General features: G+C 52.6%; 2 protein-coding genes across 37 annotated transcripts; one reads left to right on the forward strand and one right to left on the reverse strand.

The window, feature by feature from the left end:
• The first annotated feature begins 10,647 nt into the window (after positions 1-10,647).
• EPB41 (erythrocyte membrane protein band 4.1) lies at positions 10,648-84,049 on the forward strand. 35 transcript variants are annotated; one of them, XM_061449963.1, is made up of 26 exons: positions 10,648-10,754; positions 38,833-39,301; positions 41,758-41,988; positions 44,077-44,181; positions 47,124-47,166; positions 49,101-49,176; positions 49,749-49,967; positions 51,995-52,082; positions 52,584-52,740; positions 53,604-53,697; positions 54,323-54,495; positions 55,514-55,630; positions 57,176-57,304; positions 58,349-58,450; positions 59,647-59,858; positions 61,550-61,606; positions 61,726-61,770; positions 62,661-62,723; positions 65,436-65,615; positions 67,527-67,577; positions 78,343-78,792; positions 79,824-79,952; positions 81,078-81,179; positions 81,418-81,498; positions 82,315-82,422; positions 83,214-84,049. In XM_061449963.1, the coding sequence occupies exons 2-25, from the start codon at positions 38,840-38,842 to the stop codon at positions 82,411-82,413; spliced, it is 3,465 nt and encodes a 1,154-aa protein (XP_061305947.1). In that variant the 5' UTR covers positions 10,648-10,754; positions 38,833-38,839; the 3' UTR covers positions 82,414-82,422; positions 83,214-84,049. The 35 variants fall into 35 exon arrangements, with proteins under 35 accessions (XP_061305947.1, XP_061305945.1, XP_061305961.1 ...); XM_061449961.1 differs by lacking the exon at positions 10,648-10,754 and adding an exon at positions 16,005-16,152; XM_061449977.1 differs by lacking the exon at positions 10,648-10,754 and adding an exon at positions 16,005-16,152 and having other exon boundaries at positions 67,527-67,562.
• Positions 84,050-92,928: 8,879 nt separating this feature from the next.
• Positions 92,929-101,136, reverse strand: TMEM200B (transmembrane protein 200B). 2 transcript variants are annotated; one of them, XM_061449733.1, is made up of 2 exons: positions 98,989-99,146; positions 92,929-94,332 (listed from the first exon to the last, which is right to left on the reverse strand). In XM_061449733.1, the coding sequence occupies exons 1-2, from the start codon at positions 99,068-99,070 to the stop codon at positions 93,050-93,052; spliced, it is 1,365 nt and encodes a 454-aa protein (XP_061305717.1). In that variant the 5' UTR covers positions 99,071-99,146; the 3' UTR covers positions 92,929-93,049. The 2 variants fall into 2 exon arrangements, with proteins under 2 accessions (XP_061305717.1, XP_061305718.1); XM_061449734.1 differs by lacking the exon at positions 98,989-99,146 and adding an exon at positions 101,003-101,136 and having other exon boundaries at positions 92,930-94,332.
• Positions 101,137-122,313: the final 21,177 nt, after the last annotated feature.

The following is a 122,313-nucleotide window of genomic DNA, read 5'->3' on the forward strand; positions in this document are numbered from 1 at the left end:
CTCTCAGCCTGTGGAAGCCCATGAGCCTTCTGCCTCCTGTAAGCAGCTGGAGCTGTAAATAATTCATCTGCTCTTCTTTCACTGTGTTCTGAACACTTGTACAGGTTTTGTATCCTCTTAGCACATCCTTGCTCCGGGCCTGCCCTCCCCTTGCCCTCCAGCTCTGCCTTGGACTTGTCTCCCACCATTTACACGGCTCCTGAGTGGAAAACGACGCCGAGGTTGCACTTTACTCACTGCTAATAAATCTCTCTTTATTTTTGATATCCCTGGCATTGAGGTTCCTGCTTGCATTCCCCTCCAGGGCCTCCATGTGGGATCCTCTGCTCCTATTCCCCCTTGTAAACAGCTGTGGGGCTGGTGTTTACACAGCCCATGCTGGGGGGGGGAGTGGTCCCCCCTTTCCCTGCTGAAGGACCCAGAAATCCTTAATTCCCAGTTATAAATAACCCGGGAGCAGATGCGGGCAGGAGTCGGTGATGAGGGAGCCGGAGCGCCAGGGCTTTGTGGTGGCTTAACAGCTTATGGATTCATCCCTCACACCACATTAGGCAGGGGCTCCCCTGCTGCCACCCCGTGCTCTTCCTCCCCACCAACCCTTCCTCCTCCTCGTCGGGGGAGGCTCAGAGCTCCAGGGGGAGAGGTGGGTGATGGGGGGACAAGCTGTGGGGAGGAGGCACAGGGTCAGACCTCACCGGTGTCCCCAGGCACGTCCCCATGGGACACCCTGTCCCCAGGGTCACGCCAGGGCACCCCCCCCAACCAGCCCAACGGGCACCCAGTGTGAGTGCAGGGCCGCCAGCAGAGGGGGTGCTGAGGCCCATGGAGCGCGGTCCGGCCGCTCCGCTGCCCCTTATCTCCGGCAGCCACCTGCTCGCCCCCGATAGCCCAGGCGTGGCCCTAGCGCTGCTCAGGGACCCCGGTGAGCAGCAGGGACAGCGCCAGCCCCACCTCGGCTCCCACCGCCCTTACGGTGGAGCCCCCCAGGGCCCCCCCCAGCCCCGGGGGACCCCAAAACAGGGGGGAAACGGGGAAAACGCCTCCGAAAGCCGCGGTTCGGGGACCCCGCGCTGCCCCTGGGACAGCGGCACCCGGGGGGCGCGCTTTGTCCTTATATGGGGTGGTGACGTCACGGAGCGCATCGCGGCTGGGAACCCTTGGCCCCGCCCCTTGGCCCGCCGTGACGTCACGCCGCCACCTGCCCGCCCCTCCCACCGCCGCGCCGCTCCGCCGGCCCCGCCCCTCCGAAGGGCGGTGGCGGCAGCCAATGGGCGCGGCCGGCGGAGCAGGGGGGGCGGGACGCGCGCTGACGTCAGCGGGGGCGGGGCCTGCGGGGCAGGTGGAGCAGCGCGGTGCGGAGCGGAGCCGGGACCCCGGGCCGGGTGAGCGCCATGGGGGGCATCTGGGGGGCACAGGGGAGGGTCTGTGGGGGGTCACGGCGGTTATGGGGCAGGAGGGGCCATAGGGGAGCAGGGGCACCTTGGGGGGGCAGTTGGGGGTCAGAGGGGTTATGGAGTTGGGGAGCTTTGGGGCTCCCTAGAGGGGCCTGTAATGGGTCAGTCTGGGCCCCAAGGAGGACTTAGGGTGCTCTGGGGCACATGGGGGATAGGCTGGTTATGGGGTGGGGAGCATGGGGGAGCCGGGGTACTTTGGGGTGTCTCTGAGAAGGTTGGGGCAGTTCTGGAGTTGGGGGATTTTGGGGCTCCCTAGAGGGACCTGTAATGGGTCAGACCCCAAGGAGGACTTGGGGTGCTCTGGGGCACATGAGGGTCTGGGGGTCAGGCTGGTTATGGAGGGGTTACGAGGGGACATGTAGTGCTGTGGGGTGAGGGATCTGTGCTGGGGTCAGGTGAGATGTGGGGTGAGAGGATGGGGGGTGCAGGGGGACCTGCAGAGGTCTAGCTACGTGGGAGGTGTTTTAGGGTGCTCTGGGGTTTGGGGGGGTCAGGCTGGGTGTGGGGGACCCACAGTGGGTCAGTTGTGGAGCAAGGGGGGTTATAGGGGCAATGGGGGGGCTGTGAGGCTGGGAGAGGCCCTGTGGTGTCAGGAAGAAGATGTGGGGTGCTCTGGGGTGGGGGGGCCCTGTGGGGTCAGGCTGGGTGTGGGGGGACTGAGGTGCCCTGGGGCTGTAGCAGGGCCCAGGAGTGGGGCTGAGCAGGAGGATATGGGGTGGGCAGGGCTGGGGGTGCTCAGAGGGGGCCCACAGTGGGCTCAGGCTTGGGAGGACAGATGGGATGCAGGTGGATGGGGTTCTGCACCCCCCATAGTGTTGTTCCCACTGGTGCACCCTTGGGCAACCGGGTTCCCCCCCCCCAGGCAGTTGGCATCTGGGTCTCGCTCTGATTTAGTGCTCACTGGGTTCACTCCTGCTCCACCTCGGGGCTCCCGCGTTCCTTCCCCTCTCTTCAAGACCCCTCTGCACCCACCGGGACAGCTCCCAAAGCTGCGGAGCGCCGGGGCCCTCCTCCTCCTCTTCCTCCTCCCGTCAATGCTCATCCCAACGCGGATCGATGTCGCGCTCAATGGGGCAGCATTAAAACCTCTCCATCGACTTCTCCTCTGCACCGTCAGGAGCGGGGGATTTCTCTCCCCACATCCCCTTCTAGACCCGCCTGCGTTGTGCTGATGTTGCAACCGGAGAAGCGTGGGGCAGGACTCGGTGGTTCCTTGGTTCCTCCAATCTCTTCCCTTCCTGAATTCCACCCTCTTGCAGCCATAGCACCACGAGGGTGAACGTGCTCCGTGCCGGGGGTTCTGCCCTTCCCTGTGTCCCGGTGGGCTCGGCAGCGCCGTGGGTCCGAGCGCTTCCCATGGCTGGGGCTATCTTTAGGGCTGTGTTGCAATGGAGGGTGGTGCCTTGGCCCGGTGCTGCCGGCAGCCGCCTCCTCGCCCAGGGATTGACTTACACCAGGGTTCCCGCGTGGGAAAAGTCAACACGTGCTCTGCTTGTGGGGCTGAGCCATAGGGTCAGGGAGTGCTGGCTGCTGCAGGGGTTGGCACTGGGCGATGCGAGGTCAGGCTGTGCAAAGGGGCGGAGGTTTGATGTGGGGGGGGCCAGCAGCCCCCCAGCAAAGTCACACATGCTTGGGCACCGTCCAGCAGCAGGACTGGCTGAGCCGGAGCAAATGGACACGGATGGGGAAGCCGGTGGGGCGAGGGAAGCTCTGCTGTCCCATGGGATTGAGCAGCCTTGGGGTAGAGGAGCAGGGCGCAGCCCTCTCTATCCCTCTGCTGCTCCCTTCCAAGGCTTTAGCACAGGCAGGGATGCGGCTCAGGGGTCAGGGCTGCCGGTGGCAGCGCGTGCGCTCCCCTCCTCATCCTCTTTCCGCTGGAGTAATCCCTTAGCGTGGCAACACCTGGAGCTCCGGGTGACACGGGGCTGAGGTTCCCCGTTTGCTTTTATCCTTCCCCCCGTGCCCCTGCTGGTGCTGATGGTGATGCAGCAGCTCCGTGCCAGGGTCTGCAAGGAGGCGGCTGGGACTCACGGAGCAGTTTGTGTGTCCCCACACCGGGTGTGCGGCTCCCCCGCTCCGAGACCCGGTGCGGATGTGGACGTGGGTCTCCCGCAGCTCATGGTGGTGCTGGCGGCTCCTCCTGTTCCTCACCCCAAGCAGGGCACATGCCTGGTGCGTGTCGCGATGGGAGCGGCGACTCGGCGGCAGCTCCAAGTCCCCCCATGGTGGTGCTGGAGCCGCTCTGCGGGCAGCGGGTTCCTCCTGCATCCCCTCGCTTCGTGCCTCGGAGGAGCTCGAGGCCTTCCCGAGAGGGTTTGAATCCCTGCCGAGGACTGAAAGTGCCTTCTCATGCGCCGCGGTGCTGCTCCGAGGCTCCGTCTCCTCCCGCAGCCTGGAGTCGCCGGCAGCCGCATTGCTCCGCACCGCGCGCCGGGGAGGGTCGCTCCCGGGGTAAGGAAAAGCATCGGCTCTTCCCCAGGGATGTGCCACTGATTTAATACAGAGAGAAGATTTTCCCGAGCCGCTCCCCATAGGGACCAGGCTGCAGGTGATCCTGCCCGGAGCGCAGATTCCATCTGCTCTGAGCAGTGTTTTACCTTCTGTGCGTGACCCCAGCCAGGGAAGAGGCTTAGGGCTATGGGGGCTGGAGGTTTGGGGTCACAAGTGGCTCTTGCTTGGCCATTCTGGGTGCTGCCTGTTGGAGGTGTTGGGGGTGGGGAGGGAGAGACTCGCCCAGCATCAGCCTGGAGCTCTCCCACCCTGGGCTGCTCAGGAAGGGTGGAATGTGGCTGTGGTACCTTTTAGGTGTTTTTTCTTCACTAACTGATGATTACTGTGATGCTCTGGGTTAGGTTTCCTGCAGAGGGGCTGCAGCCACTCTCTATGCATAGACCAGGGGTGGGACCACAGCCAGTGCATGGGCACGGCCCCTCTGAGCGGTCTCACACATGGGATGCTCCGCTGGGGCCAGGTGGGTCAGATCATGGCTTGGGGGGTTCATGGCTCTCGGGGTTTATGGTTCTCTTGGTTCATGGCTCTTGGAGTTCATGGTGCTCTGGGGGTCCCCTACACTGTGACCATCAGGGCCATGCCAGGCCATCCGCAGCTGAGCTGGGGGGGACAGCAGTGGTGGGCTCATGGGGCTGTGTGTTAAGGGCTGGTGGGGTCCATCCGAAGCAGCCACGCGGTCTGTGTGCTTCTCCCCACTAGAGGCTGCTGATGAACAGAGCATTTCCCTTCCCTGGCTCTGACGGAGCAGCGGGGTCTTGCATTTGCAGGGCTGAGATCCCGGCCTGAGCCTTTCCTGCTGATTCACCCTGGAGACAGCAGTGCCCGGTTCAGGGGCACATCTGCTCCCCGGCCAGGTCCACAATGGATCTCTCTACTTCATTGTCTTAATTAGGCAAATGCACTGGGACCATGTGTGAGGCCATCGCCAGGGGACACGGATCATGTGTGGAGCTGGGTACCAGGGAAGTGGCTCCCATCCTGCCTGCCTCTGGGGTGCCAGCGGGGTTTATCCAGCTGGGTACTGAGTGTGGAATGAGTCCAGCCTCTTGTGTTGTTTCTCTGAAAGATGTGTGTGCAGTGATAACCAGTTGAGCCCTCCAGCATATCCCAGCTGGTGGAAAAGCCAAGGATTAAAGTGACGGAAGGGATACATCACTGCTGGGCAGAGGCACGGCAGCAATGTAAAGCCACCCTGCAGACACAAAGGAGACTTCTTCCAGGGCAGCCAGTTCAGTATCCAGCACCTGAGCAGGACTGAAAACAACTCCAGACCCTGGGAAGATGATTAATCCCATAAGAATGAGGTGTAAAATGAAAGGCAGTTGGGAATAGCTGCGGTGGAAAGTGCTTGGGAAGGGATTTGTGGTGCTGGGTACGGGCACGCGGTGCCAGCGGGTTCCCCAACAACAGCAGAGCGGCGCTTTACATAATCTGGGACTTGCCAAACAGGCTGGAAGGTCTGGAAAATCCTCCTGCCATTGTTTGTGCTCACTTTGCTGAATTTCCTGGTTTGATCCGCGGGGCTGGAGCCTGTTTTGGGACCGCGCTGGGGGAAAAGGCGCTTTGAGCAGAGGGAAGAAAAGGGCGTTTGTGGCGTTTAATCCATGCCTGCTCCTCGGATGAAGCTGTTTGTTGTGGCTCACAAGAGGTTTGGAGCAGCTGCTCGTATCTTGGTCTATCCAATTAGCATGGTTTGTCTCCAGTCCCCCTCCTGATGCCCCCTGAGAAACCATCTGGGCTCCCGGCCTGAGTGCTCAGGGACAGACAGCACAGGTCAAACTGCTTTGTGCTGCCTGAGCCTCGTGCAGGTCAGACCCTGCTGCTTGGGGACAGCCCTAAAACGGCTCCTCGCTTGCAGGTCTGAGGAGGAGAGGCTGAGAGGCAGCTTGGGCTCTTCTGTGGCTGTGCTTCTGAGGCTGGAGGTGACTTCTGCTGCTTCCTGCAGCCGGGTGGCTTGGAGGCAGCAGGGAAAAGGCTGCCAGGAGGATGCTGAGGCTGTTGGGAACCAGCCTGAGGGAGGTCTGGCCCCTGGGAAGTGTTTTGGGGTGTAGGACTTGCCTTTGCTTTTCCATTTGCTCATCCCGAAGCCTTTCGCCAACACAAGGCCACTGACATCCTGTGTGCTGTTCACTTGAATGCTGTTAAAATGCTCCCTGCTCCTGTTTGTAAATAGGTGACTAAGAAACCTGCGGGAAGCCAGGGTTGGAAGCAAGAAATGAGGCTGAGTTTTTGCTGGTCCATTTAATGTGAGGCAAGTTTTGGCACCCTGGTGAGCAGCAAAAGAGGAGGAACCCTGGTCTGGTGGCACAAATACATCCCCTTAATAGAGGCAGCTTTTAACTCCTTTCATGTAGGTAATTGCATCAGGAATGCTTGACCTGAGTTGGGTTTGGGCAAGGGGGTGTGAGGCTTGCTGTGTGCTGGAAGCCTTCAGTGGCCCAGCTCTGAGTGCAGTGGTGTTAAAGCAGCCCTGGGGGGGACTGATGCCTTGCAGCATCGCTGTAGCCAGGGCATTAATACAGCTGATGCATTACAGCATCTATCAAGCTGTACGTGACCTCTGGAGCTGATCCCTGCTTGGGGACTGTCCCCTGATTGTAGCAGTGCTTTAGGGCTACTTTAGGGCCTTGTATTTTTACATCTGCTCCTCAGAACCCCTTGGAGGTGGGTTTGTGGGCACTGCCAAACTCGAGGGCAGCTCTTTCTCTGCATCGAGGGTCTGTATCAGACAGATCAGCTCTGAGTCTCCTCCCTGCATCTGCATGAACTTGGATGCTGAGCACAGAGTTGCAGGGGGCAGATGCTGCCCTGGCTGTGAGCCACTTTGGGCTCTAAGGTGGTTTCCTCTGTGTTGATGCTGTGCTGGAGGTGCCTGTGTCTGACGTGGAGGTGAAACCTCTCCTGCGTGGATCAGCCACGGCCGATCTGTGTCTGTGAGGAGCCTCAGCAGGGGCTGCCAGATGGGATTGGCGCTGCTCAGGGATTTCCTCAGGAGGCTTTTAATAGCAAACGTGGTCATCGGTGTCATCACATCACTTGAAACCCATCCCTTGCAAACACCGGCTGGCAGCTGGGATGGTGCTGAGCAGGGATTCCATTCCTGTCAGGTTTTTCTCCCTAGTTTTGAGTATAAATAAGGTTTAAACCTATTGTTGGTGATGCTGACGTGCCCCTGGGCTCGGGGTGCAGCTCCTCCTGGGAGGCAGTCACAGAAATCCTTTCCTTTCTCAGGAAAGACTCTTGCACCCACACAATGGTCAGATCCTTCCTGGTGTCCTGTGCTGACAGATCCTGTGCCTCCATGGGTGCCAAGAGCCAGCCTTCTAGGAAAGGCAGCAGGGGCTGCTGTGGGTTTCCCTCGCTGCTGCTGCCAGCCTGTGGGTGCTTGGTGCTTTGTGAGAGGTGCTGGGGCAGCGTTTGGAGCTGAAGATGGTTCTTGCTGGGGTTGCAGCACTGCTTGATCCATCCAAGCTGCATTTCAGTGGGAATACACAAGCTCTCAGAGCGCAGGATTGATCTCTGCTGATGGCCAGGCTTTTTCCTGGTGCTGCTGGTTTTATTTCATAGAATCCAGCCTGGTTTGGGTTGGAAGGGACCTTAAAGCTCCTCCAGCTCCAACCCCTGCCACGGGCAGGGACACCTTCCACTAGAGCAGCTTGCTCCAAGCCCCTGTGTCCAACCTGGCCTTGAGCACTGCCAGGGATGGGGCAGCCACAGCTTCTCTGGGCACCCTGTGCCAGCGCCTCAGCACCCTCACAGGGAAGAGCTTCTGCCTTATCTCCAACCTGAACTTCCCCTGTTTGTTTGAACCCATCACCCCTTGTCCTGTCCCTACAGTCCCTGATGAAGAGCCCCTCTCCAGCATCCTTGTAGCCCCCTTCAGACACTGGAAGCTGCTCTGAGGTCTCCACACAGCTTCTCTCCTCCAGGCTGAACAGCCCCAATGTTCTCAGCCTGGCTCCATATGGGAGCTGCTCCAGCCCCTGCTCATCCTCGTGGCCTCCTCTGGCCTTGCTCCAGCAGCTCCAAGTCCTTCTGATGCTGAGGACACCAGAACTGCACACAGTGCTGCGAGTGGGGTCTCAGGAGAGCGGAGCAGAGGGGCAGGATCCCCTCCTTCAACCTGCATCACGCTCCTGTTGACGCAGCCCAGGACACTGTGGGGTTGCCCCGACGCAGGGGCAGGTTCCCTGTAGCAGTGGAATGTGTTGGCAGCAGCAGCCTGGCGCTGGCCCTTTGCACCTTGCCTCCCTTGCAAACAGCCTGCAGAGCTCTCAGCTCTCTGGCCTCCTGCTCTGGCCGATAGGAGCCTGTTATCAGAGCTCAGCACTCCGTGGTGATCCCATCTCAGCGCTGAGCCCCGAACCACCGGGCAGCGCGGGGCTGGGTGAAGCAGCTCATTTGCACGGGGTGCTTAATTCTGTGTGCTTTAATCTCTGTGACCATCTGTGTCCCTGCCCGCGCTGGGGAGAGGGAGCTCTTGGGATTTATTCCAGGAGGTGAACATGGAGAGCCCTGCTGATTCGGTGTGAGCTGGAAACTGCCCCGGGTCAAAGCAGGACGGCCTCATTAGCTGGGGGAGCAGTTGTTCCTGTGTCTTCAGGCAAGGGATGGATGTGTCAACTCTATCCTGCAGGCACATCCCGAAAAGCCACGGGGAGGGTGCAGGAATAAAAGGCACTTATGGAAAAGAGAGGCCTCTGTGCTTGCTTTCCCAAACCCAGAGGAGCTGTGATGGGCTTGGCTGGCAGCTTGCAGGGCTGGGGTCCCTCTGAGGAAGGCTGCTTTGGTTTTGGGGAGGAAGTTAATGTGTGAAGCATCTCCTGGCTGCCCTGCAAGCCTTGCCCCTGGTTGTGGCAGCCTTTGGGGTATGAGCCTGTGCCATCAGCAGCTCCTGCATCGTCTGCCCTGGTGAATGCCACGGCTGGAGCTCAGCTTTAGAAGCTGCTGCTGGGGCTGGGGTGCTCGCACACAGCACCAAATCAGGGCACCAGTACCTATAGGTGGGCTGCAGCTGTTTCACTGGAGAGGGCTGCTGCTGATGGAGAAGCTTTGTTGCAAGCAGTGCCTGAAGTCTTCCTTGTTTCAGGAAGAGCCTGAGGCTCTGCAGCTCATCCCAGAGCCCCAGCCAGGACGCTCCTGACTTGCAGACACGTGGCGCAGCAAAGGCAGCGCTTGCTGTGGGCTCTGTTGAGGAACGCCTGTCCCGTGGGGCAGCTCTGCCCCACTGAGGCCACTGCTGGCACCCAAACCCGGAGGGAACGGTCCCTGCCCTGTAATTAAGCTCTCTCTTGCTCCTGTTTGCCCCACTAAGGAGCAGTCTCCTGGATGTGCTCCTTGCAGCTCCTCTATGGGATGGAGGTGTTTCCCCAGCCTTAAGCTGAAGGATTGAGGCTGCCTCTTGAAAGAGGAGCTGCTTTTCAGCTGCTGCCGGGCTCTTGGCATCAGTGGATGATAACACTTAAACAAGCAGCGCTGCAGCTGAATCACAGAATCAGCCAGGTTGGAAGAGCCCTTTAAGCTCACCCAGTCCAACCATTCCCAGCAGTGCCAAGGCCACCACTACCCCATGGCACTGAGGCCTCGTCTCCACGGTGTGTGAACACTTGCAGGGATGGTGACTGCAGCCCTGCTCTGGGCAGTCTCTTCCAATGCCTGAGCACCCTTTGGGGCAGGAATTCTTCCTCAGCTCCATCTAAACCTGCCCTGGTGCAGCTTGAGGCCGTTTCCTCTTGTCCCATCCCTTGTTCCTTGGGAGCAGAGCCCAGCCCCTCCTGGCTCCATCCTCCTGTCAGGCAGTTGTAGGGAGCCATCAGGTCCCCCCTGAGCCTCTCTTCTCCAGACTGAACCCCCCAGGTCCCTGACCCGTTCACATCAAATCCTCAGCAGTTTGGGGTTTCAGTCTCAGTGGAGATGGCAGTCCTGGGTGCCAGCATCGCTGTGAGGCCACAGGCTTGTGCCCATCTTTCTGGTGTGGCTGTAGGGGAGCTGGCACCATGCTGGGCACCCCCTGTGCACCACAAGCACTTGCCTGTGCACTCCTACCCAGTCATATCCCCCCCCCACCCCGGACCGTCGGTGGGGCTGTGGCATGGGCTGAGGTTGTGGCTGGGTTTCGGCCCCGACGCGTTGCTGCGGCTCAGAGCCCCGCTGCTCTCTTGAATCACTCCATTTAGTTAATGATCCTTTTGTGGAGAGGATTAGGGTTTAGAGGCCCCTGGCAGAGCGTTAATTCAATTAAGCCCCTGGGTGTTCTGTGGAGGTTTCCACTAGAGGGCTCGGCCGGAGCCCGGTGCCGCTGGGGCCGTGTCCCTGCAGCGCTGGAGTTCGCACCACAACTTATGTAAGGCTGGAGGAGCTGCCTCGCACCCTGCTCCCTGCCCCGGCGCTCCGCGGTGCCCATGCCCCGGCTGGGGCCACAGCTCGGGCCGCCTGCGTTATCAGCAGTCGGTAACGTCAGGCGCGGGTGTTTTCCTTTCCTTCCTTGGTTTCCCTTCCTCCTGCCCCCGTCCGTGCTTGCGTTTCTCAGAAGAGGCTCGACGGGAGCGCCTGGGTCCGCCTCCTGCGCTGGGGAGAGTCCGGCGCTGAAGTTTGCTTACAGCACCCCGGTACAGTGCAACTGTGAGCGATGGGCTTTGTGGCTTAAAGGGGTTTCCTGGAGGGGGTGTGGGGTTTTACTTGTTTAACTGGCACTGGTCGTTAACCCGTGTCTCTTTTTCTTTCTCTTCTATCCCCGGGATGGATTCCGGTGCCTCGCCTGCGTGGTTTGCCCGGCTGCCTCATCTCTGGGTAAGTACCTGCTCCGTTAGCTCAATGGGAGGAAATAGCTGAACCGAATCACTTGCACTTAACTAATGAACTGATCTATTTATTCTGTCTCAAACTCTGGAGCACTGATTGGTGTCAGGCAGCAGGATTTATCCTCTGTGTGTGTGTGAAGAGTTTGGATACTGAGAAGCCATTAATACAGCAGTTCCCAGTGTGCTGGTAGTGGCTCTTGCCATGGATCAGTCCTTTCTGTGGGCTGTTTCTGGAGCTCAGGCTCATGGCTTTTCCCGAGCCTCTGCTACTTTTCTTCATAGCATCGCCTGTAATCTGTTCTCGAGGCCTTTTAAAGCACTTTTGAGGTCCTTGAAGTGCAGCCACTCATGTGTTTAATATCTCCTACCCATACGTAAGGGGAAAAATATTTCTTTCACTGTAGAAACATTCAGTGGGAAAACTCGATCCTGCAATCTGAAGCTGACCTCCTCTAATCTTTAAATGGTGCATCTTGGCAGCAGTGTGCTTCACGCGCTGTCTCTAAGCCCTGGAACAAAGCTGACTTTCCAGGGAGCTGTTCTTCCCTGCACTGGCACGCAGCCTGGAGGGAGCTGATGCTCTTCCTCTTCTAGTTGATTCCTCCTCTTGGAGCTTGTATCTGCTGCAAGACACAGACTGAAGTGAACATCAGCCTCCCAGAAACTGATGAAACCCACAGTGGGAGCTTTTTCCATCAATGAACCAGATTCTGGGTGGGATGGGAATTCCCTGGTGTACAGGCTTAGCTGTCTGGCTGTCCCCTCTGCCTTCCCCATCTCCCCAAATGGCTTCTGCATAAGCCAGCCCAGGACAAAAAGATGTAGTGGCTCCAAAACTAGATTCTGTTGCCTGTGGGAAAGAATATGAGGTTTTAGTGTGGGAACACTGGCCTTCAAAAGGCCATGTTAAAACAACCAGCAAAGGAAAACACTCCAGTAGGAAACCACACTGGAAAGGAGAGGAGAAGCTGCTTGGATTTAGGAAAACTTGAAACTAACTACTCTGTTCTGGGGAGCACACCCCCCTCCTGCAGTCCTGATCCAGCTCTGGGGCAGCAGCACAAGAGGGACATGGAGCTGTTGGAGCGAGGCCAGAGGAGGCCATGGAGCTGCTGCGAGGGCTGGAGCAGCTCTGCTCTGGAGCCAGGCTGAGAGAGCTGGGCTGGGGCAGCCTGGAGAAGAGAAGGCTCCTGAAGGGGAGACCTGAGAGCAGCTCCGGTGCATAAAGGGGCTGCAGGAAAGCTGGAGAGGGGCTTTGGACAAGGGCCTGGAGGGCCAGGCCAAGGGGAATGGCTTTAACCTGCCAGAGGGGAGACTGAGATGAGCTCTTAGGCAGAAGCTCTTCCCTGTGAGGGTCCTGAGGCGCTGGCACAGGGTGCCCAGAGAAGCTGTGGCTGCCCCATCCCTGGCAGTGCTCAAGGCCAGGTTGGACACAGGGGCTTGGAGCAAGCTACTCTAGTGGAAGGTGTCCCTGCCCGTGGCAAGGGGTTGGAACTGTATGAGCTTTAAGGTCCCTTCCAACCCAAACCATTCCATGATTCTGTGATGCCAAGTGGGATTACAGTAACAAAATCACTTAGTCTCTTTAATTATGGAGAGTGTTGCTTGGCCCTTTAATGAGTCACTCAACAATGAATTGATTGTTGGTTTTGGAGAGGGCTGTGATGGGCTGGACTAGATTTAATCTTTGTTAAATACTTGATATGGAGCCAGGTGTGTGTAGATGTCCCAGGTTGCCTTCACCGTGTGCCCACATGTTGTAGCAAAGCAGTGCAGCATGTTCTAGCTCTTCATGAAAACGTCTGGAGTTTGCAGTTCCTCCTGTCAGAGGTTTTCCTGGCCGTGGATCCCGCTGTGCCTGCTGCTTTGTGTGCTCAGTGGAGGGGTGAGCATGGGAGAAACCCAGTGTGAGCTGAAGCACCCCTTCCTCCCAGGTGAATCATTTACCTGCAGTATCTTTGTTCCCCATCACTGGGTTACAGTAAAAGGAAACTCGTGAAGGTGAAGGGAGATTTCCTTTAGACCTCCTCCCAGCCTTTTGCTGTCAGCCAGAGCACTGCTGATGGTGAGAGGAGATCTTGGAAGAAGACCCAAGGGCAGAGGGCCAGTAGCTGGTGAAACAGAGCCACCTGCTCTCCTCCCACCTTGTTTGCTCTTCTGAAATGGCTGCTGCTGCTCTGCAGACCTTTGCTTGCTGAAAACTCTGTGAACGTGGCACTTAAACTGAATGTGGTCTGTGCACACGTGTGTGATGGAGACACAGCCGGCTTAGTGAGAGCAGTGGTGGGTAAAGGATTCCCTTGGGCAGCTGCATTTCTTTGTTTTCCTACATCTTGGCGTAACCCTGAGTATTTCTCCTCACCTTAAATCCTGCTTGCTTTGCGGGAGGGAGAGACGGTGCCAGTGCAACACATAATTCCTTTGTTTGGATTGGGAATTCCTCACGGAGAGGAGACTCTGTGGCATTTATTGTAGCACCAGGAAGGCTCCAGGCACAGCGTTCTCCAGCACCGGTGTAAACTGGGAGTCCTGTTTTACCACAGGTCCTACCAGTAGCGCATCCCTCAGGGGCCTGCGGAGCGCTGGATCACCTTACAGAGGATTTCTTTAATGAAGAACGTACTTGAGCTGGATTTAATCTACTGTCTCGATGCTCTTAAGATGCTACAGCGTGTACTTGTGAGCTGCTTGCATGTTAAACAGGCACAGGGTAGGGCTTGGCATCGTGTTCTGTTGTGACCCAGCTGATATGCACTGACTGAGCCCATCGGGATCCAAGTAGGCTGTCAGCTTGCAGGGAACAGCTTCTGCCTTGGAGACCACAAACACATGCCTAAAATGAATATAATTCCTCTCCTTATTCCTATATCCAGCAGCCGAATACCAAGAAATCCTGACTTATTGAAATAATTCTCTCTAATTGACTCCTATAAAGTGACTTAAATCCAGCTAGGGCTGGGAGAGTTCTTTACATATTTGCAATCCAGGCTTGGCATGGGGTAACTGTTCTTATAGTGAGGAATTTAAGACATTTCCATTACTTCCTATGGGATTTCAGAGGTCAGTTTGGGGCTGGGGAGGAAGGAAAAGGTTAGAAGTGAAGCTGCTGGCTTGCAGCAGCAGCATGGTGATAGTGGTGGTGTTTCCATATGCACAAGAGTGATTTTTTGGGGTGTTTTTTCTTCCTGTTCTCTGCTCCTTTCAAAGGCATTGCTTTGGGCTTGGTTCAAATCCCCTGCCCCAGGAGAACATTTTAAAGGCATTCTTTTTGCGGCATGTGCTGCTTTTTGTATCCGATGACTCCACTGCTCTGAAGTTCTTGTGCCATTCGAGCTCTTGGCCATTTGCTTGGGACCTGAAGAGGTAACGGCGTATTCTGCCTTCGTGCACAGCGTGTGTGGCAGCTTGCACCAGTGCTCCCCTGTGGAGAAATGCCTCACCTGGGACATGACAGCTCCAAAGACGGGAGCTGCTGCTCTGTGCACTCAGATGGTGGCAGATGGAGTTGGGGATCATCTGGGGAGCTGAGCATGGGGGATGACGTGCTGCGTGGTGTTAAGTCACCACTTGGATGTGAAGTTTGTGTTGCCCTGGTCTCTCATCCATGTAATCTGCCCTCTGCCTGTTGTGGTGAAGCAGCGTGGCTTTGTTTTCTTGCTTAACTGCAAGAAGCTGTTGCCAACCCCTCACACCCCAAAATCGTGGTTTTCTCCTTAAAGCCCTCTGGACTCACGGTTTCTCTTCTGGCACAGTGCGTTTGCAGGGTGAGCAGTAGCAAAGGCAGTAGTTGGGGTGGTGGGTCAGCACCAAGCATCTCAGCCTCCTCCATTCACAGCCAGGGCTATTATAAGGTGTTCATTTAATGCTGTGGGGAGTGAAGTCAGAGCCTCAGGGGAACTGTCTGTCCCTGGTGTTAGCAACGACTTGGGGCCACCAGACCTTTCCCAGCCTGTGTCTTTGAATCAGACGAGACCAGGGAAACCACCAGATAGTCCAGATTTAAGGCAAGAATCTCACTATTCCATACCATTAAGCAGCTTTTTGGAAGAGATCTCAGCAGCGAGACAAGGGGGGAGCTGCTCCATCCTGCGTGTTTTGGCAGAGCTGTGCCATAGACAGAGAGAGGAGAAGAAACAGCAGTGAGAAGCACATTAATTTGTCTAGAAAATGGGGTTTGGCTCCCGTTCAGCACGTGTGTCCTCGGTGTGTGAGCGGTTCCCCCTTGGTATGTACTTAGGGAAGGCTTCAGCATGAGGTGAAGGTGCCGCAGCCAGGGTGTGCATCAGCCCTGATGAAGAGGTGGGATGCTGGAGGCAGTTGCTCCTGATGCAGGCAGAATAATGCGCCCAAGAGCTTCATTCTCTTTGGGACACAAACAGAGGTGCCGCAGTTCCTTGTCTCTGCTGGGATTCGGTGCTCAGAGCGGGTCGGGCTGGCAGCAGCCTCACTGGAGCCACAGGGAAGCTCCAGTGGGAATGTGGGGAGCGTTTTGCTCTGCTGCACATGGCAGCAGGAGCTGGACAGCTCTGGTGGGTGAAAAGAACTCGTAATTTGGCTGTAGGTGAGGAAAACGCGCTCGGTGCTGGCTCTTGTACGGCTCTCCTGTGCGGTGCTCCTGTTGCTGTCCATTCACCTGCGAGGCTGAGGGGTTTCATTGCTGACCGGGTGCTCTCCATGGGCTGAGGAAGCTCTCGGTTCCTATGGCGTTGTGTTTAAATAAATAAGCACCATCACCGCCCCCGTTCCTCCCTCAGGAGCTGGGCACAACTTTCTCCGGGAGACAGCGAGCTGTATTTAATATCTAGGTCATGGCGGGAGGCGAGAGCCGCCGCTGCTCCGCGGTACCGGCAGCCTGGGCCCCTCCTGCGCCTCTCGTACCGGTTCCGCCCGGCCACGGATGATCGCGGCCCTTTTCCTTCCCCCTTCTCCCCGCATCGGTTTATGGCCGGGCCGTGCTACCGGGCACCCCGCCGCTTCCTCCTTCCCCTGCCCGCGGTGTCGCAGTGCCCGGGCTCGGCGGCCGCGGGCGGCCCCTGAGGGAAGGGAACGGGCGGGGGGGGTGGCGGGAAGCGCTGAGGGGGCGCGCGCTCCCGCTCCCCCCTCCTCCTTTCCCTCCCCACCGACCGCGGTTTCCCTTCCACCAATAGCGAGGCGGCGCTGGCGCCCCGCCCCTTGTTTTCGGCCAATGGGAACTTACTACAGTGTTGTGGGAGGCGGGGCTGGCCGGGAGAGGGGCAGAGCGGCGGCGGGCGGCGGCAGCGGCGGCGGCTCCACACGGGCGGAGCGGAGCGGGCTGGGCCTGGGCCGGAGCCGGAGCGGCGCGGAGCGGGCCGGAGCGGGGCGGCAGGACCCCGGGGTGCCGCACCGGGGGGGCTCTGCGCGGCCCGGTAAGTGCGTGCGCGTGTGTGTGCGCACACGGCGTTATCTACGCGCGGATGGCTTTAGCGCGGGGTGTCCGTGCGTGCGGGGTGTGTGTGTGTGTGTCTGTGTGTGTGTGCGCGCAAACGGCGTTATCGGTGCGCGCCCGCGGTCTGTGCTGCCGTGTAAGTGCTTGTGTGAGCGGTGTGTGTACGCGGCGTGTCTGCGCGGGCACGGGGAGCGTGTTCATGTGTGCACGGTGTATGTGTGCACACTGTTCATGTGTGCACGGTGTATGTGTGTGCACACGGTGTTCGTGTGTGCACGGTGTATGTGTGCGCACTGTTCATGTGTGCAGGGTGTATGTGTGCGCACACAATGAGTGTTCATGTGTGCACGGTGTGTGTGTGCGCACTGTTCATGTGTGCACGGTGTATGTGTGTGCACACAGTGAGTGTTCATGTGTGCACGGTGTATGTGTGCACACTGTTCATGTGTGCACTGTGTATGTGTGTGCACACAGTGGGTGTCCATGTGCGCACGGTCTATGTGTGCGCACTGTTCATGTGTGCACGGTGTATGTGTGTGCACACGGTGTTCGTGTGTGCACGGTGTATGTGTGTGCACTGTTAATGCGTGCACGGTGTGTGTGTGCGCACACAGTGGGTGTTCATGTGTGCACAGTGTATGTATGCTCACTGTTCATGTGTGCAGGGTGTATGTGTGCAGGGTGTATGTGTGCACACAGTGTGTGTGCACGGTGTATGTGCACACAGTGTTCGTGTGTGCACAGTGTGTGTGCACGCAGTGTTCGTGTGTGCACGGTGTATGTGCACACAGTGTTCATGTGCGCACACAGTGGGTGTTCATGTGTGCACAGTGTATGTGTGCGCACACAGTGTTCGTGTGTGCACGGTGTATGTGTGCGCACACAGTGAGTGTGCTCGTGTGCATGGCGTGTCTGTGTGACACAATGTGTCTGCACACACATGGTGAGCGTGTTCATTTGTGCACAGTGTATCTGTGTGCACACAGCATGTTCATGTGTGCATGGTATCTCTGTGTGACACAGTAAGCATGTTCGTATGTGTATGGTGTATCTGTGCACACTATGAGCATGTTCGTGTGTGCACGGTGTATCTGTGTGCACTCAGTGAGCCTGTTGATGTGTTCACGGTGTATCTGTGCACACAGTGAGTGTGTTCATGTGTGCACAGTGTATCTGTGCGCACAGTGAGCGTCTTGATGTGTGCACAGTGTATTTGTGCTTGCATGGTGTATCTGTATGCATGCATGGTCTCTGTGCACTGTGCGTGTAAAGGATACATGTGTGTGGATTTGAATGAGTGGTCTGCACGCGTGCAGTGTATGCGTGTGGTGTATGTGGGGTGCATGGTGCATGCCACTGTGGTCTCTCCATGCATGCTCAGTGTGTGTGTGCACTGTGTCTCTGCGCACAGAGCTCCCTGTGGGGTGCGTGTGTCATGGAGAACGAAGCTGAGAGGCTGAGGCTCAGCTGGGGACGGGTTCTGTGGGAGTGAGGAACAGGGACACAGCGGGATAGTGGGACCCAGCACAGGGGAGCTGACACCCAGGGTCCCCCCTTGCCAGGGCTGCTGGTGGCCAAGCTAGCGTCTGCAGCTCTGCCCAGAGTCCATTGTGCAAGAGAAGGAGGAAGGAGACACGGTGGGGAAGAGCTCCGGATTCTGCAAACTGGTGGAGCTCCACTCGCCCACCCATGGGGTGACCATGGGTGCCGTGGTCTGGCTCTTTCCCAGCCGTGTATCCCACTTCCTTTTGAATTTCACCTCAAGAAATCACCTCAGCCCGCTGGGGAGCAGTGCTCTTCATCTGCAAGGGTTTTCCACCAAGGAGTACTTTTATTCTTTATCTCCAGCAAGGCAGCGTTCACAGTGACAGTGACCCCAAAGGGGCTGGAATGAGTTAAAATAGCTCCTTGCCCACATCTGTGAGTGCCACCTCTCCGGAGTGTCATGGCTTAAAGTGTTTCTTGGGGAAGAGGCACTTGTTCCCCCTTTGTGTGGTCTGGGCAGGGGCTGTGGGTGTATAAATGTTTAGTTAAGATTTGTAGGTCCAGAGAAAATTTCTTAGAGACTGTCCCAGTTTTGGGGCAGGTGTTGTGCTGGAAACGATAATTTGATTATAATCCAATTTTGTGTGGTGTTATTTAATGAAGATACTGGTATAAATACAGAGAAGCAAAGTACAATCTTATTTCCGAGCAACCAGTTTTCCCCTTGCCTTGCTCTTTGTGTTTAGGGTTTGCAGGCTTTCCAAACATGCCAGGTTTGGTTTGCCTGAGTGAGGTAGGTCTGGAGGGATGGTCCTTCTGATTACTTCATTCTTATTTCCTGATTAAGTTACTGAATGTAAAAACAAGCCCTCTAAGCTTTGAGTGCAGGAGGATACGGCTGTGTGGTGGTGGGAGACACAGTGGAGCTCCGACCTGGCTGTTCATTGTGGCAGTGTGCTGGAGTGCCATTCCTTTCACAGCTAGCCGATGCATGTGTCCCTACTCTCTTCGCTTGGAATGTTGCTTTATGGAGGTGCTGGGGTTATTTTTTAATGGCTGGCACAAATGTATTTTTAATTCCTTGAAGGCTTTTCCTGTAGGGGTTTGGTGACTGGTAACAGGGCTGTCCTGCTTGTGGTATATGTCAGGTGCCAGTGCTACCTTATGTCTAGTTTTTGACATCATGGTGCCAAATTCTGGCGTCTTCAGTTCTGTTTCTGTGGCAATGTGGAGCACTGGGTGTGATTTCAAAGCCAGTGGGGTCCTCTGCGTCTCTCTGCTGACATGGCCTTAATAAAGAAGGGGAGGATTTTCTAGGATTCCCATGGACAGACATAATCTGCTGCAGAAGGTAAATACCAGGATAAACATAGTGCTCCTTCCCTCTAAAACTCACTTGGAGCCTTAGGAAACGGAGCTAATGATGATGATTTTTTCAACACAAACACATTAATTGCTTCCTATATCAGTTTAGTTGAGAAGCACAGGAATTACCTGTGTTTTCATCTGAGCTCACGTTGCCATTGAAAACAGTGTTATTGGAAGCAAAAGCATTTGATGGGAAGGCAGCACCTCTCTCCAGGGCACTCCTGCTCTGGGCAGGGGGAGGAAGGACTCTCCTCAGCCTCTTCCAAAGCACCGTATGTTCTTAGAGCCTCAGAATGCTTTAGACAATGATCCTCCAAATGTGCAGCTCCTGTCTCTGGTGATGTGCTGCCAAGTGCCCGAGCGCTCTGCGGGAGCAGACACACTGTTTTCACTTGACAGCATTTCATTTTCAGAAAGTGGTGAAACAGACCTGGTCTGAGGGCCAATTTGCTGCTTGCTGAGCAGACACTGGATTGATGGGGGTAGCTGGTATGTACGTGGCCTCTGTAGTAAGCCACCACGGCTACTAATTCATTCACTAGTGATCAAAGTGCTGCCGTACCGGGGTTGCTTGCGGGCTTCCAGCTATGGGATGTTGGGATGCTCTGTGTGCTTTGATATGTTGATGGGTAGATGATAGTGGTGGGAACGTGGCATGTAAAATGCTGGAATGAAGTTGTATGTACAGAAGTGTTGCTGATGGAAGGCTCAGAGGAATCCTGGATTTTTGGGGTCAGCAAGTAGAGCTCCAGCTCTTCATCCTCAGGGCTGTTCAGTTCCCTGTGTATCCACAGCACCTGGCCAGGAGCTTCTCATCCAGCACCTTTCTTTGTGCTCTCTAATGAGCAGTGTTTGACAAGAGCCTCCTTCTTTAGGGGAGCTGTTCTGCTGCAGAGCAGGTTCATCTTCATCCTCTTACTGCCACATTGCATCTATTTCTTGGAATAAGCCCTAGGAGCTGGTGCTGCTCAGGGATGCTGTGTCCATGGTGGGAGCTCTGGGCTCTGTCCTGGTGTCCAGGCTGGCGGATCACCTGCAATAGGGAATCCCAGTCGGAGCGGGAGTGCTTCCCACCCCACTGTAGTGGGGTTGTGCGTGGGCCTGTGGATGGGGAGCTTGAGCTGGGCTCTTTGTGTGCTGCGCTGGGGTAGTGCCCCGCTTTGCTCCACTTGCTGAAGCTGCTTTTGCATTCATGGGAATAAGCTGTGATGAATATCAGAGTGTTGCTTTAATTCAGTAGTCTTTGAGGGGCCTGCAGCAGCCCTACAAATGCAAATAATTTCCTGTTATAAACCTTATGTGATGCCTTTAAACTCCACTGCAGATCTATTGGCTTCCTCCAAACCATGCTTCACCCCCATGGAACTTTTCTGGAGCGTTAAGGAATGACAGGCACTCAGATTGTTCAGGCTCAGCGCTGTGTTTTGTTGCTGTCATGCATCTCTCCAGGGGAGCTCGACGTGACGCTTTGCATCTCGAGTGGCAGTTGCACTCTGGGCTTGGGGATCTTCTGCAGTGGTTGTTCTGCTTTCTCAGAGCTTGGTTTTACTGCGATGCTGTGTAGATTAAGCAGGCAGCTAGATGTAAAGATTTCACCGTATACTTCTCATCTGCTGCCCTGTTTTGGTCAGTACTGTGGTTCCTTAAGTTGCAAAGGGCTGTGGGATGCAGCAGAGCAGGGATTTATCTTTGTCCGTTGGATGGATTAGGTGGGAATGGTCGTGGCTTGTCCTTAATCCAGATTAATATTATTAGTTTCTTTACGCTCAGTCGGTTGTTTACGCTGTTTTCTGTTGATGTGAATTCTTGCTTGTCTGATGCTGCTGCTATTATGTATTAAAAGCAAATACTTTGAATTTGTCTGCTTAGAGAGACTCAATCTCTTTTTCTCTAGCGAAACAGTTCTGTAAGGAGGAAAACTGTGTGGGCCTGGGCTGTGTGTTGGGAGCAGTTGTACTCTCCCAGGGCACATTCCTCCAGACCCCGCTGTGTTCCTGAGTTGGGCTTCTTAAACAAATTGGGAGTGCTCAAGGCCAGGTTGGACACAGGGGCTTGGAGCAGGTGCTCCAGTGGAAGGGGTCCCTGCCTGCGGCAGGGGTTGGAACTGGATGAGCTTTAAGGTCCCTTCCAACCCAAACCAGTGAAATTCCCACATCAGCTTTAGCTGCTGTGCTCAGAGCAAATGTCTGCAGCAGTGGTTTGTAATTTATAATTCATTAAGTTGCACAGCACTTGAACTCTGGTGCTTTGGGAGGGGACAGAGTGTTTTGGATCTCCCTGATCTCGATGCAGAGCCTGGAAGGGGCAGGAAAAACAGCAGATCCAGGGAATGCTTCTGCTTGCAGTGTCTGTGATGGTGGCAGAGCTCTGTGGGTGGCTGCTCATGTGGCCATGACCATGGTGGTGCTTCACCCCCTCCTGTACCTTTGGAGAGGGTTCCATTCTGTCCTTTGGTGAGGGTGAGTGCTGTGGGATGTCAGCTCATGGCAGGTTCACACCGTGAAATAACGTTCTCCATGGCCACCTGAGGAAACCTGCACCCAGACTTGGGAAGGAGCCTTTGCTCTCTCCAAACTGAGGTCCTTCCTACAGCCATCAGGTCAACCCGAGTTGTAACAGCAGCAACCCCCCACGGACGGAGCCCTGCGGCTGGAAGCAGGGTTTAGGAGCAGCAGGAGAAGATTTGGGCTAGTTAGCTGTTGCTCTGCGAAACACAATTCCTTTGAAGCCCGGAGTCACCCGTTGGAGGCTGATTATCCCCCCCCTTTCCCCACCCCACATAATGCGCCTGGGTGAGAGAGATAATTAAAAGCTTTTAGTTAAATAAATAACGAAACCGCTCACGTGGCTTTCGAGTAGAATTGTGGAGTCACACACTTGGAGGGAGAAGATGGTGTGCGCTGCTCCCGTCCTGCAGCATCTCCTCTGCCTTTCAGGCCCAGCACAGAGCAGCGTGGTCCTGGTGTGGGATTGCAAATGGGCTTTCCCCCCCTCAGGGCTTTGTGTATCACTAAATATAAGAGAAAGCTGCTGCTAAGTGGGAGCACTCCTGTCCTATTGTGTACAGAGCCTCAGGCTGTATTTATTTCCCACTATTGAAGCTCTTGCTCCAAAGACAGGATTAGTAATTCCCAGCTGAGTTCAGATGAATCAAAAGCTGGTCTTTGCCGTTTGCTTGTGAGCTGGGGCTGGATGCTCCGGGCCAGGGAATGGTGGAAGCATCGAGGGGTGGTTTGATTTGATCCTGTAGATGTGGAGCAGGGTAGAACAGCTTCTATTCAAGGCCAGGTTCTGCCTGTGTGAGCTGCCTGCAGGGCCTCAAGCCAGGCACTCACAGAATGAGGAACATGCAGCTGGGGACCGTTCCTTAGGCAGAAGCTCTTCCCTGTGAGGGTGCTGAGGCGCTGGCACAGGGTGCCACAGGGTGCCCAGAGAAGCTGTGGCTGCCCCATCCCTGGCAGTGTTCAAGGCCAGGTTGGACACAGGGGCTTGGAGCAAGCTGCTCTAGTGGAAGGTGTCCCTGCCCGTGGCAGGGGTTGGGACTGGAGGAGCTTTAAGGTCCTTTCCAACCCAAACCAATCTATGATTCTATGATACAGAATGTATCATAGATATCCTGGTGGCATCACCTTAACGTGCCCATCGTTTGTTAGACACGAGCTGTAGGGCTCTGGAGTGTGTGAACAAGATGGGAAAGAGCTCTTGCAGCCACACAGTTTTGCCAGGTTCATTACACAGATCAGCTGGCTTCAACCTTCAGGAGTTTGCTGAAAAATCATGGGCTATTGTAGAGAATGGGTGCAGGATGGAGCCCGGAGAAGGGGGTTTGTCTGTGGTGAAGGTAGGAGTTGATGGCATCAGCATGGGAAGGGCGTGCTGCCGGCAGCATGGGGCAGTGGCCACGTGCTGAGTTCCTCTGACCTCAGCAGCACCCGATACCGTTTGCAGCCTGTTTCATTAGAGGAAATAGTTTCTTTAGACTTCTCGTTGAGGTTTGTTGTTGTTGTAACTGCTGCTTCTGTTATTTCCCTGCTGCCTACCTAGATGCTGTCTTTAAAACAACCCCGCTTCCTTTGTTTATGGGCAGCAGTATCTAGTTTGTTTGCTCCTGCCTGTCTCTACACTTCCCTTCCCTCCCCCAGGAAAGGGTGGAATAAAGCTGGAGTTGGCTGCTGAGGTCATGTTGTGCCCATCTCTGCCCTTTTCTGCAGCATGGTTTGGGATGCTGCACCCACTTGTTAGTAATGAGAACCCAAGGGACTAGCAGCGCCTGAGCGTGTTTGTCTCAGAGCTCCAGGAATGACCTTTTCCTGCTGCTTGCACCATGGAGCAAGTCTTTTTGTTTCTGTTTTATATTGCTTCTGAAGTGAAATGCTTTGAGTAGTTGGTGCCTCCCATCCCTTCAGTTTTGGGGCAGTGATGAAGAAAATATTCCTCTTCTTGGTTGCATTGAGGTGTGCTCGATTCCCACCAGCAAACACCCACCTGAAAGGTGTTCGGATGCAAACCAGCAGTGGTGTGACCAGTGTCACCAGCCTCGTGTTCTGCAGCTGCTGCTCTTGGCTTACTTAAAAATGGGGATTGGCTGTCTTCATCTGACCTGATGATGACAAATGGTGATATTCCTGTTGTAAAGATGTAGCTTATTAAAGAAAGAGCTCCCACCGCATGATGAATAGAGAGGGGAGAGCTGAAGAAAGCTGACTCTATTAGTGCCTCCAGAGGCAGGAATGGGGCTGGATAATGAACTTGAGAGATGACTCCAGCAAAGCAAGGAGGCTTGCAATTACACTGAGATTGGGTATTTTGCTGTGATGCTTTTCTTGCAGCTTTATTTCTTTCTAGAATTGAACTGAACTCCCCAGCATGAGCATTGTCTAGTTAATACACTGGGGGCGGGGGGGGGAGGAAGGGGATGTTCAGGCTGGGTTTGACCCTTGCAGGGCTAATCACAGAAAAGGCAGGTGATGCAAACAGGCTGGTGGATGGACAGAGCGGCCCTGAGAAGGACTTGCAAGGTGCTGGTAAAAGAGAAGCTCCCCATGACCCGGCATCAGTGTGTGCTTGAGCCCAGAACCCCCTGTGTGCTGGGTGCACCCCCAGAGCATGAGCAGCAGCTCAGGGAGGGGATCCTGCCCCTCTGCTGTGCTCTTAGGAGCTTTGGGCAACCTGCTCTAGTGGAAGGTGGCAGGGGGTTGGAACTGGGTGAGCTTTAAGGTCCCTTCCAACACAAACCGGTCTGATTCTATGAAATGCAGTGGGCTTCAAGCTTATTCTCCCTTTTCTTGAGGGTTTTGCACAGCTGCATCTCTTGCAGGGATCGGGTTCATTGCAGACACAGGTGAAGTGAGCAGCAGAGCCGGTGCAGGGGGCCTGCCAGCACCCTGGAGATCCATCACTCGCAAGCTCAGTGGGTTGTGAGGTTTGCACAGAGCTGATATGGGGTTCGTTTTGTTCTCTGGCTCAAGCTGCTGGTGGAAGTGGTTGCACATTAACTCCTCATCACACACAGTTGTAAATCACTCAGGTAGCAGGAGCAGATGCAGGAAGCCCTGAGCCCTGTGTGGTGCAGCACACCTCCTGCCTGGGTCTTTTGAATTGAAAAGAGGGTTGTAAGGAGACAAAGATCTCTGCCCTTTTGATGCATGCACTGTAAAATCAACTGAAAAAAGTGTGGATAGATTGTGCTCATTTTGGAAACAGTTGAACCTGAAACTCCTGACTGGCAAAACCCCAAGTAGTGATTAGTTATACTGAAACTACAGCTTGATTAATTGTAATTCTTGTAGCACTTCAGCTTTACCACTAGGAAGACATCTCAGGATAGGTGAAGAACATTTGTTTTTTGTCTAAAAACACTTGTTCTAGTAAAGCTTGTCATAATCTAGTGGGGGTGGAGAGGGTATAGGCTGAGTTGCAGCGTGCGTCTCTGAAGTATGAGCTTTGTGTGTGAGCTGTTCCTGGGTCCTTTGAGACCCTGCTTATTATTCCCCTCTGTTGAATGCCCTGATCCACTTCAGTAGAAACACTCCCTGAGAAAATACTCTGAGACATTTCTTTAAAACAGAAAACAAGTGGAGAAAAGTACAAGCCTCTCTGTGTTCCTTCATCTGGAAAACATCCTCAGGAGCAGCAGCGTTTAGGATGGATGAAGGCAGTGCAGAAATGCAGCCAACTGCACCCCATGAAGTTGAGCATCATCTCGATATCCCTCCATGAGCCAAGCCCAGCAGTCACTCAGTGCCTCCTCTCTGGAGGAAACAGCAAGCAGGGATCGTGCACGTTTCATCTGCTCTCTGAGTTAATCTCCAGGCAGTGCTTTCCCACCCATTTGCTGTGCTTTTGCCTACTCATGAGGTGTTCCATGGGTGCAGCCAGTTGGGATGCAGCACGTCAGAGATGTTTGGGGATGAGTCACTAGAGCTCAGGATGGGGCAAGCTTCTGGAAAGCAACCTGGGAGAACTCCAGGCTTTGCACAAGCTTAAAATTGAGGGTTGTCTCCAAGACACAAGCAGATCCAGACCTCTTGATATTAGCAGCTATGAGCTCCTAATGGTGCTTTGGGAAATAATGCTTGAGGCTTGTTGCTCTTTTTTAAAGCAAGGTCTGTCTTTGCTGCTCCAAACAAGGAGTTCTCGTTTTTTTTTAAATGAAATTAAAAAAAAATTTAGCTTGGAGCAGTGCAGATATTTGATTATAATTTGATAATTTGTCATGCAAGTGATGAGTTGGTGTGGTACCTGCAATGGCCCCTTGTGGCTTTGTTGGATTTTAGTGATCATACATAGAGTGATTAAATGGCTTGGGTTGGAAGGGACCTTAAAGCTCATCCAGTTCCAATCCCTGCCACGGGCAGGGACACCTTCCACTAGAGCAGCTTGCTCCAAGCCCCTGTGTCCAACCTGGCCTTGAACACTGCCAGGGATGGGGCAGCCACAGCTTCTCTGGGCACCCTGTGCCAGCGCCTCAGCACCCTCACAGGCAAAAATTGCTTCTTCATTGCTGCATAAAATGAACTCCTTTTGTAAACCAGCAGCTCACTGAATGACCACTAATTGATTTAATTGCCACTCTTAATATTAAACATGTTATGGCATTAGAAAGGCAAATTCTGCTGCCCCAATGTACTTGACTGAAGCGGTCCCAGATGTACATGAGTCGTGCCTGTGCAGGCACATCCCTGATGTGAGTAGTTTGTTCCCTGCTCATGGTCCAGAGTGGACTCCATGCCCTGCTCCTGAGCAAGCCTCCAACGAGAGAGGCTTTTTTTTCCTCAAAGAAATTGTGTTTGGCAAAGACTGGAAGCAGAAATGAAGATAGAGAAGAGCTATTTACCTGTTTGATTTGATTCTTGTATGTAAAAGTCTAGCACTGCCCTTCCCTGCTGTTGCTAAGAATGAGTTTTCCAGTGCTGTTTGTGAAACAGCCTGGAAATGCATTGCACAAGGAGAAAAGAATCTAATAGTCAATTAAAAAAAGGGTAGATAATTGTGGTAAAGCAATATTTCCTTCTGGCATGCAGCAGTTTGACACAAGTGGCACTGCATTGCTCCTTTGTGCAATACAGATCTATCCGTAGAAAGGAAAAGAGACCAAAGTTTACAGGCCCTTTCTCCTAATCTGACAGAAGGGTCTCTTGCATCAGGGTGATTATTAAATCTGAGCAATGTGAGTTGCAAAATAACTTCTTGTGCTGCTGTCTGCAGATGCCAACCTGTCTGAGAAGGCTTTGCAAGATGTGATGCTTCCTGCTCTTCTCCAGGCTGAACCAGCCCAGCTCACTCAGCCTGGCTCCAGAGCAGAGCTGCTCCAGCCCTGGCAGCATCTCACCCACCTACTCGAGCAAGTCCTGAGGTTCAGCCTGGAGAAAGGAAGGCTCCTTAAGAGCAGCTCCAGTGCCTGAAGGGGCTACAGGAAAGCTGGAGAGGGGCTTTGGACAAGAGGAATGGCTTTAACCTGGCAGAGGGGAGACTGAGATGAGCTCTTAGGCAGAAGCTCTTCCCTGTGAGGGTGCTGAGGCGCTGGCCCAGGGTGCCCAGAGAAGCTGTGGCTGCCCCATCCCAGGCAGTGTGCCCCGAGATTTCCAGGTTAACATCCCCACTCCTCAACTGCTGCTGTGTTTTGTGGAATGCCAAAGAAGAAACCAGATCTTTAGTGCTGTGGTTGCACAGGAATCTGAGGGCCTGCTGGATGCTGCTGAGATTTGGGCATTGAGGCTACAATGAGCCTCTGCTCCTCTGCTGTTCCACCAGACCTGCTCTTCTAGCACAGGGCTGTTCATCCACCACTGAGACTCAGAATCTCTGTTTCTTGTCCCAGAGGAGTGACTGGTCCTGGCTGTGGGTGATTTGGAAGCGGAGCCTCCAACGCTGCCAGCAGCAGCCTCCTGCGAAGGCAGCTCTGTAATTAACATTGGCTCTTGAGCACTGGGTAATTGTGAGCAGTAATTGGATGGCAGCTTAAGAACAAGGAGCATGGTTAAATCAAGCAAACAGGTTTGAAGTCCTCATGTCAGCAGGTGAAGCTCCTGGGAAGTGGCAAATCCACATGGCAATGACTCGTGCAGTGAGCAGGGTCCGTGCGGAACACAGGCGTGCTTCAAAGCAGACCCAGTGAAACCAAAGCGTGCAGGGGCAGAGCAGGAGCAGGATCTTCTCCTCCTTCCCACGTGCTGGAGAGGAGACACCACGCAGTAAGGCAGGTATTTTTTAAGCATCTCCCTTGCTTAGGAATCATGGAATCCCAGCCTGGTTTGTGTTGGAAGGGACCTTAAAGCTCATCCAGCTCCAACCCCTGCCACGGGCAGGGACACCTTCCACTAGAGCAGCTTGCTCCAAGCCCCTGTGTCCAGCCTGGCTTTGAACACTGCCAGGGATGGGGCAGCCACAGCTTCTCTGGGCACCCTGTGCCAGCACCTCAGCACCCTCACAGGGAAGAGCTTCTGCCTAAGAGCTCATCTCAGTCTCCCCTTTTCTCATTTAAAGCTATTAAATAAGGAATAAGAGAATGAAATGTTCCAGGTGTGGGGTTGTCATTCACTTCTAAACACTTTTTGCAACTTGGTCAATCTGGGGAGCTGACACAGGGTCAGGCTGCTCTGTGTGTGTCTGTCTTTGCTGTTTACTCTGAAACCTCACTTCTTGCCTCTGTAAGGGCTATAAAACCCAACCTGCTTTCTGGGTCTGGTGTGGCTTTACTCTCATCTCCTGTACTGTCCTGCTCGCAGCTCACACCAGTGAGGAGGTGTCTCAGATCAATCCGAACTCTGGTCAGACCTTGTTTGCATGTTCATTTTATTCATCTTATGGAGGAGCAGGCACCATTTACCTCCAGCTTGGGTATCTGTACAGAGAAGTAGAAGGGAGTGCAGAGGAGGTGGGTTTAAGAACGTGTTTGTTGGAGGAGTTCAGAGCCGCTCTGGCACGAGCCGCCTGGCCGGGAGCTGGGGTGAGCTCACGGCTGCTTTGTGCTCCCTGCACTCTTTCACCCTGGCCTCATTGGAAAGGTCTCCTCATGGCTGTTTTATCCTGAACAATGATATCGACAGAGCTTGCAGGAAAGAGGATTTGTGTGGCATTTCGTTCCCTTGTGCTGCCTGAATGTGGGTTTCAGCAGTATCGTTGTGTGGCTCCTGCTGTCAGCAGCACAGTGAAAAGAGGAGCTCACTTGTCTGGTATTGTGACTGGGGGGGGCTCGCAGCCCTTCTACAGCAGCATTTTAGCTGGGTCTCTCCATTTGGCCTTCAGTACTGGGTGCTGGGCAAGACCAGTAGGTTTTGAGTCCGAAATACTGAGGGTAATAAGGTTTATTCTTCGTTTTCTACTGGGTTTGATGCTTGATAAATACCCGAGCCATGCTGAGCCCCAAGGAGTCTGCAGAGCTTTCAGCGGTGGATGGAGCAGTGTTGGGCTCAACGAGGCTTTAGCTGTGCATGGAGCAGTTGCACAACTGGGATTGAAATATAAAAAAGGGAAAAATAAGCAAAGCTTCTCCAAACCAACACGCAGTTGTTCCTACAGCCCTTGTATTGTTGGGTGCATGTGCACACACTGCGCACGCTCTGAATAGAGGAAGGATTATTCTGAGACCTGGCTTGTAAAAGAAGCATCAATGGGATGGTAAATTGTGTACACAAGACCAGTAGCTTATCCAGAAAGCAGTGCCAGCCTCACCTACCTTTTATTTTAACAGGGAGATACTTAAAGCAGCTGCTTTCTGCATAGACTTCATCCCTGTGACAGGAAGTATTTTGTCTTGCACGGCCCTTCATTCATCTTAAAGCCCTGCAGTGCTTAAGTCAGGAGCTGTTGGCTGGTGTCTTCTCAGCTGGTCGGTGGCTAGCAGCATGCTGCTGTGCCGTGGTGCTGGGTACTTGCACTGCTGGCACTGGGGAAAGCTGGTTCCAATGTCACAGTGATGCCTCTGCTTCCCCAGCACATGGGGCTGCTGTCTGCCCGCATGTCTTCATGCCCAGGCTCTCCCTAATGCCCGCAGGGATGTTAAGCTGCTCCCAGTGTGGAGGTTAATGCAGAATGAAAGGGAGAAGGTTGAAAGGGCTGCAGAGTTGGATCTGTTGGATCAGCAGAACTAAGTGGCTGGAGAGGAAGGTGCTGAGGTCTGTTATTCAGACATACAGGGGCCATCCAGGAGCATCAGTGCTCAGGAGCATCCAGAGCATCCAGGAGCTCAGCACTAATTCTGTCCTCCTGGTGTGCTGGGTGGCAAAGGTGGGAGTTGAAGAAGTACAAAATACCTCTTGAGAGCTGCTCAAACAGCAGTGCTGGTGTGTGTTCAGTGAAACCAAAACCTGCAACACCCTTCCCATACCAACCCACCCGCGCGGAAAGGAAGGCAGCACTGAAAGAAGGAGCAAACAGCCCCTGTGATGTGGTGCAAAGGGAGTTTCTGCTCCCCTCCCTCGGGTACTGAGGGTGAACGCTGCTTCCTTTTTCCTTTCTGTAGCTTGAAGAAAGCAACATTTGTGCATGTTTCCTGCATGTGAATGATCACAGCGACCCTGTGCAGGAGGGTTGGGGCAGGAGCTGAGCAGAGGGTGATGCAGGGACCAGCAAGGATGCTTTGAGTCTCCAGCAGTGCTAAACCCCCTCACAATGTCATAGAATCATCCTTCCCATTATTTAAATCTATGTTCTCCTTCCCCCCGATGATATTTAATATCCTGGTCGCTCTTTGCTGTTGCTGAGAGGCCAGGATGAACGTGGAGCTCAGCTGCTGTGTCCTGGGGAGCGATTAGAGCATTAGGCTGGGGGGCCCGTGTAGTAATTCAAAGGAAGAGTGAGCAGACATCCCCTGGGATAAGCTGTAATGGCTCCATGGGCAAGCAGAAGGTGTCGGCGTAATTAGTTTGGTTCAGCAGCAGAAGTGGTGGTAATAAAGTGCTCACTGGGTATTTGCTCTCCCAAAGTATCAAAGGGATTCCTAACAGCTGAGATACTGAACTGGTGTGACGTTGTCTGCCTTGAACCAACCCACCCAGTGGTGATGTACCAAAGTAACTGGGTTAGGCACTGAAAGCATGGGATCCCAGACTGGTTTGTGTTGGAAGGGACCTTAAAGCTCCTCCAGCTCCAACCCTGCCACGGGCAGGGACCCCTTCCACTAGAGCAGCTTGCTCCAAGCCCCTGTGTCCAACCTGGCCTTGAACACTGCCAGGGATGGGGCAGCCACAGCTTCTCTGGGCACCCTGTGCCAGCGCCTCAGCACCCTCCCAGGGAAGAGCTTCTGCCTAAGAGCTCAACTCAGTCTCCCCTCTGGCAGGTTAAAGCCATTCCCCTTGGCCTGGCCCTACAGGCCCTTGGTCAAAGCCCCTCCCCATGTTTCCTGGAGCCCCTTTAGGCACTGGAGATGCTCTAAGGTCTCCTCTTAAGGAGCCTTCTCTTCTCTAGGCTGACCCAGCCGTGCTCTCTCAGCCTGGCTCCAGAGCAGAGCTGCTCCAGCCCTGGCAGCATCTCCATGGCCTCTTCTGGTCTGTATTGAGAATATTGCCTGAAATAGTAATATTTTAGATGCAAACTTCTAGTAGCTGCTGCTTCAGGCAGACTGCGGGTGGTTTTTCAATGCTGTAGTCACCTCGCGCTTAAATCCTCATAGAAACAGGTGATTATTTAATGAAAATCCCATTTCCAAGCAATGAGTGTGTCCTATTGAAGCATCTGGAATGCCAGGATGTGCCTTCTCCCCACTGGCAGTGTGGAGTTTGATTCAGAGCCATCTCAGTGCAAATGGGTGTTTGTAAATGCCTTGCATCAGATGTGTCAATGGGTGTAATTAAGGAATGAAGACGGCTGCACACCCCTAATTAAGGGGATTAAAAACTAAAGCTGCCTCATTTCACTGCTGGCTGGAAAAAGCAAACACACAGACTGGTGGCAGCGGCTCCGGGGCCCAGCCTGGGCTTGGGCTTGGGCTTGGGTTTGGGTTTGGGTTTGGGTTTGGGCTTGGGCTTGCTGCGGCCGCATCTGGAACTGAAAGGAGCAGCTCTTGGGGTGGTGACGGGGCTGAGCTGCTCAATGGGTTGTGCATGATTGACTGCTGAGTGTAGGAGATGCTTCACTGCTGCTTCACTCCCTCCCTTCGGTTTCTGTTCCTGGTGGGCATGGGAGAGTTTCCATCCCCTGCTTGGGGTGCAGCCTCAGGGAGCTCACAGCCCTGTCACCCTCTGGGCTTGGTTAGGGTGAGCCTAAGGTGGCACTGGCTGTGCCAGCCCTGCTTGTGAGTGGTGCCTTTAGTTTAAATGTTGTTCAGTTATTGTGCACCGAATAAGGTAAAACTAACTGGTGCAAGAGGTTATTTTTAATGAATCTGGGTGTTGTACCAGGGTGTGGCTGATGGATTTGAGGCACACGATGAATGCAAATTGTGTTGCAGCCCTAGAACTGCAAATCAAGACATTCAGAGCCATATCACCAACACACAGCAGAGGAGAAAGTGTCTAGTTTTGGGCCCCTTGTGTACAGTTCTGGGCTTCTTAGTACAAGAAAGACAAGTTGTTGCTGGAGAGGGTCCAGTGGAGGCCATAAGGATGCTCAGGGGTCTGGGGCATCTCTCACATGAGCAGAGATTGTGGGAGCTGGGCCTGGTTGGTCAGAGAAGAGCAGCCTGAGAGGGGATCCCATCAATGCAGATCAATAGCTCAAAGGTGGTGCCAGGAGGATGGGGCCAGACTCTCTCCCGTGGTGCCCAGCGACAGGACAAGGAGCAATGGCCACGAACTAACACACAGCAAGTTTCACCTCAACATGAGGAAGAACTTCTTTATATTGATGGTAGGGAAAGGATGCTCAGGGGTTTGTGGAGTCTCTCTGGAGACATTCACACCCCACCATGGACACGTTCCTGTGTGCCCTGCTCCGGGTGGCCCTGCCATGGCAGGGGTTGGACGCGATGATCTCCAGAGCTCCCTTCCAACCCTGCTGGTTCTGTGCAGAGCCCACGCCAGTGAGCGGAGCCATTGGTGCCCACTGCAGGGCAACAGCAGGCGATGGAGCCTGGTCAGAGCTTTCAGCATCCAGCATCTTTCTGGCTCTCAGAGCTGCAGCGGGATGTACTTGGCGGGTGCCTCTGTGTGTGTTTGTGTGTGCATGGGGGGCTATTTATCTCGCAGGCAGCTCTTCATCAAAGGAGCCTGCAGGTCCCTCTGGGGTTCTAATTATAGCTTTGGTTGGGAAACAACCAAAGGGAAAATGACAGAAGCAAAAAGCACTTTGCCCCTTGTGCTTGAAAAACTGGAAGGAAGGAAAATGAGCCCTGTTATGGTAAACCTTGAGTGTAAATGAGGCACAGTGTGAGTAAACACATCTGTGTTCAGGCAGGGATAGGAAAAAAAAGCCTCATGAATAATGCATGGAAGAAAATCCTATTGAGTTGATGGGGATCTATTGCCTCTTTCTGTTGAACTGTTGCTCTAGGAAGTAGTGTTCTGCTGGAGGGAGAGGTTTGGGGCTGGTTGGATCACCTCTGCTTTGTTGTCATTGTCACCAATACACCTTTAGTGCGCAGTCAGGAGTGGCTGTGATGGAGTGACCTGCTGGGATGATGTCCTTGGCCTTGCTCTCTGGTGATGGAGCTGCTCACTCGCGGTGCTCTCACAAGCACGCAGGCTGCACCGTCCCCACTGCTCCTCTTTGCACAGATTGCTGGTGCCTGCCTGTTCCATGGTGCCGGGCTGCCCGTGCTCCCAATCTCTGTGCCAGGGAGCCCCAGGATGCTCTCTGCTATCTGCTGACTGCACCAGCAGCTCCCCAATGCCCGCGGGTGGGGATGGCGCCTGCGGTCCCTCCCTCCCTCCTTCCACAGATATGGGCTCCTTCTGCAGAGGAGGGCTTTGGTGTGACTGCTGCCTGCGAGGCAGAGCTGCTCTTTCCTCCATGGGGATTTGCTGTGGTTGGGTTGTTTGGAGGTGCAGAGGGAAAGCTTCGTCAGATGAGGCAAAACTGCGTTGTTCCTGCTCGTGCCTCTGTTGAAGGGGAGCCCCAGGAGTGCTTCTGCTGCTCGCTAAGGAGTAGGAAGCAGCACTTGCATTAAACCAGCAGTTTTCTTGGTCTTCTCAGGCAATAACTGCTTTGTTCCTGCCTTGCAATATGAGGAGGGGTCATCTATGAGCAGCTTTGCTGTGCTGGCAACCCGGTGCAAGCATCTGCCCAATGGGGCTCTTCTGGGTCCAGCAGCTCCAAGTTCAAGTGAGGTTTCTTAACAGGTTCCACATGGGCAGCCTTTCCAAACCCATTGCTGTGGACAAAGCTCCCGTGACAAGCACATGCTTTAATGTGAATTTCAGCACCTTACCACTGAGCAAAGCCTGCGTTAGGAATTCTGTAGCATCCAGGAGGATTTCTGAGGATAGAGGGGAGGAGCTCCCTGCCTCCCTTCGGTTCTAATGCACTTACTGCTCCATTTAGTCAGGTCATTTTATAAGCCCAGTCTTCAATTTGCCATAAATGATTTGCTTTCAGCAGATGGTGAGCTACTATTTTTTGCCCTCATTTCAATAGGAAAGCTCCACGATAGCAGGAGATGAACGAGGGGCACGGTGCTGCCGACACGCAGCACATCACGAGGGCTGCTGAGAATTAAATCCGGGCGGTTGTAATGTGCCATCTGGTTTGTGCTGGGCGGGGGGGTTATTTTCCCTCTGAAGGCTCCTGTTAGCCTCCAGCATTGCTGGCTGAGCAACAGCATCCCTTTTGTTCAGGACCCAAAGAACCAGCACAAAAAGATGATGCGTGTTAATTCTAACAGGGGGTTATAAAACTCCGGCGCTTATTATTGCTCTTATAAAAGGTGTGAAGTACATCTTGAAAGGGTCTGGTGCTTTACAGCCTTTGAAAGCTGTTTAAATTCCTTATAGAGAGGCTTATTGCATTTGGAGCTCTTATTTGGTGTAAAACCACCCCAACCAAGCAGCTCTCTGCTGTGTGTTTCTAACTGTAGTTACAAGCATGTGTAGGATGCGTAACGCGAACGTACGCCGCGTGAGTCCTGCTCGTGGCAGCTGCAGTTTCCTCCTCTCCCATACACAGACGTAGGTCTGTTGCACACACACCATGTCTTGAGCCAACTGAACTGCCAGCCTGTGCTCCCTGTTCCGGAGCTTCCCTGGGGAATTCTGCACTTTCACACCGTTATGAAATGGGAAGGAACGCGTTTCTGTTAAAAATACCCCCACGCTTGCAGAAACTGTTTGAGTTTTGCCTCTTTGGGGCAGGATTTCTCTCTCTCGTTGTCCCCAGCCCTGGCTGGAGCAGCAGTGTTCAGTGGAGCCGTGGTTTTGGGTAGGAAGGTCAAGACAGTTTGTTCCAGCAGCGTGATCACCTTTATCTGGCGCTGGGCATTGCTGTGCAGCGGTTTGTGCTTCTGAGAAATGAACCTGCCTGCAGGAAAGTCCTTTTTCTTCTCTCTCTGAAAGCCTAAAGCACTGATAATTAAGCTATGGCATGAGCCGTGCGTTGTTTTTCCAGGCTTGGAAACAGGGATAAGTAAGATTTTCCTATGACTGCAGTTATTTGTGTGCCTTAATAAGAGAGACTGGAGCAGGCTGACAGGTAGGAGACAGTGATAGACATGAATCTAAATATTAGTGTTTCTTTGAGCCTCTGTAACTTGTCATGAAACAACCCAAATGAGCGGCATCCTTATTTCCAGAGAACTAACACACCATCACTTAATGACAGCCTTCCAGGAGCATGTGCACACTGAGTAATTTGGCACCCTCCAGGCTTGATGGCTTTCTTGACAGCTCCAGGGATCTGTTGAGCTCTAAAACCTGGGTTGTAGATGAACTGTTGTGCAGGCTGGAAAAGGGGAATGGTTTGCCTTCTCCAGGCCAGGATAGATGGGGCTTGGAGCAGGCTGCTCTAGTGGAAGGTGTCCCTGCCTGTGGCAGAGGGTTGGAACTGGATGAGCTTTAAGGTGCCTTCCAACCCAAAGCAGTCTGGGATGCTGTGATTGAACCATGGGTGTTAGGAACAGGAGAAGCATTGAGCCCTTGCACTCCTTTTAAGCCTCAAGTCTCTATTGAAAGGATTTTGATGCAGGAAAGTAGGGTGTGATATCAGAATCATAGAATAGAATAGAATAGAATAGAATAGAATATTACATGGTCTGCACAGCCCTGCTCCTGGGCTGAAGCAGGGGTGAATTGCTGTGGTTGGGGGGGGGGGTGTGTCTCAGGTTATTTGGATGGCAGGTTCATAAGATACCCCTGCAGCGGTTTGCTTTGACGTTGGGTGTTCAGAGCTGCCTTTGAAGAAGAGACATGGGGCTCCCTCCTCACTGCCAAAGCACTGACCTTCCCAGTGGTGCTGTGGGACACCAGGACATCCAGGTCCTCCTCCTGGGGTGCTCTGGTTCAGGGGAAGGGGGATGAAGCCCGTTTCTCTTCTCCCCGCAGGCTGCTCTGGGTGTGTTTAATTACCTTCAGCTTGCTTCCTGTTGCTAAGTTCTTCTTATCCGGAATAGGATGTTCTTAAACTTGACAATGATTAAATATAAATACGTGCTTGAGCTCTTTTCTGATGGGATTCTTTCCCTGTGCTCTCCCTGTGGGATCATAGCTGAGTTTTGCTGTGGTTTGGTTATTGCCGTGGCATCAAACGCTTTCTCAACACTCAACTTGTGAAGAGCTGCCTCGTACAGGCTGGCTGGCATCAAACCCTCATCCTCCACCAGGCAGAGCCCCTAAACCCGGCATTTCCTACGTGCCAACTCAGAGCAGAAGTGAGCAGCACTCTTTGGGTCCTCCCGCAAGAGCAGAGCATCCTCCTCCAGCATCCAGGGAGCTCCCGAGGGCCCTGCAGGCTCTGCAGAGCTGCCCTGTGGGATGGGGATGGAATAAAATGGAGTTAAAGTAGAAACCTGCTTGTGGTGTGGCTGTGGCAGTGCCGTCTCCAAGTGGGGTCCCACAAGAGCAGAGCAGAGGGGCAGGATCCCCTCCCTCAACCTTGCTGCTCGCGCTTAACAGACATCTCCCTGCAGCAGAGATGCTCTTTGGTTTTAGATGATCCATCCTCTCGGTTATGTGTGTTGCCTGCAGAGCTCTGGGTTTGGTTGAGAGCTTGGGGAAAACCATTTCAAAGGGAGGGACCCAGCTGCATCGGAGAAGCACGCTTGGGTCTTGCAGCAAGAGGTTTGCTGACCCAGGGAGTTACTGGTGCTGGCAGGTAACTGCTGCTATGAGATGTTTAATGGGAAGGGAAGGGCTCCTGTGTGCCCATCTCTGCAGCCCCACTCCTGCCGAGGGGTCTGGCCAAGCTGTGCCATTGTTCCTGTGGGATGCAGGACCAACATGGAGATGTTTGCTTATTGCTGGTGAGAGCCATAGGCCTGCATTGGGAAAGGTCCGTGACCGCAGCTTTGAAGCCTAAACAAGTAAACATCCCTTGTTCTGGAACTGGTGGGATTTAAAGAGAGAAAATGACGTCCAGAGGAAGCGTTTGTTTGTGTCTGTGGACTCTCCCTCCTGTTTACTGCGGCTGAGAAGAGCTGCTCTTCAGCAGTCATCATCTCACCAGCCTCCCTCCTGCCTTCAGCAAAGCAATGTGTGTTCTGATAACGGTTCCTACAAATGTATTGATTCAAAACAAGCACAGTGGGGAGCAGCTACAAAGCAGCTACAAAGCAGTGCAAAGCAGGCTGCTATGGCAGCTGGTGCAGGAGGGAGCTTGCTGCTGTTGGGTGTTCGTGGTGGGACAGTTTTGCAACGCATCCATCCTGCTCTCAGGAGCTTTGTCCTGGGAGTTGGCCATGGGGACTCTGTCCTGCGCCACGGGCTCAGGGCGATGGGGGTTTGTCATTCCTTGCACTGCCTGGTAGCAGCTCGAGGAGGTTTTGGAGGGCTCTCAGTAGGGTGTGATGCTGTAGTCCTGCCTCCTGCAGGACAGGAGAGCAGGCTGAAATGGGCCCTGTGTTCATCCCCAGAGCTGGCTGGTGGGGCTCAGTCCAAGTGAAGAGGTTCCAAAGAGGTCAGACAGCCTGTCCCAAATGTGACCCAGCTCCGGACCACTCCGCTGGGAGCACAGAGCCCATGGGTTTCCATTCCTGCTTTTCCAGAAGCTCCCCTTGCAAAAAAGAGGAAAAGCAAGATCTAAACCTCATAAATCAGGAAATTTGTGTTGCTGGAGAAAGAACTGGAATGAAGGTCTCCAGTGCTGCTTTGTTTTAACCACAGCATTAGGAGTAATGTTAAGCTTCTGCCCTAAACCCAAGGGAGGAGTGCCTTGGAAAGCTCAAAGGGCTTTTCTCTTTCAGGCACTCTGGTGGTTTGACGATGGGGAGGAGTTAGATCCGAGTTGAATGCAGTGATACAGAGGAGGGTGACACCTTGAAATGCTTCTTGCTTTTCAGTGTGCTTTGAGCAATTGCCTGCTGGGGCTCGGGCTGGGGGATTCGGAGGCATGTGTTGGATTAGGTGCTGTTTGCTCTGTGTAAGCAGTGGCACTTGATTGGTGTAGAGCCGTGTGATGCAATATGTGAAGGTTAGTCCTGTCCACTCTAAAGCATGATTATTGCAGGTCCTCTTTATACCTGAAATATCCTTCCCATGTGATTTCCATCTTTTTGGGTCAGCAGCCCAGGCTAAAGTTGAAATAAACATTGCATCAGCTTGAGAGCTCTGAGGAAACCTGCTCCCTGTTGCGGAGATGGTTTGGAGCCTTTTCATGTTATGTTATCCCAGTGCACACGGCAGAGATCATAGAATCCCATCATAGAATCCCAGCCTGGTTTGGGTTGGAAGGGACCTTTAAGCTCACCCAGCTCCAGCCCTGCAGATTCCTCCTTCCAGCTGCAGTGGTGAAGGACGCTGACACCACAAGCCATCAGGGGTTTTGGCACGGTGTGGTAGGAGGAAGGTTGCCTGGTTGTGTGCATTCCTCATCTGCTCTGCTCACACTGCCTGTGCTGCCAGAGGGGAACGGTGGCGTGGAAGAAAAGAGGACCTCAGGGCAGCCCTTTGGAGCCAGGCCTTCAGCCATCTCCCCATCCCTCATCTTGTTCCCATTTGGAATCATTTGCTCCCATTAGGCAGCATTGCTGGTGCCAGGACATGGAATCAGTTGTCCACGTGGTGGAACGTGCATGGGCAGACATCGATAGAGATGTTTCTATCAAAGCAAACCGTATCAAAAAGGAGTGGTTTTGCTCTTAATGACTTTGTAGGCTGCGGGTGGCAGGACAGGGGGGTGTGAGTGGTGAACATGGTGTGTCTGTGCTCGTGGCTTGGTTTGAATAGCTTCATGCAGACCTAATAGGGGAAAGCTCTTGACTGAGACATTTGCACCTCTCTTACAGCATCATCATGACAACAGAGAAGAGCCCAGCGGCGGAGGCTGACAACTCGGAGCAGCAGCAAGGCAAGGAGGAGGAAGGAGCTGCTGAAACACAGAAGCAAGAGGCTGCCCTAGAGGAAGGGGCTCGGCAGACGTCGGAGGGACAGCCTGTGCTGGGGCTGAAGCAGAAGGCCTCCAACGGCGACACTCCCGCACCCGAGGAGCAGAGCAAGAAGGAGCGCCGCACCTCCGAGGGCCGCGGCCTCTCCCGCCTCTTCTCATCCTTTCTCAGGAGGCCCAAGTCTCAGGTGTCTGAAGAGGACAAAGACAGTGATGCTCCTAAAGAGGCAGGAGGTGACCAGAGAGACCCCGCATTAGGAGCCAGCCCTGATGAAGACATCCTGGTGAAAGCCCCGATTGCAGCTCCTGAGCCTGAGCTCAAAACCGATCCATCGCTAGATCTCCATTCCTTAAGCAGTGCAGAAACACAGGTAAAACACCCTGCTCTGTGTGCTGTGCTCCCTCCCGTGCTGGAAAATGTGTCTTTTTAGCCAAAACTATAAAAACTTGGTATCCTAGGATGGAAACCTTGGTCAGAAAAGCTCATATGATGCTAGAAAGGCTCTTGCGAGCTCTCTGCATTGTATCATGTGCTTCCCACTCTTGCATTCCTGTGTCAGACTGTTCTGCAAAGTACCTGCTCCTGAAATTGTGCTCACACTTCACAGCAGAACTTAAAATGTCCCATGCTGACTGCACTCTGCTGAGGAATGGGAGATCACATCAGAGCTAGGGTTCAAGTTCATCATTCATGACAGAGCTTGCTCACTGGGATGTCCTTGGTGGTGCAGGGGAAAGGCAGATCTGTGGCATCAGAGGAGATTGCAAGAGGACGTGGATTTAGGAGAGGGTTTTTCCATCTTCAAGGACTGTAAGCATGGTGGGGATGATGCCTTGGTCATCTGTGCAATCCAGGCTGATGCTGAGCCTGCCAAATGCAAATATTTTCTGCTTATGCATCACGTAGACAGGGGTTTCTGCAGAGCACGTGGGCTGAGCCCAGCTGCTCGGAGCTATCTGATGGCTGCTCTTTACAGCCAGGCTCATTTCTGTGTAAGGTTTTTAAAGCATGGTAAAAACTGAGGCAGAGCCACCCAGAGGCAGACACAAAGTGCAGGTAGTTATTGATCTGGAGGTATTGCCTATCCTCTCTTACTCCATGGGTACTTTCAGCTCTGCTGTTACTTAATGTGGTTCTCTGGAGTTGGAGAAGGGTGGGTGTCCCTTCTCCTCACATGGGGGTTTCTTACAACCCAACCAACCTCTGTTGGTTGCCGGAGTCATGGCCCGTTGGTGGTGAAATCTGCATTATTTACCCTTATGTGTTGACCACACTCCAGGGAGGTCTTACACAGCATCACAGAACAGTTTGGGTTGGAAGGGACCTTCCACGCTCATCTCATCCAACCCCCCCTGCAATGAGCAGGGACATCTTCCACTAGACCAGATTGCCCAGAGCCACATCCAACCATATCTGCAAACTCTGGAGCAATAGGGGACAAGTTAGAGCACTGCCAGCTGTATCTGTAAATCCACCTCCTTAAAATGACAAAGCTGGAGGGGAGGTAGCAGGTAACACCTTTTTCTTTGCCCAAATCTCCGAGGCAGGGAAAGCCATGGGCTGATCTCTGCTCATGTTTTGTACCTCTGGCTTGGGTGGCATTAGCACAGTGGGGAGGAGCTGGAGATTTTCAGGCAATATCAGCCCAGAATTGTGTTTGAAGAGGAAATGCCTCATTTCTTTCTCTCTTAAACTTGGATTTTCCGCTTCGGAGGGCATGGGAGTGGGCACCACGGCCTTCTTTCACCACGGGCTGTTTGCTTCAGATGAAGCATTGGTGCTTTTCCTTTTAGCTCTTACTTCAGTTCAACGTCAGTGGCTTTTGAACCGTGACACTCGGCAGATATTTGTGCTGTGACAGCATTGGAGAGGTGCTGCCTGTTTGATAAATGCTGACCGAGGGGCATTACAGTGGCTTTGACTGATTCCCTGCTCCCGATTGTCCCAGCCCTGCTGGAACAGAAGTCAGCAGCTTGTGGCCATTATTTAGGTTTTAAATACCTCAGTACAGTTGTGCCTGGGTTTGATTTCATGAGATGTGATGGGCTGTAAAGGCAGAGTTCTGCTCTTGCTGTGCCACGGCTGCGTGCTCCTGCTGCAGCGAGTCACTTCCAGCACTTGTCAGAGCTGCTGTGAACTCGTTTAACCTGCTGAAATGGCAGTGAAAAAACCCCAAGCAGCTTCCTTCCTTCTCCTGCCCCCAAACTGCAGCTCTTGCTGCTATTTTAGTGAATTAAACTGACTCGCAATGTGCTTTGTTAAGCAAAGGGAGGGCGGTACGAAGGCTGCCTTCCTTTTTTGATAGCACAGTCAGCTCAGATCATACAATCACAGCTTGGTTTGTGTTGGAAGGGACCTTAAGGCTCATCCAGTTCCAGCCCCTGCCACGGGCAGGGACACCTTCCACTAGAGCAGCTTGCTCCAAGCCCCTGTGTCCAACCTGGCCTTGAACACTGCCAGGGATGGGGCAGCCACAGCTTCTCTGGGCACCCTGTGCCAGCGCCTCAGCACCCTCACAGGGAAGAACTGGCCAGAAGGTGCTGCTGTTCAGATTTGCATGATGTAATCTGCCTTGGTTCCTCTAATCAAGCCCTTTTTCAATTTTGTTACATCCTTTATTAAGTGAAGACTTGGGAACGACTTGAAAAGCTTTAAAAATGAATAGCATTCACTTGCCCAGCCAAGCTGCTGCTCCAGGTCCCAGCTCACACATTGAAGTCAGATAACTCATTGTGGGGTGAGATCCCAGCCCTGTCGTGCACCTCTGCAATGCTTATTTCATGTGATGTTCTTTTGGATTGACACTTCTCAATTGTGGGGTTTCAGCCTGCACAGGAGGAGAGGAGGGACGACCAGGACCTGGACCCCAGAGACCCTGGGGGCAAGGAAGGAGGGGAAGGGAAGGAAGAGAGCACCAAGCCAGAGCCCAAGCGAGAGACTCCGGAGCTCAAAGCAGACAAGGATTTGAAAGCTGCCCAGAAAGCAGTAAAAAGACACAGAAACATGTACTGCAAAGTCGTCTTGCTAGATGACACCCTCTTTGAGTGTGCCGTGGATGTAAGTACTTTAGAGGCTTGTTTCTGCTTCTCCTCTTTTCCCTCTCCCTTCTCCTACCCTGGAAAAATCACCACAAACACGATTTAATAAGAGCCTAATTTGCTGCCAGTGAATTACATGACAGGCTTTACTGCAGAACAGTCTTGCTGTGAGCTGGAACAACTTATTAGTGGTGTAAAACTCTCTAGTGCCCAGGAATCTTGTTTTCATTATTCCACCATTTCCAGGGTGCCCTGCTGTGTAAAGGGGGGGACATCACCTTACTTGCTGTTCACCTTTCATTTGTATCCCAGACTAGAGCTGAGGTTTTTGTATTAGGTTTGGCTTGTCTAAATACCTTTTGCCCCTTTCCTTTGAATGAAATGGGTTGGCAGCTTGATTTGTGCTTTTCTGTTCACCCAAGGTACCTTTGCTTATCAGGCTGCTGGCTGACGTAACTCTAGGAGCCTGGATATGCAGAACAGCGTGCAGTGTTTAGCCTTCACTTGAATGTGTTTGCAGTAAACAATTTAAAGTGATTATGGTGACTTAGTGCAAACCCCTTCATCTGAGAGCTTTTCTTCTGCTTTATTTTGTGCATTCTCTCACAGGGCTGTCTTGCTGCCAGGGCAATAAAAAGCCAGCAGAAATCCCCTTCAGTATGAAAGTGCTTGTCTGGAATATTAATAATCCAGTTCTTCCCATTCAAGCATACTCCATCAGCTTGTTTTTCCCCAGTCCTGCTGCTCAGTGGGCCAGGAGAGGGATGTGGGCACAGGGATGTTACCTTGGGTGATCCTGGGCAAGTAGGTCAGTGCTGGCCCTGTGTGTAGCGGCACTACTGCTGTTGCTGCCTGGGATCCACTCAGATCATTGCTGCCCTGATCACTTTCCCTTTGCCAGGAATTGTGTGTGCAGCCCTCGGAAGGGAAGTGTTCCCCGGAATGCTGGTGGCACCCTCAGCAGCACCCTCACTGGGGCTTTGTGTGTGTTTGGTGTCTTCACATCCTGGCAGGCTGCAGGGATGGGGGGAGAGTGATGGTGGGGCAGTTGGTCCTGATTTGAGCAGGATGCCTCAAGTCTCTTTCTGTAGGTCCAGAGAGTCATGGTGGGGATTAAGAGGGGCTGTTCACAGTGAGACCCTGTTGTCTTGACAGGTACCCTCAGATAGAATCCTACTCCATCATGTTGAGAGTTTACGAAGACTTAATCGGGAAGGAACTGGAGCAGTGTAGGCAAAGAGCAGTTGCTGTGCAAATAGGCCTAACAGGAGAGCTGTGGGCACAAGTGGAGCATCAGTAAATCTCGGTTTGCGTCACTGGAACTGCACTTTCTTCCCAGCAAAACCTTCAATAGAATGAGCTGCTCCTGGTTACTATGGCTTTGTGCCTTAGGGGTGTTTCCCTTCGTGCTTTTGGACTAAAAGCGTGGCTGTTCCGAGGGCCAGTTCCCTTCTGCAGGATTTGGAAAGAAGAAAAGAGATGCTCGGAATGCTCAGAGTGTATTTCTGGAGGCAAGAACTTGTGAACTAAGCAGCTTTTTGTGCATAAGGCAGAAGTGGAGAAGCTGGATGTCAGCAGCAGCAGATGGGGTTGATGGAAAGGCCATGGAAATGATGGTCTTTGGTTCTGAGCTGCTGTTTTCTTCTCTGAACCTCCTATGTCAGGTTGCCTCCAAAATGGGAGACTCTACAGTGGGAGGGAGCAGCAGTTTCATACCCCACCTTGATCATCTTTTGATCTACATCTCATTGTGTGGTAGCCTGGGCCTGGGGGATGTACTTGGGGAGGGAAAAACCATACAAAACCTTGGTGTTTGTGGGTTGTGTTGAGAAGCTCAGCTTGGGGGGGCTTCAGACATGGAGCTGCTGGTAGCAGAGACCCACTGCAGTTCTCATTGCTTCTTTGGTTTCAGTTTTTATGCCTGATGCTCTTTCCTATAAGGGGTCCTTGCTCAGAAGCCACCAGGAGATCTGATTTTGAGCTCCTCAGGACTCCTTTCTTGACAGTGCATAGTGTGGTTTGATGACGTTCCCTCTCTCCCCTCACCCATGAACCAGGGCAGCAGAAAGCAGCCCATCCTACAGAATGTCTTCTTCTCTGTTTGCAGAAACACGCCAAGGGGCAGGATCTCCTTAAGAAAGTCTGTGACCACCTCAATCTCCTGGAAGAAGACTACTTTGGTTTGGCCATATGGGACACACCAACCTCCAGGGTAAGCAGCTGCTGGTGCGTGGTGTTCTGTGCCTGGGTGGATTCAGCTCCTTACAGGATCCTTTCCCTTGGGGAGGAGGTGATGCATAAGCGCTCTTTAAAGCTCCTTTTGGTGTCCTCCCAAAAAGGGGTTATCCCAGAGGTAGAAATTGTGAGTAAATGACAGAGGAGTGTGGATTTGAGTTCAAAATTGACCTGGGCCTGCATTGTCACCTGGAGAAAATTCATTATCTATGAGCTGCCTGCAAAATGATGCCATTGCTTTGTGAAGCTGTAGCCCAGGAAGCGAGGCTGCCCTGGCGCTGCTGTCAGCATGGGGGAGGTATGGTCAGAGCCACCCAGAGCAGATTTGAGTCAAGGCTTTACCCTGCAAAGGAACGTGTGACTCCATACCAAAACTCTTACTCATATGGTTTCAGTGTAAGGTCTTTGTTTGGTTAGACTCAAGCAGTGTCTTATCTGTTAAACCTTTGGTTATGCTTTAACTCAAGCAATTACTCAAGCTCTGTTTCCTGAAGCCTAAAGTGTGCTGAGCTGAAATCAAGGGACCCTTTTATGTCCTTTAGACCAGATAGGTTGATCCATGCTCTGACTGTACCCATGCTTCACCTACAGAATCACTTCTGCGCCAACTTACTGTGGCTGAGACATTTAGCATTAAATACTTCATAAATGCAAGAGTGAATTGTTAATGAAGAGGCGGAATAGCACCCCATCACTATCTGAGGCAGGCAGAGCTCTCTCTTGGGTTTGGTTTTTCTGTCTCTGGTATTTCCTTGTATGCCAAATTTCCTTCCATGTGTATGACCTGTTTTTTTGACCTCTGGGAGCTGGGTGTGCTTGCAGGGGGAGGCAGAGGGGCACTTTTAGATCCAGTTGAGAGAAAAAGGTTTGGATCAGCTCAGCTTCTCACACTTGTGCTGTGCACTGGATCACTCAGGGGCTGAGGAGGGTAAAGCTGCTGGGAGTGGGTTTAGCTCCAGTGCAGAGTAAGCTGCTTGGTGGAAATCTGGTGTGCTCTGATGGGGGAAAACACCATTTTGAAACCTGAAGCTCCATCTCTCTCCTGCTTTAACTTCAAATAGGACCTGACAGTGAGTTGCTCATTTACAGGTAGAAATGATCATAGAATCACAGAGTGGTTTGGGTTGAAAAGGACCTTAAAGCTCCTCCAGTTCCAACCCCCTGCCGTGGGCAGGGAGACCTTCCACTAGACTGTAATCTTATAAAAGATTATAAAATGATCTTAATATAAACCCAATAGATGAACTTCTGTCCTCAGTGTGTGGAGCAGACCAGAGATGCCTGTGTGTCTTCCTGGACAGGGAAGGGTTGAATGTGGCATTTCCCTTTGATTTTTATGGAATAAACCTTCCTGAGGATGGGAATTTTGCCATATGGGACTAGCAGAGGGTGGCAGTGGGAACAGGAGAGTGAGACAGCAGATAGAGCAGCTGGTCAGCACCAAAAGAGCTTGATGCTCTTCCTGCTCTGAAAGGGAGGATTGTTTCCAGCCATTCATTTCTCAGTGTGGCTGAAAGTGCTGCTAATTGCTGTGCCCACCATTGTCTGCTGGCTGGGGCAGGATGAGTGCTGGGGATGCACAACTGCAGACTGCACCGTGGGCAGTGATGAGCAGTCCTGGCCCCAGCCTGGGCCTAGAGGTGCTCTGCCTGAAACAGTGGCCACAGAACCACAGCAAGTGGCGTGTCTGCCTTCTAAATGGGTTTTATAGCCCCAGTTTTATGGGTTAGAGGGACAAGCATGTAAAAAGATAAGATTAAATATTGCTGCTGTGAAGTTACACATCCTTCTGGTCAAAACAGATTAGCTTGGGGGATTCAGTGAGTTAATTCCTTCACCTCGGGAGACCTGGATGTCCAAATCCTGCTCAGGGCTTGTGAAAATGAAGAGGGTGGCTTGCAAATGAAGAGGGTGGCTTGCAAATGAAGAGGGTGGCTTGCAAATGAAGAGGGTGGCTTGAAAATGAAGAGGGTGGCTTAATGTAGGCTCTCCAACAGCACTGTTAGAACTGTTCTGTCCCCTTCTGCAGGGCAGGCCCTGACCTCCTACAGGGTAGGCACCAGCATCCCACAAAGCCCCCAGTGACAGAGATGGGGAAAAAGGATGTATTTCTAAAGTTTGTAGCTGAGAACATTACAAGAAACATGAGTCATATTTGAAAGGGATGGAGTTTGTGTCACACCCCTGGAAGAGATTCCAGCCTTGCCCAGCAGTTGGATGTTTCCACTTGTATTTCAGTTAAAAACCATGGGTAATGATAGAAGGTCTTGGAAATCTTTGTTCTGAAGGGGTAAGTGTGGAGAGAGGTCGCCTAAAATGAATGCATGCATCCTCTTGGCCTGTTTTGAAAGGTTCTGGAGGAAAAAGCCCAGGACAAGTACGTGCAAGTGCCACTCATAGCTGGATGTGGCTGCAACCTGCGGCTGTGTGCCCCTGTATGGAGCCAGGCTGAGAACACTGGGGCTGTTCAGCCTGGAGAAGAGAAGCTCTGTGGAGACCTCAGAGCAGCTTCCAGTGTCTGAAGGGGGCTGCAGGGATGCTGGAGAGGGGCTCTTCATCAGGGACTGTAAGGATAGGACACTGTTCAAGGCCAGGTCAGACAGAGCCTTGGGTGACATGGTCTAGTGTGAAGTGTGTCTGCCCATGGCAGGGGGTTGGCAGGTCCTTTCCAGCCCAAACCCTATGATTCTATGATATGCTGCTCTGTTTGCTTTCTCCTGTTTCTGTTTCCTCCCATATGAGTACCTGGTAGATGAAGGGTGGGAAATGCACCCATGGAGGTGAAGCTGTGAGAAACGCCCCATCTCTCCAGTTACCGTAACTGCATTCATGTCCCATTGCTGTATTTTTAGGGGGTTTCAGGTTTCTCGGGTGTTTCTGGAACATTTGTTAACCTGGGATGTTTTTATCCTCTTACAGACGTGGCTGGATCCTGCCAAAGAAATAAAGAAACAGGTTCATGGTAAGTAGATGGAATTTGTGGTGTGTATGTGTGTGGTTCCTCCCTCTTTCCCTAAATAAGTGTGGCTTTAGGGGCCATTCAGGGGGCTTAAGGAGGGGGGGTAATTCAAGTGAGGGTGTCTGGCAGGGATCAGCACAAGTTCAAGCAGTGTGTGCATCGTTTCCCTTCTTCCCAAGTACTTTGTGATGCTCTAGATTTAGGGAAGGATGTCATTTCCTTGGGAAAACACAGCTTGGGGGTGTTCCCCCTGGGCAAACCCACGCTGTCCTTGCTACCATGTGATGCTGAAACAGGAGATCTGCTCCTTGTTTGAGGATGGGAAAATAGGTACCAGTGGGAACAGTGCAAATCTCACAGGAGAGCCTGATGGAAGCTGTGTGCTGTAGCAAGGTTTGAGGGACTCTGAAGCTGGTCTGAGGTCCAGACAGGGGCACTGGAATGATAAATAGCTCAAGTGGTATCAGGGCAAATAGCAGATGCTCTCCAAAGCTGGATTTTAAGGTCTGCTTGCACTGAATTAGTTCAAAATGAGGGCAGTGTCAAAGATAAATAAATTGTAGAGGCTTTTGTGTGCTCTCAGGAGCAAACCTGACTCCTTTGAAAGTAAAATACAGGTTTATGGAAGTAAAATACTGCTTTATGAATGTGAATTCTTGCTTTATGAAAGCAAAATCCTGGTTTACGACAGTACAGTACTGTTAGGTGTGTGCTTTTGGAGGGGTGCAGGACAAAGTGTGTCCTTAAGCACAGATGAGGGGGGAAGTGCTGCAGGGCTGTGGAGTAGAAGCTTCTGCTTTCATCAACTTCTCTTTGAGTTGACAGCAGGGTGTGTGTAAAGGGCAGGAGCTGCCCTGGCCATGCTGTGCAGGTAGGATTCAGTTAGTAAGTGTAAGGAGCAGCCAGTTCCCTGTGGAATCTGGTCCCCTGAGATGGGTTAAATGGCAAATAACTTGATTTTACTTCAGTATATGTTGAATGTATGAATACGTGTACAGCAGCGTCTGCTGGTTTGGGTACCCTCTGGCACCTAAAATACGTTCTTGGTATAACTTGGTTTGAGCTGTGTGTGATGAAAACAGCAAGCCTTGTGTTTAATCCCAGTTGTGGCATTGCATAAGCTGTAAATCCATGAATGTTGCATCCCACCTCATCCCTGGTTGAGACTGGGATCAGTCTCTGAGCGAGTCAAGCACAGGGGTGTCTCCTCTTGCTGAAAGAAACATTATGTTGGGCAAGTGTTATCAGGGGAAGTTGTAACTATGGGAATTGCTCTGAGTGCTTAATGGGTCAGGACTGTTTTCCATGGGTAAATGGGATTATTCTCAAGAAAATGAGAGGATCTCCAGTCACCTGGACTGTCCATAATGCCAGTTCTAGGTGGGATTATGGGGATTCTTGCTCCACTTAATGCTTATACAAGACTTGCTGTATTAAAGCATTTAGGTCTAGACTTGTAAAGCTCTTCCTGTCTCAGTGCTGGTTTCATCCAGGGATTGATGCTTGTATTGTACTGAGTTTAACCTGTGGTCTGAGCCCACCCCAGTGCTTCAGGCTGGTGACATTTGAAACTTGGGTTGAGTGATAAATCAATGCTAACTCATGGAGTTACAGCACTGACCTTGCTTCATGAATCCCTCTTTTCAAGCAGTGCAAAACTACACGAGTAACTGAGCTTCTCAGCACTGAATTGAAGTTTTCTCCACAAGCTGTGGTTTATCTATGTCTGTTTTCCTGCTCTGCTTTGTTTTCTTCTGCCTCTATCTTAGCTCCTGTAAATGAAATCGTATCTTACACTCTCTACTAAGCAGCAACTAAGAGATGATCTGCTGGCTCTATCTTGCAGCTGGATATTCCCAGCTTTTGCTGTAAGGACTGATTGTCACGAAGCTATTGTGGGGTGTTTATTCTTCTCAAGCTCTTCTTTGTAATTGCAGGAGGCCCCTGGGATTTCACCTTCAATGTCAAGTTCTACCCCCCGGACCCTGCGCAGCTGACAGAGGACATAACCAGGTGAGTTCCCTCAGCAAAGCACTGAATATCAGGTACAAAGTGTTAACATTTGGGTGCTTTTCCGTCCCTCAGCAAGGAGATCTGTTGGGAGTATGTTGGGCTGCATCCTCCTCTGCAGCCCTGATCCAGCGCTGGGGCAACAGCACAAAAGGGATGTGGAGCTGCTGGAGTGAGGCCAGAGGAGGCCATGGAGCTGCTACGAGGGCTGGAGCAGCTCTGCTCTGGAGCCAGGCTGAGAGAGCGGGGCTGGGTCAGCCTGGAGAAGAGAAGGCTCCTGAAGGGGAGACCTTAGAGCAGCTCCAGTGCATAAAGAAGCTGCAGGAAACATGGAGAGGCGCTTTGGACAAGGGCCTGTAGGGACAGGCCAAGGGGAATGGCTTTAACCTGCCAGAGGGGAGACTGAGATGAGCTCTTAGGCAGAAGCTCTTCCCTGTGAGGGTGCTGAGGCGCTGGCCCAGGGTGCCCAGAGAAGCTGTGGCTGCCCCATCCCTGGCAGTGTTCAAGGCCAGGTTGGGCTCTGTTTGATCCTCAAGTTTATGTTCTCTGTAAACAGTATTTTGCTTTTCCCCCAGGTATTACTTGTGTCTTCAGCTCAGACAGGACATCCTCACGGGGCGGCTGCCCTGTTCCTTTGCCACTCTGGCTCTGCTGGGTTCATACACGGTCCAGTCTGAGCTGGGAGACTATGATCCCGACCTCCACGGCCCGGATTACATCACTGAATTCAAACTGGCCCCAAACCAGACAAAAGAGCTGGAGGAGAAGGTTGTGGAGCTTCACAAAACATATAGGTAAGGTGCTCTTCAGCAGTGTAGCTGGGGTTTATTTCATGTGAAAAGACAAAGTTTGGCTGGTTTTACCTTCCCTTTGTCTTTTAGTATTTGCTTTGGGATTTATGTAATTTTTGGGTTGCAGTCTGGCTGGAGCAGATCTCATCTCTTTGTGTGCACACTCTGTAGCCTACAGCGTGTTTGGGGTTTTCTGGTGCCACATTTAATGAGTAAAACTTCTGTAATGTGGAAGTATTCCAGGTGATGCAGGAGGTAGAAACCTGTGGTTAAGCTTGTCCTCAGGGTGTTTGCCTGCATGACCATGACCCAAGCAGTTGTGTCTTGTTCAGGTAGGGCTCAAGGACTCCTGGGAGCCCCCTGGTACAAGATCAAAAGATGACAATAACCAAACCTCTTCCTCATCTTATTTTGAGCTGATTTTCATAGATGCTCTCAAGTGCTCAGGTTGCAGAAGTGCAGAGGGCTGCTGTGCAGAGTGGCTGGGCAGCAGCTTCTGCACCCTCCCAGGCAATACATTCGGATTTTAGGGGGGGGGGGAAAGCCCATATAACCACTTGGTGATACCAAAGCCTTCAGCCTTAAGCCTCTTGACCTGTGAAAAGCTGCTGGTTGATGCGCTAGTAGCAAGAACAGAGCAAAGATGAGACCTGCTTGCAGGCAGATGGGAACTAATAACCCAAGTGCAGTAGGGAAGGGTGGACGTGTACCTCCAGCTGTTACCAGGCTACAATTAACACCTTGCTCAACCCCACAAATCAATACTTTCAATTGATTCCCCTCCATTTGCACTGAGAGGAGAGGAAATGAGGGAAAATAAGTCCTGGGCTGCTGACAAGCTTCATGACTTGGAGTCAAAGGCCATTAGCTGTGCTAGAAGTGGCAGATCTCATTGCTGAATTATTCATGGCTTCATTAGAAGATACTTGAAGGTATAGGATGGAGTTATATTTAATCTGCTAGAGTGTGCAGGAGGAATCAACATGTACCCTGTGTAATTTCTGGTCTGTATTCTGTGGACATTAAACTGTCAGAGGGTTTTCAGTGGGGAAACTCTGCTGAGCCATGCTCCATCTCTTGCTACCTTACCTGCAAAGCACAAGGCACATGTCAGGCGACTGCTCCAGGTCTTTCCTAGAGGATTGTCCTCACATTTGTCTTTGCCTGCCCTGTCTCCCACCACTAAAACCTCTCTTTACATCTCACAAAGGATGTATGTGAGTGCTCAGTAAAGGAGACATCAAAGCAGGGAACAGAATGAAGTGGATACAGCTGAATTCTCTCCCAGCAGAGCTGCTAGATGTACCTTGCACCCTAGAAACTTATTAACAAGCGCACTTCAAGAACGTTGCTAATCCTCCATTAGCAGGATGCTGCTGTTAAGTGAAGTTGTGTTGCTCCTCCTGCAGATAGGGCACCATCTGCTCCCAGAAACTGCTCATTCATCTGCTCTGCCCCATAGGAATCACTGCTGAAGGGGTCTCAGCTGTCCTAGCCTGGGGTCTGGAGAACAATAGCTGGGTTTGGGAGGTCTGGAGGCAGGAGGGGTGGGAGGATGGTACCCATCAGACCCATCACCCTTTGCCTGTGATTGCTTATTCCACTCAATCAAGTTTTGTGCCTCTTGCTGCGCTTCCTTTCTTTCTTCTCCAGTGTCTGTGCAGCCACAGGGATAAAGTGCATCTGGTTCACGAGGATGGCTCAAAGCAGAAATTTGTTCATTCACAGTAATTTAATAGTTCATCACAGAATCCCAGCCTGGTTTGGGTTGAAGCTCATCCAGCTCCAGCCCCCTGCCATGAGCAGGGACACCTTCCACTAGAGCAGCTTGCTCCAAGCTCCTGTGTCCAACCTGGCCTAAATCTAGACATAAATATCTATATTTATGTATCTACCTCTGGGCACAAATCTGTATTGACAGCAAAAGAAAATCTAATGAGTGAATGGTTTCATGAAGTCTGATCTGCCCCCTGCTAAAAGCAACAGGTAGGGGAGTACCAATCCCTTTCTTTCTTTCTTTCTTTCCCCAGATCTATGACTCCAGCCCAAGCAGACCTGGAGTTCCTGGAGAATGCAAAAAAGCTGTCTATGTATGGAGTCGACCTTCACCAAGCCAAGGTGAGAATCGACGTGTGTTCACCTGCCTGTGGAGTTTGTAACTCATCCTTCCCTTGCAGGAGCAAGTTTGCCAATGCCAGGAGGCTCCTTTTGAAAGACAGAGGAAGTAGGGAAACTGCCACGCAACACAAGTGCCTCAAGCACTCTTGAAGTGATGCTTCCTGATTGCTTATTACTTATATATTACAGGAAGCTTTACAAAGCTCCTGATATAGGCAGGTCCTTGCTCTTAGAAGGTACAGCTCTGACTCTGCAACAGGAGCCACTGTGCTCAGGGAAATGCAGGACATGCTTGAGATGAACCCTTTGAGCAAACAGCATCAGGAGAGAGCAGAAGGGAGGAGGTTGGAAGGAGAAATGTGAAGGAAAAGCAAGGGAGCTGGAACCTGAAGTCGGGGCGGTGGGGAGATGGCATCAGAAGACCAAAGGGCTCCTTTGAAGGCAGATACTGACCTGAAACTTGTAACCCTGACACTGCTTAAACCTCGTCTGCTTTCCCAGGACTTGGAAGGAGTGGACATCACTCTGGGAGTGTGTTCCAGCGGCCTTCTGGTTTACAAGGACAAACTGAGAATCAACCGCTTCCCGTGGCCCAAAGTCCTGAAGATTTCCTACAAGCGCAGCAGCTTCTTCATCAAGATTCGCCCAGGGGAGGCAAGTTCTGACTTCCTGGTGCTCGGTTCTTCTTTATCTGCCTTCTGGTTACCCCCACCGTGTGTGTGTGCTGCGGGGAGGGAGGGAGCCCTTCTCTGAGAGAGCATTTTCAGGCTCTGTCGGGTTTCTGAGCCTGGCTTGGTGTTAAGCTCGAGTGGGACGCGCTGACCTCGCTGGAGCTATGAACCAGCGGGAGACGGTTTGAACAAGGTGTCGTCCAGCACCACCTCCTGGCACCGCGTGGTATTCCCAGCATCCCGAGTGGGAAGCTCACAGTTGGAATTGGAGAGGACTAACTCCATTCTTGGAAACAGGGCTAGACGAAGGCTCTTGATCTCTTTTCATTTACAACCAAAAGAGTAATTACAAATACAGAGCCATACTTTGCACTGAGCCTGCAGCAGGCAGGGGGAGGCTGCCCTGATGCTGCCTCTTATGAAGGGGGAGATCCTTGGAGCAGCCTGGTTGCTGGAAAGACAGTGGAGAAAGAGGCTGCAATGATTTTTGCCTCTTTCCTCCTCTTCTTCCTCCTTCTGCTCAACTGCCATGCCCTGGCCTTGCAGGGAATTCAGTGTTCAACCCCATCCTGCAGCTGGGCAGTGTGATGGGGGTTAAATGAGTCTGAATGGCTGCAAAACCCACAGCACATGGCTCTGCAAATCCCTGTGCATCAGGAGAGATGCTCAGGCTTGTGGCCAAGCTTGTGGTCTTTCTTTGGTCACACTTGAGCTCCTCCCTCACACTGTAGAGTGAGTTCAGCTGCTCTTGGGCTACACCAGCACTTTGTGCTGCAACACAAGGGGAAGATGGGCTGGGGACTGGACTCCTGCCACATTTCTTGCTAATATTTGTGTTTTCTACAGCAAGAACAGTATGAAAGTACAATTGGGTTCAAGCTCCCAAGTTACCGGGCAGCGAAGAAGCTGTGGAAAGTCTGTGTTGAACATCACACGTTTTTCAGGTGGGTTTTGAGTGGTGGGCTCACCTTGACCAACTGATGCTTTAGATTAGCTGCTGAAAATGAGCAGTCCTTCCGAGGTCCTTAGGGCTTCACAAAATCTAGAGTGAAATGCTTGAGAGACATTAAATATGTACATTGCAATGGATTTCTAGGCAGCTTCATAAGATGTATAAGAATAACTGTGTTCTGGGCTGCTTGGAGAAGAGAAGGCTCCACGGAGACCTTAGAGCAGCTTCCAGTGCTTAAAGGGGCTACAAGAAAGCTGGAGGGGCTACAGGAAAGCCTTGGGCAAGGGGGGACAGGCCAAGGTGAATGGCTTTAACCTGCCAGGGGGGAGACTGAGATGAGCTCTTAGGCACAAGTTCTTCCCCATGAGGGTGCTGAGGTGCTGGCACAGGGTGCCCAGAGAAGTGGTAAATGCCCCATCCCTGGCAGTGCTCAAGGCCAGGTTGGACACAGGGGCTTGGAGCAAGCTGCTCTAGTGGAAGGTGTCCCTGCCCGTGGCAAGGGGTTGGAACTGGGTGAGCTTTAAGGTCCCTTCCAACCCAACCCATTCTACGACTCTGTGATAAGTCTTCTGTCTCATGTAGATGTGGGGTTTCTAACCCGTGTGCTTGGTTTCCAGGCTGACTTCCACCGAGGCCATCCCAAAGAGCAGGTTCCTGGCGCTGGGCTCCAAGTTCCGCTACAGTGGCCGGACTCAGGCGCAGACGAGGCAGGCGAGCGCCCTCATCGACCGCCCTGCTCCTCAGTTCGAGCGCACGGCAAGTAAGCGAGCATCCAGGAGCCTGGATGGAGGTGAGTGTGGTGCTCTTCCCCCTCCATGACTGCATTCAGTAGGATGCTGGAATACTCCTTCAATACTACCTCAATTCCCTGCTTTAAAGAGACCCCAGCACATAACTTCTCGCTTTACTATGAGACCTGGATGTAAAACGCAAACTGCTAGTAGTACCAGTGAGAACTGACTGACAAAAAGGATGAAGGAGGGTGCTGAAGGCTCATGGCAAAGTTCTGCTTGTAAAGATATTTCCTCATTCCATCTCAATGCATTTTCCTGTTAGTGAATCAGGAATTGAGCTGTTCTAGGGTTTGTTGAGCTGCTGAAAGTACATAGTTTTTCTTGCCAGAACTGTCTGAAACTTTTCCACTGTTAAATGATGCTCATGCTGAAGCTTGTGGCCTCTCGGTCAAGTGGGCTCATCCCTGATCTTTTTAAAAGAGCCAGATAGCAGCAGCCAGTGGAGGTGATCTGGATTGTAAGGTGCTCATAAAATCAGGATCCAGGAAAAGGGGAGCATCCCTTTGCCCCAAGAGCACCTGACAGAGCAGGAGCAGAGTTGCTTTGAGCCCTGCGGTCATGCTGCAGCCTGGGAGGGAGCAGGGCTGCCCCAGCATCCTGTGGCCAGCAGCATCCTGTGGCCAGGCTGCCCCTGCTCCTGACATGGGTTTACAGGGCTCAGTGACACCCGAGCCTGAGCTTCATGCCTCGGAGCTGGGAGGGGAAGGGCTGCTTGGCTTGAGCTCTGTACCTCAGCAAAGCAGGATGCCAGCTCACTGCAGTCCCGGTGTGTGAGGTTACCCAGGCATGATGCACAGGGGTAAAAGGACCAGCAGTGTTGTTGCCCCTTGGCCATGCCCTGTAGACATGTATAACCCCAGATGTACAGAGGAATCCATGCTGCAATCCCGCACCTGAATGCCAGAGCTTGGAAAAGAGCAGCCTGTGAATGTCCTGCTTGTGTCCCCATTGAAGTCTGCAGCCTGTTTGTATCTGCTGTGTGGGCAGTCCTTAACATGTGCCCCATTTCTTCAGCTAAACGTGCGACTCAAAAAGTTGAGTTCAGAGCCATAGAGGAAGAGAAGCAGGAGGAGGTGGTGGTGGTTGAGGTTCCTGAACCAAAACCCGTGGATCAGATCCGAGAGAAGCCAGGTATAGCTGTGGTGGTGGTGGCTACAACTCTCTGCAGCACCTTTCCTATCCTTTACATGCTTGTTCCTGACAACTCAAAGTATCACCAAATCTGGTGGCTTTCTTTTCCCATTCCTTTGCAAGAAGAGTTTTGCAGTCAGAGGACAGAGCCCAGCAGACCCCGGCTCTGGAGACTCATTAAATCTCTGCCTTGCACCTCATTAGACTGTAATTCCAGGGGGAGATGGGGAAAAGTTGAGGCCGTGCTGGCCCTTGAGGACTGTCTCCTTGTTAAGTTTGAGTGGTTTTGTAAATGTGGATTAGAAAACATGAAAGTTTCATCTTGAAACTTCTTGTAAAGCTTCTGAAATCCTTCATCCTGGGACCAGCTTGCCATTTTCCAATGGGTTTTCTTTGGGCTTTGAGAAATGCCACCCATTTTGCTGCCTGGAGCTTCTATTTCTCTTAAGATAAGTAATACTAATAAATATTAATGCCCTGAAGAGGCATGTAGGTACAACAGAATATTTGACTGCTAATAAGTTTATCACAGAAGCGGTGTTGTCAAATACTTGCAGTCTTCATCACTTACATAGCAAAAGCCTGTGGTGCATGAGGGCTGGAGATAATTCTGCACAGGGGAAGGTGGCTCTGTGCTCCTAATGTTTAGATTTGAAGTACATTTAGTTAAAGCTGCTAGGTTTTATATAGGTTTTTATCTAGAGGAGCCTGTGTGTTAGAGTGCGTCCAGAGAAAGGCTTTGGAGATCCTGCAAGGGCTGGAGCAGCTCTGCTCTGGAGCCAGGCTGAGAGAGCTGGGCTGGTTCAGCCTGGAGAAGAGAAGGCTCCTGAAGGGGAGACCTTAGAGCAGCTCCAATGCCTAAAGGGGCTCCAGGAAACATGGAGAGGGGCTTTGGACAAGGGATGTAGGGACAGGCCAAGGGGAATGGCTTTAACCTGCCAGAGGGGAGACTGAGATGAGCTCTTAGGCAGAAGCTCTTCCGTGTGAGGGTGCTGAGGTGCTGGCCCAGGGTGCCCAGAGAAGCTGTGGCTGCCCCATCCCTGGCAGTGTTCAAGGCCAGGTTGGACACAGGGGCTTGGAGCAAGCTGCTCTAGTGGAAGGGGTCCCTGCCCGTGGCAGGGGCTGGAGCTGGATGAGCCTTAAGGTCCCTTCCAACACAAACCATGCTGTGATTGTATGATTCTATATTAGCAGCCAGCACCTGCATCTCCCCACTGCAGCACTCTGCAGGCAGAGCCCAACACTCCAGAGCCATCAGGTGTCCCCACATATCCCTGCCTGGGCAAGAAGCCTGCAAAGCTTAGAACAAAGTGTTGTTCATTTCCCCAGTCATCCCACATCCTGGGCCTGTGTCTGGCAGCACTACAAGGACTGATAGCAATGGTGTGATGGAAAATAATTACCAAGCTGCCTGGTTTAGAAACGTCCTTGCTGTTTTCTGCCTCGGAGTGGGATCTCCTCTTGCTCTTTCCTCTGCTGTGGTGCCTGTCGTGTGTCTGTGCGGCTCTCCAGCTGCTCCGTTAACACATGCAAACCTCTTTCTAGCCAAATATGCACTTGAAACTTTCCAAATGAAGCCCATTGCAGAGGAGGAGGAGAAGGAGGACAAGGTAGTGGTGGTTAAGGTTCCTGTGTCCGAGCCAAAGTCACCAGAGCCGTTGCGGACGTGGTCAGGTACAGCCACAGTGGCATTCGGCATCAGGGTGCAGCCCATGCTGTGACCTGCTGGGTTGATGTGGTGCAGTGCTGTAGGGTGGAGGTTACCTTGTTTGTGGTGGTGTTCATTGCCATTAAAATCACAGCCAGCTTTGCAAGCGTGCTGTAATACATGAGTGCTGCTTTATCAGCGTGTGCCTGAGGTGCTGTGCCGTGCCTTGGCTGTGTGCCTGTGTGCTGAGTTGAGTGTGCAGTGGCTTCTTAACATTCCTCTGTCACTGTCCCTTCTGGAAAGGTGCATTCCTCTGAGCTATAGGAACATGCAGTGCCTGAACATCAGGTTGTGTGCTCCAGGATGCTGGAGGTCACCTACACTTTGCTTTATTCATTTGCTAGGGAACCTGCTTCTTCCCTGCTCAGGGCAGGATTTCTGAGCAGCTTTACTGCTGCAGACAGATGCACCCTCATCATAATTGAACACAGAGTTGATTGCAGAGTTCATTGCAGGAGGAGGAGACTGAAGCCATGGAGGGACTGACTGGGAACTTCACCTCTTCGTTTGATCATGAAAAACACAAAACCAGCCCCTGTGCTTCCCCTCTAGGGTATTCGTGGAACGGGCTGCAGCAGAGTGGACATCAGCCTGTGTCAGACCTAAGCACATCCTGCTGCAGCTGCCCCTGCCTCGCATTCACCTCCAGCACTTTTCCCTCCTCTTAACACTTCTGTTCCCAGTAGGGACCATTTCCTTGGCCAGGACATCGATGGTTGATATCTTATATCTCGTAGTTTGGAGCGGTGTGTTTAAATTGTCATGTGTCAAAATAGCCAAAGGTGGTTAATCATGGGAATGTAACTACAGTAACACAGTTCTGAACAGCACCCAACTCATCACTGGATGGCAAAGGAAAAGCCTGGTACTTGTGGGTGTCTTTCCTGTGTGTCTTGATGCTTCTGAGCACTGAGAGAAGCAGGAGAGGTGGCTGTGTGGATTTATTGGTGGCATTGCCTTTGCTGCTTCATCTTTGAGGTGGCTTTTTAACACATCCATAACTCTTTTAGCCAAACGTGCTCTTGGCATTGTTGAGATAAGCCCAATTGAAGAGGAGGAAGAAGAAAAAATGCTGGTGATGAGAGAACTAGAGCTGGTCCCAAAGGAATCAGGTACCACCGTGATGGCTTTGCACACCCAGCATCCTCATTGTCCCGGCTGTCCCTGCCACCTCACCAACCCTCCATACAACCTCCCCAGCGGCTGTCACCGCTTCCGTGGCATAAATACACCAGGACACAGCACCCAATGTCCTTCTGAAAGGGTAACACCATGTCTGGCTCACAGAAATGAACTGCTGTGCTGAAGAGCAGGGGAGATAATGGAGATGGCAGCAGTGGTTTGGGTTTTGTTTTCCCAACCCAAACCACTCTGTGATTCTATGAATGAATTCAGGTAACTAAGGTGTATTTTTAGTGGAATGGCCCTGAAAACCAACATCAGGAGAACTCAGTAGGCTCATTGCATCTATAGGTACGCCCAGTGAAGTAGTTGGGGCTTGCTTTGTCACACAGGCTTGAATATTTTGAAGGTGTTGGACTTTTCTGGGGTTGGGAACTGACTGGGAAATCAGGAATGGGAGGAAAGGAGAAGGCAGTTGATTTTGTGTGTACCAAGTGCTTGTATTGAAGACTCTCATCCCCCAGGAAGATGAGTTTTGGCAGCATGCTATTCATTTCTGCACTGTCACCGATCTGGAGATGATGGGTATCTTCTCGCAGTGTCGCTCTGGGCTGCAGCAGGAGATACCCATCTCGGACACGCAGCCCCAGCCTGCTTTGAAACCCACCTGGAAGTTGCTGTGAAGTTTTATAGAGCAATCCTTGATTGAAAAGATGGGGAAGGTGGGGGAAAGCCTGTGTTGCCCTTCCAGAAACCATCCATTCCTGGCTGAGGAGATGCCAATGCTTCAAGAACTCACCACAGCTCAAAGTGGTTCCATCTTAATGGTTGCACTGGGAGTGGATTCTGTGTCAGTGGTGTGTGAAGGACCCAGAAACCAATGGCACAGTGTCACAGATAGATTCACCTTTCTGGTGTGGCTTCTCTGCAGAGTGCAAGCTTGCTTTTTGGAAACCATCTGTTGTGGGATTCGATTTGATTTCAACCATAAGGAAAATAATCTCAACTTTTTCCATACTAAATGCACAAACTGCTTTGCTCAACATCTTGATTTCTTTTTCCTTTTTCCTCCTCCTCCTCCCTTTCTTTTTGAACATCAGCACTGTAATTTGGAAAGACTTTGCCTGCACTTTGGCAACGTTTTCTGTTGTGAACTTCATCCCTGTCTGTCTCTCCATATGCTCAGCAGCAGCTGTGATAACCCCTGAGAGGAGTCCCCGTCCCACCTCTGCCCCAGCCATCGCTCAGACCCACGCTGCAGAACCAGTCCCGGTGAAGCCCGATGTGAAGGACGTGGCTGCTGCCTATAAAGTAGAGAAAGAAGCAGCAAAACCTGATGTGAGACGTGAAGAAATCCCAGCAGAGAAAGCCAAGCCAGAGCCAGCTGATGCCTCAAAGGTAGGTCACACTAGTGTGTCCTTGGAAGAGGCTGCACTTGTGCTCGGGTGGAGCATTGGCTCTAAAAGCCACCCCAGAGGGTTTATCCCTCACCCATCGGGTGGGATTGAGGGGCAGGGATCTGGATCCCAGGGAAATCCCATCCCTGAAGGAGGAGGTCCAGGGCAGCTGGGTTTTGGTGGTTGCAGGCAAACCAAAGGCAACTTGCTGTAAAAAATGCTGGCAAGAATTGCACACGAGTTCCTGGGACTTGCATTTAGGGCTCACCCATCGCCAGGCTCTCTCTGATTCCTGGTATGACAGCAGGAGGCAATTCCAGTGAAATGGGTGATATGGATCTGGTCCCAGCCCAGTGCCTGGGTGCAAATGTTTTTCACATTGATAGGCTTTCTCTGGGAGAGCTGTGAGTACCTTCCTGCAAACTGAACTGAAACTTCCCTTGTGAATGGCACTATTGAGGCCTTGGGGGGTTTATTGTTTAAAGTACATTTATTTAAACACTGTTTGATCTTTCTACAACTGAGTCCTCTGCTGGGGTTGATCCATGCGTGGTGTTCTCCAAAGTCAAAAGAATACGCACAATCATTGTCCCTATTACAGTATCCTTGATATGCTGCTAATCTGATTGACTGGAACCTTCCAGTGTTGGGAGCAGAGGTGGACACCTTGAGATAGAATATTGCCATATGGAGCTGTTCTGAGCACTACTGGAGCCACAGTTTGCTATAAGCTATCCCACAGGGGGTCTTGTATCACATGCTCCAGGGGGAATCGCTGTTGATTAAGGTGATCAATCACTGTTCATTAAGGAGATGGAGGTGTAGAAAGGACAGTTGCTTTCACAAACGTCATGGATCACTGTGTGACCAGTGATTCTTAAATGGAAATGCTGACGGGATCTCCATGCTGGCACTGTCAGTGTGCCTCGTGGTACATCCTGCAATGCTATTCCTACACTGCTGCTCACCTCCCTATATGAAACAGAGCAAGTCTATTTGATTCATCCCACCTCACTTATTACAGGGTTTTTCCCCTAAATACTTAAACATTGGGTTTATTTTTTCTAGAAATGGAGATGTGGGAGGAAATTGGGGATTTGAATGTGCCAAATTTACCCTGTTTCTCAAAGTAGCTGCATCACTTTTAGCACTCACCAGCGTTACTCTGCGTTCGCCTACAGAGGATTTGGCAATCCAGCTTCCCTAAAACACTTCCCTTAAAGTGTTAAAACACTTGGCTCCCTCCTTATGGCCTATAAAAGAGCTGAGTTTGTGACATTAGGCTTGATTTTGTCCATAGTCTTTTCTGACTGACTCTGTGAACATCCTAACCTGTGCATAGCAAATAAAGCTCTGGTTTTGAGAAGCTCTCTGTTGACTTGAGCATGTCGCTTTTGATGTGGATTCCACTGGGAGATCCAGCTGCAAGTGAAATTGGAAAACATTGCCTGGCAAAGCTGTCATGCAAGTGGGAAGCACTGGAGAGCACTGGTTTCCAATGCAGATAGGAATTACTGTAGATGTGCTGGTAACTAACAGAGCTGTGGTGTCATTAACACCTTCCGGAGAGCTGCATGGTGGTTTTTGCATGTTCACCAGTTTCAAAACCAGCTCCATGTGGTTTGAAACTAAAGGGGCTCTTGAAACTCGACTAACAAGGAATGTTTTTACCAATTTATTTCTCACATGTAGGTGAGGAAAACACACACTGAGGTCACAGTACCCACCACGAATGGTGCCCAGCCTCAGGTCTGTGCTAAGAACTCAGTTAGGTTGCTCACATGTTATTTTTAAGGTTAAACAGTGAGGTTCAACAGAGTTAAATGAACCAACAACTCTTTTTTTTCTTCCTTATCACTGCCCACCAGCAGCAGCCTGCAGAGAAAGAGGAAGAGCTGATAAGGATGAGGAAGGTTAGCAGTTCTACCCTCTCTCCAAACGAATTTGCCATCTCATTCATGCATCCGTAACCTGTTTAAAAAGACAGTGCTCCACTTTCTTCATGAGCTTTGGGTTGGGGTTTAGTTGTTGTTTTATTAAACTGCAACTATCATGGAATCATGGAATGGGTTGGGTTGGAAGGGACCTTAAAGCTCCCCCAGTTCCAACCCCCTGCCAGGGGCAGGGACACGGTCCATTAGAGCAGCTTGCTCCAAGCCCCTGTGTCCAACCTGGCCTTGAATCAAACATATGATTTTAAAATCAATAGTTTTTTGTCCCATTGACAGTCTGATTGCTAAAACGATGCATGTTGAACGTTCAAGAGAATCACTCTTGGGTTGATTGATAAAATTTACCTTCTTTGTAACAAATTCAGGTAGAAACCAAAGAAACTGTAAGTGTGCATTGCAGGAACTGCAATTAAAAATGCTTCTTAAGTAATAGGGGATATACCCAAGATGGGAAAGGTGGCTAAGGCGTAGTGGCTTTACACATTGAGGCCATCTAAGGGTTACACCTCGTACACTGGGGCATGCATTCAGTGCTCTGAGCGATGTGTGAGGCTCCCCCAGCAAACCTGTGACCCATCCCTTTGTGGTGAGCACTACAAATGAAGGCGAAAGCCAAGAGCCCCCTGGGAGCTGTCTCTTTAACAGACTCATTCCATGTCCCAATTGTCCATGAGCAGCCCCCCCCCCCCCCCCAAGTTGCTGGTGGAGGTGCCCCCACGCTCAGCGCTGCGCTCCCCACCTTCAGTTCACGTTTTAAGTTGCCGATGTAGCGAGCCCGCCAGAACAACGTTTTAATTTGTTGTGCTTTTTGTTTGTTTGTTTTGTTCCCCCCTTTTCTTTCATTTTCACAGAAGAGATCAAAGAGGCTAGATGGTGAAAACATTTATATCAGGCATAGCAATTTAATGTTGGAGGTTTGTATGAACTTGAAGCTTTTTTCAGTTGCGTTTGCCTAGACCTGCATCTGCGCTGAACCTGTTTCTTCCTCTTCTGCTGCTGCCTTTCTTTTTGCATGCTCTTGCATGAAAAACCTTTTGGGGTTGTTTTGAAAGAGGCTCTTTGCATGGTGACAGTAAACCTGCCGGTGTGCAGGCCTTCTGCCTTCTACCTCTTCTGACTTTCATTCTCTCATACTTACCCAAAATATATGATTGGCAGAGCTGCGTGCTCAGGTCTGCTCTTGGACCCGCTGGGTGCTCACAGTGGCATCAGTCCTAGGGTGGGTGGCTCATGGACAAGTTTCTCCTTGCTTGGAATAAGTGATTTTCCAGGGGTAAAAGACAATCTGTGAGAATACAAACCTCAGGATAAGGATAAGGTGAAATTGGCACCTCTGTGGGGTTCAGGCCACCGTGATGTTCATGTTGCTTCCAACCGGAGCGAGTGCTCCCTTTGGACATTGCTGATGGCATTGCAACCCTTCTCCCAGCACTTGCCTTGTGGCATCTCAACACTCCCTTGGGCCCCATCCTGCATCAGCACCACATCCCCTTGGAGCTGACACAGGGGCTTAGTGTACCTGTGAGTACCTTGTGAGCAGGCAAGATGCTGTTTTATCCCTCCACAGACAGTTCTTCCCTTCGCTTTGGGAGCCCTCATCCCTTCTCAGGCAGCTTTTCCCTTCTCTTTGGGAGCCTTCCCCTTTGGTTTCACCCAAGCGCGGTCTCAGAACAGACCAGGCCAATCATATATTTTCTTTTCTTTAATACACCATGTTATGGGAGATGTTTGTGGCTTCTGATACTCTGTTCCTGTGTTACACATTTCTACTCCAACTTGCAGCACCAGCAGCTGGTAGGGTTTCCCTGTTGGTATCTCTTGACAGAGAAGTGTACCAACGCCTTCTCCTAACCGGAGTCTGGAAAGTTGTGCAGCTTTTGGGTGGGATTTTTCTTTTTTCTCCTATTTTTTGACTGCTGCACCCCTATCTTCTGGCCACGAGCAAAGGGGCTGCAGCACGATGGGCACCGGAACGCTGTGGGTACCGTGCCTGTCACTTTCTACCACCCAACTCAAACAACTCCATCTCCCCAGCCCCAATCAGAGCTTTTTCATTGCTTCCAACCCCCTTTTTCCCAATTTCCCCCTTTTGTCACTGCAATACTGGGTGCTGGCATTCAGCCCGTTCCCTCTCCCCTGCCCTTCCCATTGGTTCTGTTGCAGGTGCTCCAGCCCTCCCTAGACCCCAGCAGCTCACCCCCTTTATTCCTTGTGTTCTTTTTACGCCATGCACTGGGCAGATGAGATGTTTTCCCAGCAGACATTATCCTCCCAAAGCTGCCACTTGTTTTTATTGAAAGCTCTGTGGTCAATAGCCCATGTTCTTACAGAACTGGAGGGAAAGCGGTTATCGCTTCCCGAGCTTGTTCCTCAAGATGCTTTCAAGACCCATTGTGGCTCCGTGGAGCTCCTTGTGGCTTCAGCTTCTCTGCAGACCCTCCCAGGACCACCTCTTGAGCAGTGGTGGATGGCCAAGGTGGTCTTTCTTCTCTAAAGCAGGGTTGTAGAGCTCCTGGACCAGACAGGCCTTTACCCTGGAGTCCTCAGCAGACTCATTTCTGCCTTTTCATTTTCGTTTTTGCTATCCAGCAGGCACTTGCCCTCTGCTTTGAGCCAGGATCAATCCCAAACTGGTTCTTTACCCCTCAGAACCATGCCAGAAAGAGCAAATGTCCAAGCTGCAGGTATTTGGTGGGGAAACCTGCCTAGAGGGATGCATTTACTCTCCCATCTTTTAAACTCCATGGGCCGAGTAACAGCTCAAAGCAGAAAAGTAGCGAAATTCCCCAGTGATGCTTTTACTGACCTTAATTTCTCCCTTTCTAAGCTGCTTTTCAGCACTGTCCAGAAAAGTTGTTGTTTGGCTTCTGCCTGTTTTCAGCGAAAGCTTCGCTTTCAACAACCTCTGGTTTGCTTGCAAGGCAAAAGCTGGTTTTAAACAGGAGGAAGAGAGCTGACTTGCCTTAAAGTCTGTGTGTTTATGCTGTAAACTGGCATCACAGAGCAGAAAGCTGGCTTTTTCCAGGTGAAGGATTTTAGGAGGAGTTTCTGAACTGATGCAGCATAAAGCAGATTCTCAGATTGATTTGTAAAGGGCCATCATCTCCATGTCAGAAGTCTAACACCTCCTGTGGTAGCTTCTGGAGGGATGAGATGAGAGGGGGGTGGAAAGGTAGTGAGGGTATTCTGGGTCCAGAGGTAATTCCTGGTAGGATGAAAGGGAAATAGGTATGAAGGGAATAAAGAAAATTGGGAAAACATTTCCTTTAAACATCAGTTGTGTTTATAGCTGTGAATATTCAGACCAGTAGAGGGAAAAGGAAGCAAACCCACTCAATTTAAAGGCATTAAATTAAATACGGCAAACATAGTCTTCAACCCGATCCCATATGGGGAAACCCATGAGGTTACACCTCAGCTACCATCGGGTTTGGTGGATTGAGTTTATCGCAGTTGATGCAAGAGGAAAGAGGAGAGAGGATGCTCCCGTTGCGTGTTTGCAGTGCGAGCACAACTGCTGGAAGCCGGCAGTACCTCTGCTGAGCGCAGCTTTGCTAAGCAGCAGCTTAGGCAAGTGCTGGTGTCACCTCCATGTCTCTTCATCTGTCCTGTCCCCTCACTAATAGGATCTAGATAAGACCCAGGAAGAAATAAAGAAGCATCACGCCAACATCAGTGAGCTGAAGAAGAACTTCATGGAGTCCGTCCCAGAGCCTCGCCCGAGTGAATGGGACAAACGTTTGTCCACTCACTCCCCATTCCGAACCCTCAACGTCAACGGGCAGATTCCTACGGGAGCGGATGGAGTGAGTACCAGAGCGGCGCGCGGGGCTCGGTGCTCTGCAGTGTTCCAGGGGACAGCTTTGCAGCCTCAGCTCCCCTTAGGCTGTGCTTAGATTGAGTTTTAATGGCACATCGGGACTTCTAACATGCCTGATGGTCTCTGGGAGAGTTGATGCTTTAGTCTTAGTGTCAAAAAAATGTGATCTTTTTGGTAGAAAACAACATAGGAATCCTTCCCCTGGTTTTGACTTCTGACTGTTGTCATCCGTGATGCTAGTGTTGTCCCAGGGCTGGTTTGGGAACTGGCTTATTCCCGGTGCCAGGGAATGCATCTCCCCAAAATGTGGAAAAAGAACCCCAAAACTCTAAAGAGAATTATTACTTCAGCCATAATACTGCAGATAACCCAGTGGAGAAGCACTGGAATGGTATCCCATTTTCCAGCGTCACTCTATTCTGCAGTTATAATCCAGTATGTCATTGGGTTTAGTCTTGCGTTAGGATCTGCAGGTGCTGCTGTGCTGTGGAGGCTTCAGGAAGACTCCTCAGGTGGCTACAGCAGGGCTGTTCATACGTGATGGGAATCTTTCTCCTTGCAGGAGCAGGGCCTGTAGTAGCTGCACACATTCATTTTCTCTGCTAATTCCCTCAAAGAAAGGTAATTTTTCAAAGAAACCAAGTTGGAGCAGCAGAGCTCTGTGTGCAACTGGTTTCTTGGAGAACAGACAGCTGCTCTAATATTGGTGTTATAGTTGTGAATGCTCCATCCCTGGCGGTGTTCAAGGCCAGGTTGGATGAAGCCTTGGGTGAGATGGTTTAGTGTGAGGTGTCCCTGCCCATGGCAGGGGAGTTGGAACTGGATGGTCCTTTCCAACCCTAACTATTCTATGATTCTATCTAGCTCAGCTTGTGAGTAAACCTGTAGTCAGTGCCCATGGTAATCAGTCTCTTAAACAGTAAATGTGATTTCTCATTATGACTGAAAACTTGCATCCTGGCTGTGTGGCAGTTGTGGACTTTGCTGGTTTAAGCCCAGCTTCTCCCATTCCTGCCCACAGCCCTGCAAAGGAGCTGGGATTTAATCTTCAAACCATTGCGAGGGAGATAGGTTTTAGACAGAAATCATCCTGCAGTGGATGGAGGTACAAGGTTTTAATGGCCAAGTTTACTCCAGGCTCCTCAAAGCACTGAGAAAAGCCATAATAATTACAGGGTCTTTATTCCCCCTGCTAGAAATAAACACCACCCCCCCACCACCACCCCAAATGAACTACTCAGGGTTGATCATTACCCTTGGAATTACCCAGTTCAGCACATGGATGGGTTTTCCTCTTTGCTTGCTGAGCATCAGGGTCAATTCTGCAGGAACATGGGCAGCGGAGTGCTGCAGAGCTCCCCATGCTGCTGTTGGGTACAGGGATGTGCAGGTGGGACAGAGCAGGGGCTCCCAGGCTCCACAACTGCACTTCAAGAGTGTTGTTCTTGGATATCATGGAGAGTTTCTTCCAAGGCGACCACATTGTGAGGTCCTGGGGGCTGCTCTTCACAGTAACTGGATGGTGTGGGCCTTCCCCATCTGAGGTCCACAGCAATGCAAGTATTGGTGGCAGCCTTGGATTTGCATTTCTGGAAATACCCTCTTCATCTGATGCCCTCTGAAGTGGGCTTGCTCTGAGGTGGAGGTGGACACGTTCTGCTGTGAGCATCCAGAAATGCATCTTCACCAGGCAGCTACTGGGGTGGGGTTTTCCCTTCACCTGCACATGTTTAAGGATGGGAAATGATGATGCAAAGCAATCCTGTTTCTCCTGGTCATGGTGGTACCTTCCCCCTGCGATAGTGACCAAGGTGTGTTCTGCCAGGGGCTGCTTTTCTGCTGTTCCTAGATGTTTTATGGCACAACGACTGAACCTTAACACGCTTTATGTGTCCAGGTCAAGAAAGTCACTGTCCTATCTTCTGAGAGACAGGTTGGTGGGCTTGAGGTAAAGCTGCTGTTCTGATATGTGCTTCTGAACCAGACTTTTGCTATTGCGATGGCACCAAAGCAAAAACTCAACAGCAGCTGCTGGATAACACTTTCTTTCTTTTGGCTACATGAAGTAGTTTCATAACTCACACTGAGAGGACTTCCGCACTGCTGCAGCTTTTGCAGCTTTCAATTCTGCTTCTTTTGGTGCATGGCTGGTTGGAAAAACAAGCTGCATGAAAGATATAACCGTGTACTCGGCGAGCAAAGCAATGATGAAAGTTTAACTGTACCCTGTTCTTTTTTATGTTGTCTTCCTTTCTGTTTTTCTTTTGTTTTAATGATCATGTTACTCTTGCATTTTATATTTTCTTTTGCTGCCCAGTCTCCCGGCTACTTTCTCCCTAATACTCATCACTTAGGGGTGTGCAAAGAACCAGTCCCAAAATACCGCCCTGATCAAAGGAGGTTAGCTCAGCTCAGAGAGCTTAGAGCCAAGTTCTTCCTCTCCTAGGTACGCTTGGGTCTGACCAGGTTTGGCAAACTAAAGGGATGGAGAGTTACTTAAAAAGCTACATTTCCCACAACCTTTTCTGTCCTCAGTGGAAGCACTGGAGCCCTTGCTTGAGCCTGCCATGATCTACTCAGTCTGGGCTTTTACATTCTTTCGACTCCAGAAACTAAAGTGCAAAAGAGCAAACTGGAAGGAGGTAGCAGGGCTCCCACTGCCATCCTGCAGCTCCACGCTCAGTGTTTCTAAGCTGAGCGGTTTTCCACTTGTTCCAGGAGGGTTTTCAAATGAATTACTTTGATACTGTCACCAGAACTTTGGCAAAGCTTTTTGTACCTGCACTGCAGTCTGGATGCTCAGTGACACTGAACAAAGGCTGCTTTTTAAGAGCCCTGTAGAGTAGGTGGCTGTCAGAGACCATGTTTTGTACTCCACCGCTCCTGTTCCTAACGCCTCACGTGTTTTTTCTCAGCCATTTCAATTCCAAAACGCTTCAGTGGGTTCCAAGAACACACTTTTCTGGGAGGGCAGGTGTAAATCATGGTCATGATCCAGGTGTTTGTGTCAAAACATGCATGATCCTGATGCAGATGTTCATGAGCTCTGCAGAGAGGACTGCGCTTTGTAGCTCTGAGGCTGGTGCAGCCCAAGCCACCAGCAGCTCTGCTCTCCTGGGCAGTTAATTTTTACATTGAGAAGGCTGTCCGAATGCTTTGCACACCTCCAAGTATCCTTTTGGGCACTTTCCATCTGTCATTTTTGTTCATCTCTCTCTGTCTCTCTTGATCTTCTACCACGAAAGCAGACACGGGAGCGTCCTCTGTTAGTACAGGATGAAGACAAACTAAAAAAGCAGGAGATACCTACTGAGACAGCCTTTGCCCGGCAAGCAAGTGAAGAAACTCTTCCAAAGGTTTCTATTCCAATCCCTGAAGAGCAGAAAGCGCTCAAAAAGTGTCAGCTGTACTCTAGCATTTTTCCTTCTCCACGTATTCCCTTTATGATGTCCTTTCTCCTGGTCATAGCACTGACTGTTTGGTGGCTGCTCTTTCTCTGAGTGGCAACAGGGTCGTGTTGAAACCTCAAGACCAAAGCTCCTGAATGTCTTGGCCATAGCCTCTGCTGCATCTTCCTTGTCCTGGTCTTTGCTCTCCGTAGTTCAGTGTCCCGGGAAGGGGACACCCCACGAGCGTTGTGTTAATCCTGCTGTGTGTCGTGTGTAGCTGTGATCCGGGACCTGGCAGGAGTGGTCATGGATTGCCAGGTCCATTGGGAAGTTTCCTGCTCTATAATTGTACAGTGTGCTCCCAGTCGCTATAAGAGGCCAGACGGGGAGTGTAGATACAAGCCAGGAGACGTTTGCTGCTTCAGCCCCTGTAGACATCACGTAGGCATTGCTGAAGACTTGCTTTTAAGGTTTCAATGTAAGACAAGAAGGATGTTTGATACTGGTCCAAAAGCAGCTTTACAGCAATCTGCTGAATCTAATCCATAACCACTCCTTTTCTAGGCAACTATTATTGCTTTAAATAAGAAGTGTTGATTCTCAGTGCTGCTGTTAGTGTTAACTTAGAGACAGGAACTGGCAGCTTCTCATTTTCCTGGTGGGGGAAGCCTTTTGCAAAGCACCACAGCTCCCCCCTCTCCATTTATCCTCATTTCCAAGGAAGTACATCACGTTATAGGAAAAAACCCATTGCAAAGATGTATTTATTGTAAAGAAATGACTCATTTTTCTGAACCTGGTGGTCTCGGTGCACTGCGGATGTGTTTTATTTCATTTGTGTGAACTAACTGGCGCATGTTTGCTTAGGTCACAGGAGTGGAGTAACCTGCTCTTAGGTACGTCTCCTCTGTTAGCATGACTTTACCACATCAGGACACACTTCTAATGTTACAGCCATGGATTGTTTTGACTTCTCTTAACAGAACCGTTGCATGCTGCTTGTTGTTTATTGCCTACAAATGTAAATGTCTGGATGATGCTTTACCCTGGTTGAGCTGGGCTGAGCAGAACTGCATTGTGAGCTGGAGGGAAGATGGGACTTTGTGTCTAAAGGGTTTCTTTTCTGTATATAGTAATTATGGGACTGAGCTGAGCCAAGTGCTTCTCCTTTTGTAGTAATCTGCTTTCTCTTGCCTACTCCGGAGGGTTGGTGTAGACACAATTACTTCTCTGAACAGCCACCAGTGCCATCAGTGTTGGCAGCTGCTCCAGCAGCACTGAAGAGAAAGGAGTAGATGTTTACTACAGGGACTAAAATGTGTGAATATATATAAATACCTGTATTTATAACCCTTTCTAGATCTGTATCCATGTGAACAGTGTTACTTAGGAAGCTTACAGGAAAAAGACATAAGGCAAATACAGCACGTGCTGTCTGATCTGAAGGACCGTGGTGTATCACGGACCACTTGAGCCGCCTCTCTCTTCACTTAGGGTACAGGTTGAGGCTCTCTAAATGCTGTCTCAGAAACTTTAGGTTGCTCGTGAACCCCTTTGTTGTGATCTCACAGGAATCCTCCCAGTTCCTCTTGTAACCTGCTCTGATGAGTTCACCGGTTTGTGCCTTTAGGACTTTTGTTTTTTGAGGATGCTGATTTTTTCCTTGGAAAGTATTCTTCTCTTTTTAATACACTGCCTTTAATACAGAGTCTTCCTCTTTCAGCAGTAGGAAGTGTAGGAGTCACTGGGTTGTTGTGCAGGCAGTGGATGGATGGTGCTGCATCCTTAGAGTGTGCTTGGACTCTGGCAAACTTGGTGTGACTGTCTTAAGAAAGGTGGGAGAGGAGAGGAGGGGAAGGATGCTGAAGTGCCAGAAGATGGAGGTTGGAAGAAGCCAAGGGGATGCTTCTGGCTGGGATTCCCTGCCTCAATCTCCTTCCTCAAATTGGAACAGACATGATGAAAACCAGGGAGAATTCCTTTTCCCCAGCCTGGTGCGAAGAGAGAAGGGGCAGGAGCTGGATCTCTCTCTGTCCATTTTCTGTCCATATTTCCTGGAGAAGAGCAGCTTAAACACACTCCTGCTCCCTTTCAAAGCCATTGCTCGGGTTAGCTGCCATGTGGCTGCTGTGAGCAGTCAGGTTGCTGCATGCTGTCGTTTTGATCTGATGACAAGTACTTTGAAGCCATACCAGTGACTTCTGCAAAGCCATGACTTCTGTAGCTCTACCAGTTCCAAAGGACCTGAAGTCTGAATATCTTTGCCCAGAGCAATATTTAAACATAATGCTCAGGGTATCTTATCCCAGAGTGGTGGGAGATGCCTCTGTTGCTTAAACTCAATTCTTCAACTTCTTTATTGAGATGGTCTCTCTTTTTCTGATTTAAATCTTGAGATAAGGCTGGTTTTCATCAGCAAAAAACCTTTGAAACTTTACACTCTGAGAATGCTCAGGAACATTTTTGGGATTTATAGAACACTTCTCACTGCAGAGTATAAGAACCTGAACAAATGCTTTATATTTCTATGGCAGTTTAGAGGCCAGTTATTGACATTCATCTGGGTGGTTATGACCTCTCCTGACAGAGAGAGCCCATAGCTTGTCAGGAGCAGAAACCTCATCTGATTGACACCACAGTGATGTGCCCACTGTGCTCCAGCCCCTTTGCTTGTCACTCCTCTGCTTTCTTTCATTCTGGTTCTCATACATGTCAGTGCTGTGCTGGGTCAGTACTGCTTTCACCCCTTTCCCTGGATGCCTGTGCGGGATGCGGTGCTGAAAGAAGGGATTTCGGGATGCCTGTGTTGTGCAGGAGAGGTGATTTGCTCCAGCTTTGTTTAAGGGCAGAGCTCTCAGGGTGTTGGTAAAGGAACCAACACATGTTCTTAGCTCCCTTTTGCCTCAGGAATAAACCTGCTGCAAAACCCCGGCTGCCTGACCCTGGGCAGTGTTCAGATGAGGCCAGTGCAGTGCCCATCTGCGGGTGATGCCAAACTGAATTATCCCTTCCAAGGGAAGCCGGTAGTGTCCACAGCAAGTAACCTCATCCAGGTTGGCATGAGAAATCCTCATCTTCCATGGGACCTGCTGCAGAAAATGGTGTCAGTCTTCTCCAGCAGTTCTGATGTTGATTAGACTTCCCCAGTGTTCTGTGATGTGGGCACTCGGCTGCAGCGAGGCTCTTTGGAGCTTGTGTATGGATCCAGTTAGTGGCTGTCAAGGCTTCATTGTTTTCCATCATAAAGTTGGTGTTGGCTCCGTGCTGACTTTCTAAACCTTCCTACCCTGATATCATCTCATCCTAGTGCCAGGTAAACCACAGAGTATCTCATGCTTTCATGCTTTAGGAAGAGGTGGATGTTAGTATTTTGAAGCAGCAAGTATGCCAGAGCCAGTGGCTTGAAACTTGGATTCAGCTCTGAGGTTGAATTAGGTCTCGCGATGCAGGTGATGATCACTGGTGATACTCAAGGTGTGCATAAACTTATTAAAAGTGAGCAGATAAAGGAGGGTATTGGCTGCAGCTCCTGCCACGTGCTGCTTTGCCTGGTGCGTCAACAGAAGATGAGCTGAGGACTCTCTGTGGGCAGCTTGGGTTGGGGTATGGAGTTAAGATAAGACCAGCTCTCCTCCCTTACAGTTTGTGCAGAAACTAGTGATGAGCCTAAGGAGCAGGTATTCAGTATTTGCTTCCTATCCTGGAATAATGGGGATGAGGTGGATTTCCTCCGCGTGGCAGCAAGGGAGTAGTTTGTGTTTGCAGGGAGCAGGTAGGGCTGGCCTTGTCCAAGGTTATGGGGCTCCTTGAGAAGGTTATGGGCAAGTGTCTTTTACTTCATACAAAGGTCAGTAATTTGGTACTCTGAGAATTATTCCACTGGTTTATTTGGTTTCTGTGAGTTGATGGTGCCTGTTCTGACCTGCAGAACGAGGGAGGATGCTCTCTGGGGAAAAATATCCCAAAGAAGGCTTATAGACTCATTTGGAAACTCTTTGGTCTGTACTTACTAGGGGATGGCACTGGAGAACCCAGCAGTGGTGGTTTCTCTTGTGTCCCTGTTTGCTTCTGTCTTGGTTTATGAAGCTGGAGGGAAGTGACCAGCCTTGGGTTGTGCTGCTTTGGGATCTTCTAGCAGTGGTACATGGTCGTGCTGGATCGGTCTGCGGGGACTAAAACCACTTTCTTTTTTACCTGAACTGCTCTCTTTTGGAACACTTCTTCGGTTTTGTATTTTTTCTCAGATTTTCCTTTGTAAATATGTACATTTATCCTTAATAAATGTTATTGCAAATCAGATTCTTCTTTCCCCTGCTTATTAACAAAACCGCTATATACAGCCTGCACTAACAACTTCCTTGGACGACCCCTCAGTACTGCTTTCCCAAACCAGCAGCTGTAAGACCCCTGAGTCACTACTGGTGGCTTTTAGGGTGTTGGGGCTGCTGGATGCTCTCTGTTGTGGGAGAGGGGGCACACAAGGCTCCAGCTGTAGGCAGCTCATGCTCTCAGACTGGCCCGAATAATTTGACTGTAGCACTCTGTTACCTTAGAGCAGCTCCAGTGCCTAAAGGGGCTGCAGGAAAGCTGGAGAGGGGCTTTGGACAAGGGCCTGTAGGGCCAGGCCAAGGGGAATGGCTTTAACCTGCCCGAGGGGAGGCTGAGATGAGCTCTTAGGCAGAAGCTCTTCCCTGTGAGGGTGCTGAGGTGCTGGCCCAGGGTGCCCAGAGAAGCTGTGGCTGCCCCATCCCTGGCAGTGTTCAAGGCCAGGTTGGACGCAGGGGCTTGGAGCAAGCTGCTCTAGTGGAAGGTGTCCCTGCCCGTGGCAAGGGGTTGGAGCTGGATGAGCCTTAAGCTCCCTTCCAACCCAAACACGATGAGCCTGGCTCCAGATTGGAGCTGTAACTTTAGTTATGAAATCAGCAGCACAAGAGTGATGTCAGTTGTGAACCCTGATGGTGTCCCCACTCCTTTTACCTGCTGCTGCATCAAGCCAGAGGTGGTTTTGCAGTGCCACTAGCAGTCCTTCCTCTGCGGAGGGACTCTGGAATAAGAAGCTCTTCGTCCGAGGATACCTGCCCCACAGAGGGATGGGAAAGGGGTCAGGGTGGATGGGAAGAGGAATCCTATTGCTCAGCAACCTCATTTTAATGATTTAAGTCTCGCTCTCGAGGTTGTTTCCTGTTGCCAAGTAGTTGATGCAGTGCATTGGAGGTGGCTGCTGTGTATCACGTAATATCCTGGGATTCTTGTTCATGGCAGCAAGTTAATCTTTGTAAGCTTGTAGCATGTTGAGTATTTCCTAGCCTTACTCTTAACTTCGGCCAAATTCTGGTTTATCCTTCTCTTGCCTGACTAAGGTGGTCAGGCTGTTGGGATCAGATCCATGGCAATTAAAACACCATCCACAAATGTGAATCCGTAGGTAACAGCCATCATTTTCAAATGCCAAGGGTTGTTGAATGCTTTCTAAACTCTTTAACTTCTATCTTTAAGGCAAAGCAGTTCTGTAAGGCATGGCACGTACTGTAAATTAAGGCTCTTTTGTTTTCTGCTTTATAATACCTTTTATCCAAGTGCTTTGACAGCCTCAGTTGAGCTGGGAGTTCTCACTGGTGAGTGTGGACATCATCTACGTGTGCATCCGTAGACGGTCATGCAGAGCCTGTTAGCTTCTGTGATACTTGTTGGGGATAACCTAATAACATGTGGCAATGTTAATGACTGGAAAAGAAGGGGACTGGGAGGCACTGATCAGCTGGAATTCCATAGAATCATAGGATCAACCAGCTTGGAACATCAAAAGCATCAAGCCCAACCTTTACTCCAGCACTGCCAGGGCTAACCCATGTCTGTTTCTACCATTTCACATGGTAGTTGTAGGGAGAGTGCACTGTAGTGTCATTTTTAATCCAGTTTTAGCACAAGTCCTTGGTGACTGGCAGCTTGACGTTGTTTTAGCAATCCTTAAGTTTCCTGCAGGATCGGAGTCTGGTTTGGGATGAGGAGAATGGGATGTTTCAGGAGGAGAGGCAGCATCATGCCTACATGGGCTGCAGAAAACAGGCATTCATCTGGCAGCACAGCTGGTTCATAGGAGTATGTCCTCATCCAAACCAGGAAACATCCACAGACATCGATACCAAATCACTTTTTAAGGAAGATAAATCCTTTTGCTCACTGATACCAGCCAAGCCATTAAGCCTGTTATTAATTTATCCCCAGTCGGAATTATTGTGTGTCACTTATTACACTGCAATGCTTAAGCTGTACCCTCAAGCATTTTTGGCAGCATCAGGTGCACAAAGGTTTGCATTTAGCAGTGGGGGATGTTTCGGTTGCATTCCTGTCCAGTTCCATGTGTTTCATCAGGGGGCATCGCATCCTGTGCTGTATTTTCTTGACCCTGTGTATGGCTTGTGCGGGATGGAGGCGTCGCTGGTCTGAGTCTGGAGCTCTGGAAGTGGGAAGTTTTGCAGGCCAGGAACTCGCAGGGTCTCCAGGAGAGCTTGGAACTCTGCAAGCCTGAGCCCTCCAAACAGGAATGCTTCTGCATTTGCAAGGGAAAATAAATCATGATAAGATCAGAATTTGGAACAGATGTTCAAATTCCTGAGGGGGGGGGCGGTGGTATTTGGGTTATTTTGTGGTTTATATTTAAAGCTAATATTTCTAGCCTGCATTCAAACATGTTTTAAATGTAGGACCAACCACAGTTGTGTTCTTTAAAAAAAGCAGTGCTGTCAATAGGTAACTTTCTATAGAAGCAAACACCTTCCAATGAGTCTTTCTTCTTACTGATGGAATAGCAAAGCAAGGAAAAAAGTGCTTCTGATCACTTGATCTTATCAGGATTTCATTCTGGCTTCACAGCCTGCATGTTTGTTGCTGCACTTTGCTCTACTGATACCACTCTATATATGTATGCTCTGGGCTTCATTTAAGCTTTTCCTTCCCTTTATGCTTTTACCATACAAGATACTTCCAAAACGCACATTATTTTTCCTCTGGGAAGTTGTTCTGACTGTACCAATGTTTGTCTCTCAACTAGATCTGCCTTTGTGTAGCTGCCTAATCTGCTTTGTTCTGTGATTCTTCCTCTTGGTGGAGTCATGCCCCAGCTGTCACACAAGGACATCTTGCTCCTAAGGCAGTTCCCATTACACCCCAGAAGATGTTCTGTGTCTTCTCAAGATCCCACAAGGAGCTTGCAGGAGTTAGCATAAGGAAACATCAGTCTGTAAATTCAGGTTTTATAGCAAGATGAAGACGTGAGTGTTCAAAGCCAACCACCTCCACTCCTGCTCTGTGAAGTACTACAGTGTACTGTCTTGTATTAGGCAAAATGAGGGTGGGATCTGGATAGACCTTTGGCAGAGCACAGATGGAAGTGGTTTCGATCAGAAATAACACATCCCTATGTGTGCAGTCTGACCTGATCATCGCAGTCCTCATCGCTGTCCCTACACTCCTGTTAAATGCATTTTCCTAAGCAGTATCCCAGGAACTGAAGCCCAAGAGTCTGGAAATCCTAATGGATAGAAAAAGCACCCGGAAGGAGCAGTGGAAAGAGTAATTTCTTGAAAAGAGACTAAAATAAGCATCTATTTGTTCCTCTATAAAGAGCTCCTATTCTTTAACTCGCTATTGAACTGGGCCATTAGATGAGGTCAATCAGGGTGAAAACCTCTGGTGTACAAAAAATACATTGTACTGGAGAACCCCTAGGCTTCAGACCTCCCATTTTAAGCCCAAATTACAGGTTTTTGGTTGCCCAGAGACTCCTCAGGGTACAAAGTGAGGCAACAATCTCTGTTCATCTTTATCCCACCCCCACAATTAGAATCCCAGTCAACAAAATGGACTTGCCATGTTTTTATGAAGGTTAAATCACTGTTTTTTTGGATGAACAGAGATGTGGTTATTTCTATACAGAGTTACCAGAAATCAGCCCTAAGGTTAATTATTAAGAAGAAATATGAATAGCATTGATTAAGCAGTATCCTAAGTGGTTTTCTTCCCTCCGTTTTCCCTGATGCTGCAGGATGTGACAACTTCAAGATGTGCGGTATTGTAGGTGCCCGTAACTGCTTATTCTGCCTCACTTGAAGGCAACTTTCCATGTCAGTAACGAGAGCAGCACAGTTTCTAGCCCAGTGCAGGGCTGTAGCCATCACTCACTGCTGGTGACTGAAATGCTGCTGCTCTATGAAATCCACAATGTGAAATATTTACCACTTGGGTACTGGGGCAAAGAGCTGGGTTTTGCTAAACCTTTCTATCGTGTTCATGTTTTAACTCTTCCTCTGCCACCATTGCTTCCCTCCTGGCTAGAGATGTAGGAAGACCTAGTTGAGACCTTGCTAACAAGCTGAACGGGGAGCAGCAGAGTAGCAGCCTTGGTTGAACTGGCTTGGCACGCTCTTCCCAGGCATCTCAGGTGCTCTGGACACACTCCTTGCTTCTGCAGAGCTGACTTGCTTCATTACATGCCTGCTCTCCATCACAAATGCCAGTCATGTTGGCCCTCCAGGAGGTTTAGCTGCTGCAAAGGTGTCCATGTGCCAACTGCTTTTGGCTTAGAGTATGTTACAGTGAGGTCGGTAGTGCCGAATTAATGGTCAAGTGCAGCTTGCTGGGCTATAAGCGGTGGCGTGGTGGCCATGGGTCAGCACACATCAGTGTGAACGTCTGGCTTGCCACCTTAAAGCCACACTTCTTTAGTCCTCAGCCGAAAGGGTTTGTGCTGAGTCACTTGAACTGGTTTGCCTTGACGAAATCATGCAGATTCCTTTAGGTGACCAGATTTCATCGCCGGAGAGCACAGGTAGATTATCCTGCACAGTTACTCTGGGCTTATTCTTTTGACCTCCATGTGCAATTTAAAACACAGCATAGAGTATTTCAAGGAGTTAAAAGCAGAACTGGGGTATGGTTTTGGTGTAGTATTGTTGTGGAACGTGTGAGTTTTGGGTGTGCACAAGTCCCCACTTCCTACACCAAAATCATTCCTGTTTCCAAACTGGGTAAAAAGTGTTTAGCAGTGGTTCTTCCTGTAGGTGCAGAGTTGTTAATTCCTTAAAGTTCAGGAGAGGGGATTATTCATGTGCCAGGAAGCCATGTCAGTAGATGCCATGGATACACCACATAGCACAGAGGTCTTCATGCTTTCCAGTGTCCAAACCCACTGCTGTTGCATGCCTTACTGGAGATGTGATATGTAAGAAACTGATGTTTTGCCTTTATGCTTCATGACCTCCTGTTCTCCCTAACGCTCTTTCTCTTTCTCTCCCTGGCCTTTTTTGTGTATCCATTTCCTTTTAGACAATGAGTGACTTTGTCTCCAGAGAGGATGTGGCTGCAGTGCCAGAGAGGAGCAGTGTTAACACTGGCGTGGCATGGGAGGGCTCAAAGTGGTCGGTAGCTTGTAGTGAGACCCCGGTGCCACCCGCCTCAGAGCCTTCTCCCAGCCAGGACTTTGGTGCTTCCTCCCTAAGCAGCGAGGAGGAGCAGGAGGAGGAGGTGGCTCCCAGCCTCCCCGCGAGCGAGGAGGACCTGAGATGTGCAAAGGGGCTTTGTGCGGATGTGGAGAAGGCCTCGGAGCTCTCAGAGCTGGAGCCCCCCACCAGCCCTGCACCTCCCCAGCAGCCCTGGGCAGGAGAGGAGGAGGTGGCAGAGGAAGGTGAAGACAGATTTGCCTTTAGAGAGCTAAATGGCGAGTGTCACGACTCGGATGCTAATACCGGGCTGCCCGCAGTCATTCGCTGCTTCCAGGTAGTGAGCCCAGCGCCTGCTCCCCTGCACCCCCTTTGGAGTGGGACCCAAACACTGCAGCAAGCAGATGCCATGGATCCAGAGAGGAATTGTGTTGGCTTGGCCTCGTGCTTGGAGCTAAACAGCCAGTGCACACAAGTCCCGCTCCGTTTGTCTTCACATGAAATGGCCATGGCGCAACGCCCTTTGCCTTTCTGTGCTCAAAGCATCCTTTTGCATCCCCAAAAAGGGAAATTTTTAGGCTCCAAAGGCATGTAATTTTAGTTCCTTGAGGTTTTTGCCGTCTCCGGCTGTAGCAGAGGCTGAGCCTTAGCACAGCAGAGCAAATTTGAAGTGCTGTCAAACACACTTTTACACCGTGAAGGTGGGACTTGATGTCCCCTTCCTGCTCCCCACCACGGGAGGTATTTTTGCCTGCTTCAGTGTTGGTATGCATTGCTTCTGGTTAAACAGATGCCCACTTCCCCTGCTAACAACCACAGTGGCATCTGTCAGGTTTGGGAATGGTGAGCAGCGATCAAGCCCTCTGGGAAAACACTGTGGGTCTGAACTAACCCTGTCGTCTTCTGGATGATTATCAGGTGGTGGAACAACTGATTTCTCTTTCCCCCCTCCCCATTTCTCTTTCGAGACATCCCGTTTCTGTTTTGTCTGACATTGATTTAATAAAAGTTCAAGTCTCTTTTTTGCCCACGGGTTGTGTTAATCTTGACATGGTCATCGGTAGACGAGGGTCATCAGCGGTGACAGTTTCTTTGTGGTGTTGTGACACACTGGTTTAATCCTTCATGCCTCGCTTGGGCTGGCCTGAGGGTGTTGGAGAAGGTCTGATGGGTTCGATCCTCACACGTGAGCTCTGCCCTCTGAGCAGTGTATTATCCTAGAGACTTAAACCCAAAGATTTCCAGGCTCACCTTGGTTCCCACAGTGCTTTTATCAGATCAGTGTCAGAACATTTCCCAGGAGCACTGTCACGCTGTGGAAATGCTTAACTGAGTCCTCATGGAGATTTTTTTAACCCTGTCTCACAGCCACCCCTAGTGAAGACACAGACTGTCACCATCTCCGACGTGTCCAGCTCTGTCAAAAGCGAAATCCCCACTAAAGAAGTCCCCATCGTCCACACGGAGACCAAGACCATCACCTATGAGGCTGCACAGGTACGGTGTGTTCTGATTCATTTTCCAGGGGCTTAAGTCCAGTCTGCCCAGGCAGCCAAGAAGCCCCCAGCATCCTGGCCTGTATCAGCACCAGTGCGGCAGCAGGGTCAGGGCAGTGGCTGTGCCCCTGCACTGGGCACTGGTGAGGCTGCACCGTGAATCCTGTGCTCGGTTCTGGGTCCCTCACTACAAGAGAGACCTTGAGGTGCTGGAGAGGGCCAGAGAAGGGCAATGGAGCTGGTGCAGGGCCTGGAGCACAAGTGTGATGGGGAGCAGCTGAGGGACCTGGGGGGTTCAGTCTGGAGAAGAGAAGGCTCAGGGGGGACCTGATGGCTCCCTACAACTGCCTGAGAGGAGGATGGAGCCAGGAGGGGCTGGGCTCTGCTCCCAAGGAGCAAGGGGTGGGACAAGAGGAAACGGCCTCAAGCTGCACCAGGGCAGGTTTAGATGGAGCTGAGGAACAATTCCTGCCCCAAAGGGTGCTCAGGAGCACAGGGGGCGTTCAGAGATGCCCGCTCTGGGTGGTGGTGAGCATCACCTTCTTTCTCAGCAGATCACTAGGGAAACAGGAGGTTTGCTCTCGTACTGCTGCTACCATTTCTAACAGGGAAACGGAAAAGAAAAGCGAGTCTCCAGGGAGAATATGGGCTTGTGATGTGCCGTGAGATTCCTTCCAGTCTGTGGGAAATGGTCCCACCTTGTGGTAGTTCCAGATATCGTCCCACTGCCGTACTGGGGATGCTGCACAGCGTTCCTTAGTGGTGCCCTGTGAGGGAGATGTGGCTGGGATGAGTTGGCAAAGACGAGTGTTAGGTTCTTCAGCAGACCTTGGCAGGTCGAGTCGTGCAGGATGGGAACCAAGTGACCAGCTATGGATGTTCCTACTTCACCAGCTGGCTGGACTTCCATTGTCAGAGGTCCTCTGGGGTGATTCTCTGGATCAGTTCAGGGGCTGTGCTGAGCCTTCAGACCTGCGTGATCCTTGTGCAGCTCAGCTTGCTCTGTCCCGTGGTCCACGATGGAGAGGAGTTTGTGTCCTCAGATTGCATTGCTCTGTTGATGTGGAGCCCCTGCTTCAGCCCATGTATCCCACAGAGACTGATGGCCTGTTCTTCTGTCCCACAGACAGATGGTGGCAATGGAGATTTAGACCCTGGCATCCTGCTGACTGCTCAGACCATCACTTCGGAGACCACCAGCAGCACCACCACCACCCAGATCACAAAGGTAACAGCACAGGAACACAGTGGGACACACCAAGCTCTTCCCTGGCTCACTTAGAAGAAAATGAGTATTTGACAGATCTCCTTTGAGCAGTGGCAGTTTCCCCCGTGGTGCTGCTGTCGTCCTATGACGGCAGGGCTTGGAAATGCTATTTTTGCAGCAGTCTTTAGGCGGGCAGCCCCCATGCACTGCAGTTCCTTTTGCTTCCCAAGACTGACAGTAGTTTTCCCTTTTGTACTAGACTGTAAAAGGTGGCATTTCAGAGACGCGGATTGAAAAGAGGATTGTCATCACAGGAGATGCAGATGTAGACCACGACCAGGTAGGAGTTTGGATGTGGTCCAGAAGAGCTTCTGAGAGCTGGCACGAATTCGACATTGAGGCTGCCTTGCTGAGGACAGCTCCGCCAGAAAACAGCCGAGGGGAACGTTACTGGGGTAGAAATAAAAGTTCAAGATGGGTTTCAGCACTAAATCCCTTTGTGGCAGTTAGCAGCAGCAGAGCTGGGCCAGCAAGGCTCAATTCTGTTCCAAAGCTGGTGTTGGCAGCAAAGTTTTGATTCCAGAATTGTTCCAGACAAATGCAAAAAAATCCACAAAAAAAAGGTGAAATACGATTTTTTTCCTTGAGATCTGCATGAATTTGCTGATACCTTTGAAGCATTATTGCTGCTGTAGAGTGCCAGAAGTCATTTCACAGCACTTCTGCACCTGCATTAAATCTCATCAGCTTTATGTGAAACCTTTCTGATGAGTCAGGCTCATTGGCCTGGAGTGTGTGTTGGAAGTGATGATTTTGTCATCAGAGAATTATACTTTGGTTTTAGTGGCAAGTATCATGGGGCAGGAGAGCATCTGAACCACAAGGGCTAGTTTATTCATTCCAAGAGATGTGTGAGAAGGCCTGCAATGGGCTCATCACACTTGCTGGCTTGATTGCTCTCAGCCATGTCCTACCATGGGGCAGGGGAGAGATGCGGTGTGTTCTTGGAAAAGAGCTTTTCCTGTCAGAGATCATCGAATGCCACCCACAGACTGCAGCTGAAGTGGAGTCACTTTTCCTCTCCCCAGAGTTAGGAGTAGTCTCTTCTGTCCCCGAGGACCATTGGTGTCATGCTCTGAAACGTGGTCTCTTTCAGGTCCTAGCTCAGGCCATCAAAGCAGCAAAGGAGCAGCACCCGGACATGTCAGTGACCAAAGTGGTTGTGCACCAGGAGACGGAGATCGCAGAGGAGTAGCAAGGCTGTGTAAGTAGGGAGACCACAGACAGGGAGGGATGGGTGCAAGGGAGGTTTGGCTAAATATGGTCAAAGTTTAAATTCATTTATAATTGTTAGCTGGTGAGGCCTGCTCGGGCTGCTCTCTGAAATGATTTAAGGCTGATGAAGCAGTCACAGACTAATCCTGCTGTGGAAGTGAGCCAGAATAGTCTAAAACAAGCTGCATGGCTGCATGATGAAGCTGCTTTGCCTTACCAAACACCTTCAGTGCACCAGCAGCATGCCGAGATACAGGTTTCACATAGACCTCTGCCTGCATCATGGACCCCAAGCTCCTGGCTGGCCTGGAAAGTTCCCTTCTCTGTAGTTTTGAGGGTTTTGGGAAAGAGCTGCTCAAGGAATCCAGGAGCTCTTCCTGTGCATCAGTGCTGTAAAGCCCATCCTGCCCCACACTGGTGATGTTTGTGTTGCCCAAGCCTGTGCTTGTGTCCTGCCTCATCCCAACAAAGATGGGATTCGGGAGGTGGAGCATGAACAGATGAGCAGAGAACAGACGGCGTGATTTAACACACTTGTGGTTGAGCTTTATAGCTCTCCAAACCTAAATAAAACCACCACAGGTTTCCTAAGGGTTCCTGGGCTTAAACTACAGTCCTTTAGGGGTGGGAGCAGGGTGTAGTTTGTGCCAGGAGCCTGGTGGTGGATCTGAATCTGCCAGTAATGGTAACTCACTTTCTGCTTTCAGTTCTCTGATCAGTTCAGGAAGAGGTCCCTCTCTGAGTTGGGAGCTCTGACTTCCCGTGTTGCCCTCTTTCTAGGAAGAGTTCCTGCCAGACCCAGCACCAGGAAAAAGAAACCCAGCAAAACTACCAAGAAGCTACCTGGAGCACAAAGACCTCGGATTTACAAGACTTGACACTCAGAGACATTCATATCATTTAATAGGAGTTGCGCTTTGACATTTTACGTGGGATTTTCCAGCCTCCACTGGATCCCCTTGGATATAGGGTTTGGGGTTTTTTATATATATATATATAGTGACAGAAGTATATTGCCATATTTCTAACTGGACTGAATCTTTTTTACAGGTTTTCAATTTTGCATTCCCTCTTGCAGAGCCTCTTCCCATACCAACCCAGACACACCTCGCAGGGCTCAAAGGGTCTCTAGTTTAAGTCCTAGTCCCTCCACCCCATCAGGGATAAAGGAGATAAGCCACATCCATGCATATTCCCAGTGCGGGATCCATAGACGCCTTCATAGAGCCATGGCTCTTTCTGCTGGGAGAGCCAGTTGAAGAGAAGCCAGACTTTTGTGCAGCGTTTCCGATTGCCTCTTGATTTATCCTTTCTCTTTCTTAGCTCGAGGGAGCTTGAGACTCCACAGCCACATGCAGAGGAGGTTGCTCCCCGTTGGGTTTCAGGCCCCCCATGTGTGAACACAGTAGGGTTTTGTGGTGTAGCCGATGCCCACATCTCCATAGCTGACTAGATTTTAAGGACTACTGGAAGTTGCTTCAAGTATCTTATACTGTGAATTTTAGAGCTTTAAGAGGACTGTGATAGCATCTCGCCTTCCTCCCGTGTGTCTCTGCCGAGTGCTACCTACCTGTTTGTGTTTTCTAGATGCCATTCAGTTAAAAAGCCCTTTAGAAGTGTGTGTTTAAGGTGTTTGGACTCGGAATGCTATTAAGGTAGGCTTAGGCAGCATTCACAGCAACTGGGGTTTTTTCAGTGTCATAGTTTTTCACTTGTTTGTGTTCAGGAGTTTTAACTTAGGGGGGGATTTTGTAAGTCATGGGTTGGGTTTTTGCCTCCCCTCACAGTGCTGTTTAAAGCTAAACACATTACCCACATCCCAGGGCATGTATCCTACTCTCATTTCATTTTAAAGCCCTTTAGACAATCCTTCTTAGGCCTGCGAGCTGTATTTGGAGAGGCTGAACAAGAAATCTTAGGAGGTGTCAGGTGTTTGCTGGTCATGATAGAGCCAAACCATGTAGAAAGTGCTTCCACCTCCTCTTCCACGCCGACTTAGGGGTCTGTACTTCGTATGGCTTCGTGACCACCTTGCTGGAATGACATACCAGGGTTAGTATCAGCTTTAGGCTGAGCTTAAAGACCACTGGGGCATGGCGATGACCAGAAAACATCATTCTGGGGGGGCTGGATGCATTTCCCTCCATAGCACTGGGGACTGAGCTCCCGCTGCTGCTTCCTGAGCGTTGTGGAAATGTTCTGATCATGCCCTGGTTTCTCCTTCCAGCTTTTAAACTTGAATAAATCCAGGCTTTGGAAAGAGCCTCCCAGACACTCGTGAGCGCTTGAGTACACTTTGAGGTTGTGATTTTTGTATGTATCTCTGTCTATCTCTAGTGTGGCACATCGGTAGCTGAGGGCATGGAGTGCTCAGGTGAGGATGGGGAGAAGATGGCAATAAAGCAAGCTCTCTGCTGGTTTAAATTCAGAGTGTGTGTTTCAGGAGCCACTGGCTTCAGCTCAGGCTGTGAGGACTTGGTGTTGAGCTGCAGAGAGCCTTCAACTCCCCTGGGCCTGCTGTAGCTGCTCAGAGTCAGGTGTAACGTGAAGGAAGCTCTCAGTATTGGTTGGAGGCTGTGCTGAAGAAGCTGGAATCCAGGATTCTGCTTCCTTTGAGCTTTGCTGGTGTGGGTCACCCTCATGCTGGTCGCTGCTTCCTGGGCTGCTCTGCCTTCCGCTGGGTACCAGGCATCTACACTGGGATTTAGGGAATCCTGGGCTCCACAGCTGTAGTATAGAGATGAAGTCTTCCTGTCTATGCCTGAACAGCCCTTTCCTTCCTTATCCTGCAGACCCTTGAACAGGTCTGTGTCCCTGCTGCCCTCAACTTACTTGGGGTAACACTTGCCTTAAAGCCCCATCATGCTGAGCATCCCTCTGAGAACGTCCCTTTGCCACTCAGTCCTCCCTTTCCACCCCGCAGCAGCTCCCTGAGGAGCAAGCAGACACACTGAGGAGTCAATAGGAGGATTTCTGAGCGTTGCCACACAAAGCCAGTGGGGTAAATCCTGTTTGTCCAGAGCACTTAAAGACACGTGGCTGCCACGAGAAGTTAGGGAAAGGTGGTGTGAGGCTGAAGCTTGGTCTGGGGTGTCTGGAGCACAAAGAGTGGGACAGAACACCCTGAGCAGGGATTTCTAGGGTGAGAAAGCTGCTGGCACAGGAGGTGGTTCCTTTCCAAAAGGATTTGCTCAGCGTGGCTTTGTGCATCCCTGGTTTAAGGACTCGTAGACTGGAATAACTTCTTCCTGGGTGCCTGTCTCCACGTTGTTCATTCTCACACGTCCCCCTTCTCAGTTCTTGTTTCTCCTGGAGTATTTTAACCAAGCTATTGCCTCGTCTGCCCTCTGCTATCACCCTGCTCTGACCCCAGTGAGATGTCCCTGCTGACCCTCTCCAACCAGCACAGCCTCCTCCATGCAGCACCCGAGCCAGGAGCTGGACAGGAGCAGCAGCAGCCCAGGAAGAAGATAAAAGCTCAGAGCAGGAGCAGCTTCTTCCATCCTCAGTGATGCTGCCCACACCTCTTCCACCTCCCGTGGGATTGGCGAGTCCTTGGCTCCTGGCTTGCTGTGTCATTTCTAGGGACAAACCAGCTAAGTAAGGTCTATTTATATGAATGTTCCCAGCTCTTCCCACTCCACAAATTCACCCAGAGACTGTCTTGATTGTATAATACACATTATATGGAAGCTATTTATATATGAATGAATGTTTTTATAGAAAGGAAGGCAAGGAGCTCGTGTTCTCCCTCCTCCATTAAACTGGAGCGGCGGCTCTGGTTGCCAAGTAGCAATCTCTGACCAGCACAGATGTGTTAGCAAAGGACTGACTGATTTCTGCTTTCACTAAACTGTGGTTTGCTGATTTTCCTGATTGTACCATTCCCGTCGGAGGTGCTCGTGTCCCAGCATCCTTGAAGCTTGGAAAGAAACACAAGGATTTAGTTGAGCGGACGAAGGAGCTTTGTAACACTCTGAGGCGATGGTGGGTTGTCTAGGCTAGCTGTTTACACTTCTTTCTACCAATAGGAACTTTGCAATGGGCAAACCTTTCTAGATCCACTAGTGCTGGAGCTGTTCTTTTGGACTCCCCTAGGGAATCAAAGGGAAAGTCGCTGTAGCGTTTAGAGCCACCCAAGTGTTCGGTATTGCTTCTTGTACTGCGTTTTCCAATAAACTCTCAAACAAAACCTGGCCCTGGCCCTGAAGCCTTTTTGCCTTCTCCTCCTCCTCCTCCAGGGCTCTCTTCCCAGCCTGGCTTCATCCGACCTAAGCCAGACCTGTTGCCTCTGAACCGCATCCGCGGCCGTGTGCGGTGGTACCCAGCGCTCCCCTATCCCTGGGCTGTGTTTCCCTGCACTCCCGGTGCTTTCAGACCCTCAGTCAGCTCCAGGGGGGCACGTGTGTGACCAAGACCCCCAGAAACAGCCAGAGGGGACCCCAAGAGTCCAGGTTTCCCCTAAAGCATCACCATTTGATGGAGAAACTCCCTTTAAGCTACTGCGTGAGGTTCCTGCCCAGGGGCTGCCCAATGCTGAGCTGGAGCAGGGGAGATGGTGTCCAACCCATCCTCTTCTGTTTGTTTGTTCCATCTCATTCTTGTGGCTGCAGCAGCTCTGGGAGGGACAGGGATACCCAGCAGAAAGCTGATGGGGCAGCTTGGTCACCAGCCCCATAGAGAGCAACAGCCAGCTGGGACAGCTGGAGATGGGGAACGGGGTGGGAAGAGCATCCTTATGGCAGAGGCAGCCCTGGAGCTGGCTGTGGTACCACTCCCGTGCCTCAGTTTCTCCAGCAGACAGAAGGGGAAGGGTTACACACCCCCATGCTGTCCCATGTCTATATGCACATGCTAAAAGCAGCATGAAGCCAAGCTCCATCTCGCTGCCTTTGGCCCCTTTGCTTCCAGGCAGCTCCAAGTGTTCAACCTGAACACAAAGGACCGCTGGGATCAGGCTGGGATCACTGGGGACCGGCCGCCGCTGGAGCTGCTGTTCCATAACGTGTCACAGCAGCTTGAATCACTTCCAACGTTATTCCTGCAGCCAGCACGGGCTGCGGCAGCCCCGGGCTCCTTGCCTTGTCCAACCCAATTAGGGTCACACCAAGAGATGCTTAAATAACCCTGTCCTGGGGAGCTGGGGCTTGGAGCCTTCAGCGAGCACACTGGGGGTGATGAGCCACAGCCAGGCAGGAGCTGCAGCTCCAAAGGCATCGTGGAGGGGGCAAACAACCAAGGAGCAGTTGAATCCATGTGCCCAGCTGCACCTCGGGCTGTCGGACCCTCCTCAGCCACAGGGGAACCGTGGGATGGGTTGGATTGGAAGCGACCCTAAAGCACATCCAGCTCCAACCCGCTGCCCTGGGCAGGGACAGCTTCCCCTAGAGCAGGTCCAGACCACATCCCGAGAGGAACCAAGGAGCAGGGTTTGTGGAGGGGAGGGGGGGGGCTTTGCCTGGCTACAAGGAAGGGAAAACATTGGGCAAACAAACACCATGGCAATGCCGAGAGATGCAAACAAACACAAGGAAGCCCACAGCAAACCTTTTGTCCCATCACCAGCAGAAGGCAGCAGCAGCCCGCAGCTCCCTGGGGGCCCAGCCTGGGCTCCTGCATGGCCCCAGACCAGCTCCAGCCCCTGGATCCCACCCTGAAGTCTCCATCTTGCGGTCCCATCCTTTGGGAAGGAGCCACAGAAGCCATTTCCCCCTCTCCCATCCCTGGTCCTTCCGGGGGTCTCCATCCCAGACCCGGCCGGGGCCGCAGCCTCCATCACCCCCGAGGAGAACGTTCCCATTCGAGCACCAGCTCCTTCCAGCCTGGGCTATTTTTGGGTCGTTCCTCCCGGGCATGGGTCAGGGCAGCCAATCCTGTTCCCGACGGATCAGCGCCAGGCCCTGGGGTCAGGGCTGCTCCCAGGGCTGCAGGAGCCGGGCAGGCAGCGGGGTCAGCTCCATCCCAAAGCACCGTCCCTGCCATCCTGCTCCATCACCGCATCCCTCCAAACCCCTCGAGCGGGGCTGGAGCCCGGTGCCCTCCATCACCCCATGGAGAGGGACACAGCAGCTGGATTCATCCCACTGCCCTCGGGATGTGCCAAGGAAACGGGACCCGAGGCAGCAGCACCGGTGGTGCGGTGCAAAACCTGCACCCAGTGATTCCCAGGGAGCTGCACGCTGGGGTGATGCTCCCAACCCTCTCGTTGCTCCGCTCCATAGCAGTGAGCTCCCAGGCACAGGCTTCTCCCAGCCCATCCCACCACGCCATCCAGATAAGACAAGTTTCCCTGGAATGGATTCCCACAGCCCAGATTCCCAGCCCTTAACTGCACCAAGCCCCAGTTAACCCCTTGCACTCCAGACACGCCACGTTATCCACATTATCCTTTCCTTCCTACCATGTCCCCCCAGTACGGGCAGTGCCCCCCAGTGGGCTCTAAGCCAAAGAGATCCAGGCTCCAGCGCTGGGCTGTGGGATGAGCACATCGCAGGGATGCTGATAACAACTGATGGGGACCCAGAACCAGCCCGGGGGGATCAGCCCCAGGTTTCTCACCCCATTCCTGCAACAGGAGCAATGTGCAGGGCCAGAGGTGCCCACATCCTGTGCAGGACCCCCCAGCCCCAAGGAAATGCATCAAGCAACTACCCCCAACCCCATCCTGGCTCCATGGGGTGCTGGGACGTGTCCTTGGTTCAAGGACAGCTCAGGAGGGCACAGAAGCGCTTTGCATGGCACTTATCTCCCTTCATTGAATGAAGCCTCCAAAAGCAGCCCCCAGACACCTCCCCAAGAGGTGATGCAGCACTGGGGGCCCATCAGCACCCCAGCACCCTGCTTGGGGCCCTTGCCTTGGAACACACGGTGCTACAGCATCACCCATCACACAGGGCAACGGGCGCAGAAGAGCCAACACTTCCTCTCCCCGCGCCTCAGCAAGGAGGTTTACGGCAGCCCTAAGTCGTGCACCAGCACCGCATCCCCGGCCTGCACTGCAAGTGTGCGTCTGCTTCCCCCCACGCAGACCTGAGGCTGTGAGGAAGGACCTAAGGGAGAGGAGGAGTCACGGCTGTGGATGGGAGGGGAGGAAGGGGAAGACGGGGGGGGGGGAGAAGGAAAAAAGAGGGGGAAAGGGGGAAAAAGAAAGGGGGGGGGGGAGGAAAAAAGGGAAGAAAAGGAGAAAGGAGGAGAAAGGAAAAGGAAGGAGAAGAAGAAAGAAGAAGAAAAAAGGAGAAAGGAGGAGAAAGGAGAAAAAAAGGAGAAAAAAAGGAGAAAAAAAAAGGAGAAAAGGAGAAAAAAAAGGAGAAAAATGGAGAAAAAATGAAGGAAATGGAGAAAAAAAGGAGAAAAAAAAGGAGAAAAATGGAGAAAAAATGGAGAAAAAAGGGAGAAAAAAAGGAGAAAAAGAAAAAAGAAAATAAGGAGAAAAAAAGGAGAAAAATGGAGAAAAAGGAGAAAAAAGGAGAAAAAGGGAGAAAAAAGGGAGAAAAATGGAGAAAAAAAGGGAGAAAAATGGGGGAAAATGGAGAAAAAAGGAGAAAAAAGGAGAAAAATGAAGAAAAGTGGAGAAAAAAAGGAGAAAAAAAAGGAGAAAAAAAAGGAGAAAAAAAGAGAAAAAAGGAGAAAAAAGAAAAAAGGAGGGAAAAAAAGGGAGAAAATAAGGAGAAGAAAAGGAGAAAAATGGAGAAAAAATGGAGAAAAAAAGGGAGAAAAAAGGAGAAAAATGGAGAAAAATGGAGAAAAAAAGGAGAAAAAAGGAGAAAAAAAAAGGAGAAAAATGGAGAAAAATGCAGAAAATAAGGAGAAAAATGGAGAAAAATGGAGAAAAATGGAGAAAAATGGAGAAAAATGGAGAAAATAAGGAGAAAAAAAAAGAGAAAAATGGAGAAAAAAGGAGGAGAAAGGAGGAAAAAGGAGAAAGGAGAAAGGAGAAGCAGGAAGGGTGTGGTGGGAGCTATGGGGTGGGATTGATCATCCCCACCTGTGGCTGATGTGGCCGGAGCTGCTGTGCTCCAAGGGTTGGGTCTGGCTCCCTTGCCCTGGGGATGACGATGTCCCGGCAGGGAACCTGCAGCCCCACCAGCGCTGCCTGCGGCGGCCCTGGGCATGGGGGACCCCCTTAGAGGCGCAGGTGGGGTCTGCCCCCTCCCCACACACAAGCACCACGGGCACTGCTTCCCCCCACTCATCTTGCACATTTTGCCTGGTTTTAGCCCAAATTACGCCTGTCCCATCGCCATGGACCAGCCTCGGGGTCCCTTGGTGATGGTAATTGCAATTACCAGGGCCCGTTGCCTTTCCTGCCTCCACCCTTGTCTGTGGTGGCCCAAGGGATGCCCCATGGTCTGTCCTGGATGTGCCAGCCCTGGGGGCAACCCCACTGTTATCTTCTGCTGGTGTTTTGGGTGAAATCCCCCGTCTCTTGGTGGCAGTCTCCTCCTGGGTGGTAATGGCTGGATGGTTAACCCATAATGAGTGCTTCCAGGATGGGTGAACTTCACAGCTCTGCATCCAAGGGGGTCAACAGAGGAATCCATACTGGGTTAGTTTGCTTTAATTTATCTTCTCACCCCAGATCCATTCCTCCCAGATCCATTCCCAGCACATCACAGGGACAGCGTGGGGGCGAGAGCATCCGCAGCATCCGTCCATTGAAACCAGCATTTGGTAAAATCCCACAAACACTCCTGAAATCACATCCACGGGCAGAGCTGAAGGTGAGGGATGTGCAGATGATGGGAGCAGAGGTCTCCTCACCCTGCCACATCCACTAATCCAGCAGCTTCACACTTCGAAATGATCCCTATGGGGCTCAGGAATCCCGTCAAGGAGGATGCTGGGGCAGGAGGAGGATGCTGGGGCAGGAGGAGGATGCTGGGGGCAGGAGAAGGATGCCGGGCAGGAGAAGGATGCTGGGCTGGAGGATGCTGGGGCAGGAGGAGGATGCTTGGGCCGCACGTGGTGCAGGCAGGAGATGTGGTCCAGGCAGGAGATGCCGCAGGCAGGTTCCCCTCTCATCCCCCATCATTGGGTTGCAGCCGTTTGAGCCCCATCCAGCCAATGAAGGGCTCAAATGACACCAGAAGCCCTCGGCCCTGTGCCACTCCTGGTGCAGCTCCTCACGGGGCTCCGGTTCCTTGCTCCCATTGCCAGGGCCCAGCCGGTCTGACGCCGGCATTGGGCCGCGGTTTGTCCCAGGGTTTGGTTGAGCCGGTGGCGCAGCTGGGACACTGCAGCCTGAAGAACACAAAGGTCATTCCTGGGTATTCCTCCAGTTATTCCCCGATATTCCTCCAGTCCCCGTGTATTTGAACCAGGCCCCGTCACCGCTGCTTTGTGGCCGTGCCATGGCTGGTGGGACCCGTCACCTCCTCACCCCTGTCCCCATCCCCACAACCCTCCTGGAGACGCTTCCATGGGGACACCGCTGGTGGGAATCAACCGGGCTGAGCCTCACAGCAATGACCTTCCCTAGGGAAAAACACGGCAAAGACCCCGGGAAAGGCTCAGGAAAGAAACGACAGAGGCAAAACTGCTTGTTTGGAAGTAAAGAGGAGCGGTGCTTCCCTGCTCCAGGCTGGGATGGGATCCGAGCTGCATCCCGCAGCGCAGCCTCACCCGACGGAGCAGACCTGCTCCTCCATTTCCCATTCTATCCATGTTTTCCTCCTGCTGTAACGTCCTTTTCCAACTACCATTTTCCTGCTATACGTTCCCTGCTGGAGGGTTTTGTTTCTGTGCTACCCCCCGTGGGGATCACAACAGCCCAGTGCCAAGGTCGCATCTCCGGCCTCGTTCCATGCAGCTCCTGTTCTGCACCCAGAGGACACCAAATAACACCACAGCACCAAACGCTCCCCCTTCCCTCCCTGCCCATCACATCCCTCCTCCCACAGCCCACATCCTTCACCCCCCCCAATCAGCACAAACAATCCCTGTCCCGTAGAGGGGATTTGGGAACCGCTGCTGCCTGCACCTCCCCTGGGCTCCTCCTGCATCCCTGCTCTGCTAAAACCCCTCCAAACCTCGAGTTTCCCACCTCGTCCTGCACGTACCCATCATTTACAGAACATCCCCACCCTGAGCCTGGGGGGGGGCAGCAGGTCTTGGACACCCTTTGGGACCCGCTGCCCACTCTGAGCATCCCTGCGGCAACACGAGGTGGGACCACATGGCATCAAGGTAATATTTAATAGCCCCATTGGGTTTACGTGCTCTGGTCAAGCAAACCTTCCAGCGGGTTGAGGCTGGGCAAGGGGACACCCCCTGCCCCAGAGCATCCCCCCACACACTCCGGTGCAATAAAGTGCTGCAGGGGCTGGTGGGGCTTCACCCACCCAACGTCCCCATCCTGCAGTTTGTGCTGGGTCTCAAAGCCAGGGCTCCTCTGGAAAAGCCACCAGGAAAAGGGCTTTGTAAGGCCAAGGGCATCCACTGGGAAGACATCGAGAGGCAGCCGGGAGGGGACATCACACCCCAGGCAAGTCCTCCGGCAGCAGCACCAGGTCAAGACCTCCCTCTTGGCACTGCTTCACATCAGCACCCCTGAACCCCAACCCCCGGATGTGGGGTCTCTGGTGGGTGCTGGGGAGCAGGGTGAGGGGCTGGGGGTGTCAGACCCGCGTTCCCTGCTCCATCCCCACCGCCCAGGAGCTGGGCCGGGGCTCGCTGTGCTCCAGCAGCCGGTCCGAGGACTCGCCGGTGCTCTCCAGCTTGCTGTAACCCACCAGGCTGACGTGGTCCAGCCGCGGCCAGCTCCGGTTCTTACGGTCCTTGATGGGGGCCACCAGCAGCACCCCGGGCTGGCCGAGGTCCAGGGACTTGGAGTGCCCCGGGGCGTGGAGCTGCGCATCGGGGCCGAGCTCCATCACCACCGGCTCCGCGCCTCCATCCACGTTGATGATGATGTGGCCACCACCAGGGTCGTGGCCGTGGGGCACGGTGCTGCTGCTGCTGCCACCAGGCTGGGAGAGCTGCGGGGCTTCATGGTGGGGCTCTGCAGGGCCCCCTCGCGCTGCTGCATCCAAGAGGCAGTTGTTGAGCTTGATGACGGGCAGCGCCAAGGCGCTGACAGCCGAGGAGAGGAGGGACTCGGCCCCGGGCTGCGGGGAGAAGCCGAGGTTGGCCTCGGCGGAGGCACCGGAGCGGAGGCTGAGCAGGGAGGCAGCGGGAGATGCTGCCGGGCGCTGCAGGAACTCGGCCGTGGTCTGGAGCCTGGTGGAGCCGTAGCAGTTGGACCACTTGGTGCCGGTGCCGGGGCAGGGCTGGCCCGAGAGGTCCACGCGGTAGCAGCCCTCCACGCACTCAGCGTTGGCCTTGGGCACGGGCTGGGTGTTCCCGTGCTGGCAGTGCCCGTCCCCGGGGCCGGTCCCCTCGGGCAGAGCCGCCACCATGCAGTAGAGCCCCTTCTGCATGAGCCTGCGGGTCTCCATGTCCCTGTTCTCGTACAGCATGGTGTTGGCGCAGATGAAGATGAAGAGCCCGATGCCCATGATGACGGGGCCGATCAACTTGAGCTTCTCGCTGTGGGGCACGTGGCGCGCGGCCGCCACCTCCCTCCTCACGTCCCCCGTGACGTTGGCGGCACCGGCGGCCCCAGCTCCGCGGTGGGGCCAGTAGCCCACCACGGCGATGGTCATGCCCACCAGGACCACCGAGATGCCCACCATGACGAAGGCTCCCGATGGCGAGCGCATGCGGAGCTGCCCCTTCACCGGCGCCTCCGTCGGGGACTTGCGCCGCCGCAGACGATGCCCCCGGCGCCGCGGTGGGGCTGGGGGCACTGGGGGCACCGGGGGCACCGGGGACCTTGTGCCCCCCGGCTCTGGCTCCCGCATGGGCCCGTTGCTCTCGGTGCTCTTCGCGGTCATCGTGTCCGGCCCGGCCGCTCCTCCTGCTGTGGGGAGGAGAAAGAGGAGAAGAGGCATCACTGGGGATCTGTGTGCCCGGGGTGATGGGAGAATGGGGAGGATGTGGGCATGGGGAGCATGGGGATGGTGTGAGTGTGGGGATCACAGGGACATAAAAGGGACATAAAACACATGGGTGTTGGGAAAGGGAAAGGGGAAAGGGAAAGGGAAGGGAAGGGAAAAGGGAAAGGGGAAAGGGGAAAGGGGAAGGGGAAAGCGGAAGGTGAAAGGGAAAGGGAAAAGGGAAAGGGAAAGGGAAAGGGAAAAGGGAAAGGGAAGGGAAAAGGGAAAGGGAAAGGGAAAGGGAAAGGGAAAAGGAAAGGGAAAAGGGAAAAGGGAAAAGGGAAAAGGGAAAAGGGAAAAGGGAAAGGGAAAAGGAAAGGGAAAAGGGAAAGGGAATGGGGAAAGGAAAAGGGGAAGGAGAAAGGGGAAGGGAAAGGGAAAGGAAAAGGAAAGGGAAAGGGAATGGGGAAAGGAAAAGGGGAAGGAGAAAGGGGAAGGGAAAGGAAAAAGGGAAAGGGAAGGGAAAAGGGAAAGGGAAAGGGGAAAGGAAAAGGGAAAGGGAAAAGGGGAAGGGAAAGGGAAAGGGAAAAGGGGAAGGGAAAGGGAAAAGGGAAAGGGAAAGGGAAAAGGAAAGGGAAAAGGGAAAAGGGAAAGGGAAGGGAAAGGGAAAGGGAAAAGGAAAGGGAAAGGGAAAAGGGAAAGGGAATGGGGAAAGGAAAAGGGGAAGGAGAAAGGGGAAGGGAAAGGGAAAGGGAAAAGGGGAAGGGAAAGGGAAAAGGGGAAGGGAAAGGGGAAAGGGAAAGGGAAAAGGGAAAGGAAAAGGGGAAGGGGAAAGGAAAAGGGGAAGGGAAAAGGGAAAGGGAAAGGAAAAAGGGAAAGGGAAGGGAAAAGGAAAAGGGAAAGGGAAAAGGGGAAGGGAAAGGGAAAGGGAAAAGGGGAAGGGAAAGGGGAAAGGGAAAGGGAAAAGGGAAAGGGAAAGGGAAAAGGGAAAGGGAAAGGGAAAAGGGAAAGGGAAAGGGAAAAAGGGAAAGGAAAAGGGAAAGGGGAAAGGAAAAGGGGAAGGGAAAAGGGAAAGGGGAAGAGGAAAGGGAAAGGGAAAAGGGGAAGGGAAGTTTCCCACTGGCCGCAGAAACTGAGGCAGGGCTGGGTGTGCAAACCCAAGCTCAGGGTCTGCCGGAGCTGCACCAGCTCCCGTTTGCTCCCCTCGCTACCCAGGCACCCCCTGCACACCAAACCCGCGGTGCCACCACCCGGAGCCGCCGGTGAGCCCCAGCCCCAGCAGCCCAGCCCCAGGCAGCACCGGCGCCGACAGCCAGAGCCGCCTTCCTCAGCCTGCTTCATGCCCAGAGCCTGCCCAGTCCCCAGCAGGGCTCCTCGCAGGGTGCTCAGCACAGCTCCTTATCCAGCACCCTGTGTCCTGGATGAGCAGGGCGCTGCTGAAGCTGCTGCTAAGCCAGCCCGTGAGCACCCCGCAGGGAAGCATCAGCCGGGCTGGCTCCGTGCTGCACAGGGTCAGCGGTGCCCCGCGGTACGGGGAGGCTAAGACAGGCTCTGGGCACGTCCCAGCCCGGACACGTCTTTAACAGCAGATGGATAACCCCGTGTTGACAGCCCCTGCCGCCCGGCTGCTCGCTGCTGTGCGCCCAGCAACGTGGCTGTGCAGCAGGAATGCTCCCAAATGGGCGCTGGGGATGCTGCAGGGTGGCCCCCGGCCAAGGGATGCTGCAGGAGGGGGCTTGCAGCAGAAGAGCAGCAGGAGAGGCGCAGAGCCCGGTGGCATCGACGCTCAGCAATGAAGAGGCAGAAAGTAAACCCAAGCAGAAAGACCCCGGTTGGAGGGGGGAGGCTGCTCTCATTTCACTCCCCGGGATGAATGAAGCACCAGGAGCCAGCAAGCAGCATCAGCGATGGCAGGAAAACAAGACACAAAGGGTTTTTATCCTCAGCCTTAATCATCTTAAGGTGTTATTAACACCAGAGGGAAGGAATTAAAGATATGAGTTCCAGGATGACAGCGTGTTCCTGGCACCAGGCGCTCAAGCTGTGACAATTTGAATAAGGGAGATTGAAAGGAGGAAGGGAAATAAAGTCCCAAACAACCCAAACCCAACTGCTGAGGGGGATGGGAAAGCTCCCCTGGAACCAGGATCCTGCGTGGCCAAGGGGGAAACGCAATGAACCCAACACCACGGGCACCCTCCATAGGAAAATGAGGGTTAGAAGGGTTTGGTGTTAGAAGGGAAATAACCAGGAGCAGAAACACATCCCAAAGACCGTGGGATCTTTGCCTTTAAATGCCCTGATTCAGGTCATGTCTCCACATCCCCTCATTGCCATCTTAGATCCGGGTCCAGCCAGGGCCCTGCGTTGGGTCTGGGTGTTATTTGGGATGCTGCTCCCATATTTTTATACTGGATACTTGGGTGCCATGGTTTAGTGTGAGGCGTCCCTGCCCACGGCAGGGGGGTTGGAACTGGATGATCTTAAGGTCCTTTCCAACCCAAACCATTCTATGATTCTATGATACAACCCAGGATTAAACTGTGGGAGCAGTGCAGCAGGACAAGAAGGTCCCACATCCCCGGGGCCTGAATAACCTCATTCCCTCCCTCCTCTTCTTTTCCCTGGACACAGGGGTGGGGATCCAGGGCAGGAAGATGCCATCAACCTGCATCCAGGCTGGGAATCTCCTTTTCCTGCTCCCCATTCCCCTATCACTCTTCCTGCCCCCAGCACCTCTCCTCTCCCCTCATCTCCTGCCGCGCTGTGGAGCTGAGGCTCGGGATTGCTCAGCGCGGGGCTGGTTGTTCCCAGAGTTCAAACCCATTATTTTTATTAATAGAATCCCCAAGGTTATGTAAGCTCTTTGGAAAAAAAAAAAAAGAACGGAAAACAAAATGAGCCAAATCCCAACGTTTCCACCCCATTCTGCAGCTCGCAGCCGCCGCCGCTCCCGCCAAGGGATTAATTCAGCCCTGGAGCAGCGGTGCTGGACACAGCCCTGGGGCCCATGGGTGCTGTGGGGGCAAGGGGACAACAACCCCGGTGGGGACAGGAGGTGACTCTGGGGCCACCCCCTTGCAATCCATGGCTCCCGACACCGCCGGTTTCGAGGTTTCTGTTCCCAAAGGGAATGCCGGCCTAGGGACGGGAATGCCGGTAGAGAGCGAGCCGAGGGCTGCTCCGCTGCCAGGCTCGCAGTTAAGCTCCCAATCCCTGCAATAAGCCTGGCATTAAAATAAACCCAAACATTTCCCTAATCCCCCCCATCACGAAGGCTTCTTCCTAGCTCCATCCTCCCACCCAATCCCCTCCTGCCGCCTTCGCGGGCAGATGCTCCTAAAACTTGACACTAAATCCCAACGCATCCAAGAGCAGCGGAGCCGGGATGGGGGTAAAGCAGAGCCTGGGAAGGGTCCCTGCCCCTGCCACAACCAACGCCGCAGGTCACCCAAAAGCAGATTTGGCCTCAAAATCTCCCTCCGGCTGAGGGACGAGGGGCTCACACCTGGAAAAGGCTTTGGCACGGGGTAGATTCCATCACCCTGGCAGGGATTTAAACCCCAGCATCTCCCCGGGGAGCGTTTCCATCCTGCCCTGCTCCAGGACCCCGTGCTGTGGGTCTCCTCCCCTCCTCACCCCAACCCTCTGCGAGGAGACTACACGGAACAAGGTGAGCTTTAAGGTCCCTTCCAACCCATCGAGCTTGGCACGAGTTGCGGGCTCAGGATGCACCCCCAGCAATGCGTGACAAATGGAAGCACCTCCTTTTTTCCTCTTCTTTTCCCCAAATCTTGTGGCTTTGCAGCCGTTCTCCCGAGTTGGGAATGAACCGATTCTGACGTTTCCCCCTCGGCTGCACACAGGAGGTGTCCAGAGGGAAGAAAGGAGATAAAAGCTGCCGGGAATCTTTCCGGGTCTCTTCCAGCAGGAGAAAACCCTGTGGCCATCCCAGCTCCCACCAGCAGCTCCCAGTCCGCAGGGGTGAAACCTCCCTGCTGTGTTCCCGGTGCGGTGACAGATCTTGGGCTGGGGACACCCGTTATCAATCATAATCAACCGAGGTCCCTCATAGGAGCTTCCACATAAACCCAGTAACACTTGTTATCGCGGTGCAGGATGGATTAGCCCCATTCCCAGCAGGAATCACCTTCTGGTGCTGGGCTGGGGGGGTCTCACAGCAGGTTTTAACTGGGCTTGTGGTGCATCTTCCCTCTGCTGCAGCACAGAAGACCCCTCTGCCTGTAACCCGAAGGTGATGGCTCCTCACTCCGAACACCCCTTGTTTCATTCCAGACCTCGGTTTTCCCAAGGGAAGGGTGGGATGGGGAAGGTGCTAACACACCATCACCCCCCCTAAGCACCTGGTGATGGAGGCATCACCTCCACACCGAGCCCAGCTGTGGAGAAGCACCTTGGATCCTCATCTTCAGGTCACACATCCCAGACCGGAGCCAAGGGGCCACCGCTGTCTCCCGGAATGGGATCCAGGGCAGCAGGATACAGGGAAAGACGGCGCTGGTTTGGGGACACGGCGGGGTCTGTCCCTTTGGTTTCCACCCTGTGTCTGACCGGTTGAGATGGTCCCGATGGGGATGCAGCAAGAGGTGGGAGCCAGCAGAGCCCCCAGCTCCCTTCACCTTGACTTCCCCAAGGTCCTCGCTGCTCCCAGCACAGGGCCATGTGCCAAGCTCCTCCCCGGCCTCCGGCACATGGGAACATCCAGCCGGTGACTCACGACACGAGCTCCCTCACCCAGGCTGGCTCCGCTCCTCCGACTCATCCCCAGCGCTGGTCACCCAGGCAGCTTGGATGGATCCCACAGAATCACAGCCCCGGAGCAAGGGATCATCATCCCAGCTGCTTCTGATGGGCCCATTGTTTCAGGAGACAATGGAAATGCCACAGATCTTGTGTTCCCCCCCCCCCCCCGCCCCCAGCTGATGCCGAAACCAGGCCATCTGCATTGCTCAACGCGTCCTGATAGGAACCACATGGAAATCATTAATAAATCCAAATTCAAGATATTGCAGGCATCTAAAATTAAATGGAGAGAGGGCTGCTAACGGCTCGGAGGAGGAGGGGGAGGAGTGGGAAGCTCCGGAGGGATTTCCTGGGAGAATTCCTGCCTCTGGGAAGCGGAGCAGGGCGCAGGGCCCCGGGGGATGGAGGCTGCAGCCGAGCACCTTGCAAACCCTCCCGGTCCAAAGGAAAGGAAGGCAAATCCGCAGGTTGGGATTGGCAGGACCAAACTCTGCCCGAATTTGGCACCTTCCCTGCTGCTCCTTTGGGACATCCCTGCCAGAGCAGCGGGAGGAGGGACTCCGGAGGGGGGGCAGCCAAGTCCTCCCCGCTCCCAGGCCTGGCCCGAGCTATCCGATGGGTACAAGCACACATAAACCCACCTCATCCCACCCCAGGGACCCGCATCCCGCTCTCCCTGCACACAATGAAGTTCCCAGCTGGGATTACTTTTGTCTCCAGTGTTTTAAACCTCCATCATCTCCCGTTTATTCCCACCTACAGGAATCAAAACCCACCCGGCAGAGCGATGGGAGCCGTGGGTGCTCCCCCCAGCCAAGCTGAGCCCCTTGGGCCAAAAGGCCGGCCCCATCCCAAACTCCAGGAGCTGCGGGGATGATTTCCACCCACTTCTCCTCTCCTGCGTGTCCACATCAAACCCTGTGTGGGGATCAGCGGCACGACCCCCTCCTCATCCCAACCCTCTACGAGGAGACTCCATGGAACAAAGTGAGCTTTAAGGTCCCTTCCAACCCAAACCATTCCATGAGTCCATGATTCTAGGATCTGGGAACTGCCAAAAGCCCCGGGGTTTGGCTGGAGCAGCCGTGCTGTGCCCGTGCAAGGGTGCGTGTGCCCGCACACGAGTGTGTGCACCCATCCGTGAGCACGCGTGTCAGTGCGTGTGCATGGCAGTGCGGCTGCACGCGTGTCCCTGCGGGGGCTTGACTGCTGTCTCTGTGTGTGCTGGGTGTCCATGGGTGCTCTGGGTCCATGGGTTCCCAGTGCTCGTGTGTGCTCAGTATCCATGGGTGCCCTGTGCCCATCTGCACCCCGGATCTGCGCGTTCCCAGTGCCTGCGGGTGCCCTGTTTCCATGAGTGCCCCGTGCCCATGGGTGCTCCATGCCCGTGGGTGCCCCATGTCCATGGGTGCCCCGTGCCCGTGGGTGCTCCATGCCCGTGGGTGCCCCATGTCCATGGGTGCCCCGTGCCCGAGTGCCTTGCGCCCATGGGTGCTCCATGCCCGTGGGTGCCCCATGTCCATGGGTGCTCCATGCCCGTGGGTGCTCCATGCCCGAGGGTGCTCCATGTCCATGGGTGCCCCGTGCCCGTGGGTGCCTTGCGCCCATGGGTGCTCCATGCCCGTGGGTGCCTTGCGCCCATGGGTGCCCCATGCCCATGGGTGCCCCGTGCCCGTGGCTGCCCCGTGCCCGCGGCTGCCCGTAGCCGCACACTCCCGGTGCCCGCGGCTGCCCCATGTCCATGGGTCCTCCGTGCCCGTGGGTTCCCGCCGCGGGCTCATTGCCCCCGGGGCCGATGCGAGCGTGTCCGGACACCGCCGTGTCCGCCTGGCCCCCCCCCCCCCTCCCAACCGCTCCGCCTCCCGTCCCCCCCCCCTGCCCCGCACTCACCGGGGGCCTCCGAGCCGAGCGCCTCCGGCCGGGGCCGGGGCCGGTGCCGGTCCCCGGGGGGCAGCGGGCGCTGGGCTCCGCCGCCGCTGCCGGGGCCATGGAGCGGGGGGGGCCACGCGCGGCTCCTCCGCCCTCCCCGTTCGCCGCCGCCGCCGTCTGGGCGGGGGGGGGGGGGGGGGGGAGCAGCGGGTTCCGCCCGGCCCCGGGTCCCCGCCCCGACCGGCCCCGGCCGCGATCCCGCGGGGGGCGGAGCGCGGGGAGGGGGGGGGGGGCACGGACCGGGACCCCCCCGGCGGGGGCCGCTGCCGGGTGGCGGCCGTGGGAAAGTTGGGGCTCGAAGGCGTCCCGGAGGCTGCTCCGGGCAGCACAAAGGGGAGCAGAGGCTGCGGAAGGAGCCGGCTCGGAGCGCGGGGCTGGCTCCTGGCCTCGGAGCTCGACAAAGAGGCACTGAAAGACCTCTCCGTGAGCACCAACCGTCCCCACATCCCCATCGCTTCAGCCCCATCCCCAGCACTTCATCCCAATCCCTGCGTCCCCACATCCACATCCCCATCGCTTCAGCCCCATCCCCATCACTTCAGCCCCAGCACTTCATCCCAATCCCTGCGTCCCCACGCCTATGTCCCCATCCCCGCATCCCCACATCCCCATCACTTCATCCCAATCCCCATCCCCACATCCCCATCACTTCATCCCCATCCCTGTGTCTCCATCCCTGCATCCCCATCCCTGCACCTCCACATCCCCATCACTTCATCCCCATCCCCATCTCTGTGTCTCCATCCCTGCATCCCCATCCCTGCGCCCCCCACAACCTCATCACTTCATCCCCATCAATACCCATCCTGCATCCCCATCCCTGCATCCCCATCACTTCATCCCCATCCCTGCACCTCTACATCCCCATCACTTCATCCCCATCCCCATCCCTGTGTCTCCATCCCTGCATCCACATCCCTGTGCCCCCACAACCTCATCACTTCATCCCCATCAATACCCATCCCTGCATCCCCATCCCTGCATCCCCATCACTTCATCCCCATCCCTGCACCTCTACATCCCCATCACTTCATCCCCATCCCCATCCCTGTGTCTCCATCCCTGCATCCACATCCCTGTGCCCCCACAACCTCATCACTTCATCCCCATCAATACCCATCCCTGCATCCCCATCACTTCATCCCCATCCCTGCAGCCCCAATCCCCATCACTTCATCCCCATCCCTGCATCCCCACATCCCCATCACTTTATCCCCATCTCTGCACCCCCACATCCCAGTGCCCCCACATCCCCATCACTTCATCCCCATCCCCGCATCCCCACTGAGCAGCCAGCAGCATCCCACGTCTGTAACCACCACAGGCACACCACGGTGCACTGAAACAACCGATCCCAACTTTCACAAACATAACCCCTACCCCAACACCCCAACACCCACACGCTGCTGAGGAGATCCAACCTCTTTACACCCAGAGCCACTGATGCTCTGTAGGCAGAGGCTGATCATCAGCCTTTAATTAACAACGCACCGCGTTTGCATTCCCCCTTCCCCACGACTGGGGTAAATCTCAGCATCAAACCAAACGCATGCTCCCCCCACGGAGCCACAAGACACAACCGTGCCGTGCCCAGCATGACAGCCACCAGCACTCCATGGTCCTAAAGCAGATGCAGAGCCCAGGCATGAGGCTCTGTGGCAGAGTGCTGCCCAGGAAAGGGGTTCCAGGATAAAGCTCACAAATGGGGCGCAGGATGAGCCCGGTTCCTCACCTGGCTCTGGCAGAGGAGCATCATTCGGTGAGTCGAGGATGAGAGGAATAAATCCCCACTTCAGGGTGATGCTGTGGAGATGGTGCCCTGGGTCCTCCTTCCCCACCCTCTGCCAGGCTGTTAAAGGGGTGTTTGGGAAACTTTGGAGCCGCTGCTCAGAAGAGAAGGCTCCTTAAGGAGAGACCTCAGAGCATCTCCAGTGCCTAAAGGGGCTGCAGGAAAGCTGGAGAGGGGCTTGGGACAAGGGCCTGTAGGGACAGGCCAAGGGGAATGGCTTTAACCTGCCTGAGGGGAGACTGAGATGAGCTCTTAGGCAGAAGCTCTTCCCTGTGAGGGTGCTGAGGCGCTGGCACAGGGTGCCCAGAGAAGCTGTGGCTGCCCCATCCCTGGCAGTGTTCAAGGCCAGGTTGGACACAGGGCCTTGGAGCAAGCTGCTCCAGTGGAAGGGGTCCCTGCCCGTGGCAGGGGTTGGAGCTGGGTGAGCTTTGAGGTCCCTTCCAGCCCAAACCATTCCAGGATTCCGTGATTCCATGATTCTGGACCTTCTGGGGAAGGGTGAGGGCTCACAGCTGCATGCCCGAGGTGCCAGCTCCACCGCTGCACTGGAGCGATGCCTCCCTCATCCTCTCCATGCAGGCAGGCTGAACAAACCCAGCTGACTTGGGGGGGATGATATTTGACTTCGGCTTTTCACACTGCTCGGTGCCACGTTCCAGGCCTCCCCTTGCTGCCGCTGAGGCCATCTGGGCACTCCACATCCACAAGAAATTAATGCTTTTGAGCAAAATCCGATTCCTGTTCAGAGGCTGTACCTGTGCCAGGCGGAGCCGGCCAAAGAGCCAGAGGGGAAGCAGCGGGACGTCCGGAGCAAGGGCAGTGCTGTCAGCAGCAGGAGCTGGCAGAGGCACTCAGGTGCTGCCCACCCCTGCACAGGAGCCTGCTCTGAAGCAGTTTTCCCAGTGCAGGTTTCCCCATGGGGCCACTATGAATGTGTTGGAAGATGATGGAGGCGGGTGTAGGGATGAGGGCAGCTGCCTGCAGGGGTTGAAGCTGGACCATGCAGGGACAAGGTACCGCGGAGGAGGAAGAGCTCAGCCTGGCTCTTTCCCCTTTCCTTCAGTGCCCAGCTCATGGAAGGGAGATGGATGCTGCTGTTGCCCACGTCCTTGCAGGCTGTGGGACCACCTCTGGAGGAGCAGAGGAGGGAAGGACCCACCTGGGACAAAAGTGATGGCAGGGAGAGAAAGGAAGGGTCCCAGGGAGGGGCCTCTGGAGCAGAACCCGTGGTAGGATGGGAGATGCGCAGGACCAAAGGCTCGGAGCAGCCTCCGCAGCGCTCTGGGTGTGCAGCTCCTACAGACACGTCTTGGATGGGGGGGAAGAGCAGCAAACAGTGCAGGAAAGCATGGACACCGCTGCCCTCAGAGAGAGGCCAACCCCACCTCACCGCAGCGGGGAAACTCCTCTTGGGTCTGGGAGAGGGAAGGGACCCGAATCCGCCTCGCTTCAAGCTCTGGTTTATCTGGGGAGCCTCCTCTGCTCCCGGCCGAGCCCGGGCAGGAGGAACCGTGCGGCTGGAGGCGGGAGAAGCAGCGAGGGAAGCGCTGCCAGCCAGGCTCTGAGATCAGGGAGAAGGAATGTTCCGATGCTGTTACGGAGCGGCCGGGAGCTCGGGGCCGGGATGACTCACGCTGGGGAGCACGCAGCCGCTGGAGCGGGACTTGGCACCGGAGGAGAGAGGAGCCTCCGACCGGGAGGCGATGGGCAGGGGATGGCTGCTGCCAAAGGGGGTCACAGCCCGGAGAGGCAACGTGGGCACGGCAGGGCTTGGATGCGAGGGGTCTTGGAGCAGGGCCCCTCCTGGGATGCGCATGGGGCTTTGCCGGCCTGGGAAGGGGGATTTGGAGCAGAGGGGATGGGGCTGCAGCTCTGAAGCCCCAGCTATGAAGCAGACACCCCTTCCCCTTCAAAGCAATGGGCAAACTGAGGCACAGAGCCAGGATGTGATGTATTCCTGCCACCAAGGCGGTTGTGGAGGTTAAAATAGGCCTTGTGATGGCTCTTGCTCGCTGCTGCATAACCCTGGCCTGTGGTCACACACTGCCTGCGCTGGGAAGAGGCACAGTTTTGGGGCTGGAAGCAGTCTCTGGCTGAGGAGTCACCCCCATCCCCTCCCAGGCAGCTGATGCTTGTGGGGCACGAGGATCAATCCAACTTCCATCCAACCTCCATCCCGTGGGAGATGCTGCGGCAGCTTCCCCAGCATCCCCAAAAGCTGCTGCAGAAAGAAGGTGGAAAACCATTCCCCCCATCCACCAAAGCCAAGGAAGACCTGGGCAATGCATTAGGAGCAGGAGGATGGGCCAGCATCTTCCCAAAGCCCCTTTAGGAGATGGGGGGGGGGGCAGTTTGGTGTCATTCCTGGAAGTAACCACAGCACCATATTCCCATCCTGTGGGATGCAAAGCTCCATGGGCTGCTCTGGAGCAGCCCTGTTCCGGTGGTTGAGTGTAAATATAACCAGGCTTGTTCCTAATCCCGTTGTGCAAATGTGGAGTCATCTTTAGATCCTTGGAAAAGCGATTATCTCCAGCTTTGCAATAGGAGCTTGGGAAAGCCTGAAGGCTTGAGGAGATCTGGAAATGTCAGCTGTCCCCACGTAGAAAACCTGGATATTTTCACAGATGAATGTGAATTAACCCCACCTACAAAACGAGGGAGTTCAAACGCGTTTCCAAAGCTTCCAGTTAAATCCCTCTTCTCTTGTCAGTGATTTATGATGCTCTTCTGCAACCTTCTCCTGTACCGCACGCACCAAACTGTCCCGGTGATGCTCATTACTCCCTCCCCAGCGGTACTTGTGCAGGAGGCAAGGTGGGATCTGATTTACGGGGTCTCTCCTCCAGTGCCATGGAAAGCAATCCCTCCTCCTCGCCTGACCAGGCTCACACATGGCAGGGCTCTGTGTAAAGGATGATCCGTTCCTCACTAACCCCCGAAAAGGAACGTTTTCCAGTTGAAGGGAACATGAACTTGAGGCCAAAACGCAGCTCTGCGAAGCTTTGTGCAACTCAGAGTCCATAGGAACACCTCCATGCTGGACAAAAGAACCTGGGAAGATCTCGCTGCCACCAGCATCCACGTTCCTGATGATCCTGGCTCTACAGCAGCTGCTCGGGGCAGCAGGAGGAGGAAGGAGCAAGGTGCTGTAGACCCAAGCCCAGCACAAGCCAGGAGCCACTTGCCCATCACAATTCCAGCTCCAGCGTGGCATTAACACAAGCTGGGGGAGGAATTCTGCATGGGAGCTGGTTTTAGTTGCACCCCATATACATTGCATGTTATGAAAGGAACAGAGAGCGGGAGGGAAGATGCCTGTTCCCATCACTTATGTACCCCCCCCCCACCTTGGTGGAGGCCTAATTTTAAGCCACCAGAAGCATTTCTTCTCTGGAGTAACCACCTCTGGCATCACTTCATTCTCTTGGTCACACGAGGGATGAAGATCCAGCTCCCGATGGGAAGAGGGCCCCATCCAGGAAGGATCATCCCAAACTGCACCAGAGGGCTCATCCTTTGAGCTATTCCCCAGCTTCCAGAAGGGTTCCTGCAGCAAAACGTTCTGGTTTGTCATTTCAGCTCTATCCCACATTACAAAGCATTAGCGCTTGCTAATGCCGAGGTAACGCGAATAGAAGCTGGAGGGAAGAGCCTCGGGGTGGGATATTTCACACAAATGGAACATTCCGAGATTGCCTTTTCATTTCGAAATGAGCCATAACAATTCCAGCTCCACAGAGCTCCTGGGGAGAGGGAATTTGTGTTTCCAGCCCTCGCTTGCTGTGCTGGAGTGGGCACAGAGGTTGGGCTCTTGCAGGTAAAACCCCAGTGAGAGCTGAGGGATCTTGGTGATGTCTCATCCTACAGGAGAAATCCCAGGGGAATCCAATGAAGCCATCAGGACCAAGTGCAAGTATACACCAAAGGAAATGGGTTTTCAGACCCTGCTGAACCCATCGCTGCAGGAGCTCAAGAATGAGCTCAAAAGGGCAGAACTCGAATGGAGAAGTGCCTCATTGCCAGTAAGGGATGTGATCCATAGGACGATGGCTGCAGCCACAGAATCCCTCCAGGCATCAGCGCTTCGAAGGGATGGAGCACACTGGGAAAGCATCATCTTTTGTATGCCAGACCCCAGTCCCAGGTCCCCAACCCTTCCATGCTCCCCATCGCTTGCTTGGCCCCTCACTGGGATCCAGCATAGACGGGGCTCGGAGCAAGCTGCTCTAGTGGAAGGCGTCCTTGCCCATGGCAGGGGTTGGAACTGGATGAGCTTTGAGGTCCCTTCAACCCAGCCCATTCTGTGGTTCATGGGCAGCTTGCAGTGCGGTGGCAGAGCGAGATGCAGTCTCCTGCTCACAGCCTGACAGAGGGACCCTCTGAGTGGAGGTGACACCAACAGGTTCTGGCCATGGCCCTCTGCTTGTTCCCACCACCCTGTGCCAAACAGCCTCTTCCCAACCCTCTTTGATGCTCGTTTCACTGATGCCAAACCAGAGCATCTCTGTCACATGAGACACACCGCAGGACTCGGGCACTTGGGCACCATGTCCCCTCCCCTGCCTTGGTCCACAGGCTGAGAACACACCTTTGGTCAGCACATTAAATGGGCCTCATTGGCAGTCAGACAACTGAGCCCTGTGCTTCCTAAATACTGTGAATAGCCCCAAAGCAGAGATGTGCCCTCAGCGGTGTTTGCTGAGTGAAATGCTCTTGCTGTGCCTGAGCACCGGCTCCCCAGGCAGCCACGGGAAGGCTCCAGTTCTGCTATTACACCTGTAAAGCATTAGTAATCTTATAAAAGGAATCAAAGCATCACCCAATGCAGTCCCAAAGCCTTGGCTGGTCTATTCAAGGTAGTTCCTGTAGGTCAAATAGGAGCAGGAGGAGCCTGAGCAGCATCTCGGCTCCAACACATTTATCCACTCCTCAAGCCATCAGCTCCATCACAGCACCTCTCTAACATTATCCCATTTATCCATGTCCCTGCTTCCAATAACAACGCACAATGCAGAGGTCTTGGGATGGGGGAGGACTCAGGCAAGATCCCTTGGAAAAGCCCAACCTGGAGCTCAGACACAAAGCCTTCCTGATTCGGGATATTCAGCTTCATCCCTGGGTACCAGCTCATCCTCTGCAGTCCTTCCCTCGGCCCATTCAGATCCCCCACCCACGTGGCTTCATAAGGCACAGAGCCACCGCCAGCAAAGAGCATCTCGCACTTCCCAGGGCTTGGGAAGATGCAGGACGCTCCCACACATTCCAATGTGATGCTCCTGGGGGGCTCAGCCGGGGATTCCAGCCCTACGGTACCAGAACCCCGCTGTGGCCCCCCAGATCCTCCCTACCTGCTCCCCAGTAACACCAGCCTGGCACTGGGGCACCCTGGTCATGTTTAAAGGCAACAGTGGTAAAATTAAACAGAGGTGGGGCGGAGGTGCAGGGCCAGAGCAGGGCAATGGGTTTGAAGCTAAGAGGGAACCAAAGGAAGGCGCATCCTTCAACAGCATCTTCTGGGGATCCTTTTGGTCCCTCTGACCAGCTCAGAACTGGAGGTTTATCTCAGACATTGATTTTCCCTCCCTGAGGAAGCCCTGAGGACCCCCTGGCTGCTCAGTGAGATGCGATGTGGTGGCCCCATGGGGTTCACATAGTGCTGGGATTCACCTAAAGGCCACATTTCCACCCAAAACAGGACAGCAGAGCTGCTTTGCCATATGGCACGGCCAGCGAGCAGCTGGGAGCAAGGCAGACCAGCTCTGCACAGATCCATCTCTGCAGAGTGAGAAGATCAAGAGGAAGAAGGAACAGAGAGGGGACGTTTCCTGGCATCCTTCTCCTTCCCTGTTGGAAAGGTCGGATGCTGAGGATGCAAACCCGGCACACCAGCTCTTGTTTAGGAGATCTGTTGGGCTCCAGCATCAATCTGTGCTTGACCTTCCCAGTAAAGGCTGGGCAGGGATGGGAATGAGCTCCACAGACGGAGGAGAGCAATGAGAGCTATTAATGCTAATGGGTGGGAAGTGGCCATGAATAAATCAGCAGCATCTTTCCAGCCATCAAAGCCTGAAACCCTCCAGTATGGAGCGAGAGGCAGGGGGGATGTCAGGATGATGTGTTTGGTGTATGACAGGGGCTGCTGGATGCTGTTACCTACAACCCCAAGAGACTTGGGCCTGTGGACCCCCACCCTGCTGCCATGGGGTGGGATTGAGGATCTCACCCCCTGCCCCGTGCGGAAACCCCTTCCCAAAGCCACCCTTGAACAACAGTGAGTGAAGCTTTTCCTTCCCAAACACCTCCAGGCTGGATCCGTGCAGGGGTCTCACGCTTGTCCTGCCCTGTTGATGCCGCAGATGGGAGAGAAGATGAGGGGAGGCATCGCTAGTTCAAACCTCCCTTTAACCAGACACATCCTTCTACCTCCAACCATCCAGCCTGGCCTCGGTAATCCCAAATCCTAGGTATTAGGCATTTAATCTTGCATTTTATCATGTCTCCTCTTACCAGGGGGTCTGAAATTAAAAGGGAAGCCGGGAAGAGCTGAGCTTCTGCTGGTGTAATTGGTTCTGGCTGGTGGGTGAGGAGGAAGGAGGAAAAGGCAGCGGCGTTCCTCGGCACTTCCCAAGGATCCGTGGTTATTCCGGAAGAGGGGAAGAGACGCAGCATCACGGGAGGGAGGGGAAAACATTCAACATTCCCCATCTCTGGACAGGGGAGGAACTGGTGTGGGAGCCCCAGCCGGGCAGGATGGAGCCGGGCGGCTCCATGGAGCTGAGCCAGCCGCCTGCCGAGAGCATTTTCCATGATGCAAACCCAGGGAAGGGGGAGAGGGGCCGAGGCGGGACATGGGGCTGGTGCCTTTGATGTCCCCTCCTGCCTCGCAGGGAAGCTGGAGGCATCTCCCTGGCCTGGGCTGGGGCTGGTCTGGGGGGGGGCTGAGCACTGGAAGCAGCAGCAGGATGAACCGGGGATGGAGGCAGGAGCAACGAGCAAGGGATCTCCATTTCCAAGCACTGGTTACAGCTCCCAGTGGTACCCAGCGCAGGTCCCAGCATCCACTGATACCCTATGGATTCTGGGATATAAAAATCCCAGTTTCCATTCCCTCTCCCCCAGCCTGCTACACATCCCCTGGACATTCCCATGTTTTACTCCATACAGAATCATAGAACAGTTAGGGTTGGAAAGGACCTTAAGATCATCCAGTTCCAACCCCCCTGCATGGGCAGGGACACCTCACACTAAACCATCTCACCCAAGGCATCATCCAGCCTGGCCTTGAACACCACCAGGGATGGAGCATTCACAACCTCCCTGGGCACCCATTGCAGTGCCTCAGCACCCTTACAGTAAAGAACTTCTTCCTTAGATCCAATCTAAACTTCCCTTGTTTAAGTTTTAACCCACACAGGATACTTCCCCACTAACACCACGTTGCATCCTACTGCTGCTAGCAGAAATGGAGCTGCCCTGGCTAACAAAGACACTTGTTGAATTATTATTAGCAGAATGAAGAGCTTTTAATTGCATTCCCCCATCCCCCCGATGTAACCAGGGACTGCACTTTGACCTCAGTTGAAATATGTGGGAGCAACAGGTATATACCTTCAGCATACTGGTTTCCAGCTAAAAATCAGCAGCTCCACGAGAAAAACCCCAAATGGTGAAGCTTTAACCCCCCTTTTCCATATTTACCAGGGAAGAGGGGGAAGCGGGAGCTCCAGCTTCCTGAGCAAAGGGAATCACTCTGAGGGATGCTGCAAACCCTCACCGCTGCCAGGCTGTGGGAGCTGCTGCGAGATGAGGCTGGGATGAACTGCACGCACTTAAGGAACAATGCAACCTGCCAGGCACTTAATGCAGCCCAGATGAATGGAGCCGACAGCTGGAGCTTACCCAGGTAACGCTGCCAGAGCAAGAGGGCTCTGGGGACAGGCGATGAGCTCTGGATAAAGTAGGACGCTTTGGGAGCCGATGCTGCGAGTTCCTGCCCTGCGGGGTGTGCAGAGGCCGGCGCGGCTCCGGAGACGGGATCAGATGGGGAGGTGGGACCTTGCTCCTCGTGGTGATGCTCTGCAGCATCCCATCGCACTCGCAGGGCCAGGCTGTGCCGCCACGTCCTCGCTGCTTGAGCCCTCTTCGGTTCCGAGGGCACTGCTGGTGATACGTGGGTGATAAATCAGCCAGAAATACACAGATTTAGGCCACTCGAGTGGCAAATCCCCCCCTCCCCGGCAGCGAACCCGCTCCCCCCGGCTGTGTACCTGCTAAAGGCTGCAATGAAGATTAAAGGCAGTTTTTGCAGCAAGTGCATTTTCACCTTAGAAACAAGAAGGGGGAAAAAAAGAGTGTGATGGGTGAACCCTGCTCTCTTACATCTTCTTTACAGCACGTTCCCCCTGCTCCACCTCTCCTCTGTGCCAGCATCAGCCTCCTCCATGTCCCTGGTACCCCCACCAGAAGCCGCCTGCCAGGCCGAGGCTTGGATGCAAACGTGCAACCTAAGTACATCAGAAGTCACCCTGGTCCCCTGCCCCACGCAGGGAGATGGGGCAAACCCCCCCCCCCCACATCAGGGTGGTTTCATGTCACAACACTTGGCTACACACCCAATACGTGAACAACCCCAAACCAGCCCCTCTGCCAGCACCCAGCAAGGAAAAGGTGCCCACAAATAACACTTTGCAGCTTAACCCCCTGGAGAATTAGGCTCTGCCTGCTCGCAGCCAAGCATCCTCAGCACATTGCTCCATATGGCAACCATTACTGCTCACAGCACCAGAATCATTTGCTCCATGCTCAAACACACACATCCCCCCCCCCCCCCCCCCCCAGCCTCCTGCCCCTCCTTGCTCATAATCAACCCCACATGGTAAGGAGCAGCCGTGCAAACCCAACCTGCCCCCCCTGCGGAGCGCTCGGCTTCCCGCACAACTCAGCTCTGGATCCTGCTCCATCGCGTGCTTTGGATCCTGGGGAGAAACACCCAAAAGGGCTCCTTGCATCCAGTGCTGGGCTCCTCAGTACAAGAGACAAAGAGCTCCTGGAGAGGGTCCAGTGGAGGCCATAAGGATGCTCAGGGGTCTGGGGCATCTCTCACATGAGCAGAGATTGTGGGAGCTGGGCCTGGTTGGTCAGAGAAGAGCAGCCTGAGAGGGGATCCCATCAATGCAGATCAATAGCTCAAAGGTGGTGCCAGGAGGATGGGGCCAGACTCTCTCCCGTGGTGCCCAGCGACAGGACAAGGAGCAATGGCCACGAACTAACACACAGCAAGTTTCACCTCAACATGAGGAAGAACTTCTTTATATTGAGGGTGGGGAAAGGATGCTCAGGGGTTTGTGGAGTCTCTCTGGAGACATTCACACCCCACCATGGACACGTTCCTGTGTGCCCTGCTCCGGGTGGCCCTGCCATGGCAGGGGTTGGACGCGATGATCTCCAGAGCTCCCTTCCAACCCTGCTGGCTCTGGCGCTCTGTGAAAGCTGCTTCTCCATTCCCTGGGAGCAGCTCCGGCTGGCTCGGGGCAGGTTTGGATGCGGCCGTGGGGCAGCGCGTGCAGGCACGATGAGCGAGGCCAGGAATGCTGTTTGCAGTTACAACAGCCCTCCCTGCAGCGAGGCTCCGCTCCGTGCCGCTGGACCTCAGCGAGCTTCAAAGCCCTTGGCTGCAGTTCCTTGGCACGGGGGGAGCTTTCCTTGATCCTCTCCAAGAGCTGTACTGGCAAGGACTCGGCTGCTGGGGCTGATGGCACGGGGCGGAGGTGAGGAGGTTGATGCATGGCAAGGGATTCAGGAGGTGAAACAGCACCAGTTCCTGTGCTGCAGTGAGGGGTTTCGCCTAGAAAACATCCAGCCTTGTACAACCCATCCCAGTCCATATATATGGGGATAGATCCGTAACACTGGTGGGTCACTGCAGCCCAGCGTGAGTGCCACGATGGTCACAGGCGGTCAGTGCAAAGGCAATGACAACCACGGGGAATGCTGGCTGTAATCCCTGGATTAAGCCATGCTGGTTTCAGAAAGAAAGACATTTTATGGCCACTAAGGACTGAGCAAGGGAGGAGACACCAGGAAACAGAACCAGGATGGAGTGAGTGGAGACACCAGGAAACAGAACCAGGATGGAGTGAGTGGAGACACCAGGAAACAGAACCAGGATGGAGTGAGTGGAGACACCAGGAAACAGAACCAGGATGGAGTGAGTGGAGACACCAGGAAACAGAACCAGGATGGAGTGAGTGGAGACACCAGGAAACAGAACCAGGATGGAGTGAGTGGAGACACCAGGAAACAGAACCAGGATGGAGTGAGTGGAGACACCAGGAAACAGAACCAGGATGGAGCGAGTGGAGACACCAGGAAACGGAACCAGGATGGAGCGAGTGGAGACACCAGGAAACAGAACCAGGATGGAGCGAGTGGAGACACCAGGAAACGGAACCAGGATGGAGCGAGTGGAGACACCAGGAAACGGAACCAGGATGGAGCGAGTGGAGACACCAGGAAACGGAACCAGGATGGAGCGAGTGGGAACAACCAGAAACAAGGGATTTTGGTGGGGAGCACAAGCAGTAACTTTCCTTCAGGGAACCTGACACTGTTTCCCCCAGCGAGTTTCCAGTTACAGACTGGCTAATGGAAAACCCTGGCGTAACTGTGTCCATGTTGTAATGTTATGGAAAACACCGTAATGAGATTAGGCTCCTCCAGCGTGCACAGCCTGCCTCGTGTCCCCTCCAGCATCTCCTGCTCCCCACAAAGATTCCAGGGCTTGGGAACCTTCCTAATGCCCCAAACACCATCACGTTGTGGGTTTCTCCCACTGTAGTCACGAGCTGGAGGGAGTCAGCGAAGCTCTCGAGGGGTGGTGGCTCTGGAGGAGGCTCTCCAGCCCTTGGATCCTCTCCAGCTTCACAGTTTCCATCAGTGAGATCTCTCCTGAAGACATTTATGGCTCTTTCCATGTTGCTTTCCATGTCCCACTGAATATTGCATGGGCTGTGGCTCCCCAGGGAGTGAGGGTCTGAGGGAAGACTGATACTTTGCAGGCTTTTCTAGAGCTGCTCAATGGCACCTCTTCTCCTCTGTGCACTTCCCACCGGTGATCACAGGCATATTGGGGGGTGATCGTTAGCTGAAACCTGCCAAGAAGCCAGGCCCGGTTGTCAGAGCATCGCTGGGGGCTGCAGTGGAAAACCAGGAGCAGCATCTTCCCTTTTCACACGGGCACACGTTGGAGGCTCAGCGGAGCTTGGTGCTGGCCCCCACGAGGGGTCTGAGCCACCCAACCCATTGATTCCCATCCTCCTTGCAATGGGGTATTTGGCTGGAGGTCCTGACCCAGACATGGATAGCGAGGAGCTAAAAGCAGGGTAACAAAGGGCAAAAACCAAGGAGAAGAGGAGATGTACAGGTCCAAAGGGAAGGTGGGGAAACTGCTGTGAGGCAGGAGCTGTACAAAGCTCTGCTCCTTACAGAGGTGCTTGCAGAGATTGTTATCATTAATTTATGTAGCCCTCCACTTGCACTAGAGGAACTCAAGAACTAATTAATCAGCAAGTGAAGAACAGCCCTGGCTTGGCTCTCACCCAGGGAGAAGCAATTCTGGGAAGAAACAATCCTGTACTGAGAGGGAACTCGGCTGTGGGAGCGCTGCTTTCCTCCGTGTGCTTCGTCTTCCTAGAAATGAGATGCAATCTGGGACGATCTTCTGGGAAAAAAGGGAAACAAATCAGTTCACAAACCCTGGAGCTCTCCCGAGGCACCAGGGCAAAGCTCTTCTGGCAACCCAACAGGACCAGGTGGGTTCCTTCCCAGTGATCCAGGGGAAAGGGATCAACTGATGAGCAGTGATTTCTGACGCCATGTGAAGGCAAAGACTCCAAGCCACTGTGTCTAGATGAAAAACAAAGGGGTAAAAACGAGATGCCATTTGGGAGAGTAATTCACTCACCGTGCTAATGGTGTGGGAGCAATTACACAAGTGGCTCTAATAGGCAAGAAAACAATTAACACTCTGCCAAGGGCTCCAGTGGTGATTTTATGAGTCCTGCTGGAGCCGAGCTCCCAGAGGAATATCAGCATGGGGGTTATTTCTTCATCCTTTTGGGACTATTTCACTCTCTCACACACAGCCACTGAAGTTTTCCATCACGGGTGTCCACTGAGCTGCAGTGAGGTAGTGCACCCTCTTGCCCTGAAAGAGCTCCAAGGGACCTCACTTCCAGACCCACACCACAACCCTCCAGGCAGGGAAAGCAGCCGATGGTTTCCTCAAGCCAACCAGCACTTGCGGCACATCGCGAGGAGCTTCCTGAGGTTGCTCGCACCCGGAGCCCGCGCAGGCCTAAGGGAAGAGGAGAAAATCCCTGCCATGTTATTGTAAGAAAACATGCAGTAAATACCACTGAAAGCATTCCATACATCCTGCCCGTGGGGATTCACCACGCCTGACCTCAGGCATCTGAAAGTCAGCCGTCCTCCGGGCTCTCCCAAGAGCTAAGTGGGGGAAGTCGGCGTTTCCACACATCCGATCCCAAAATAGCTGGGTAAGAAATAGGATTCATTCATTTCCACAGAGGCTGGTTTCTTCTCCCTTGTCCAGTGCAGGAGCAGAGATGCCGCAGGAGGAGAGGTTCAGCTTTTGGAGGTGATGCCAGTGGAAAGGAATTGTACATTCACCATAGCCCTGTTTATCTCTGGACCACATCAAGTCACACGAAACACATCCCATCTCCCTTGTGTGCCAGGGAGGAAGGGATGAAAGCAGACAGCACTCACGTGCAGCAGAAACGGGATCATTTGGAGTTCTTGTCCTCGCTTGCCCTCGAACTGAGCAGTTGATGCTCTGTGTTGCAGCTACCAGCACCCATCTGGATGATGCTTCCCTTGAAACCAGGCAAGAGCAACACACGATGGTCCCTCATAGTCTGAAGCCCTTTGGCTTCTGCCCGAGAAAGAAGAGCACGATGAGAGTAACAGAAGGTAAAAGCATCCATATCTCTGCCATAGCAGGTCATACCCCACGAGATCAACAGAGGACTTGGTTTTCTTTATCCCTTCTAGCCATAAATCAGTTTTAGTGCTAAACAAAGCTGCCTCTCTGAAGGGGAGGTCTCCTATTTTAAATCTTGTTGCAGAGAAGCTGTAGATGATGTTAACCAGACGTGTCCTCTTAAAGGGATGCCGTTGCTACTGCTCTGGCTGAAGATTCCAAAGGTCAAAAGATGCTCTGAGATTTCCCTTTACTACATCCTACTCGTCTGTGAAGACACCACTACCAAAGTCTTAACATCTAGGACTTAAACACACATTCCCAGATGTTCCTATTGACAAAGCTCATGCAGAAACATCACATCCACCTCACCAGGGTGATGGAAAGCTCCTGAGGAGGAGGTGGGCAGTTGTACCTACCAGAAAGCTCCATTACCTCACCATCAAGACTGCAATACCCCAATGGCTTGGATACCCTTCCAGTGTTGGTGAGAGCCAAAGCTCATGGTTGACCTTTTCTGAGTCTCCAGCTGGGGTGGATATTGGGTTTTGAGGGGTATTAGCATGCTATGCTCCTCCTGGTCATCACCACAAGCTCTTAGTGGCTACAAGAGGACAGGGTTAATTTTGATACAAAGGTTTTACACTTATACTAAGATGGAGTTCTTAGCAACATCAGGTTGAATAGACGGTGGCAAGATGCAATAGTGTTATCAGTGACAACCCTCGGGGTGTTTAATGGAGTTTGGCTATAAATAGAGGGCAACGAGCACTGGTTTTAGGGCAAGAGCAAAGCTTCTGTGGCTCTAGCGTGGGGATAACTGCAACAGTAAAAGAAGAAGATTCTGCTTCTTGCCCTGCTTACATCCAGTGCTCATGCACATTTTATAAGAGAAACTGCTTGGGTACATAAACAAAATGACTCACTCTGAAAGTGATAACACGGAACACAACTCCGGGGGGCTCCATCCCAGAACTGCTTTACTCATTTGAAATGTAAATGATTTATCTCCTGCCTGGTTCAGGGTTGTTCAGGGCAGTTTCCTTCCAAATGGGTCACTCAACGCAGGGTTTTGGTCTCCTGGGGAAGCAGGGAAGGTGGCAAGGCACACACGGAAACCCTCTTGGCTGAGGTGTGGAAGGAGGGTGGGCAAGGCCCCTCCCTATCCCTCGGGAAAGCATTCCCAGAGCTGCCTTCCCTGGAGACTGGCTGCGAGGGCGCTGCAATGAGATGAGCAACACAACCACCAGCATCGCTCTCCCACTCACTCCAGCTACATCTCGGATGCTCACTTCTCCTCCCGGCCCAGCCTGGTGAGCATCACAGGAGCAGAGAGATCCCAACAGCATCCAGAAGTCTCCCTCCTTTGAGCACTGTGTGATTCCTACTCGTTTTGGGTCAGCCCCTCTTGGCTCCTGCCCATTGCCTGGTCTCTCTTAAGCTGGATGAAATCAGTGCTACTTGCTCCTACCTATTCTGGGCTTTCCAGCCACTGCAGCCCATGTGGGTTCATGCACATGTGGGTGGTGGCGGTCATGGATGGGAAGACAATTGATGGTGGGAGAGCAGCAAGAATTGATGCATAGAGGGAAGGAGCTCCACGGGGCAGCAGGGCTGAGGAGGCAGGACCAGCGAGAGGAAAAACAACCCAGGGAGAGAAATGGAGAAGGTGGCACCGAGCTCTGAAGGCTCATTAGGTTAATTCTTTCAGTGTGTTGTGCTCTGGCAGAGCACAAAGAGGAGGGAAAAATCCATTTCATGGGGGGAAGAAAATCAAATAAATCATTTCAACTGTCGTGTTCCTTCTGAAATTAAGATGCTTCAAAGGTTTTTTACTGAAACCAAAGAGCAAAACCTCCCCCAGCCATCGCCCAGCACCAGAGACATGCTTGGGAAAAGGGAAATTTATATTCAAGGCTCCTCTCTGGCCTCTTCCAATTGCATCTGTAACAGAGATGAGTTCAAGATGGTGTGAAAACCATTTAGAGGGACTCACTGAAGAGTTGTGTGGTCCCACTTTGTAACACAGACACCACAGCTTCCCAGGGCTGCATTTACTGCCAGGGATAACAAAACCCAGAGCCACGGTCTCGGGTACCTGAGTGGGAAAGCTTTGCTCCAGTTTTAGGAGCTGCTCTCAGGTCTCCCCTTCAGGAGCCTTCTCTTCTCCAGGCTGACCCAGCCCAGCTCCCTCAGCCTGGCTCCAGAGCAGAGCTGCTCCAGCCCTTGCAGCAGCTCTGTGGCCTCCTCTGGCCTCGCTCCAGCAGCTCCATCTCATTTAACAAGACCAGTTCTTATTCCAAAACCACCCAGCCAAGGCCAACCCCCTCCCATCACCCCCAGCTCTCTGGAGGCTGCAGCATCCCTGATCCAGCACAGGGGCTCTGCTGGATCCACCAAGGGAGGACACAAAGGAGGTGAGGACGGATGGTCACTTGTTTCATGGTGCAGATGGGCTGCACGGGCTGGAGATGGGCAGGATGCTCCTTTTTCCCGTTGCTGGCTCTGCCCCCACCAGCCACATTTGACTCTTTGGCCAATGATGTTCACATCAGTGTTGATAAGAACAAAAGGAGCTGCTCAAAAGGGAGCTCAAAGCTCTTTGCAAGCAATAAAATCACACAATCCTGTCAGCACCACCAGTCACGCTGTTCCCAATGGGAAAACAGCATGATTTCCTAGAATCATAGAATCCCAGCCTGGTTTGGGTTGGAAGGGACCTTAAAGCTCATCCAGCTCCAACCCCTGCCACGGGCAGGGACACCTTCCACTAGAGCAGCTTGCTCCAAGCCCCTGTGTCCAACCTGGCCTTGAACATCCCTGGAAGTGCTCAGGTTGGATGGGGCTTGGAACAACCAAGGAATTTCATCAAAGAAAGGCACCAAGTGAAGGTTTGAGCTCTTACCTCGACACAGCTGGGGATCGCCGTCCTCAATGGGGTAAAGCTGCTAGAGGGGACAAGGAGGAAGAAGCAGAGGAGAATGAGGGCTCTTTTGGAGGTGGAGGTTAAGGGGTTCATCCTCCTGCTTCAAAGGAGTGTGTGCAAATGCAGCCCTTGAGTCACAGCTGCCAAAGCTCAGGGTAATTACAAGGTTTGATGAAGCTTTGCTCTGGTGGCTCGGGCTGCAGGGAGGCAATGAGGGCAGACATCTGGCTGAAGAATGGTGCAAGGAACCAATGTGTGCGGCACATCCCTTCCACCAGAAATCAGAGACCCCAAACCCCACCAGGGCATCATGCAAAGGCCTTGGAATGAGGGAAACATCAGTCCCAAAGAGTACGGTCAGAGATGACCATGGCACTACCTCAGCATTCAAACAGGCAAAAAACAAACTACAGGTTTTTCCTGCCCAAGGAGAACTCGGGACAAAATATTCCATGTCTGCCTGAGCTGAATAATCTGCAAATATAATCAGGCATTTGGGTGATGAATGGACCCTGCTCTGGTGTCCAAAGCTTGCTTCAAAACCAATCCTTTCCACAGTGAGATTCAGCATCACAAGTGCAAAGACGCAGCCAAGCATGAATCCCAGGGGAACTAACAGAGCAAGGAAAAAGTGGAATTGGATGTTACCGAGTGTGCAACAAGCATCCCAGCTCAGCAGACTGGGGATCCGCTCACGGGAACGAAAGCAAACAAGCTGAGGTTTAAATAGAAGCAAAAAGAACCTTGGAAGGGAAAAAGCAATGAGAGCAAGTGTTTACCCTGGTGATGGGATGGGTCAGGAGCCGTGGCTGGGTGCCAGCTCCCCAGTCTTAAGTTTCTCAAGGGCTGCTCCAGTGAGTCTGTGTCCTGGTTCCTTCCTGCCCTCGGCTCAGGGATGTGCTGAAGGTGCAGGCTCAGCCCCTCGGCTCTGATCGGGTGAAAGGTTGGGAGGAAAACTTCTGGCACCTGGTTTGGGGGAAAATCCCAGTGGAAAGCTCATTGCACAGAGGTTTGCAACGTGTCAGCTGATTACAGCTAGAGCAGGAGCAAATGCCCACAGGAGTTAATTCAAATTGCTGTGGGGCACACAGTGAAAAAGTCCAATAGGGCATTAAGGAAGATAAACACAATCTCAGATTGGTTTGGGTTGGAAGGGACCTTAAAGCTCATTCAGTTTCAACCCCCTGCCATGGGCAGGGACACCTTCCACTAGAGCAGCTTGCTCCACGGCAGGGGGTTGGAACTGGGGGATCTTAAGGTCCTTTCCAACCCAAACCATTCTATGATTCTCTAAGGGGAAACTGCTGCCTGCATTCCCACTGCCAGGTGTAGGGGGAGGACAAAGATGGGCAGCCTGCCCTGGAGCCAGCCCAGCCTCCCTGCCAGCACGGGCTCAGACCCAAACATGGGAAGAACGAGTCAGGTTTGAACTTGTATTAGTTTTATTCACATTTCCAGAAGAAAGCATCAGTGGAGCGCAAGGTCAGGGCCAGTGTGACACAGAGCTCAAGGAATTGGTTTAAAACAGGCAAAAAGCCATTTCAGAGGCTGAACTGAGACAACGGGTTCCAGTTCAAGTACCAGGAATTTCAAACCTAAGCATGATGGCGAGGATGTCAAAAGCTTTAAAGCTTGCTGTGCTGTAAATCCCTAAGCAGGGCAGGAAAGTAGCAGGCAGGAAATCTTCTACAGCTGAAGGAGCTTATCCCCTGGGCTCAATACTGGGGGTGGGGGGGGGTTTCCCTTTGGTTGTGGAGTTTTGCCATCAGCGTTGCCAAACGTTTCCATCCGACTTTAATGGGATTCATTACCCAGAGCAGAAATTTGCTGCTACTGTATGACCAGGATGATCACTGGTGATGGATCAGAAGGATTTTAATAGGACTTTCTAGCAAAGTGAACAGGAGGAAAACATGATGGCTCTGGATGTCAAAATCAGGGCCACGGGAATGAAAGCAAGGAGTAAGACCCATTTTAATTGAGAACTGACAATTCCCAACTGCACTGCTGGCCCATGGGAAGTTGTCACCGCTCTGGGTTGCTTCTAAGTAATAGACTTCTAAGTGACTTCTGGGTTCAGTTGGGCCAACAGCTGGCTTCTGCTGACACTCAGCACACAAGGAAAGCCTCCAAAACCCTGGTGGCATTAACCAGCTCCAGGGCCGCTCACCGCAGAGCTGCAGCTTTTGCCTTTCTGCTTCAAAGTGCATGTTTCAAATTAGACAAGAAGGCATCGGGCAATCAAAGGCATCTGCAGACCCCTCACCTCGACACAGGCCTCCCACAGCACTGGGGAAAGGCAGAGCTTGTCCAGGCAGAGTCTGGCAGCAGAAAGAAGTCACCGAGCCCCACGTGAAAGTGAGCGGAACGGCATCAGCAACCAACGAATTCCCAAGTTCTGGGGCTCAAAGATGAGCTGTTTGTCTGGCTTGTAAGGATTAGGGAATTCTACATGTGTCCAGAAAGACACTGGAAATCTTTCTGCCCTCGTGTTACTGCGAAGTTGCTTGATTTGATTAGAAACAGCTATATTTGGGAAGGGAAGCAGCAATAGATGTGTGCACATTCCTGCTTGCTCTGCAAAGACAATTACTGGATTACAAAAAAAGGCACAAGAAGCACATTCCTCCTCCTTCTCTCCCTAAAAGGGCTCCTCCTTGCTGAACGCACTACTCTTGCCGTCACTGAACAACCTTCAAGTACTCATTTTCATCTTTGATCCAGCTGGCTTGGAAGCCCCTAGGATTAAAGATTTCTCTTCTGTTTGAATCATTTCAATGACTGGGATCTCATTGCTTGTTTCACCAATTCTCTTCAACCTCTATCTATATATAGCAAAAGAGATGAAATATTTTGGTCTATTGCTGGAGGCAATCTGCTGTCCCCCAACCCAGTTTCCCAAAGGAAGGAGGTAAACCAGAAAATCTGGCAGAACCTGCTTGGTAGGAACAAGAACAAGGTGGAACTGCGCTCATCCACTTCGCTGGGCAGCACAGAGGGGAAAGCGGAGGAAGGAAGGGCTCAGGAATACTGAGCAGGTCACTGGAGAGCCAGGAACAAACCAGTTCAGCTACAGATCCTCTGCTCCAGTTGTCAGTGAACAATTTACTTTGCCTAGAAGGCGAGCTGTGTCAGTGCAGGGCATGCCACTTACAATTGAAGTTGTTACACTGATGCTGGATGCGCAGTGGGATAAAGGAATGCGACTCTTTGGTGAATATCCTGGTTATCAGAGTAAAAATGTGGTTTAATAAATTAAACTCGTACCTTGCCTAGTGCTTAACACTGCATTAAATCACTCTCCTGCCATTGCCTGGCTGATAGTTAATGTTTCAGTTATTAAATATCCCACCAGCCCTACATCTTCTCTGTGGAAGGCTTAAACTCCTTAACATCTTATACAAAAATAGAAAGCAAGAAGACAAACTGCTCTATATATTAATCCAGGGCTGTATGGCTTCAGTGGTGTGGATTCTGCTCTGTTTATAGCTTTAAGGAACTTATCACTTCAGGCAAGTCACAAGGACCTTCCCAGCAGCTGGAAGGTTGGA

The sequence above is a fragment of the Pezoporus flaviventris genome, unplaced genomic scaffold, assembly GCF_033815535.1.
Source record: "Pezoporus flaviventris isolate CSIRO_AGI_PZ_B2104156 unplaced genomic scaffold, CSIRO_AGI_Pfla_v1 ptg000008l, whole genome shotgun sequence".
In the NCBI taxonomy this organism is placed as follows: domain Eukaryota; kingdom Metazoa; phylum Chordata; class Aves; order Psittaciformes; family Psittacidae; genus Pezoporus; species Pezoporus flaviventris.

Excerpts from the sequence above, each read along its gene's own strand:
- EPB41 (XM_061449963.1), top strand. The coding sequence starts at position 38,840 with ATGACAACAGAGAAGAGCCCAGCGGCGGAGGCTGACAACTCGGAGCAG. Across the intron at positions 47,167-49,100 it reads AATAAAGAAACAGGTTCATG|GAGGCCCCTGGGATTTCACC; the intron begins GTAAGTAGATGG and ends TTGTAATTGCAG. Across the intron at positions 78,793-79,823 it reads CAGTCATTCGCTGCTTCCAG|CCACCCCTAGTGAAGACACA; the intron begins GTAGTGAGCCCA and ends CCTGTCTCACAG.
- TMEM200B (XM_061449733.1), bottom strand. The coding sequence starts at position 99,070 with ATGTTCCCATGTGCCGGAGGCCGGGGAGGAGCTTGGCACATGGCCCTG. Across the intron at positions 94,333-98,988 it reads AGGACCTTGGGGAAGTCAAG|CAGGAGGAGCGGCCGGGCCG; the intron begins GTGAAGGGAGCT and ends TCCTCCCCACAG.